Below are 144,179 nucleotides of genomic sequence, written 5' to 3'. Positions count from 1 at the left end.
CCACAGACACCGAATTGGGTAAATGTTTGCTGGCCCTTTCCTATAGGCAATTCTCTGATATGATTAGCCGGCCAACACATGTTGCCAGCCAAAACAACATTTATTTGTGGTTACAACTTTGGGTCAACTTAAACCCACTTCTCGACTTTTGCGTGACAGCTTCCACCCGACTTTGCTCTCTGACATTTTGTGATTTTTTGGCAGCTTTAAGTTGTGTGTTAACTTTAAATTTGCATTTGATATTTTCGCCTTAAATTATGCATCAAAATAGCCAACGTCCTGTTTTTGTTTGTGTGTTTTGGCAGTGAAAATCGAATGGCCACAGCAAAAAAAAAGGGCAGACACTGAATTTATGCATGTATATGTAGAAAGGCGCCTGTGGGCGTGGCCTGCATGTTGGCAAGTCAATTTCAGTGATAAAATTCTTTTTTGCTGCACATAAATTTGGTTTTAATGCGCTTAGTTCGCATTTGGCTTGAGGCAGAAGGGAGCAAAAGACTTTGCCCAATCGGGCGACAATCAACTGAATTTGTGTGTCGCAGAGACAATGATGCTCGGACTGACCGTAACATAAATTAAGCACGAAAATTTTGATAATGATACCGGCAGCTAGCGGCAATTTTTGTTATTGTTTTTCTTTCTGGTTTATTTTTATTTTTTTCCTTTTGTTTCGCTCTTTTTGGTGTTGTTGATGATGCTTTTGTGGCTTGGTCGACGCCTAATTGTTTAATTAATTAGGAGGCAACATTTTAATTAGGCTTAAGTGCTGTGGCAGTCAAATCATTTAATGGCAGCCAGCTTTAAATGCCATGGGCATGCCAATATGAGCGAGGGTCGCCAAATGAGTTTGAGTTTAATATGTGATAAAAATAAATATTAACAAGTAAGAAGACTACAGTTGAGTGTGCTCGACTATAAAAAAAAAAACCGCAGAACAGGCAAATTAATATATCGCAAATATATTAAAAATATATCAAAAGCTATGTATCATTGGTATTCAAAACATACCATAGAGCTAAAAATATACTAGATTGTCAGTAAGTAGTGAGTTTGGCGTTTTTTCCCATACCAAAAAAAATTCTTTTAAAATTTGTATCTGATCGAAATCAAATTTTCAGGATTCATATAGTGTATAGTTATTGTAAATGGCGATTCTAGCACTAAAATTACAATTGTTATTCGATACTTGTCGACTTAGCTAAGAACGAAAGTGGTTCCAAAATTTTGAAACAAACTTTTTATGCGTGCAAACATAATAAGTGCTGGCGAAGAAAATTATTGTTCTATCTTTTATAGTTTCCGAGATCTTTGTGTTCATACGGACGGACGGACAGACAGATGGACAATGCTGGCTTTTCACGTTAATCCGAAATATATTATATAATATATACTTTATAGGACCGACAGCTTTAAATGCCAATATGAATGAGTTTCGCACTAAAAGTTTTAAAGTTTTCAATGTATGTCAGAAATAAGTAAATTCATAATTTAAAAGCGTCAAGAATTTATAAGTAATGCTAATTATTTAATAAAATTAATAAGAAGTTTCTAAACACAATGAAGTTGGTCAAACATTTGAATAAATATTTCAATTGTCGAATTAATTTGCTTAATTGTATAATTTAATTTATGAATTTATGCAATCTCTTCTTATTGTTTATGTCATTTCATAGCAGTCAGCTTTAAATTCCAATATGAGCAATTTGAGCTTAATGTGAGACAAAAATAAATAATTACATAATTTAATAGTGTCAACGATTTATGAGTAATGCTCATTATTTAATAAAATTAATAAGAAGAAGTTTCTCAAACAGGGAATTTGTTTTTTAGAATTATTTAAATTTCAAAATTAATTTTGCCTACATAATTACATAACTAAATTTATGAATTACTGCAGTCTTTTTTATTGTTTGCATAATATCTCTGGCTTAAAACGTGACCCGTAAAGTCATGAAACTACCCCGTTTCGAGCAATCAAACTGACCCACTAACATGCAAACAAAGCCGTGTACAACGAGTCAAGACAATGGCCGCATTTCTCTACGAGTGTGTGTGCGAGTGTAAGTGTGTGTGTGTGAGTGTAAGTGTGTTGGTGTGTGGGTGAATGTGTGCATCTTAGACAAACAAGCCAAACAATGTAGACAATTGCTTTTAGAGCGTTGACTGATGACAATCGCAATCACTTGGCCACCCACTCAACCTAGTTTCACATTTTCGGCTAGCGGCCTCTCTTCTCTCGTCACAAAAGCAAACAAACGGAGAAGAGTTTTGCCAGTTTCATCCTCGCTCTCAGTGTTGTGATTGTGGCGCTGTCGAGCTGTTTTGGTTGTTGATGATGCTTCCACTGCTTTTGCTGTTGCTGTTGCGACTCACGTTCTCAGGTAGCATTTGCGGCGCTCAATTTGTAGTTGGCTTTAGAGCAACACAGAGCAAAAGAGATTGACAGACAGACAGATTACACATACGTTGCGTGGTACGGCAGCCGCTTGTCAGCTTATAATTCAATTCGGCAGCTGCTCCATTGAAATGCCGACGAGAAATTCATCTGTCAGTCGGTGGGTGTGCCTTGCAAATTGCATTAGCTTGGCTCTAAAAGAGCTCGAGCTCGTTCTTCACCCCTCACTCTCTCTGCCACCCACTGAGTGTAATTTATACAGAGATGTAGGCTTGACCCAGTCGCATTTCATTTTTCGTGTGCCTACGTGCTGTTGTTGTTTGTGACTGCTGCTGCTGAAAAACTCATGCATGACAACAATAGGGAGGTTCAAGTTGTTGCTGTCAAGATTTAACGCTTGCCATGTTTATTGAGAAACAGCTGCCATCATAATTCAATATTTTACACTTGAATGTACACGAAACATAACTTGACAGCAACGACAGCGCAAACGACAGCAAATGGCAAATGAAAATGTTTACACGCTGCTGAGCACTTCGTGGCAGCAGCCACTTGAGAGCGATGAGGAGGCAACTTGGATGCCGCAACCCGTCGCAACCCGTCGCAACCCTTCAACTCTTGCCACACAAGTTTGCCACAGAATTGGCGCCAGCACGTCTTCTTCAGGGGCGTCTCGGATGACCAGCAACATCTACCTCTTGGCGTGTCCACTTATTGTACGTACTACATCTGTATATATACATGTTGTTACGACTTCAGCTGTTATTGTTGGTCCATAAAGCAGCAGCTGCGCAACAGGCAATCAGCCAAGCAGCTTGCTTGGCTGGCCAGGCATCCAGTTATTTCAGCAGGTAACATGCCATTGTCTTGAGTATGCTGCTTGGCATAATTAACCGAAATGTGGTGCAGTTAATAAGGCAACCTCTGCCTCGGAACTATGATGATTCATTTGCTCGTTATGCTGTGCGACGCACCAGGCGTATACGTAATATGCACATTCTATGCATACGCTTCGCACTGCAGTCTACAGTCCACAGTCCACACAAAATTCAATCAACTGAAGCAGACCAACGACTGCAGCAAATGGTTGACCGCAAAGCCGAAAACTGAGTCCAGGTGCTGCTCATAGTAGTTGGATTACTCTCGGTCTTTGGCCCCCCAAGCTTAACGTGCTCCCGAAAATCAGAGAAAGATAGAGTTAGACAGAGAGAGAGAGAGAGAGAGAGAGAGAGAGAGAGAGAGAGAGAGAGAGAAATGGAACTGGAGGGCAGCCAAGCCACAGGCCAAACATTACTAAAGCTGCACTGGACACTATGTTGCACAAAACGACAATGTTTGGTAGTGTGTTCAGACAATGTCACAACTAACAGATACCCTGTAAAAAGAGTTCAGCCAATTATTCATTTGTTTGATGCAATCAAATATAAAGCCAGAGGAAATTATTACATGTTAATGTACTAGTCAAAGGTTAAAGCATCTAACGCTGGTAAATTTGAAATCTATGCTTTAATAATAATAGCAATATTAGAATGTACTAATTAAAATTGACGTCAAGCAGTTATTACCTAATAAAACCACAAAAGTGACGTCAATTTTCATTATTACATTTCATTATTCATTAAACATAAATAACCTTTAATTAAAGTCCGCAAATTGATATTAAAATATAAATTAACTGTATTAAATTTAGTAATGAAATTCGATGAAATTTATATATACTTATATATTATAAATATTCTTTTTTTAAAGGCTGCTTTTTGTGAAATTTCGTTCTAAAAAGATGTGGTACAAATTTATTTAAATTATAATAACAAGAAATTAAAAAATGATTAAAATGAATTATGTTAAATATAAATATGAAAATAAATGAATTTTTTAACAATCATTCGTAGGCTTAAAATTTAATGTGTGGGAAGTCTTTTAAGTATGCAAATGCATTTTCGTAAGTGTAGTAAATATTTTAGTCATTAACTGATTAAGTTCTGCCATTGCGAGTCTCTTAAGTATTTAAAAATATTTCAAAATATACATAATTAAAGTAAAAAAATGGATACTGAAAACCATAATTTAATTATATTGAATGTAAAAGGTAGAAAATTATGTAATTTCTGTATATAAACTTGTAATATTATGTAGGTAATTGGGACATCAAAATCAATATATAAAATGTTAGATTTTTATTTTTAAGTCATGAACTTAATTATTGCTTGTATTACAAAAATGTAGTTAAATAAATTAAGTCGAAAACTATAATTTAACGTTCACAACAGAATAAAAATAAAAATTAATTTGTGTAAGTTAGATTCTTAACTCATTTTAGTGTTTATACTCAGAGAGAAAACTCTTTTCGTTGATTAATTCCATTAGTTTCATCTCGCAAAGCTTACTCAAACGGTTTCCAAAAATTAAAATAATTTTGCCAACAAACAAACGTGTTTCCCACATAATATACCCCTCCAGCTAGCAGCGTGCTTTTCGGTGCTATAAAGGGCAGAAAATCATTTGGTAATGTGCTGTTTTCATGTTTGAGCCTGCTTTTGACTCGAAAAGCTTTGAGTTGTTTGCGTTGCAAAGGCACAAATTTGCAGCACTGAGCTGTCTTCTTGCCCTGCGATTGCACTTTAAGGTTTTTAAGACTCGTCGCTCGCTCTCTGGCTTTTATTTTCGATTGTTGCATGCAATATTCAAGGTGTTCGTTCAGCCTCAATCGATGCCTGCAGCCATAAAGTATGCGGAGAAAGTAAAAGAGAAAGAGGTAGAGAGAGAGAGAGAGAAGCTGTGTGGTCTGGCGGAGGCTGAATGAAATTGCTCTTGTCTGGCTTTTTAAAACAGACGCTCAGCGCACATGGCGTATGCGCAATAATTCCCATACAATATCACGCATTCGCCGCGTTTAACCTTTCACGCTGCCGCATATACAAATTGTGCGCGCTTTTAAAGTACGCCAGCGCCAACAAGAAAAACAACAACCACAACAATCATATCGCGCTCTTGACACACTCCAGCGAGAAAAAAAAGCGGCAAAGAAAAGTTTTCACGGCTCGATAAGAGTTTTTTAATTTGTCTAAAAAGGTAAGCGAACGGCAGTAAGGGAAAGTGAAGGCAGGCGAGGGAAGAGAAGGGAGCAACTTTGAGGCGCGTAATTTATGCGCAATGAAAGCGTTGGGATTACTACAAAGCCAAGGGCGTGGCTGCAGTCAAACCAAGCAAAAAAACAACATGCAGAAGTTGCCACCCACCAAAAAAAAAAAAAAATGAGAGGAGTAGAAGCGGATGTGGCTGCTGGAGGCTGCCTGGCAGACAGGTGTACCAGTCAAACCGGAAAATTAGTGGAAAGCGTCAAAAGCGTTCCCCAAACGGCAATATCGCGACAACGCAAGTCTCTCCCCCCTTTCTTCTCTCCCCCCTCTCTTCTTCATACACACAGAGCGAGTTCTCGCTCGTTTACCTGGCTGTCCCTTCAGTTACCGCTGGCTGACTGCGGCTTGACTTTTTGCATAACCACAAAGCAACAACAACAACGAGTACAACAACAACAAGAGCGACAACAACAGCAACAACAACGTGAGCAACGGCAGCAAACTAAACTGGTGAAAATGTGCGCGTAGTTTGAGCCTCTGTGGTTATTTCGTGTTGTCGTTTGTCGCTCTTGTTGTGTTGTTTGTTGCTGTTGCTGTGGCAGTTGTAGTTGCTGTTGCTGTTGTAGTTGTTGTCGTCGTTGCTGTCGCACTTGTAGTTGTTGCTGTTGTCGTTGTGTTGACAAATACGCCGCAGGACAGTTTGAGTTTTGTGCTGTTAGCCAGTTGACTGCCGTCCGAGGCGTAATTACCTGGACTTTTCGACTATAATATGGCCACGTTGTTTGCCACTTTACTGTCTCCATAAAGGCGACAACACAACAATAAACAATGCTCCACGAAAAAGTTGTTTAACTATGTGATGCAGTCTGCGCAACTGTGTTAAAGGGAAAGGGATAGTAAATTAAATTAAAGACTACAGTCAATTATTTGCTGCATAGAATTAAATTACTATTAATTAAATAATTTTTATATACTTGGAATAAATAAAACATAAATTGAAATTAGAAACTACACAAAAATAATTCGTATATTTTTTTTTAAATTTGGTATTTTTGGGGATCATTTATTGATTTTTTCTTTAATCGTTATCATTCAACATTTAATTTCTTAAATCAAAAAATGCTTAACAAGGGTTTATAGTATGTACAGCTGTCTTAAGGCGAAAGTTTACTAGTAATAGAATTAAATAATTTGTATCCAAATAAATGATAAATGCTTAGAATGAATATAAAATAAATTGAAATTAATGACTATTAAAAATAACATTAGTACATATTTTTTTGAATTAGCTATGTATTTTTCTTTAATTCTCATTATTTAATACACACATTATTCCACAAAAAAGTCGCTTAACTTGGTGATGCAGTCTGTGCAAGTGATGTAACTAGTTTTGCTTTTTATTAATTGCTAAGTAGAAACAAATAAATTAAATTAATTGTTATATTGCGTAGAAAAATGTATATTATGATATAATAATAGTTAAAATATATTATTTATAATATTTTAGTATTTTAATATATTTATATATAACAAAGATTGCTTTTTAATATTTATTACTTCTTTTTTAATGATTTGAGTAAACAATGTTTTACAATTAAATTCAATTTAACTGAAGACCAAATCAATAAATGGCTGCATACTAAAAATGCAAATTAGTGACTTTGTCCATAAATTGCTTCATAGAATATTACAAAACATTTTAAAATGCAATATATACAGTATAGGATAGTAGTACTATATATATAGCATTTATTGATTTTCCTTCAATCCTCAGTTAAATTCCTTGAGTGCATCTGCGCTTCGCTCTTGTTGTCGAATAGCTTTACTTTTATTGCTGTTGGTGTTTTTAAACGTTTAATTTTAAGCCATATTTTGGTTACTTTTTGCTTTACGGATTCTCATTCGCATGCTGACAAACATTTTGTGGGCGTTGCCGTCTGCCCCGCCTCCGGGTTTTGTCCTTCTACTTAATTCTTGCTCTTGGCTTGGCTTGGCTTAAGTAGCCATTGTTTTTAGTGTTGTTATTGTGGTTGCTGTTGTTGTTGTTGTTATTGTTGTTTTGGCCTGCGGCTTTCGAGGCGGCTTAAAATTGGATTTGCATTTCTGCTTTGACATTTTTGCTGCTTGTTTGTGTTGCTGTCGTTTCTCTCATGTGCGTACTTATAAACTTGTCACTTTAATAACTTTTTACTGCCAGAGTTTGCATTTGGATTGCTGTCGGTTGTTTTTTTTCTCTCCATTTTCTTTTTTTTTTTTTTGTGTGTGTTTTAGGGCACTTCAAAGGCACGTTTTAATTGCTGTCCTAACAGCTGGCAAAATATTTATACATATACTTTTCTTTTCTCTCATTTTTTTGTGGCCATATTCTTGGCTCGCATTTATTTTTAGACGTGAGCAAAATCTTGAATGAAGAATGCCCGCAGCATTTGCTTTTTATGACTGGCAAAACATGAAAGACAAACCATTTGCACTAACAATGTGTGAAAATTCGCACGTTCGTCATAAATAGCAATAAAATACATACTCCTCCTCCTCTCTCTCTCTCGCACTTCTATCTCTCTTCTTCTCTCTTTATTGTACTCTCACACAATGGCTGGAAAAATGGGAAATGAAAAACAATTTACGAATTTACGAATTTACGCATTTTTGGCAACGTTATTTATAATTTGCCATTTGTTATGCGCAATACAAAACGAAAAAGATCTGCGGGTCCATTGTTTGCCACACGCCAAGTTGCACAGCGTGAGATGCGTGATATCTCTGACACTTCTCTGCCCCTCCTTTCCTCTTCTCCCCCACTCCGTAATCTGCAATTTCCTTAAGCTCTTTGGCAATTGCAACCAAACTTTTGGCACGCGTTAAAAGTTATGCTCAACGCTTGCAACAATCTTTAGTTTCAGTTTCAGTTTCATTTTCTCTCTCTCTCTTCGACGCTTTTTATTTTCTCTGGTTTTTATCAATTTCACGCCAAATATAACAAGCACAACAAACATTTTCGTAATTATTTGCACAAATGCCTAATTGTTTGCATTTTCCAACGAATTTGGCAGGCGACGCACAAATATTGACAAATTGTGGGCGCAGTAAAGTCAGGAAAGAGAAGGGAGGAGTTTGAAGAGGGAGGGAAAAGGGAAGCCGCTTGTGGTGGAAATTATCACGTAAAGCGCATTGTAACGCTGCAGTCGCTGAGTTTGTTTACTGTGTTTTGTTGTGGGGCGTTTCAATTAAATAAATAGACTTATTTTTTTATGGGGCGCCAAGGAAATTTAAATAACGCGCATCAAAAAATCGCACATGAAAATGGGCCACATGTGTGTGTGTGTGTGTGTTTGTGTGTGTGTATGTGTGTGTGGGTGGCTTGGCAAGCTCAGCATTGAACCAGTTTTGAAACAAGTCAGAAGACTCGAGTATGCTCGACTGTGAAATACCCGCAACCCATTTCTAATAAAAGCTGAACAGTATATTAATTTTAAGATATACCTAATTAATGTACTCAAAAAATACATACTGCATTAAAACAAGTAAGAAATCAACAATCGAGTATGCTCGACTGGCAGGTACCCGCTTCCCATTTAAATTAAATGCAAAATATACCATTAAAATATACCAAATCAATATACCGCTAAAATACTAAAGGACTACCATATAATATATTTAGTATATTGATAAAGTGCTATATTAAAAACTAGATATTAGACTGCAAAATATACCGTATTGTCATCCAAAACAACTAAGACGGAGAAAAGTAGACTTTTTTCTCATACAAAAGTATATCTTAAATGATTTTAGCAATTATCTATTTTTCTTTTCTGCAAAGCTATCATACTCTTCTACCCTATGGTTAGCGGGTATAAAAACAGGCAGGATGAAGGGGATGGAGACACACGAGCTGACTGCAGCTTTTAGTCAAGTCTCTGGTTGTACATAAAAAAAGTCAACAGACAAACAAACAACATGTAAATTATGAAAAATGTACTAACAAAGCAACGTAAGCGCACATACATATACCCACATAGCATACGCACACACACATACAATCACACACACACTTTCAGACACTCTCACTTACTCGCAGGACACAGGACTCTACTCCACATGCAGCTGTCGCCTTACAATGCTATACAAATTTGTAGGTAACGAAAAATGTGCAACCAAAAAACCAATTATTTTTGAAAAGTTGTAAAATAAATACCTCAGCTTATTTTTACAGGATAAAGATATTTGTCTTGAATGCAATTAAAGAAAGAGAGCTAAATAACATTGCTTAGATATTTAATATTTATATTTCTACAACAACGCTTAGCAATTTAAGTTGCAAACTAATTTAAAATTAATAGCTGCCAAGTGGAATTCCTTTTTACATTTTTATTAAATTTATGCAGGAAACATATATTTTATATTTCTACATTACATTTATATAAAGTGAACTGAAAAACTGCAGCTTCATTAAATTGAAATGTCAAAGCGATTTTTAGTTATTCATTCTGAGTAGTTAAGAATTTTCATTCTCTTTTATGCAATGCGCTTTAACAATTTATACTAAGCATATGTTCAAATATATGTTCAAGACAATAAATTGAATTGTAAAGTCAAAACTTTCAAAGCATTTAAAAATTAATTTGTTTCGGCAATTTGTTTTTCGATTTATATAAAATAAGTTCAAATGTTTAATATTTTAATTCCGAGAAATTTTAATATGTTATTTAATTCTCCTTTCTGCAATCCATTTCAATATTTCATTCTCTTTTATGCAATTGGATTGCAGATTTTAAATTAATATCCATATATATATATATATATAAATATAGTTCGGAACTTGCAATAGAAATAATTTCTCAGAGAAAAAAAAAATGAAATATTTAAGTGTCATTCGTTTTTTACATTTATATCAAATACATCTTTCGAGCCAAAGCAAATAAAATGTGCAGCTTCATTGGCTTTCCTAAGAATATGTGAAATATTTGAGACTCCTTTTGCAATTCGCTTTTAAATTTGCAATAAATTTATGGTCAATAAAATATATTACTTATTTTAAGGAATGCAAAGCTACTACCAAGAGTTTTAAATATTAAATTCTTCTTTCAATTTACAATTCGATTGCAAATATTAAATAAATTTGCAAAAATATATATTTCCATTCAAAGCAAATGAACTAAAATGCTCCGCTTCATCAAATTATGTGTATGCTTTCAAAGAATTTAAAAATTTGCATATCTGTGAAATTTGAATATTTGATGCTCTTTTACACTTATGTTCATATTTGTATTATATTAATTATCAAAAAGTATACGTTTTTTTATGCCAAGATACATGAAATTTTAGCTACGGCTTTATTAAATTAAAATACCAAAACATGAAACGAATTTAATTGATTCGATTCAAGATATTGAATGTATTCGCCAACAAATATATATTTCAAGTCAAAGCAAATAAACTGGGAAGCTTCAGCTTCGTTAAATTGTGTCAAAACGTGCAATGAATTTATATATTTTATTTCTGCGAAATTTGATAATTTGATTTCCTTTTTTGCAACTCGTTTTGTGCATTTGCAAACTTATTTTTTTCAAGCAAATCAGTAAAAATGCAACAATATCTTTAAATAATATCAAAACTTGCAAAAAAGTTTGAATATAAATATTTTATTCTTGTGAAATTTGAATATTTGATACTTCTTTGTGCAATTCCATTTGATTTGTCCACTAAACATTAAACCAACTTTATGACTTACAATTTCAAAAGCATCGATTCATTGGATGATTGATTGTAAAACAATACTTGACGACAAATCATTTTTATAATAGCCAACCAAACAGTTTTCCTTCTAGTTGGCAAAAAAGAACTTGAAATTGCGAAAACAAAAAATAAATAATTCGCCTTTGTCCGCTGGTCTCGTTCGTTCCATCTCTCTTTTTACTTTTTTTTCTCGTTTCATTTGCATTTGCGTTTTCGTTTCCAATTCTTTTTTTCTTTGTCATTTGTCGTCCGTTCTCTATTCATTTGCATTTTGCTGGACATCTTCTTGCTGGCTGGTAGCGTCTGCTGAGTCGGTCACAAAGCCATTATTGCGTCTGGCGATTTCGCGTTTCTCATCATCGGTCAATGGGCCATTGCCATAAACTGGAATATTGCGATAGAGCTTGGCCAATTGACTCAGGTTGCTCAGTTCGTTTTGCACGAAAGACAAACGCGGACCGAACAATCGATGCTGCTGACTGAAGAGCTCGCTGCTTTGCTCATCGTTGTCATCCACGTCATCGACGTTGTTGGTTAAAGTGCTTGGAGTGGACATCCAGTTGGAGAAGGAATCGGCCATGGCTAAGCAGAAATAAAAATCTTGTGGAAATTCGAAATCTATGAGATTTTATTTTTGCGTATCGAGAAGTGTTGCTTTGAATTTTTGAAGTACTTTTAAATGTTTGAGAGGAACGTTTGTGAGGTTGTTAACAATGGCAAAAAATTGGCAGTTAACTAGATGGGAATTTATTTTAAATGACTCCTAACTTTATGACTTCTACTGGCTGCTTTGCGTTTTTAAAGGATAAAGTAAGAATTTTATTGTGCGCCAACTAAATGAGAGTTTACTTTAAATAGTTATAGATTTGTGACCTGAGCTGGTTCTATATTTTTGACTTGGAATGTCGACTCTTAATTTTTTTCTTAGCGTAGATGATAAATTACGAGTCAACTAGATAAGACTTTATTGTAGATGGCTCTGAGTTTGTGACTTGAATCACCTGACTTGAATTTAATAAGTACAAAGACAAAACAATTGTTTAACGTTTAAATTCATTTTAAATAATTCTAAATTTATGGCTTGGACAGTTTGCTTTGAATTATTAGAGTGCATTTTAAAATTTTGAAATGTTGTTACTGAAGTCATTGAGATAAGTTTTTATTTTAAATGCTTCTAAATTTATAACTCGGACTGTGACTCGTTAGCCAGTTGCTGTTGTCGTTGTTGTTGGCTTTTTCACAGACACTTCAGGCGGCCATGTAGGCCGACAACATCCGCAGTGTGCCAGCTACCAGCCTTGATCCCCAACGTCCCTCTCTCTCCAACTCTTTCTCTCTCTCTTGGGGAAGCTGAATAATGCTCACCTGCTTTGTTTATTTTGACTACGATGCTGCTGCTGCTGCATTTCTGGCTGCCTGTTGTTGTTTTCACAGTAGATGCAACAGCAGCTGCCTCGACGTGCAACGTGCTGTGCATTTAAAGCACAGCCCTAAAAAGTAGGCAACAGTTTTTTGTTGTTGTGATATTGTTGTCGCTGGTTCATTTACTCTCGAACTTAATGGAATTTAAAGTTTCGAATCGAATGAACAGCAAACAACAAAACAAGAAATGAACTCATTACAAAGTGTATCCGCAGGCCATTCGATGATTTTAAAATTCTGCAGACCAAAAGGCAACTTTCGAGCGCTGCAGCAGCAACAGCAGCTTAGCATCGGCAAAACGCTTAATTAAATGGCCAACAAGCAGCAAATTAAATAAATACGCACTGCACACCGCGCAAAAGTTCCGAGTGGAAACCTTTGTTTCTCCCTCTCTTTTCAACTATTGACAATGCAGCGTGCCAGCTAATCAGTTGAGAAAATTCCGAGATGCTGCTGCTGCTGCCGCCGTAACAAAAGGCCAAAAGAGACCCTTTGGGCCATTAATTAGCAGAGCGCGCAGAAAACAAAAGGAAAACTTTGCCAAGCGTTAAACGAAAATGAGACCCAACAATGTGAGGTCAAATATGCCAATACGAAAAGCATCTTCCTCTCTATATATAATATATATTTTGTACTTCCTATAAATATGTGTACACATTTATAAATAAAGACGCCGAAACGGAAAACGCTTAATTAAGCTCAACACTTACTTCCCTTTCCCTTTTCTCTTATTTCCGCTTGCAGGTAGCTGACTTCCCTTTCCCTCATTTCCATCAATCAAGCCAACGCATTTCCCCAATTAATCGCATTCGCATTGAGATTGATCATCATCATCATCGAGAGAGAGACACGCACTGTCCACGTTGCGTCATCTTGCTGTAAATTTTATCATCGCTTTACTCTTATTTGGGGCAGCAATTAAAATGTTCGTCGAAGTACTTAAAATGCGCTGACGATGCGCTAATTGAGTTAACTTCGATGAAGAAATGTTGACTAAAGATATTCAGCGCATCGCATTTAACAATTGATGGCCGCAAATTAAAATGATAAATAAACAGAAATCATTGATGCAAAGCAGTTACTTATCATTTTTATCATAAATCATAACCAGCTACCTTCATCTTCTGCTGATGGCATTGTACGCATCCTTGAAGCCATTCGAGTAAATTCGCAATCTGCAAGTGGATGATAATATTTATAGTCGATTCGTTTTTATATGGCAAGTGTGCAAAACTTTTGTGGCTGCTTTTAAAGTTGATGGCTCATGAAAATAATTGTATTGGGTATGAAACTTAAAGAAAGCCATTTCTTTAAACTTGATTCATATTCTTCATGCTTCGAGTAGAATGCAGATAAAATGCTAATTTTGGTATTATAAACATGGAACACTTTGTCGTTTATTTTAATGCTTAACTAACTTACAAATTTTTCTGTTGACCTCAAAAATAAAAAATTAAAGAAAAAATGTATAATAACATTTGAATTCTTCGTAGTTGATATTTAAGCTAATAGTGAAGTTGTTCGCAGAGGTTAATTATTATATGGACTCTCAAACATAAAGACAGTTTGTGACTGATTCATTTTTAAATATGATTCAAATTGTTTTCATTTCATACTTAAAATTTCTCTTTTCTAAATATGCAGAAGGTTGACGCTAATATTAAAGTTGTATCGACTCTTAAAATTAAAGTCTTTCAATGATATTATTATATATTGATTTATTCTATTGTTTCTTCGAGTCGGCTACTTACAAATAAATTGCAAATATTTCATCTCTACAATTTCATTTGTTGTAATTTGCCATATTCCGTCTGACTGCTTCTTTTGAGCTGCAAATGTTTTGTCAATTTGTCACTGCAACTTAATATAAACGTATTTATTATCAAATTTAATACTTGGCAATAGTATCAAGCAAATCATCGAACTGTTTTAGGCGTGGGCATAAAATGGATTGCACTATTATTTTGAGGGAGGAGGTTTAAGAAATCTGGAACAAATTGGACAAGGTTAAGGTTAAGCCATTCGGCACGATTACGAATGCTTTTAAGGCCCAAAAAAAAAACCAGTTGCCACTTACAGTTTTTGCGAGTTCGTCCGCTCACTCATGTGTGGCAGCAAGTTAGAGTTATTGTAGTGTCGGCAACAGTTGTGGCCTTGCAATTTAACTAAAAGCCTCAATAAAAATTGAAAGGTGTTTGGGCCAAACATTCCGAAAACGAAAACGAATACGAGGAACTCTGCGTTGGGCACAGTAAATACTTATGTACTTGTGGCTCTCAATAAAGTGCTTACATTTAACGGAGGCAGAGCGAAAGAGAGCGTGTAATAATCATGTGATAGCCGTGGCATAAACATTTATGTGCCAGAGTTTGCTGTATGTGAGCAAAGCGCATAAAGCTGCCATGCCACGCAAATCCAATTGAAATCGTTGCATGGTGCGAGGCAAATCCATTTAATAACCAACATAAATACTCTAAAGAAGCTTTACGACTTGAGTGCGCCACCGGAAACTATCATGCAGCCAAGCATTGAGACAGCTCTCTCTGACAGTAGATGGCTATGAAAGCTTCAGAAAGAGTGAGAGATACAATCTTAGAAGAAGCGAGAAAGTGGCAACAAAACTGAAAGTTCAAGCGAGATTGAGTCGTGTATTTCTTTTTTGCTTGACAGTTCTTTCATACACACTCTGCTCTATCTTTGTAGTTGTGTGATTGTGCTTGTGTGTGTGTTTGTTTGTCTGTGACATGCAAATATCTGCGAGGGCGCGATTCCCGCAGCGACACTTTATGGGCCAAGCAACAACTGCAAAGGCAAAAGCGAGTCTTTCAATTCTATCTGTCCCGCTGTTGCTTATTTTTATGCTGATTAACCTAACAACTCGATTTGCCACACACACACACACAGATACTGACAAGGACTCACTCACACACACTGTCACACGTAATTGAATAAGAATATGACTCGTTACAATATTTTATTCGGAACACACAAAATTGCCCACAATCAGAGCCAACACGTCGCCTGTCGACTGTCTCTGACTGTGAGTGTGGCCAACATATAAAAACTAATAAACTTACCATAAATATCGGCCCAGTAAACTGGCGCCATATTATTGTTATACCCTCTGAATAGTGGTGCCACAGCGGATATATACGTTTCCTGCTCTTTCTTTGGCTTAGCAGCAATAAAATCGAAATTGCATTAATCATACGTCATGTTGTCATTGTTATTGCAATTGGCAAACCGAATAGAAGTAGTCAAAGGCATCAGCATGACTATTCATAGGGCATCTACAAGTGTTGCAGCTAAAGTGTGATTTAGGTTTTTATTAGTTTCCGTTTCACAAAGCATTTACATTAATCATATGTCATGTAGTCACGATTTTACTTCCTCAGACTCTTGATCAAGGTGTCGAAAAACAATTCAGCTTCAAAGTTTCTTTATTTCTATAAACTTTATTCACGAAAAGAAAGTTTAAACTTGTGTTCAACAAATGTCATTTTTATGACATAAATACTAAGCAATAAATTTACGGTGTATAATTTAATATAGAAACTTTTCTGTTTTCCCATTTCCTACAGTTTTCTGTAACCTAAAGAATCTCTATATCGAAAACTATTCTATTCACTACCAAACTTGAAGACATATGAAAATCTTTCTAAATTTCCAGGATACCTTCTAGCACAGCATGTTGCTCTGTCACTATTTTTATTGCTGCCATTTCGGTTTTGTGGCACCAGGAGAGAAATATGTCGATTTCGGGCGCTGTTGCGCTCAAGCAGCAGTAGTTTCTTTTCTGTTTTTCGTGTTGCCCGTTGAGGCGTGCTAAAAATTATGTGTAATTGCGTTTTATTGCCATAAATAAAAGTTTACAGATGGGCAGAGCGTTTTGGCAGAGCGTTTAAGTGGCAGAGCGTGCTCTTTTTTGTCTTAATTAGGAAGCCATCGGAAGTGTGGCAGTCTGCTAGTTGCAACTTTGGCACAGTTGCTGTTGCAGTTGCAGCTGCACTTGAAATATTTAAGCAATTCCACAAGATTTCTTAATTAAAAACTTTGCTCTATCGCCAGTTTTCACATCTGCACGTCTTAGCGTGCATCTGAGGTGTCAGCAACAATGAAAATATTTTCTGCTTACTACTAAAGTGTTTCACTTCGGCTTCACTCCTCATACCCTGTATAAATAGGCAATGGGATGATTGATTTGTTTTACTTGTGCAGCTAAATTTGCTAGCATTTAAAGCCAGAGCTAAAAGCAAATTACTTGATGCAAATTTATGGCAGTTAATACTTAAAAATTAAGCAAAAATGTTGCCCATTTTTTCTCAAGGATATTTTTAAGCTTATCATGTCGTCGTCTTCCTTGTTTTCTTTTTCGCTGTTGGCTGCCTGTCGCGCACGCCCTTTTTGGCAATTTGCTTTTGCACATTATTCTTCATTTACTTTGCAGCGAAATCTACGAAATTTCATTTGCAGTTATGTTGCTATTTTGCCCCGGCAACAATTTGAGATGCTGCTGCTGTTGCCGAGGCCTGTGCTGGACTCGACTTGACTTGGAGTGGAAATATTTGCCAAACGCTTCACTTTGGACGCATAGTCAAACAATTTGCTTGGTCAAGAAAACGAAATATGTGCATACTCGTGACGTGTTGCCGCACCACAGTTATTAGTGAACAGAGAGATGAGAAGATGAGGAGAGAAGAGAACGATCCTTGTAAGCAAAGGACTATAGTTCTTGGACTTTTTTTCAATTTGTTTATAAGGCTTTATGTGTATGCGTGTGTGTGAGTGTGTGTGTGTGCCTAATGTTGACGTTAACGTTTGCTGGCGAAAGTCTGTTCAACAATTTTGGCACGCTTCGCTTGTTTTGTAGAAACTTGCTGCTGAAAAAAATTGTATTGCATACATTTAGGCAAATAACTTTTAGCCAGCACCAAGACCAAGTTTTGCCTGCTGCACTTGCTTACGCTTCTCGCACAGTTTTGCCACATCAACACCATGCATCATAAGCAGTCCAAGACTTGTCCAAAACTTTTGCTCTAAGTATGCTGCTTTTCATTTTCTAATAGACAAACAAAAGGCTCTTCAACTTATTTTTAATGCATGTATGTGTGTGTGAAGTATGAGTAAAGAGTATTGCAGCTTCGTTGTGTGGTCAGCCGAGTGTGAAGCACTCTCTTGTTTTTGAAATTGGCGACAGGTCAGCGCGCATACTGGAAAAACTTTATTGCATTACCTATGAAATTGTTTGGCTGGAAATTTACTAGAGATATTCAGAACAGAACTTTGTCGTACGCACACACATTGTAATTGCATTTTGAATGTGCCTCACATAGAGGCAGACAGTTAAGAGAGGGAGAGGGGGAGAGACAGGTGTGTCAATAAAGCAACCGCACACGCAATGCGGCCACAAATTTGTTAAATTAATTCAATATTAAGCAATCAAATATTGTCACCACATCATCAACTGCTGCGGCTGCGAATCAACATTACCCATCACCATCAATAGTCATTCGCATTTCACATTCACAAACAGCTTCACACTCACATTCACGTTCGCATTCGCATTCGCACACACACACTCACATTCAATATCAATAGAAGTCGGTTGGCATTAGGCAACGCTAAATTGCACAGCAAATAGGAGTATGTATTTATAAGATGAGCTGAGGGCTGCTGCTCATTTCTGTGAATACTCATTCTCATTCTCATTCGAAGAAGTAAATTGAATGCAATCGCAGCGTGGGAATCAATGAACTCTAATATGGCTTTCATTTAATGCGATTCATTCTCTCTTTTTTTTTTGTTCATTTATTTTTGGTATATTCTATGCATGGCATAATCCTTTGTCGCCTGCTTCTTCATCTCTCTCTCTCTCTTGTGCTGTCCTGCTGATTGGCATGGCGTTTTTATTAATTTCGTTTCGCAGCTGTGGCGTCGAGTGTTGGATTTTTGCATGTACAAAGGGCACAAAAGCTGCGACAAAAGAATTTAATTAAACTGAACTGCATTGTCTGGCCTGCAAGGCGGCTCCTGCTGCTGCTGATGCTGCTGCTGCTGCTGCTCTTGATGCTCCTCTGTTGAGTTCGTGTCAGCGAAGGGATTAAGACGTTGTCTCCTGCCAGCAGCTCACTTGACTGTCCTGCAAAGTCTTTTATCTGATGCCTACGCTCATTGCCCGGCTGCCACTTTTCTTTCGCTCGTTGCTTTGCACCTTTTGCACCTGGCTGGTAATTGACGCTTCATGTCGACCAGCATTTTTATGTATACATTTCTCTTGGCTCGTTTTGTGCTTGGCATAATTTCAGTTGATTACACGACGCTGTGCAAACATAATTTGGAGTCAGGTTATAATTTTCAACAATTACTCATATGATTTGCATAAGAGCTCAGTTGTATAATAATGTACAATGTATTTCGTTTCGCTTGCATGTCACTGCCTCCTCCGCGACATTATAAAAGTTTTTTAATTACACACACTCTCGCACACACAAACACACAGGCAGGTTTACATTTGTTTTGCTTGGCGCTGAAAAGTAGGCAATGCTTTTTACACAAAGTAAAGTACTTTTACGGCGCGCGAGGGAGTCGAAACATTTGTCAAGTATTGCGCTTGTCACTGCGTTGTGACTGTCAAGTTTGGGGTTTGGCTTGTAGGCAGTAACTGTCATACGCCATGTTGTACACGCATACGCAATCATTTTGACATTTGGCGCCTTTGATGTGCATTTAATTGCAACAAAATACTAAAGCAATTCCTTTCTTTCGCTGTCAAAAATTGAAAAGTGCGTGTTATTCATTTCGCATATATGATGTTTTCACAGTTTGTTCAATTAAAAACTGAACACAATGCCAAGCACATATTTATTTATAGCCAAAAGTCGGCAAGTTACTAAAAGATTTAAGGCAAAAGTTTTTGATTGTCTTTGGCTTTTGGGCCCCGCAAAGTTGATGAACTTTCAAATCCCCCAAAGATATTGTGGTCACCAAATAAAGAGCATTAAATATTTAAATGAAGCAAATGAAACGTCAACTGCAGCACATCCAACTACATATGTATTTGGCCTTTGCCCAGGCTCAATTTGTTAGGTCTTTTGTTTGTTTTCATACTATTGAACAAGCATAAATTGCCGCAAAGGTTTTGCAGTTTTAACTATGCAGAAACCGAAAACATTTGTTCGTGTTATCTCACTTAAGTCCAGCTCAAAAGGCTAAAGTCAATTTAACAGTTTTAATTAAATCACATTCATTGTTATTATTTCTCATGCATGCCACAAATGTTCTGTTCACTGAAATTTCCAAGTAAATAAGTAAAGGGGAAATTGCATAAATAATGCAACAATAAGAAAAGCGGCACAAAGTCAACAAAATGCAAAAAGCGTCGATTTGCCAGCGAGAAGGAAACAAAGTTTTTTGCTTGAGTCCGTTTAGTGAGCTGCCAGTTGAAGTTGTATTCCTTTATTGTTATGCTACTTGTTGTTGTTGTTGTTCAAGCAATGGTCTATTATATGTTGTGTTGTGCTGTGTTGTGTACTCCCCGCCTGCCAGTTAAGCGCACTCTCTGTATTCGCTGTCGGAATCGGAACTCGTGTCATTTCCGCAAAAAGTTTAGCATGCTTTTAGGCTTGCCCATTTAACACAGCATGAAGCAACGACATGGTTTGTGGGCGGAGCAGAGGAGGCGTGGTTCCCTTTACTCAGCTACAGCGCACATTAGAATTATCAATGCAAATGTTCTCGCCTCCCAAATCGCCACAGTGCGAGAATGTTTATCAGTTTTAGTTCATATAAGAGAATGAACTTCATGAATTGTGAGAGAATGTCTGGAATGTCTGACAACATTTAGCATCTGCAATTGCCGTAAGTTGTTTAATAAATTTACTCAATTTTAGTTCATATAGAAAAAACAAACTTTACGCATTGTGAGAGAATTCACGCGCTGGAATGTCCGGCAACATTTCGCTTCTGCAGTTGCCGAAAGTTGTTTAATAAATGTACTCACACATGACCATCGAAAATGGCCATGTTTGGCCTTCATCTTGCTGTTCTGGTTGTAAGCAACCTTGAAACTGTGTGCGTAACTCATATCTTTGCCGAGCCAATATGAAAGTTTTTTAATAACGCTGGACTAAGCAGTGTGTGTGCTTAGGCCTCGAGGCTGTAATTGCGATTAGCGTGCAATTTGTATCTTAGTATCTTCAATGTTTACTCTGAGCTGCTGTCTGATTTATGAGAATTGTCTGCTAATTACGCACATTTTCCCTTTCACTTTCTCTCTCTCAGTCTGCCCTTTAATGAGCAGCAGTTAAATGGCGTAACGTGCTTAATTGTGAGCTCAACTGTGGCTGTGACCGTTCATTAATAATTGTGCCTGTGTGCAAGTTTTAATGAAGTTTGCATTCCCGTTCAAGTTGCCAACACAAAGGCGCAACGCATCAACGCATCAGCGACTCGGCCGATACAGTCAACGTGGCGTATGCGTAACGCCACAAGCAAACTGATTATTTGAATCAATCTTTCTTTTTTTTTACGGCCACATAAAAGCCAGGTCAACAGACAAAAAACAAAAACGAAAGAAGAGAAGTTGTATAACCTAAAGCCCAACGTCAGCGACGCTCGCCATCGTTTTGGCATTAAACTTTAAATGGCAAACGTGGCGCAAAAAAATGTTATGCATGAGTTCAACATTTTTATTTTCCAAAAGTTACATATTGCAATTTCAATTTTTTATGAGCAAATACAGGACGCTTGGGCATTGGTTATGGCGCTACCTTCAAGCTTACGCTTTACTGGGAGCGATCTGAATTTATAGAATTTAATTTTGGGAAAAAATATCAAAAATATATTTACTTTTAGTTTTGATGTTGACCAGTCTGAATTGCTCTTCCCCGAGGCGAAGTCTCGAGTATTTTAATCCTTCCGGTCAGCTGGCCAGAAACCCACACATTGCAAATTGTTGTGTGCAGTTCTTTCTCTTTTATTTATTTTTACTGTTGCGGTTGCTGTTGAGCGAAACAATTTCATTATTGATACACAGATTCTCACATGAAGCTGCGCTATTTTTTCTCTTTTTCATCCACCGAGCTTATCTCTTTAAAGGGTTTTCTTTGGTGTAATAATTATTTAAAATTAAATTAAAGCATAAGCGTTAAGTACTTAATAACAATTGAAGGCATTCAAAACGTTAATTTGCGGACATTAATTGCGCGTCGAGGTTTCCACAACCTACAAAAAAAAAGGGAAAAACTGGCGCAAACTTTGCTGTTCATGCACTAAATATGTGCTCTGCTGTCTAGACTCGATTTAGCTTGAGGGTCGTAGCAAATAAATCTGCGTTTCCAGCGCCCAGCCCCCAACTCCAAAGCAAACCCGAAGCCTGGCTAACCAAATAAATGTTCTTAGGGTCAAACTGAGAGTGTGCAAGAGAGTGAAAGTGTGTGTGTGTGTGTGTTGGAATAGATGGGGTTGGGGTTTTGTTGTTAAGTAAACACGTGTAAACAGCCAAAGCTGAACAGACGAAGAGAGGACAAAAGTTGAACACGTGAAATCAGCTTAGCAGCTGTTTGACTTGTGATGACACTAAGAAATAATGCCTTAAATTTACCGCACACCAAGCAATAAATTTGCACTTTCAGCAGCAGCAATCGATGAGTATTGTGTGAACGAAACATGGGGCAATTTGCATGGGCAACAAGTGACAGAGGTGCCCTAAAGGCAGCTGCAGATGCTACCAAAATTGCATTAAAGGTGTTAATTTCATGCCACGCTATCTCGCTGTGGCAAAAGCTCATTTGCAGTGCAAAGCAGAGAGAGATGGAGAGAGAAAGAGAGGAAGAGAGATAGAGTGAGAAAAATGCAGACAGACTGAGATACAAATGCATGTGTTTTGAGCTGAAAACTTTGTGCTATTTGGCAAAAGTTTTATAGCCATGCTGTTAACACTTTGATTGCTGGCAACTTTTAAAACCTACCCAGCAATCGATAGAATTTTCTTTCACATGCAAATGTTTTAAAGTGCTTGCTCCCAAAAAATAGAACAAGTAAGAAAGGTGCACTCTAGTGTGCTCGACTGTGATTTACCCGTTGCTCATTTTTATAAAGCATGAACAGTGCAGTAATATTTCTGAAATATACCAAATAAATATATTAAAAATATACTGAAGTATGCAGAATGCTATATGTTGAATACTGATGTCGAAGCAAACAATGCAGTTTTATTCTTAAAATATACCTAATTAATATACTGACAAAACACTAAAAACTATATTTGGTATATCATGCGAAAAAATACTGATATACTGAAAGCCATATTTGGTATATCGATATCCAAAGCACAACAGTCAAATTAATTAATGAAAAAGTACTAAAATATACCCAAATGTTTCCAAATATACCACAAAGTACTTAATATACCATATTGTCAACCAAAGTAACTAAAATTATATTCAGAAATCATGAAAACTGCTGTCATAGATGCTTCTTTCTGTCTATTATATATAATTCCTGGGGGCACAACGTTATAATACCCTTCTACGCCATGGGTATGGGGTATACCAAGTGCAATAACGATTTAGTTATGCCCTACAAGCAACAAGGCGTTGCCACAACTTTCAGTTCATTGCGTGCGTTCTACTTGTTTCAAGTCTTTTGTTAGTTGAGAGCGCCACTTGATTGTTGCTGGGTTTAAGATGCTGCGATGTTGCAGCGCATTTAACAGTCGAGTACGTCCAATTACCTACGCTAGAGAGAGACAGAGAGAAGAGGAGATTCTTATTGGTCTGCTTAAAGCTTTAAGTGCGCTGTTATCGATACGAGTGTGCGTTGCATTTCATGCGTAAATAGCACTGGCAATTGTAGAGCGTACTTATGCAGCCAGCAAAAAGAGTGCCACACAAAAGACAGAGCGACAGATAGAGCAACAGACAGAGAGACAGGCAGGTGGGCAGGCAGGTGGGCTGCTCTATAAATAAATAAGATTAAGCGTGCTTGAGTTGGAGTGTCTGTGTAAAATGAGTGCAACATTCTGAGGCAGCAGCAGCAGCGTAACCAGAGCCAGAACCAAAACTAAGAACGAGTCCAACAAGCAGTCGAGCATTCACAAGCAAACGACGTGCCCGGACTTGAAACATGAAATAAACATTTCTGCTTCTTGGTTTATTTTTCTTATTTTTATTCTTTTTAACCACCCGCAATGAGAACTCCAACAACAACAACAAGAACAAGAACAAGAAAAACAACATTTCCGTGTTGCACGAGTAGCGACAGTGACTTCAACTTTTGCAACTGCAACTGCAACTGCAACTGGAATCAGAAACAGCATCAGCTTCAGTTGACTTTGCCAACTACTTTCTCACTCTCTACTCATAATTCAGGAAGTGTGTGCAAGGAGTCTTTGTCAAGCGACTGGCATTTTATAACAAGCTGAACTAGCTTTCCGCCCCAATGCGCTCCTAATTCCACTCTCCAACAGCAGCTGCTGCTGCTGCTGCTTAATAAATGTCAAAAAGAACAAGCGCAGCGAGGGGCAAACGGCAATCAAAGTCAACCTATTTACCAAAAGCATAATTTTAAAATAAACATCATTAAATTAAATATTAAACTGTGTCATACACACACACACACATTTATAAAAAAATGTGTGCAAATAAAAATAGGAGCAAAAGTCCCAAAGTGCTGTCTGACGGCGCTTAATGAGCGTGTAAATACTTCAAACACACAGAAACGCAAAAAATATGAATGCATGCAAACATTTTGATTATTAATATATGAATATACACAAAAATCTGTTGGCAGGCTAGCATTGTTGTCCAATTAATCAGACATGTTAGCTGTGGTCAAATTGACAGGGATTAATTAAAAAATGCGCTCTAGCCCAGCGTGTAGACAGACCACAAAAATGTGTGTGTCAAAAGCAGAAGACAACAAAGCGAAACCGATTGAATGGAGCATTAATTAAAAATCACAAAATAATTATATGGGTCTTAGCAATCAGTTCATTAATTGTTAACATAAAAACCAAAAAAAATGGGGCATTAATTTTTAAAAAGTTTTAGTGCAGCTATAATTGAAATTAATTAATCATTTGTGACTATCTTAGCCATCGCCATCGATAATCGCATAAACTTTCACGAGCTCATTTTCCAATTTAAAAGTTTCCAATAAACCAGAAAAAAAAGTCTGCAATTTGTTTTCATGGTAATGGCAAACAATTGCGTTTAAATAAAGCACCGTATAAAAGTTGATTATTAATTGAATATTATTATTATGAATATTGTTGATTACGTTGTTGAATTGTTGTCCGACTATATGTTTTTCTCACATGCGACACATTAAACAATTAGCAATACATGAAGCCGGACAAACAGTTGCAATTAGCGGACACACAAATTGCACTTAATTATATAATAAATTCAATTGACAGCTGCGCCTTTTTCGTTTCGCATTTTCAACTTTAACAATATCTTTTATTTTATATATTCCTCTACAACGGTGCGTATGTGCAATTTTTGCCTCGCTTTATTTATGCGTTTTACTTTATCTTTATTTATGCACTTCCATTTTTGTGTGTGTGTGTGTGTTTTCATTTTTATGTTTTCCGATATAATTAACGTTTTTGCTTCAACAAGTATGTTTCGGCTAATTGGCTTTTGCGGTTTTATCTGATTGCAAAAGCGACATTAAATTTTATGGCTGCCCAATGTTAATTATAAAGCGCTCGCAAATCCAACGAATCTATCTGCGTGTCCTTGAGCTCAATTCAAATTCGAAATTGAGATTCAAACTTCTGCTTCAATTTTGTTGCTTCAAATCGCACGGCAAATCAAAGAAATCCCCTGTTAACTTAATTTCGCCTTGGGCCAAGGCTTTCACTGGGGAAGCCAAAGAAAAAACAACTGAACAAAACAAAAGAAAAAACAAAACAAAAACAAGTGGAGAAAAGGCAGGCAAAATAGCAAATTTAATCAAAAGTATATACAAAATGTTATGCTGAAGAATTTCATCAAGAATTCCCTTTTTCTGCAAATATTACAAATAGATTTCAATATCTGTACGAGTTTATCAAAAAACGCAAAAAATAAAACGAAAATGAAAAGAGAAACAAGTTTCACTGTCTTGAACAGAGAAATGTATTCATTTTTTGGGCCGTTTGCTAAAAAAGTTAGCCTCCCTGAAAAGTTCATTGTTATGCGCAGATTTTATTTGGATTTGTTAAAATCGAACATATTCGAAGGAGAAGAGGCACAAACATGCCACAATGTAAATACCAAGCTGAGCAACAATGGCAGGTAAAGCCCACGCTCGGACGGCCAACAAACATTTACATTGATGCTGCCATTTCGATTTTTATACCCGTTATCTTTTTGTTAAAAGGGTATTTAGCAGTGGGAATAAAGTTTATGAAAAGAAAGAAAAGATAATTTTAAAAATAGAATCAAACAAACAGATGCTACTGTCATTTTAGTTGCTTTACCTTAAAATTTGTTATTTATTATATTCAATGGTATGATTTGAATATAATGTATATATACCAAATATAGTATTAAGTATTTAAAATTAAATATATTAAGTATGTTTTGGTATTTTTACCGTATATAATATTAATATGCTATGAGCCCTTATTGTTGTTTAGCCTTTATTGAAAATGGGTAGCGGGTATCTCACAATCGAGCACACTCGACTGTAGTTTTCTTACTTACCATATACATATAGTATTTTCTTGTTCTTTCAAACATTCAATATTCGGTATATTTTGTATAATATCAGTATTTCAAATATAGTATATTCAGTATTTCTCGTTTTTTCTTGGTATATTAAATCAGTTTGTTTTGAGAATAATACCCAATGTTTTACTTTTGTTGAAATGGTATCTGACAGTTGAGCACACTCGACTAAAGCTTTCCTTCTTCTTCCACACACATATAGTATTTTCTTTTTCATTCTCTTCATCAACAATGGGCCATTGAAAATTTCGAAATTTGCATGTAAATTTGTTTTTGCTACCCAGGTAGCGCTGATAGCCCATATCAATTCAATCTATTCGTTTTGGTCAGCGTTTGACTGTCAGCAGGCATTAGAGCACATATCACACATACGCCCCGTTGACCAAGCAGTTGGCGCATATTTTGCGCTGTATTTAGCAGCTTACTAAGGCATATTAATTAACTTTTATGAATGCCCAACCCACATTCGCTTCGAAGGCAGCAAAACACACTTTCACACACACACACACACACTATTCGCACACTCGGCGTATGTGTAATATTTCATTTAGGGGGGCCTTGGCAACGACAACGCCAACGTCGACTATGGCTTCGCTTTTATCTGAGCTGCGCTCCTTTGGGTCTAAGAGATTTATTGCCTGCTTCAAAGATAAAGTCATTATTATGGCATTATAAAAGATGGCAGCGCCCTGCGGCGCTTAAGGATATGAATCTTTGATGCATGTAATTGCCGTCGACCCTTATATGGGTCTTATCATTGATTCTTACGGCAGCTCATCTGCCGCTCAGCTGTCGCTGCCGCTCATTCTTGCAATTATGTTAATTTTTTTATATATTTTTTTTTGTTCGGGGTGTAATTTTATCGCTTGTCTCGCACTAATTAAAATTTCATTAGCCACAAACACGAATCGCATTGCGACAGACAACAGACAGCAGACAGCTGAGGCGGATGTGAATATTGTCGCTGTGTGTGTACAACTACAATGTACATTAATTATGCATGCCATGGCAGGTCAACAACAACAACAAGAACAAAAACACGAACAACAAATTGACAGCCAAAAGCCAAGTCGGTCCACTTAAAGTCAAGTCAAGTAGACGACACCCATCAGGCAGCCAGTGAGTAGCCGAAAAAGCAAATGAACCTTAACATAATCAATAACCACGGCGGAAGGAGTTGGCGAAGCACGTGTAAAACGATAGCGAAATTTGATCAGCCGCACAAGCAAATATTCGAATATTTGACCTGAATGCTTTTGCTGCTTACGCCTTTATTCCCCGTCGTCGTCGTCTGCAAATGGACATTTGGCAGCGTTTCAGCGAAACTTACGAAACGAGCGAGCGAACAACCTACAACATTCAGTCAGCCATGGCTGCTGCATTGGCGCCTACACAACGCGACAAGCATGGCGACCAAATGGCCGACAAGATGGCCGCCAAAATGGCGACGCTGACGACAATTGAAGGTGCACTTTAAAAGCAGATCATATCTTCAGCATAAGTGACTGCAAATCGAAGTCATTTCACCAGGCAAGGCAAACGGAAGCGAAGTGAAGTGAAGCGTCTGCGATCTTCGGTGTGTGCCGGAAATTCATTTAGTTCAGTTCGCCTGGCAGTCATGACGACTGCCTTGTGTTGTGCGACTTCTGATTCAATTTCCTGCTGCGCTTGCTGCAATGTTGCATGCAACACATATGTTGCCAGGCATGAGGTTTATATTGAAATCGATCGACTTCCACGTCGTCGTTATTTGCATACAAGTACGAATAAAATTCGCCAACTGAATGCCTGAGATTTATGTTAATTTATTGAATTTCAGCTGATTCGCCTCGCCTTCGATATACATCTGCCTCGACTTCAGTCTCTGGCGGTGCTGTGCTCTGAAATCTTGCGAATGCGCAGCAAATTCAATCAAGTTTATGCATAAATTACACACAGGCAAAAAAGCACAGAGAAAATGGACAGAAAGGTAAAGTTAATGTTAAGGTGAAGTTGGGAGTAGTGAAAAGGTTGCTGCTTCATAATAACAACAAGTTGCCACCGTTTCGTCTTTCACTTTATCTTCTATAATGGCCAAAGTTTCAAGTTTGAGCTCGCGTTCAAACTTGGCCCTTTTTATGCCGATGTTTTCCCCATCTACATATATATATTCGTATTCCGGGAATGGTCGGTCACCGCAGGCCTCAAAGGTCGTTGCGCTTGTTATTCATTAAGTAATTGAGGTGCGGGTCGAGGTTAAAGTCACAGCTTGGCCAGCTTCGTGTGACTGTCATTTAAATTATGTATATGCTAATTTAATTATTCTTCAATTTGCACAGTTTTATTGTGACCTGACTGAATTGTAAATGCGTGTTTACACTCAAGCGAAGTACACCAAGGTGCTGAAGAGCATCACCTGCAGCAGCAGCTTGAAGGCGCTCACAATGCCAACGAGAGGCATCCTTGACAGTGTGGAGGTTAACTTCCAGGACAAAAAGTTCATTGAACTGGGACGAAAGTCTACAATGGATAGTCTGGTGGTGAGCTATAAAAAAGAGAGAGATTTTTCAGATTTTTATGGAGACTCTTAACATCGAATTTTGGCTTACTAGAAAGCTTTGTATGTCCTTTGAAATTAATCCACCTTTGCTTAATCCACTCGCCTCTGCCGCACTTGGAAAGTCCATTTTCCAAATATTTTCCGTCAGCTGCTTTTGCTCGCGTTGCTGCAAAAGAGCAGCACCGAGCAGCAACCACATCAACGCCATTTGCCAGGCCAAGTAAAGCGCATCGACTCGCAGCAATTCATCGCGAGTTGGCGGCATCGACATTTCCGCTGCAGGATTGTCTTCGTCCACCGTGAAACGCTGCTCGTCGTAGCTGAAGATGGCGATGAACATGCCACATCTGAGATACAAAAAGACGAAGAAGCTGAAGAACAAAATACCAAAATAACAGGCAGCAAAATGTTGCATCCGCTTCAGAGTGGGTTGCACGTTCAACACTCGATGCAACAGCTTGAGATTCCGTTGTTGTTGCAGCAGCCGATTCAACGAATGCAGCAATGCAGCGTTCAACAAATGATAAAAGAATTGTAGTGTCAACACACAGACAAACAGCAAACGAACTGCACCCAAGATGTAATCGATAATGTAGAATTCATCGAGACGAGGCCAATCCAACCAAGTGATCTGCAAACACATTAGAACCAACAGAAACAGCTGAGCAATTGCCATCAGCATCATCAACTTGGAACATTTTAGAACGAAGCGTTTTTTGAGTAAACTTGTCAGCTGCTGATAGCACAATTGAGCTTCGTTGATTATTCTCCATAGTTGATTCCTCTTCACCAGGCAGTAGATAAACAGCGCCACAAAGATCACATCCTGGCATAATTGAAACAACAAATACATCATATCAAAGGGAGGCGATAAATCTGGCTCCGTTTCCTTCATTTCAAAGTAAGTGTCCATCATACTGAACAGCATAATTAAATGTGCACCAATGATAAGCAGCACGACAAAGAAAGGAAGGAATTCCTTGCAGCAACTGGGATGCTCTACATCGAAGCGTTGTCTGGCTCTGTCGAAGCGCAGTCTTAAAAATCCAGTGCAACGAAAAACAATTCGCAGCAGCTTTAACACTGCGCAGAACAACCGAATGCTGCACATGTTGAAAGTGAACTAAGGTTGATGGTTGAAAAGGACAAATGAAAAAGGATATGTATAGAATAGGTTGACTAATAAATGCTCTTCAAGTTTTGCATTGTTTATATTTGATTAGTTGTAAGAAGGGATATAGCAAGTCAAGGTTAAAAAAAACGTTATTAAAATTACTTCTCAAATACAAATTGGGAAATAGCACAAACTAAAACCGCCTAAAGTCCAAGTTGCTTTGGGTATATTATTATACATACTCTAGAATGTACAACTATTAATGAAAAAAAAAAAATATATTTTTACTTAAATAATAAAAAGTTAAAAATTCTGCTATGGCTCAAATTATTTCTTAAGTTATATTTTAGTGTTATATCTTAAAACTTATAAATTACATTAAGTAACATATATTTGAAAGAATTAAAATTAAGGTAAAACTTAACTTAACTTAAACTAGAGAATTTAAACGAAAGTTGATGTTAGTAATGTGTATTCAATAATACAGTATTAGAATAAATTATTCTTCTTCCGAGCAGTTTCTTTTTACTTGAAAGTTTTTAAAGTGTTTTATTATTCATTACTTTTAAGTAATAATAAACGAGCTATTCTGTTCCTTTAAGCAGTTGATTTCAATTAAAAAAAAAAAATTTTTAACGACTTCTATTAAAATAAATGAATAAATATAAATATAATATGGTGTTCTCTTCCAAATAAGTTTATTGTTTGAGTTTGAGTCAACATAAAGTTATTTCGCCATCTGTTACACTTTATAGCATATTAAAAGAACCCACAAAAGAAGAGAACCTGATTATTAATAGCCACATTTAGTTTAATTTGCGGGTAAATTGCGTTTAATTCATTCCAATTCATCATAGACGTAAAAGCGAAATACCTGGCTAATTGTACCGGTCACATTAGCATTCGAATAGCCCGAGGTGAGGGGATTGTAGAAGGTCACCCTGAGTTGGGAGTTGAGGAGCTGAACGAAGAGTGGCAGCAACAGTATGAAACCCAATTGTTTGAGCATCGACAGCAACGGGGGCAACGGCAATTGGACTCGATGATGGCCCAGACCAATACTGACCAGAGGCAAAGCACTTTGACGCAACTTGGGGGCGGGCAGTTTGCTGGCAATCTAAACGAAAAGCACAGGAAAAACATTTGATTAGCCAATGGAAACGACACATTGTCGATGGAAAGCACAAACTTGCCAACATGGTGATGATGTCCCTTTTGTGCTGTGGCCTGGCAAAGGAGCGCACCAGAGGCAGGCCGAAGGGCATGGGCAGCGTTTGGTGCTTTAGCAGTCCCCACGACTTTAGCTGAAAGTACTCAATGCGATCCTCGAGGCGCAGATAATTGCAATGGAAATGTCTGCGTTGCTGTTGCAACTCACAAGCTGCAGCCAAAAGTGTGATGAGTAGCGAAAGCAACAGCATTAAGTGCACCAACTGCAATCGATCGATGTGCAGCTGATGGTTGTTAATCCTGCCCAGAAAGAGACGACAACTGTGCGAGACAATTAAGGTGAGGAACGAGAGCAGATGCAGCACAAAGTAGCGAGTGATGCGAAAGTGTAAACGCCAAATTCGAGACTCCTGTCGAAGGATGCCCTTCAAGGTTCCCATGCGGTAGCTGCTCATATGATGCAAGAGAAATTCATTCAACGCTCGATAGATGCTCGCCAGCCAGATGAGATAGTTGCCCAGCCAGACCAACTGCAGCAAATAGATGAAGCTGAGTCCGGCCAGAAAGCAGAACTGATAGCCGTAGTACATGTGATATTGCCACACGAGCAGCAGTAACAATTCCAGCGGCAGCAATAAAGTCAACACAGATCCTTTGCGCAACGAAACGCATAACCAAGATCCGAGTAAAGCTTGAAACCTTTGATGAATCTTCGCACACTCGTTGAGCAGCTGAGCGATGTGTTGTCTCAGCTGAAAGAAGTAGATGTAAAGTGGTCCATACAACAGTAGCAACAACTGATCGTAGATCCAACGCTGTGCGAACCACCAATAACCGAGTATGAGGAAGCCATTGACAATCGCCATCAGTTGTACATAGAGCTGATCGTCGAGCACAAAACTGCAGCGTTGTGGCACATAGCTGGCGTGATAATAACCCAAATAGGTGCAGAGTTTACCCGTCATGCGCCACACGCACAGCAAGTGGCACAAACAGAAGCCCTTTGTGGCACGAAAGTGCGTACGCATCGATGCCATTGTCGCGCAACACTGAACACGCGCCACAAGTATATTAGCTTTACATATCAATAAATGCGTTGTGTATTATTTATACCCGCTACTCATAGAATTCAAGAGTACTATAACTTTGTGCTTTCAATAAATTTATGTAACAGCCAAAATATTTGGAATATTTTCTACTTGGTGGTATATTTTCTATGTATTGCTATAAAAATATACCAGTTATTGCATTTTGTATAAAATTGTAGTATTTTTCCAGTATATTAAGTTGGTATATTTTATATATCTAGTATATTTTGCATTTTGTGTTATATTTGCAATGTAGTTTTTAGTACTTTTGCGGTATATGAATTTGGTATAATTGGCATATTTAGTATATTTTCTACATCCTGGTATATTTCGAATGGAGTACACTATCAATATACCAAATATATAATTTAGTATATTTATGGTATTTTACTTTAGAATATTTTAGTAATAATACCTCATTGTTTTGCTTTCGTTCAGAATAGGTAGCCGGTATCTCACAGTCGAGCTTACTCGACTAAAGCTTTCTTACTCATTTTTTTTGGCTAAGTTCGAAGAGGGTCACTCGAGTACTAACGACAAGCATATTTCATGCTCTGTTTATTTGCGTTGCCTTTTAATAGTTTACAGCCTGATATGGGCGCATCAAATTGAGAGAGCACTTAAAATGGCATAAAGTCATAACGCTGAATGCGTACACAGAATAAGGACTATATGATACCCCGTAATAAAAAACAAAGTGTAGATAGTTTAATAAACTGATGGCGTACATTTTATTAGTAGATTTTCCTGACTACTCGCTTTATGCTTGTCATCAACTCTCTTTTCTTTTGGTGCATTGCTAATGCAAGTGACGAACTGTGCGTGCATAAAAGTTGCAAGTTGCAAGGAGTATTTGCAGTTGAAGTCAGCTTTAATGTCGCTTTGTGCAATTTCATGGCAGACATGGTACACTGAAAAAAATGATGAAAAATCATGCTTTTGGTCTAAGTTCTAAGAATTTTTTTTATAGAACATGAAAAAACATGTTCATTTGAAAAACATTTGATGTAGGACTAAGTTCGAATTAAAAATAGAAATCTGGCATATTTTGTGCTCTATGGTTTATTTTCTAAGTAATAGTAAATCGATTTTTTAAATATAATCTTTGGTATATATTAATATTTTTCAGTATATTTTAATTATAATTCAGTATATTTCCGCATATATCGGTATATATTGGTATGTTTTAATTATAATTCTGTTTATTTTCGTATATATTGGAATATTTTTATTGAAAGCGGGTATCAGGTATTTCACAGTCGAGCACACTCGATTGCAACATACTTTCTAGTTTTTTTTTAATATTTATTGAGCGCATTCTGTTATCTTCTTACGAAATACTTATGGAATCGCGCAATGATTTGAAATCCAGGACCTTTTTTACAGACTCCAATGAGAAATGGTTCGCGACAGCTTGACTAACTGAGGTACGAACGAAAAACTGAACTCTAAATAACACTTTTATAGAAATGGACACAAGAATTTTAAATTAAATATTTATAGAGAATTTTGCAGTTTTCAGATACATGTTCTCGTTTTGGTAATTTAATCTTAAAATACTCTTATTTTAAAAGCGAAATTTTTCAATTGACTCACTGTTGTTTATGCTAGAAACTTGTCATCTTTTCAGTGTAGAGTTTCTGCCTCTTTTTATCTCTTTCTTCTTCTCTCTCTTTCTCTCTCTCTCTCCCTCTTTGCCTCTTCTTTACCACAACTGCATGCCCCACTGAACACATTCAGTTCGCATCTTGAACCTCGCACTCACTGCCTCAGCTATCTCTCCTGGCAAATGCTTTTATACGCACAAATGTGTGTGTGTGTGTGGTATGCGGGGCGCCAACATGCGGCATGGGACATGTGCTCGTATCTCGGTGTGAGTGTGTGTGCGATAAAAGCCGCATATAACAATGACAAAAAAACTGCATGTTTTTATTACAAATTGCAATTGTAAAAAATTTTATACATGGCCGCGGCCACATTGCGGTCGTCCTCATCGTCGTTGTCGTTGTCGTTGTCGTCCTGCACGTCCTGCTCATCGTTGTCGCATCGTGTCACATTCCAGGACCCGCACTACCTGCAAACACACACTCAACTGCAGCATTCTACATATATGTATATGTATTGTAGGCAGGTCCAGTGATAGTGTCGCCACAAATAAACTTCCGCATAAAAATTGGGCTGCATTTCCGTTGGCGGCCGAAAAACTTTACTCTTTTTATTTTTGCTTTCTTCCCTACAACTTTTGCATATTTTTTGTGCGCTGCGCATAAAGCAAATGAATTTATTTTTTGCTCACATTCTCATATATTTTTGTTTTTCAATTTAAATACTCCGCCGGCAGCCTGCAAAAGCTTTTTTTCCAAATACTTTTCTTTCATATTTTTTCGTTTTTTTTTTTTTGTCGATTTTTGATGCTATAAATTTTTGCATGTTTTCATTAGTTGTCAGCGCTGCTTTTGATGATTTATGCATGTTTTTGATGCCTCGCTCTGTTCACACTAACACACACACAGAAACTTTCCTATATATATAAATATATATATATATATAGAGAGAGAGAGAGAGAGTGAGAGAGAGAGAGTGTGGTAGACGAACGGAATTCAGTGGCTAGCAAAAACAACAAACTTATTAAAAATTTAGATGGTAAGGCAAAGTTTTTAAGCTAATGAAACTGGGCTGCAGCTGCCAGAGCTGTGAGTTTGGCCCCAGGTTAAGTACCAAACAAATAAAAAATAACTGAATAAAACAAACAAAAAAGAACATTACAATTATTTTCCATTCAAAAACTGTGAGGCATATTTATGCAGTCAGTTTATGACACAGTTTGATACCTTGACACCCAAAACAAACAAATTGTTAAAAACAATTTTTAAATTTATACGAGTTTTGCAGACATGTTTCAAAACTAGCAGCATTCCAATAAATTAGCCAAAGTAAAGAGTCTACTAAATTTATCATTTTATTTAAATAATAACTAAGCTATCATAATTAGCCTCATATTTGTTTTGTAATCAGGTAATTGTAAATTTAGTGAACATTTTAAAGTTCATGGTATATTTATTTCTACTTTACTTTTATATGTATTAATCACAATGTGTTAATGCTTTTAATAAATACTTTTTCATTGTGAAATCAAAACTTTAAAATAATGAAAAAGAATGTGATATCATTTTTATCAATATTAAGTAATACTTCTTTAAATATTTATTTTATTCTCTTTTCTTATGCATACACTTCTTAGATTGCACTACATTTTTTTTTTCACAAGCTTTTTCTTATATTTCTTAAAGTATCTTCCCATGTGATATACCTAATAATAATAAGAAGAATACCTATTTAGTGTTGAAACATCGTCTTTTGTGATTATATTGATTTTGTTCTATTTATATTAATGTTCATTACTTTTTTTATTTTTATTACTTCAAATAAAAAACTTAACTTTATTGTTAATTATTAATGAATATTTGTATCATCAATGGTTGTGTCTTATGATTTTCCATTTTCTTTAAATTGCATTAAATTTGTTAATGCCTCCTTTTCTCTTTGTTAAAGCATCTTGCCTGGTGATTATGTCGATTAAGGATATTTCAATTAATACGCTGAGCATGACAAAGCTTAAACAGATTTTGTCGTTGTTTCCCGAGCACATTGTCTATTTTCAAATTTCAGTTTATTATTATGATGCCGCTTTATTCTTTTGGCTTCGCTGTTTCGTTGTCTGTGTCTGTCGCTCAGGCGTTGCATGCCACATTCTCGCACGTTGCCACGAAATAAAGCTGTAGTATCTCGAGTTCCAATGGCAGCACCCGCATGCCTCCTCTCTCTCTCTCTTCCCCTCCTCCTCACGCGACTGTTTAGTGCTTACGTTTCAAGGGTTCCGACAGCTTGCCGAGCTGCTAACGATGTGGCTGATGGTAATGGTGATATGTACTGCCGTTTGAGAACGTTGTTGCTCCTTCTTGCTGCTTCTGTTAACGCTGATGGCTCTAATGATTGTTTGTCAAACATGCAGAGGGTAAGCTCCATATAGCTGCCTCCTGCCACACTGTCCCTTGGCTACTCTCTGTGGCACTTCTCCACTGTCCAATGTGTCCCGGGGCTGCTTATTGAATTCCAGCGGCGACACGGGGTCTTGTCCTTTTCCTTTTTACGTTTCTACGTTTTTATACCCGCTACCCATAGGGTAGAAGTGTATAATAACTTTGTGCCGGCAGGAAACGTATGTAACAGGCATACGTAGGTATCTTCAACCGAATGTAGAGCATATATATTCCTGATTAGCGCCAACAGCCGACACGATATAGGTATGTCCGTCTATCTGTCTGTTCGTCCATATGAACATCTAGAAATGATCTAGATCTATTTATGATAAATGTAGATGTTTTTTAAGAAATACTTTTGTGGTAGTCACACACGCTTAATAAAACAATACGAATTGCAGCGTCCGCTTTATTCTGCTTCTCGATCAAGACTGACTACGTTGCTAAATTATATAACATATAACAAGGAATGTGGCATAGAATGAGAGAATTTATAAAGAGAGCCAATATCGAGAGAGTTCGGATAGCCGAGAGCGTCAAATTAATGTGTGTATGTGTGTGTGTAGGCATTCGTCCTACTACACTTTTGTATATGATTATTTAATTTTGCTAACAATCTAATATAGTTTGAATAAGGTACTACATATATCAATATTCAAAATCAATATATTCAAAATATCATTCGATATATTTTTGGTGATAGTCTAGTATATTTTGCACTCAATAGTACATTTTGAATGAAGTACTATATCAATAGACCAAATATATCCTTTTAAATAATTTTAGTGTTTTTTGCAGTATATGAATTTGGTGTATTTTAACTGTTTTGCCTTTATTTACAATTTATAGCAGATATTTCACAGTCAAGCACACTCGACTGTAACTTTCTTACTTGGCTTTTTTGTGCCGCACATGCACAGGATTTTAAAACGCCACATGAAAGTGGCACAAAGTGCTGCGACATGAATGCAAAGTTCCTGGTGAAATGACAAAGCAAAGGGCAAGAAAGCAGAGAGCACACAGAGCGAAAGAAGTGAGATGCTTAAGCTTGACATTTTTGGGTTATGCTGCGTTGAACTCAATGAACCAATGACCAAAAACATTCACGTGCCACAGCCCAGCATGCAAATCCGACGTCCAAAGACGATTGAGACCTGAGAAACGAATTAATCGTCAATCGGCGAAACGAAGCTGACCTGGAAATTCCCAGTTTGAAAATAAATTAGTTTGCCACGTGGTCTCCTCTCACTCTCCCTCGATGCGGCGACGCAAATCTGAAGTGGGTCTGACAGCGGTTCTCCCACAGCGCGTTCGCGAGAGAAGCATTCAACAAAAAATTTTTTTGTTTTTAAATATTTAAGCAACTTATCGATTCGGTGTGGTCTGTGGTGTTGTCTGTGAGAATGGTGCTAATTGAAGTGGTTGCCGCCTGCTCCAATGTGTGCTGCCATCAATTACCCGCACTTCAGCCAATGCTTTTTCACGCTTTTCCTCTACACTAAAAGCATTTACACAGTCGCAGCCACACATCACATTAGCGCGCAGAAAGTGTTATTGTTTTTTGTTTCGGGCAAAAGGTATTTGAAATCCATCAAAGTGTTCGGACAGTATCGAGTAACATTGAGTTTGCAGCTACCTCTAACCGTCTAATACTACAGTTGCTGCTGTGTAAATATAATTAGTTTTCAAGCATGCGACGTTGTTGGATAATCGAGAGATAAGGGAGAGCGAGCTCAAATAGGTCTGTGGATGCAGTTGATTGGATTGGGGGATTGATGACAAATGTGTTGCATTAATTACATTGCCATTGAGGCAAAGTGGAGCAGCAACACAACTTTATGATTATCCAGTTGTATCAGATTTATCGGACACTTGATGTGGCATGTTCTTATCAGCAGCTGCTATTGCTGCTGTTGCAAGTCAGTTGGCCATAAATCACACGTTGCACCCTCGTTGCTCGCTTTCTCGTTGCAAGCAAAGAAGTGCTTACGATGACACATGACGCATTTATCTGCTGCTATTTCAAACTTTTCACTCTTTTCACTCTTTTTGGTCTTTTCAGTCGCTTTTTGCTGATGTTGCAGCAACTAGATTTCCAGCTGATGCCGCACAAGTCGCTTAATCCTGATCAGCACTTTTCTATCGCTGCTGCCAATTGATTCAGCAGATCCTCCTCTTGAAAGCACTCAGCGTGGGCATTAGACAAATGTCTCGATTGAATGGACTTTAATGCGCATAAGTTGGGGGCAGTAAAAGGTATGTGATGTATGCGTGGCTGTGTGTGTAAAGTAAATAAATAACTGCTCAAATTTCCCTATGCAAAGCACGTTTCGTTATCCACACAGCAAAAAAAAAGGACTGCAGCTCCCCAATAAATCAAAAGAGAGTGGCACTAAACTAACCTGAACTCGAACTTAAATTCAAATTCCAATTCAAATTCAAACTCGGAGTCAGCGTCACAATGGCGTGAGAAATGTCAAGCTAGAAAATCTATTTAAATCACTTGAGCCGTGTGTGTGTTTGTGTGTGTGTGTGAGAGTGTCGAGCTACCTAATTAGCCTTCAGCTGCCTGCCATGGCAGTTCCATTCGTTGTCCCATTGCCTATAGCCGTGCAACGTGGCGTATGATTAACACGACTAATGAACGACCTCATCGCTGAGCTGTAAATGATTGAATTAAAACTCATGCTCGCATTTGGCGAGTTTTGGCCCCGGCCTAGGCATAATCAACTCAATTATTAGTCTGCCACTCCCCCTCATCCTCCCCTCCCCATCAAAACTCCCACAATTCATTGCGCATGCAAAACTATTTCACGCCCATTCTCAGCGATTTTCCACTTTTCATTTTTGTGCATTGAAAACCATTTCTTCACATCGAGCGCAGTTCAGTGGAAACTATTTTCAATTAACTGCATTAAAGGATGCTTAATTGACACGCCCACTTGATGGAAGAGCGAGCATCACGCCCAGCTATCATCATCGTATCACAACTAAGCTGAATTGATGCCTGAATGTTTGCTTTTTTTATGTGAGTTGTTTTTGCAACTGTGTAATGAGCTCGAAATATTATTTTCATTTTGCAGGGCGAGCCAAATATACGCCCCAAAAAAACAACACTATAAAAACTAAATATATATTATTGAATTGTTAAAGCGACCATTTAGTACGCTTACTTACTCTAGTTTAACTCAAACTTTTAAAATTGCTTGAAATATTAAAGAATCTTGTAGTTTATTTTATTATACATTTTTAGTTGTAGTATAATATAGAAGTAAACATTTTATATATTTATCAATTAAACAAAATATTCATTTAATATGAAAGAAGTATTGCATATGAAAGGAAAAATAAAAAGAATAAGTTAATTAAATAAATAATTATTTTAAATTGTTTTCTTCAATGAAAATGTTCAAGCTACAATTTCTAGTAAGGTTTCCCACTGAAAAAACATCCAATATAATAATAAATAAATGATTTATAATAGTAAATTTCAAGTTAAGCTTAATCAGTTGTGCAATATAAATACTGATCAATAATGCCATCGATGAATGAATCTGGCCATGTGTCAAGCACTTAGCTACAATTAAAGTGCAAAACATTCCACTCCCTTCTCCCCTTCTTCCTCCATGCGTTGCACACTCGGTGACAAAAGGTTAACACCCACAGCAAAGGATATAAAGTGCGATAGCATTTAGCATGCAGCTCAATAAATTGTGCAGTTTTCATTGCTCATCAGAGAAGGGCAGAGCGAAACATTGGAGAGAGGGGGAATGGGGCCTGAGGCTATAACCAGACTTATAAACGGACAGCGAATCGACCAAAGAGGGGGAGGAAGGGAAAGGAGTGTGAAGTGTGCAGAGGAGAGTTTACGTATTGCAATTTGTGCAAAATGCAAATTTCCTCACTGATGACAGCCGCAATTTTGTGTGCCATTGTTGTTAGTCATGTTGTTGTTATTGTTGCTACTGTTGTTGTCTCTTGTTGTTGTTTGTATACAACCATTGTTTGGGCTTAGCATGTGTGCATACACGGAGCAGAGGACACAGTGCGGTTCATTTGGCTAGAAACGAAACGTTTGATTAACTCGGCAAGTCGAAAGTGCTGGTCGAAGCATGGACAGTGCTGTATTTTGTGGCTTTGGCAAAGAGCGTCAAGCACGTAACAATAAACATGGCAGAGAAAAACCAACGGAGAGACGAAGCAGAGTGAAGCAGCAAAAGCAGAAGCCGAGCCAACACAAAATTTCCTTCCTCAGTGGCAAATGTCTGGCACAACAATGGTTGACCAAGGTTAGCCCTAGTGCCTGCCCTCCTTCCTTCCTTTCCCCTTTGCATTCCGTCTCTTTCGCTTTGATTAACAATGATGTGCATTATTTTTGCAAATAAACTTGAACAGAGCACATGAGCCAAGCACGAACCGAAGAAGCGGGACATATGTTGAGCAGGGGGCAGCACGTTCATTGGTAGCGCGAAGAGGAGAAGGGGTGAGAGACGTAGAGACGCAGAGATAAATTTTTGTGTTTGTGCACAACGTTGACATTTTCCATTTTCCATGCCGGGCAATTTGGCTCAAGTTGCATTTATTGATTTATGACAATGACAGCATTCAGTTCCTATCACGAGCTTCAATTCGCCGAAACACAAACACAAACCCACACACACATGAGCAGCTCAGCGAGGGCGGTTTGCAAAGTGACAGTCAATAATCAGTAAATAATTAAGAAGACAGCGCACACTTTGCATGGAAGTGTTGCTTATGAAAAATAAGGTTATTTTATATTGAGTTAATTTAAAGAGTGCATGACAAATTTAGAAGTAAACAATATGAAGATAAAGTTAATTTAAATTTACTTTTCTGACAGACACAACATCTTGCTGAGAGAGTATATATAATATTTAGAAGTATTTTTCATGCAGTTATATTTCATTTAAATGTAATTTGCTGAATATTATAATTATTTGTCGAAAGTGGCAAAAACCATGTGCAGCAAATTTACCTTGAAATTCTAAAAATGAATGTGCTAATAAAGAAGTTGTGAAATATTTTCAATGCAACTAATTTAATTAAATTGAAATTGTGCACAACAAATGACATTCTTATATAATATTTTGTAGAAAAGTGACAGAAATAATGAACACATGCGTTAATGCTCAACTAATTTAATGAAAAGCATGTGCTAATAAATGTGCTGAGTTAATTAAGATAGATAGATTATATTCCATGTATTGTATCATAAAATACTTAATGTTTATGTTTAATAGTTTGGAAATAAAATAGATTAATTTAAATAATATTTTGAAATATAAACTACGAGATGTAAATATAAAGTTGCTTTCATTTATCTATTTTACAAAACCAAACATTCCATAATATATTGTAAATAAGATCATACACAATATGTGAAATAATGACATATGCTTTACAGTAAAATATAATTTGAATAATGTGTAAATCGTAAGTTGTGAAATAGTTTTAGAAGTAGCTAAAATATGAGTAATTAACTTTATTTAAAAATAAATTCCTTTATATTTTTTTTGACAATTTTAGAAATAATAAGGAAGAGTAAATATAAATAAAAATTGCACTTAAATAAGATGAGCACATAAAATGAAAAGAAAAATAATCATAAATTGAAAAGTCTTTGTAGTGTAAAAAAAGTTGTTAATATAGTTTTCTAAATTGTAAAACACTTTTTACTAATATTAAATAATTAACTAATATAATTTATTTCAAAATTAGAATCTTGAATTACAATTATGCATGTTAAATATATAATATCACAAATAAGATCTCACACAAAAAAAGGCTGAAATAATAATGATGATTTATTCCTAATTAAATTTATTGCTTAACAAACCACTTTTAAAAGGCATTTATTTAAATGATAATATTATTATTGTTAAACATCAAAGTTAATTTTTACTGCATTCTCTTACGCTTAATATGGTACAACTCAAGCGTCTATCTTAGTTTCTGAAACCCGATAAATAATGAAAGAATTCGAGCACCTTCCTCGTCAAATCAGTTGATTCCTTGGATGCCCTCGTAAGTATGCAACATGCTTGTCATAATTGCGCATTTGGGTGCAAGACCTTGACTATGAGTAGTCGAACACTCACACACTCACACACTAGCGCACAAAAACCCTGTTCTACACAAACACACACACACGCACACATAGAGACAGAGCGACGTCTACGTAAATGGCGAACGGAAGCTTTTAAACAAACAGGATATGCTGTGAGCAGCTTTTGGGCCACACAGGATCCAGTGAGGCAGCACTAGAACAATACTTACAAGTCCGGCCAGGAGGAGGCCAGAGCTAGAGCCAGAGCCAGAGAACCAGAGACCTAGAGAGCTTCTGGCAGTTGCCAGTCGTAGTCGAGCAAGCAGGCAGTCGAAGACGAAGTGAAAACAAAACATTTGTTATGCAAAGCCTTTGATGTTGTCCTTGGGGGCCGCACTGAGTGCAGGATGCAGGCCAAACGGCTTGTCAATGACAGCATCATTTTCTGCTAAACAGGCTAAGGAAAGTGTTTTCCTTTATTTCTGTGTTGCTAAAGCTGACGACGCTTTGAGCTCTTGCCAAATGGGTCAGCATTCTGCCCACACGGAAACTTTTGCTTAGCAAAAGCCGTAGAAAAGAACATACACAAAATAATTAAGGTCCTTGAAACTTATTGACTTTTCGCCTCCCCAACCTCCCATCCTCCCAACAACAGAGAGAAAAAGTTTGTTTTTCAAAATTCTGCGCGCAGAGATAATAATTAGGCTGAGGGAGAACGGGAAAATAAAAATACAACAAAAAAAAAGGACAAAGCTCAGGAAGTGGCGAGCTGCACACAAAAAAAAAGGCAAGAATAGGAGAGTGGCAAAAAAAGGGACGCTCGATAAATAAATAAAGTATGCTGCAAGGATAACAGGCGGTCCTTTAATGCCAACAACATTGCGTTGGCTGTTTAAACGAATGCAGGCGCACTTAGCAGGCAATTGCGGGATAATTTAATTACGTGGCGATGGCAGCTGGAAACAGAAGCAGCAACAGCAGCAGCAGAAGCAGTGGCTTTGGGTACAAGGATAACAGGATAATGATAACGAAATAAGCTAGCCAAAAGGCTTACCCCAGCCCGGGCAATAAAAGGTGCCACACACACATACCTACATAATGTGCGGTGAAATTAAATGAAAAATGGCTTCGTCCTCGGGCGCCATTATAAAGCGTGTAACTGGCCGATAACAACAATATCGGGCGAGGCTTATATAAATTGCAGGGCAACTTAATTGAGTTGCCACCGCCAACAGCCAACAGCCAACAACAAACAGCAAAACCCATTCAAGTTTGTCTCTCTTTTGTCTGTGTCTTTGTCGCGATGTCGATGTCGATGAACGCTGAACACTGTCTGTGAGTGTTGGTGTGTAAAATGGCCAACGGAAGTGGAAAACTTGTCGCCGGATGTGGACAGCAGAGGTAACAGCAGCAAACAGAAAACAGCAAACAGGTAACAGCTGGCTCCAGGCTGGCTCAGATAACTGGACAAACTGGCAAAAAGCAACTCGAATTGAACATAATTAGCACGCAAATTATTCAAGCAGCAATTAAATCGTGCCAAACAGCATAATGGATAATTCAAGTCTCACCTGCTAATTAATTGCAACTGTTTTGGCTACGTTTTAAAATGAATTTACAATGGCAATACAACTTGCTGTTGCCCGGGGAGATACAAAGTAAGTTTGTAAATTATTGGCAAAATATTGAATATTAAATTGACTATGAAACGATACTTGGCTGTAAAGAAATTTATTTTCAATTTTTATTTAATTTTTTGAACGTATAAAGAATATTAAATTTTCTTACTTAAAATAATGAGATCTACAAATCTAACCGTGTTAAAGCATAGAATTCTAATTTAAATTCTAAGAAAACAAAAACAATTTGATTTAACATATTTTATTTGGTGTTAATATATAAACTTGGATTTGTTCAAGAAATTGTATAATGACAAAATCATGTATCGTGTTCGGTCTTGAACGGGTTGAATAAATATGAAAATTGTCATAAAGGCTTTAGCAAACTTTTATAGATTTATTCAAATAATTCTGCAAATTAAATTGTTACAAGTAAAGTTTTTTATTAGTCCACTTAAAAATATAACCTAATACTTTCGCTAATAATTATTTAAGCCATTTCTATATTTATTCTGAATAAACTTCACCCTTTCTATTAGATGTTTTCTTCACCTATATTTATTAGGAATATAAATACTAAACATCTACAATGTGAACTAAAAACTAAATGAAGCACACAACTTCACTTCACTCAGTTTCGATTAAGTAGCTTTTCAGCAGACTGCTGCTGCTGCTGGTGCTGCTGCAGACACAGAAACCGTCGCTTCAATTAAGTTTATGGGGCATGCATAACTTGTGGCAACTGCAGTTAAAGACCTTCTGGCGCTTCGAGCAATCGACAGCAGGCAGCAGTCAATGGGGAGGGCAACTTGGCTGCAACACTGAACGTAAGCATGCATGTCAAGCACACGAGTTGGCTGCACTGCAAAGTTTGTTGCCCCAGCTGGCAACTGCAAGTTGCAGTTGCAGTTGCATTCGCTTGTTGTCAGTAGAGGGCGGGTGAGTATGTGTAGGTGTGTGTGTGTGTGTGGGTGGGTGGGTTTGCCCCCAAGCAGCGCCTTGGTGGCCTCGTTTCAGTTTCTTATGTAATAATTAAGTGAGTGCCAAGTAGAGTGAAGCGTGAAGCGCAACGCGGCGACGTTCTCATTTTACAATTTTCCTCATTTGCCGTCGTCGTCGCGTCGTTCTCGTTGTCCCTGGCAAATTCATGCGTGAGACTGTGTGTGTTATTTTGGCAACGCTGGCAAAGGAAGAGAAGAGGAGTGGCAAAGGGAACGAGCATGGGAATGGGAACCAAGACGGCTGTGTAAACGTCGCACGCATGAGAAATCAAAAGCTGCTGCTCGAGTGCCACAAGTGGCCACGAAAAGAATGGAATGGAAGAAGAGAATTTTCAAAATTACAATAATAGTTAAGCATGCAACAAGGCAACGCAACGTTAGTTAATCGCAACTGAGACAGCGCTCAAAAGTATGCTACGATAATTTGGCCAAGTAAATGAACGACCGTATGTGTGTGTGTGCCAATCGATATGCAAGCAATTTGCAGTCTGTATTCAAATGGAGTTGCGAGAGCACAACAAATGACTAAATCAAGCATGCACAACATTTCAACTTGAATAACTTTAACGCGCGCGTCAGAGTTTTTGCATTTCTAGCTAGCTCAAAGTTTTCCCAAGTGGCACACGTAAACTGCCACAACACGCATTCACTTATATTGCCATCAAAATGCGAGCACTTCAAATCAAATTTAAACATCTATGCGAAGGAGAAGACTTCTTCCTCTACTTCTATCTACTATCTGCTATCAGAGTGTTTTTTATACCCGCCACCCAGAGGGTAAAAGGGTATTCTAGCTTTGTGCCTGCAGAAAAGGTATGTAACGGAAGTAGCAGAAGAAGGCATCTACAACCTCATAAAATCTTTACACTCTTTGGTATATTTTGAATGTAATAATAATAATAATAACGTATTTGGTATAACAGTATTTTTCGGTATATAAATTTGGAATGCTTTTATTTGTATGGCAAAAACGCCTACTAAAATTTGGTATACAGTATTTGGTACTCTATGATATTTTTTTTGGTTATATCACAAAAATGATATACCAAATAGTGCCTTTTATATATATTTTAGTCTATTTGTTAGAATGTGTCTTTATTGAAAATGGGTAGCGGTATTTCTGTAATACAAAAAACGTCTACTACAATAGGGTCTCAAAATTTGGTATATTTTGTACACTATAGTAGTTAATGAGTGTTGTGCAATATCGATATACAAAGTAACGCCTTCGTTATATTGTAGTACTTTTTCGATGGTGTATTTTGAATGTAGTATAATATCAATAAATAAAAAAACACCTTAGGTATATTTAAATATTTTTGACAGGTATATTTTATACTCTACGGTACGGTAGAATGTTGTAAAAGATTGAAGTACATGATTACGCCTTCGGTATATTTTAGTATAATATTATATATTTTTCAATGTATTTTTATTGGAAAATGAGTAGCAAGTATCTCACAGTCGAGCAGACTTGACTGTACCTTTCTTACATTTTCCTTTGCACTGACATGGCAAGTGTCTGTCGCTCTATCATCCCGCTGACTGTGTGTAGTTGATTGTTGTTCGGGGGCAAGCGACACGTACTTCCGCTCATAAGCCAGCCAACGGGCAACCTCGGCAAGGGCGCACAAATATTTTTAACATTGTAACGAGATAATATTTTTGCAACATACTCGTCCTCGTCGTCGTTGTGCTATACTTACGTACATATATTTTTTTTGCGCCTTTGCTAAATGATATTACCTGTAGCAACATCAACTTGACAGGCAGCAGTGAGCAGCGAGCTGCGAAAGGAACTTGGAACGACGTGCACAACTAACAGGAAACAGGATGTGCTGGCTTGGCAGTTTGTGAAGTGATGTTTAGGCCAGGCCAAACTACGACTAGAACGACAACGACTGGCGACTGGCGACTGGCGACTGACTTCAACTGCTTCTCGTAGTCAATGTGCGAAACTTGCCCATAGGCATCATCGAGTGCCATGTTTTATGTCTTGCCAATGGCAGGCATTGCTTCAGCTCCAGCACTGGCTCAGACTCTCACTCTTACTCTGCCTCTGTTTGTGGTTGTGGCTTCTACAAGTCACTCTGTATGTGCGTATGTGTGTGTGTAGTTGTTATGGGCCCAGGGGCGCCACTCAGTTGCACGTAACCACGCATTCTCAATCTACCCTCACTTAACGCTCACTCGTCGAAGCCCTTGGGCAGTCGCATGAGCGCTCCTCCAACTTGTGACAGCATAAATCGCTGCGTTTTGCTGCTCACGAGTGTGCTATGTATAGTAAATTTCTAGTGTGTGTGTTCAGTGTGTAGGTGAAACAATAGAGCCATCCATATTGGCAATTTAATGTGCTGCAAAACAACATTTGAGCGGCTTTTAAACGACAGCACGCATACGACACGTAGTCCAGTGCATTGCATTCTAAGCAGCTTTATTCTTACCATCTGCAGCTGAGCTATAATTTTCGAATCGAATGCCCGATAAGCACGTAAACAGCCCGAGCACCAGCATCCACACTCACACACATACACAACGTGCCACTCAGTCTCATTCCCTTACGTTTCTCTTCATCTCTTTTTCTTCATCTATTTTCTCTTGCAGTCTTTAAACTCCTTCTCGTTTGCTACTGTTGCTGGCAAATGCAGCTGAAGGCAGCTTAGTTTGCTGCTTACTATCTTTGCCGATATGCCCAACACGTTTGTACACTTATTTATACACACACACACCACCTGACACCCACCCTCATACATATGTTTCCCACTCTCCCTATCTCACTCTTGCTCTCTTTCTTATACATTCACAACAGCATATTGAGTCATAACATTTTCATTTCAGCTGCATTTGCAGTTTACCAAATGAAAGCCAGGCTCTGGTACAGCTGAAGCCAAAATTTACACATTCTTTTCTTGCTATACCCTGTAAAACAAATCAATGATGTGTGCTTGGTTGGTGTACTCAACATAAATTCAGAACGACCTCTCGAAATCTTATTTAAGAAGTGCTTTAAGCATGTTTTAAAACTTAATTAGAACGGATGGATGTTTAATGATTTATATATATTAATTTAATTAAGAATAAAGTATAGAATATAACAATGCGACAACATTTCATATCTATAAAAATATTTATACGATATTATTGCAAGGATATTAAATAAGAAGCTTATCGCACTTCACACGTTTTCTATGTTATTTTGTACTATGAATTCTTTCTCCTACTTTTATTTGAAGGAATATTCTGAATTCAGTTGTTGTGCCAACTATTTGTAATAGTAGTCAATAAAAAGTTTGCAAAGTTTGTAGTGTGATTGAAAAGATTGAGACAAGATATTTTGTTATTCAGAATTACTAAATAAAGCAGATTATTTTTATTATACAATTTTAAATATTGTAAATGAAATTATGTTTTCTCAAAAATTAATATTTGTAACAGTCTGACAGGATTGGATACATAAATAAATAGTATAGGAAGGTTATCGATATTGTAACATTTAATAAACTATAGCATAAGTAGAATGAAGAACCCATAAGATATATGTTATACAATTCTAAATGAAGCATCAATCTATGTTCACGAGTTAAATGAAGAGGACAAGCGTTAACACATTTGAATTTACTAAGTACTATTTAATGAGAGTTTTGCATTAAGGCAAACTACAAAATCAACACAATTTTGATACATTTTGTATGTAAGTACAATTTTTTATATTCATTCTGTTATACAATAAATTCAATTATAAATATAAGTAATTAATAATAGATGCAATAAAAGCATATTTGAAGCTCAATGTCCTCAAGTATCTCTTTCTCTATCTCTAACAATCTATCAAGCTTTAACTATCTCTATTTTCCTCTCTTATATAATATCTATTTAAACTATTTAACAAATGCAGCCACAAGTCACACAAATGTGTTTAGCTTGAGCAAAGCTAAAACAGTTTAAGACTTGAAATAGTTTTCCAGTTGACCACAGGATATATTCAAGTCTGCAACTTCGCATTCAGCTCTCACCCCTTCTCTCTCTCTGCCGCTCACTCTCTATCTCTATAGATTTCTATCTGCTCTGCAGTTGTTTAAGTTCATTTTTTTGCTTTCTTTTTTTGAAACGAGGGTCGCTTTCTGGCTTCACCTGATGTTGGCTTGCAACACGATGAAGCTGTTTCAGGCAGTTGAGGCAGCTCGACAGTTGCACATTTGCATATTTGCGATGCAATTTTTGCGTTTCAGCTTGTAAATTTGGCTTTATATGCAAGGTGCAAATCTGTTTAGCGTCCCCAGCGAAAAATGCTCGCCATTAAAATGCATTTATGCAAAGGCCAATGAAAAACTTGCACAGAATTAAGTCAACGGCGCGTGAAGTAGCTACAAGTTGACATTTAACAGATAGTTAAGCAAAAGAAAAAAAAACGAACAAGTCTCTCTAAAAATGGCTTAATTTATATTTTAATGTCGCTCAACTACATTATGTGATAGCCATAAAGTGAAGTGAAAAAGAAAAGCTGTCGGGATTTGCATAAAGCATTATCCTTACGGTTAGTTGCCACTTTATGGATTACTGTTGCTTCAAATCTATCAACGGTTATGGGCTGTCAGAAATCTGCTCGTAAATGTCGAGCAACTTCATAATGTGACCTAATCACTCAAACCCCGAAAAGCAAAACAAAGACAAGACTCGAAATCAAAGTGTGTGTATGAGTGTGGGGGTGTGAAAAATGCAAATGGCTTTTTGGCCACAGCTTTTACGGCCAACATTATAAAATGAGTTTGAAACGAAGATAAGACCGCAAAAATGCCCAATAAAATCGACATCAACAGAGACAGCTTCTAATCCTGCTTTTCCAGTTCGAGTCCCATTCATGGGTTGTAAAACTTGTGCGAAATCAAAAATACAGAAATTTCGAGTTGATTATGCGAACACAATTCGTTGTTAGTTGGCAAACAGTAAGGCAGTAAAATTACTGACGAAATGAATTAATTTATGAGTGACAACACGTCGTATGCGCAATGACAAACTGTGTAACTAATAAATAATGTTGCCATTTGTAAAAGACGTGTTAATATCTATGGAAAGAGACAGAGAGAGCGACACTGACGGTGTTGCTAATGCTGTTGACACGCCTCAATGATAGTACGTATACGCCACGTGAAGCGCATTTTGGTAAAATGCCAATTGACTTTAATTGCTCTGGCTCCGCAAAGTCATAGCGAACATGAGTACACGGAATTGCTGTTTCTGTATGTCAAAGGGAGAAGCGAGAAGCCGGGAAGCTGTTTCATTAGTTTTTGGTTTTGGCAGCCACAAAAAGTCTTTCACATTGCATTGAAGTGCTCAGCTTCCAGCCGCTGTGTTGCTCTGTCAGTCTCTCTCTCACTCATTCCTCGTCAGCGCGGCGTATGAAAACAGTTTGTGAAATTTAATTTTCAGCACCCTTGAATCTTAAATGGCCCAGGAAGCGGGGGGGGGGAAATGTCCTGTTAATTTGTACAGAAATGTCTCTATTAAATTGTGAAATGCATTTCTGGGCAGGACGAGTGCACTTGAATGTTTATGAATTGCAACGTGAAATGCGTGTGTAAAAATGCTTGTAACGAACGTTGTCGATGTTGTGGCGCATTCAAAGGAAAGGATAAGCCTGAATGGACACTGTATACAATATCATAGCACAGCAGCTGCAACACACTCGACAGCAGGACATTCGCGCTGAATGCGTGTGCAATCTGGCAATAAATATTTTATATTTTTATTTTTTTACAATATGCCCTCGTGACCATGCAGCAATATCGAATCGACCCGACTCGACTCGAGCGAAGCAGATTACGTATACGCAGCAGTTGCCACTCTTTTCTTTTTTTTAGTTGATTGTGGCAAACTTCCTTAAGAGCATTACGTATTCGATGCGATTGCGATTGCTGAATACTTTATTTTCTTAAATGTTTACTCAAGACCCACAGATGTTTACATAATTCGACCAATACGTGTCTCTCTCTCGCTCTCTCTGTCTTTTTGGGTGTCTTTTTGGCTTTATGGCCGCTGCATTTTGTAATTAATGGGCGTGGTCCGTTGACTGCTGCCTGCTACGGCAATTATGCATACAACTCGCTTCGGTTTTTCTTTTTTTGGGAGGGGCGCTATTCGGGGACCGTGTTGCGCCAAGCCCAAGACCAAGACCAGGGCTATAAATGGCCTGTAGATGGCTTTTTATTATTATAAGGCATCCGTTAATCTCCACTGACCCAGCGACTCGTTGGGGTCCTTATTTCTGCGCAATAAACATGAAATGAATTTAACCTTTTATGTGTGCTCTTTTTTCCTCGGCCAATTACAAGTTGCTGCTTCCTTCCCGCCATCTACCATCTGCGATACATCAAGTGCTCGCTGGGTTGAGGCAGATCTATTCCGGCTTCATTTAGTTGTTTTATCTCTGGTATTTATGCTGCTAAGTAACTCTTTTGTACTGTAATTTATACTGGCGTAAGCTTAGCTCGGCTTTATGCGAAAATTTACGCAAAAAGTTCGTTTTTATTTAATAAATGGGTTTTCATTATCCAAATGAAACTTTTGTCGTTTAAATTTAATTACTTTCCGCATAATATAAATATTCAATTTTCAAATGTAACATTTTAAAAATTGATTGGCAATCAGCATGTCATAAAAGAGTTTTTCACATTGTATCTAAATTTAAATAAATTTATGCACAAATTTTGCGCAATTCGTTTGGAGACGTGGGGCTCTGCTTTTACTTACGAGTTGATAATTGAATTTGTTCATCAGAGACGCAAAACCAAAAGAAAGGACAACACGTAATGTTGGTTTTTCCTCCTTGGAGAATTCCATTTTCTTCCTATTATCGTTTATTATTTTGGCAACTAATTAAGCAAACTTTTTGCTTTTCTCGTATCTTTGTTTGGTTTGCGCTTTCGCTGTCGTTGTTGTCTTTGGCTTTGGTTTGAGGTTTGCGGACTTCTATCACGTTTGACGAGCCGTGTCAAGGAGACAGCACGGATAAGGAAGTGCTGCCTCAATTTTCTACGTGCACACCATAAACTTTATATGTAATTTTATGTGTGTGTGTGTGTTTTTATAAGCAATGCTCCACAACTTGCCCGAATGCCATTACAAGTTTACAATTGTGTTAGGCCGACTTTTTTGGCCAGAGTTCTGGAACACATTAATAAACCATAACTAATGGCCATACGACTTTGCGACACACAGACACAGACTTAATACAGATAATAAAAACACGCACAAGTATGTGAAACAAATCTGCTTTAAGCATGGAATTCTATGGAAATTTGTTTTGGCTTTAAATGTCTGTGTGTGTCGAAGGCCAAGCTAAGCTAAGCTGACAGCCTCAATTTCACACAATAAACTGGCAACAAAACAAGAGAAATCGAATGAAGCGCATAAAAAGCAAACAAGTAAATGAAATTTCCGCTCGTGTGCCAGCCAGGGCAGAGTCGAGCTAACCAGGGCCAGGTCAGACTAGTCCAGGATATGCCAGGACTTGGCCAATGAGCCAGGTCGCACATCGTTTAAGACACTAACAAAAACTATGGCTAAATGTGAATGCGAATTATATATTTATGAAAATATTCGTATTCCAAAGTGCAAGTTCTAATTAAATATTTTAATATTTAATTAACTTGTGCTATTTTTAATACTCACTAAGTTTCACGAAATATAATACACAAACACACTTAAATATTTAATTAACTTGTGTCTAACAAAATATAGTATACGAGATAGTTAAATATTTAATTAACTTGTGTTCTTTTTCTGCTCACTACGTTAAACAAAATGTAGTTTCAAAGCCTATGTGAATTGCTGATTGTTCTTGATTAGTACAAATGAAATTATTATAGCAATCAAAACGCAAAACTAATTTGGTATTCTAAGGACTTTCTTTATGCGGAGTTTAAAAGCTCTACTCTTTAGTATTTTTAATGAATTAAAACAGACATTTTAATCATAAACGGATAAGGAGTATCAATTGAAATGTTCATTTGACTATGATTTTAAGAACAGATTATTTCAACATTTTTAAATAGTTTAATAGTTTTTTTACGTATGTGAATTTCAGTCTATTCTTGATTTGTATTAATAAATTATTGAAATCAATTTTATCACAAGCGGAAAACTATTTGAATACTCTAGTATATGGACTTACTTTCAAGGAAATGTAGCCTAAAAGTGTAAAGGAATTTCTGATTAGAATTACGTAGTGAACAGTTCGTAATAATATCTTTACAATTCCAAACGGTCTTTATTTTAAAGCCTATGGTAGATGTCATAGATATCAAAAACCACAAACCATATCTTCTCTGTCATTAACTTTAAATCATTACTAATAAACAGATTTAAGTACATGTTAAATACAATTTAACGCCGCAAAGGATTGTTTTAAAAATTTGATACGGTTTTATAACACAGTGGCGCCATCTAGCGTTTTGTAGTGGCCACTTTGTTTATATTTCATATAAAAATTCCAAATAAATGTATTGATATTTTGATTGACCAATTGAAATAAAATATGAAATCAATATGCTGCAAATACTTTAAGTAAACACCGCTTGTTTTGTTCAGTGTAGAGAAAGCAACGCAAAAACACGTTGGCCAACTGACAGTCCACAGTATCAATAGCTGAATGATGCCGCCTTGTGTATTGTTTGTGTACAATTTAAAAGTGCCGGAAATATGTTTAGCTTTATGAGCTCGTTCTCAAATTGAATTCTGCTGCTGGCCACGCCCCTCCATCCCCCATCCTCTGGAGACAGCTAGACTAGTGGTAACTCTAGAAGCTTAGTTTAAATTACAGTTTTGTAACGAGAAATGGTGAGAGAGGGAGAGGGGACTACAAAGTTATTTGCCAAGCAAAGTAACTGTGTACAACACATATAACATTTTAGATAATATCTTTTGATTAGTGGCAACCGCAAAAACTTTAATTAAATTCGCACACAATTCTCTGTGGAAACTTTATGCAGCATTTGCCCTGTCACCAGATAAGTTCAACGACGCGTAACAGTAGTTTCTCTCACCATCTCCCTCTAACTATATCTACATCTCTTTCTCACTTTGGTCGATCTGGGTCTGGTGCTTGTCCTGGACACGCATGTGTTGGCCAAACTGGTAGCTGCCATTGTTTGGCTGCCGACTTTAAGTTTTAGAATAGAAAAACTTAATAGAAAACTTTTGCAACGTGCAAAGTTATGTTAACTTGCAACTCCAACGTCTCCTCCCAGCTCTCGGGGACTCTCGAAGCTCCAGCTTCTATTTTTGTCTCCGAGACTAATGAATTAATTAGTTGATTTTTCGTAGTCAGTTGGGTAAAAAGTTTGTGTGCCGCAACGAGTTGAAACCACTTTAATATATTCGTTAAAAATTCATTTAAATTTGTTTTTTATTATAATTGTTTTTCTTTATTTGGTTTTGTTTTACATAGTTATGTAACCCTCTGTTTCTCTGGGCATCAATTCAGCGCACTGCGAACACACGGCAAAGGCAACAGCATCCAGCAGTGCGACAATTGAACAGCGACAGCAGAGAACAGACAATCAAATGGACAACACACAAATATAGCACAAACATACTCGTAACTCATATCGAATTGCACCATTTGTTGTTTGTCTCCCTAGAGGATATTGAGTCCGCTCTGTTGTGTTATTGTTGTTGCCCCTCGGATTGTTATTGTTGTTACGAATTGCTATTGCTGCTGTTGTGGTCCACTGGCTGCCGTTGCCCGATGCTCGTTGAGTCGTGGCGCTGAATTCATGGCTTTTCATATCGTTTGACGCTTTCGAATTTGATAAATTTATCACAGCTTACAAAAATAAAGTGAAGAAAATCATAAGAATTTATGCAAATCATAACGAATCAAAAATTACTACAGAGATTATGTAATGGGCGACACAACACACAGCCACGTCCACGCCTCCCCCGCCAAATACATTAAGTATTTTCTTCGCTCGCACTCTTTGTCTCTGGAGGGGGAGAATGTCGTGGACATCGCTGTACTAAGCTGGACGCAATTCCAATCACTACATTATCTTTACAAGCTCTGTGCGTTTTCTTTCTCAAAGTACAAAAAAAGCTACAAAAGAAATAATGAATTAAATACAAAAATTGAAATAGTAGTAGAGTATGCTTAAGCCTAATCCTAAGTTTCATTTCGTTTATGTCATGTCTGGTACTTGCTATCGCTAAGTTGATTAGTTCGTAGTTGTATCATTTACATACTACTTGGAGTCCTTCTTCTTCTTCTGGGGTATTTGTGCCCACAGACGGAAGAAGTACTCATCGCGTTGAAGCAGTCTGCCGCGCGCATACGAATGAATGTCTGCATCCATGTTGTGGTCTCGCAACCACGACGATGTGTTGCATGTGCTCATCTCAGTACGCGGCTCATCTGGCAGACTTTCGTGACCTACAAAATATGCGAAAGATATTATCAATAGCAATCGATGTTATTGTGCTTTCAGATACTTACCCGCTGTCATCACCTTGTATGGCTCTTCGGATTCCAAAGGTTCACTTAGACCAATTTCGTTCTTGGCGAATATGCGAATCATGTATTCGTGATTCTCTTGCAGATCGCGAATCTGGAACTTTTGCACACCGGCTGGCACGCGACCAACCTCAATCCACATGGACTTCTTCATGTCACGTATGGCAATGTGATAGCCGAGCAGTGGCGCACCTCCATCTGACTCGGGAATACCCCATTCGAATATGTGTGCATTGGCAGCGAGAACTCGCGCCTCCAGTGGAGCAGTTGGTGGCGATGGTACAGCTACAAAAATACATGGCAAACACTTATCCAATGTGCACTCGTTTAAATATCAAACAATACTCACTGGCATGTGTCTTTAGCGAGACGCTCTCGGTGACGGCTGGTGCACCTAAACCAGCCTCATTCTCCGCCGAGACACGGAACCAGTACTCGCACTTCTCCTTCAGATTGTCAATGGTGTAGTGCAGCTGATGTGCATCCAGTGTAATGACCTTGGTCCAGCTGGTCGATGTGGAAGACTTCTTTTCCACACAGTAGCCTGAAAAGAAGTAGAAATGTTTTAAGTATCGTAATTAATAAATATATATGTATATAAGAGCTATAATACGGAGGAATCTTCAAGTATTCTCCAATTTACCTGTAATTTCGGAACCTCCATTGCGGGCTGGCACCTCCCAGTCGAGGGTGACGCTGCGACTTGTCACATCCGGCGCCCTCAGATTCTGGGGTGGCGATGGCGGGGCTGCAAGAGGATTGCATAATATGAATACAAGTGATTTTGGGGGAAACTTTTTGCGGACTTTGGAACATACCCATGTCTTCAATTGCTGGTGCAGGGCGTAAAATTAAAGCAAAGCAAATGTTAATGGCGTTAAGAGAAAGCATTTTGGCAATAAGCAAATAAGCAATTATCATTACGGGAAACTGGGACTTTTACTCACTTATCTTGCGACCCACAACAATCTTCTCCGTGGTCTCGAACGCCTCGCTGGTGCCGACCTCGTTACGAGCGTAGATCCTGAACAGATAGCCCTTGTTTCTTACAACCTTCTCCACGTGAATGTTTGTCACAGTGCCCGTCGTGATGCCCACCGAACGATAGACTGTCTCAGTCTCTTCCCTGATTTCCACAATGTACTCGATTATCTTCGAGCCTCCGTCGCTCTCCGACGGTTCCCAGGACAGTGTGAACGATGTGTCGTTCATACCCGAGACGGCGGTGGGGCCGCGTGGTGGGGATGGTTTCTCTGCAATTCATATTATTATTAATAAATTTGAATTAAAACACGACCGTTGAGAAGCGTAAAAAGAAAAACAAAAGTGTGTACACATTGTTTAAAAATACTAATATGTAATATCAGTTCAGTAGTTAGGATAAGGTTGCCACATCAATCGATAAAGCTGGTAGACATTTTGCGTAAATATATTTTCTACGACAATAGGTAGAAGAAAATCATAGGTTTTCTGTGATATTAATAATTGTAATTAATTGTCCAAATATCTGCGTAATGCATACTTAACAATCTAACGTAATATTGAGACTTTGCTAATAGTCAGTTAGTAACTCTGTTGCAAATGGAACAAAAATATCGAGCTGGCAACATTCGCATTGGTAACAATTGCGCGCTTTCTTGTTCTGTCAATCTGGTAGCTCTATTCGTATTGGCTACAATTTTGCGCCAATTTCGTCAATTGTCAGCTTAGTTTTTAAGCGGAGCCTTAATTCGTGCGGACTAATACAAATCGAATTAGTAGGTGCATGTCGTGAAATCGTTCGTATAATTGAGTGTTAATTGTAATTATTGTTTAGCAAAATTGTGCATCAATCTGCCTATTTCAAAGTTACGTGTAGTCGTGAATTAACATTTGTTTGTAATGGTAAAACTTAATCATTGTGCACTTACCAAACTTCTTGGTGATTGTGACTGTTTGACTCTCCGTTGGCTCGGACTCGCCAATAGGATTGATAGCCACAACACGGAACATGTATTGGGCATTCATGGAAAGCTTTTGAATGGCATACGAGTTGATATCCTTGTCGAAATCGGAGACCTTCATCCACACGTTGTTTTGCACATCGCATTTCTCCAACGTGTACTTGCTAATGTCCATGCCACCATCGTCAATTGGCGGCGTCCATTCCAAGGTAATTGAATCCTTTTTAATGTCTTTAACCTCCAACGATTGCGGCCTGCTTGGCTTATCAATTACTTGTACCGTGCACTCCATATGAGTGGAGCCCCACTCATTGGTGGCCGTCACCTTGTAGCGACCAGAGTGCTCGCGAGTTACCTTCTTAATCGTATAGGTAGAGCTTGTTTCGGTGGTTTCAATGGTAATCTCCTTGGTCGACTTCTGCTCGATAGTCTCCTTGTGCCAGGTGACTGTGGGCTTGGGATAGCCACGAACCGTTGCTGGAATGCTGAGAGTAGCGCCAGTGCGCAGTTTCTGTGCCACATACTTGTCCTCAATCTCCACGATTGGCTTCTGCTGCAGCTTCAGCCTGCACGATGTCTCCACTGTGCCCTTCTCATTGGTTGCCACGCATGTGTAGGTGGCTTCAGTCTCAATGGTTGTCTTTTCAATGATGTACTTGGCCACCCGATTTTCGTAGCGCACATTGGTCGTAGACTCGATGATCTTGCCGTTCTTCTTCCAGGTAACGCTTGGCTCAGGAATGCCGCCAAACACACAGGATAGTGTCACTTCCTTGTCCAGTTCACTGACAATATCCTGCAATGGCTCGCGTACGCTGGGTGCCTCGGTCTGAACCTTGGGCACCAGACGAATAGGTGGCGAGGCAGGTGATGGCGGTGAGGGGCCAACTTCGTTGACCGCAATCGAACGGAACACATATTCGGTGTCGATCTTTAGTTTGCTTATCGTATACGTTGTGTCCTTAATCTTGCGAATCTCAGTCCATCTGAGAAGTAAAAGGAATTAATTAATGTTTTATTAGTTGGATATGAGCAGTACTTACTTTTCTTCCTTAACATCATGGTACTCCAGAATGTATTCAATGATTTCGGACTTGCCATCGTCTTCGGGCGCCTTCCAATAAAGTGTTATCGAGTCGTGCATTACCTCCAGTGGCTGAGGGGTTCCAGGTGCCGTGGGTTTGCCTAAATGTAAGAGTTTGACAAAGGTCAGAGCTGCTCGCATTTCCGCCTCGTTAACTGCATTGTCAATTAATTATACTTACGCATAATGACCAAGTGTAGGCTGGCCTCGGCCTCACCCACAGGATTGACCAGTTTGACCGTGTACTCGCCCTCATCATCGTCAACGACCTTTTTAATGGTTAGAGTTGCGGATTGTTCATCGATGGTTGGGATTGTACGCTTTGTCTTAGGAATGACAACCTTGCGCGATGTCCATTCGGCCTCTGGAGTCGGAGCGCCAGTGTACTTGACAGTGAAGGTAGCATCCTCGTTCTCCTTTACTTTGATGGTTTGATCCTTGTCAGAGGTAATCACGGGTGGCAGTTTAAGCTCTTCAACGCACAGTTTAGTGCTGCTGGTGACATTTTCAGCAATACAGCTGATCTCACCCGCATCATCATCGCTGGCATCATGGATAACCAGGCGACGCACTGTGCCCTCAACGAATACCTCATGCTTCTTATTTGGCTTAATGGGCTTGCCCTTCTTACACCACGTAACTTCAACGTCCGGCTGAGACAGTTCAACGGTAAATTCAGCATCTGTTGTCTTTGTGGCGAGTGTAACATCGGGCAATCGCACTATGAAGTCAACCAATGGCTCTTCGACAGTCAGTTTCGCCTTGGAAGTTTGTTCTCCAACCTGTATGGAATACTCGCCCACATCTTCGGGCTTGGCCTTGACAATGCGAAGGGATTGTTTCTTGCCATCAATTGCGAGTTGAATGCGTTCGTCGAACTTGATTTCTTTGCCGTTCTTGAACCATTTTACCAGAGCATCGCCCTTGCTTAGTTCAATGTGGAATACAGCATTTTCGCCCTTAGTAACAGACACATCCTTCAATGGAGTTACAATCTCTGGTGGTAGTTCAATGACAGTCAGTTCTGCACTGCACTCTTGACCCTCGATCTTGCACGTGTATTCGCCCTCATCATGTATGGTTGTATCGTGTATCACCAAACGTCTCGATTTGCCATCCTTGATGAATTCACAGTTCTTGCTTTCAATTGTAATCTTTTCGCCGTCCTTGTACCAGGTGACCTCAGTCGATTCAGTTGTCAGCTCCACGTCCAGAATGGCGGTATCCTTCTCAGTTACCTCGTAATCTTCCAGAACCTTGATAAAGTCTGGTTTACGCTTTAGAACCTCCACAGTTGATTCGGTTTCTTGTTTCTTGACCTTGCACACATATTTGCCGGAATCACGAAGATTTGTGTTCCTTATGACCAGCTTGTGTGTCTTGCCATCCTCAACAACAACGCGATGGTCCATGCCGCTCAACTCCTTGCCATTGAAGAACCACTTAGTTGTTACCACATGAGAAGTCTCGCACTCCAACGTTAACGATTGCACCTCTTCAATGGTAATTGTCTTCTTTAACTTTTTGGTAAAGGTTACCTCATCGACTTCAACAATGACGCGGGCACCGTGCGATGTCTTGCCAACAGGATTGCTGGCAATGCACTTGTAGTCACCCGAATCTGTTTCAGGATTGGCATTCTGAATGACGAGCTCAATATTTTCACCATCGTACACTTGCTGGATACGTTCGTTGGGGAACAACGGACTGTTGTTAAATAGCCATTGAACCTCTGGTACAGGGTTGCCGGACACCTTTGCTGGTAGTCGAATAACACCCTTTTGTGGTACAGATTGCTCTTCGAAACGTTCCACAAACAGTGGAGGCTCAGCATTACCAGTTGTCGGTTCTAAATAAGAAACATTTAATGATTCATTGCCGAAAAATTTTGAAAATATTTACTTAGCTGAAAAATAACATTAAACATTGAACATACCTTCAATCGTCAGATTAGCAGTAGTTTCCACACTGCCCAAAGGATTGACAGCCTTGACAGTATATTCTCCCTTCTCCGACTTCTTTGGCGTGATGAGGGTAAGAGTATGAATATCCTTATCTGTCTTGCCATTCTTAATAGGCTTGCCATCCTTGTACCACGTTACCTTGGGTGGTGGATTGCCAACAATCTGGGTAGAAAGCATGACGCTCTCTCCTTCACGAACTACCATGTTACGCAGCGGTTCTAGAATTTGTGGGGCTTCTTTGTCGGAAGTTCGCACCTTAAGTGTGATGGGCAGACGCGACTCGCCCTCACGGTTTGTGGCGATAACTTCATAGGTCCCCTCCTGAGATTTCTTCACTTTAGTAATATGAACAACGCTGCAATACATGTGCATATCAGATTCAGTTACGATACGAATGTTTTTAATTTCCTCCTCATCGATATCTTCGCCATTAAAGGTCCACACAATATCGGGCTCGGGAACCGCAACAAGGCGGCATTCCAGTATAACGTTGCTGCCCTCGTCGACATATTGTGCCTTGGGCTTGCGTGAGAATGTTGGTGGAATGCCCTCAAGGATATCAGCCAATGAGGATTCACGCGACATACTCCTGCGTGACAATGCAGTGGCATCTGAGCCATGATCGGATAAAGGACTTTCCACAATCAATTCTGTTGTGGTTGATGTGAAGCCAGCGGCATTCTTGGCCACGCAAGTAAATTTGCCAGCGTCTTCTGGGAAAACTTCGCGAATAATTAAAGTGGCTACATTATCATCATCATAGAACATTTGGAAGTCTTGCGAAGGCTTAATGATAGCAGTTTCGCGGAACCACGCAATCTGAGGTCTTGGACTTCCCTCAACCTTACATTCGAACTGAACAGTGTAACCATCAAGTGAATGAATAGGCTGCAGTTTTTCAATGAAACGTGGGGCAATCGGCTTGTCTTCAGGTCCAGGTCCTTCATTTGCACAATCACAAAACATTAATTGAAATGTGTTAATAACGTAGACGAGACAGTTCAGCAGAGTGTTAGACAACAACAAGGCTTAGTTAAATGTAAACTTACTTTCAAAGACGGGTAACTTATCGATCTTCTCATGCAGTTTGTTTTGAACATATTGGTCATATTCCTCGGGTCCCATAAGGTATTGGGCGGGTACCCAACCTTCTTCCTCTGTGATGCTCTTCTTGACGTACCACCATTCAGAGCTATGGCGACCAATAACCAGGACCTTTTCACCCTCAACTAAGTTAATAGCCTCGTCGTTGTCCGCAATATAATTGCAAATAGAATACATAATGTTCTCGGTATTGGATTCTAAAAATAATTTGATAATATTAGCATTATACTATACACCGTTGTTCGATTTTATCATTTACTTACCTTCCACATCCATTTCTCTGGTAATGTTAAGTGAAGCGCCATCTGTTACAAAGTGAAAGGTAAATACGTTATTTATGCACAATATTCTTTAATATGCGAATTGGTATTAGAAAAACAAAAGGTTGCGTAAACAATGGATCGTTATGCGTTAGCTACTAACATTTGTGTTTTTTTTTCAAGGGAGTTTTACCTCATTTTGTAAGCTATTGCCATATAAGCAGATGTTTAAATTAAACCAAGTTGATAATTATATTTAAATATTTGACAAATTGATTTCATATCTAGAGAACCTACGTACCTTCATTAAAGAGTTGTTGAATGACTTTACGCTTCTTTTTGAATGTAAGAGAATCTTCGTCATACGTTACAGAATCGCGTTTCGGCTGTCGAATACCAATAAGGAATTGTTCTTCCTCTTCGTCTTGAACCGAGTAAGTTGGCTTAGGTTGCTTCTTTGGTTTAAGCTTGAAGTCTACCTCATCTGGAGGTAATTCTTCTACCATGTACTCCTCTGGCTCTTCAACTTCATCTATGGTATCCTCGTCGTCGCGTATTTCTTCAATGATTGGACCTTCCCCGTCATCATAGTCCTGTATGATTTTGATCTTTGCCTCGTCTGTTGCTTCAGAGTACGTCTTTTTAATAGGTTTCTTAATTTTCACCTTTCCAGACATTGATACCTCTTCTTCAGCATAGGAATCAAGAGCAATATTGAATTCTTGGTCAACGTCTTCTTTGGTTTTTGTGCTCTTAGCGCGGAAAGTAACGTTTTCAACATCTGTGAATTCTGGAATGTCAACCTTCTTGCGACGTTTAAGCTTCTTGACTGTGTACTCTTGGTCTGCTTCATCTGTAATTTGCAACTCCTTAGGCTTTCTACGCTGGCTAACAACAAATTCTTCAATATCATCGCCTTCTTCGTATTCTTCCTCTAGACGTTTTATTGACAATTCTGCTGCAGCTTCGTCGTGGGTGGTAGGTTTAACTGGACGTTTCTTCAGAACTGTTGCTGCCTCTTCCACACCTTCAGTAATGGTATGTGGTTTTTTGAATGAAAGGCTAAATTCAGTTTCTTCAAGGTCTTCAATAGTTGGTTCAATAGGTTTTTTAGGCTTTCTACGTATAATAACGGCTTCCTCAACAATTTCCTCTTCTTCAATCTCAACTGGTCTTTCTTCAATAACAGTTTGTTGGAGTTGGAGTTCATCAGCAGCCTCTTCTACAGGTTTCTGTGGCTTCTTCTTTTTCTTAAGTTGCACTGTTTCGTTAGATGTTTCCTCAGAAACCTTCTTTTCCTTTGGTAGCTTGACGTCCACCGAGAACTCTTCTTCCTGAACTTCCTTGGGAACCTTTGGCTTCAGAGTAACCTCTGCTACCACTTCGTCTTCTTCAGGTGATTCAGGCTTCTTTAATTTAAAAACGGCAGCATCAATTTCTTCTTCAGGGGATGGTTTTTCTGATTTCTTAACTTGAACCTCTTCAATTACTTCTTCCTCTACAACTATTGGCTCTGGAGTGATTTCTTCTTCGACCTTGACAGTCACTTCTTCAGCAGCTTCTTCCACAACTGGCTTCTTAGGTTTCTTTTTGATTATTTTTGCTTCTTCTTTTACTTCTTCAACCTTTGGTTTAGGTTTTAGAGTAACTTCAGCTTCAGGCTCTTCAGTCACTTGAACGGGCTTTGGTATTTTCTTCGGCAGCGATACTTGCTGCTCTTCAGGTACTTCTGGAGCTTCTGGTTGGCTTTCAGAAACCTTGAATTTGTACTCAGCTGGTTTCTCTTCTGGCTGTTCGACAATTTTTTCTTCTGGAGTTTCCTCAACTTCTTCCACAATCTCAATAACATCTGGGCCTGGTGCTACCTCCTCGACGACTGTTACTTTAAGTTCTGCGGCAGCTTCTTCTTCTTTAACTGGCTTTTTGGACTTTTTCTTGATCTTGGCTTCTTCAGTAACCTCCTCGACTTGTGGCTTGGGCTTAATTTCGAATACAGCTTCAGGTTCTTCGACAATAAGTTGCTCAGGCACCTTTTTCTTCTTCTTAATGGTAAATTGTTCTTCTGGTAACTCCTCGACCGTTTCCTTTGGTGCCTCAGTCTCTTTAAGACTAAACTTAAAGTCTGCGGGTATATCTTCCGGAATAGGTTGAATCTTTTCTTCTTCAATAATGTCGATTTCTTCTATTTCTTGAATTAGTTCCTGGGGCTCAGAAATTTCATCAATAACGGTTATCTTGAGCTCAGCAGCCTCCTCATCAGTTGGAACTTCAGGTACGATGGTGACGCTTTGTACTGCTTCAACCTCATCTACCGGCTTTGGACCTGTAAAGCTCACTTGAGTCTCCGGCTCTTCTGAAACTTGTGGCTTGGGTTTCTTCTTACGAATAACTTTAACGTCCTCCTCCACAACTTCTTCTATAATTTCACGTGGAGTTTCTTCAATTACTTTCACCTTTAGTTCTTCAGGTGCAGGTTGAGGCTCTTCAACGACTGGTTCAACAACCAATTCTTCTTCCACAGGTGCCACTGGCTTTTCTGGAACTGTTTCCTTCACTCCAATTTCATACGATTTATATTCCACAGGAGCTTCCTCTTTTTCTTTGATTGCAACTTCTTCGATTTCTTCGATTACTGGAACTTCTTGTGGGACTTCTTCCGAAATCTGTATCTTTAATTCCTCTGCCTCAACATCCTTAACCTTCTTTTTGGGCTTCTTCGTCTTTATTTGGGCGTCTTCGGTAACCGTTTCAATTGGCTTGCTTTCTTTAAGAACAAACTCAGCTTCCGGCTCCTCAGTAGCTTCTGGAGTAGGCTTTGCCTTCTTTACAGTAAATTGTGCAAGTGTAGGCTCATCTGGTTGTGCTTCTTGTGTTTCAGATACACGAATTGTATATTCATCCGGCTTTTCTTCAGCAATCACTGTTTCTTTCTCAACAATTTCAATTTGTGGAGCTTCATCTACTACTTCCTCCGGTGCAGATACTTCGACAACCTTAATATCGTGACTAACGGCCTCCTCAGTTTTCTTTGGTTTCTTAGTCTTCTTCGGTTTGATTTCGGCTTCAACTTCGGTAATCTCTTCACGTTTTGGTTCCGTTATGACAAACTCTGCCTCAAATGTTTTATCTTCTTTTGGCCTTGGGGCAAAAACTACCTCTTCAGGAACTTCCTCTTCTGGCTGCTTTGTCGTTTCGAGAACATTTTCAACTTGAGATTCTTTAATGCTGATCTGGTAAGAGCCTGGCTTTTCAATCGGTTTGGGTGCCTTTTCTTTCACCTTTTCAACCGGCTTTTCTTCGATAACTTCTTCAGGTTTCTTTTGAGGAGCTTGCGTTTCAGTAATTTGGAACTCGAAAGATTTCGGAGTATCAGTTTGACTAATTTGCTCATCTTGAACAATAACCTCTTCTTCTTCGGCCGGTTGGACTTCCACTTCTTTCACCACGTGTTGTTCCACTTCTCTTACCTCCTCCACAGGCTTCTTCTTAGGTTTCTTCTTAACTGTTATTTCCTGTTCTTGTGGTTGTGGTTCGGTTAACTTCAATTCCACTTCGTACTGCTCAGGTTCCTGTTCAGGTTGTTTTATTGGTATCACAACCTCAGCAGTGATTTCTTCTGGTTCTGGTTGTGTTTCCTCTGGCTCCTTTAGAGTGACTTCAAATTCTTCTGGTTGTTGAGGCTTTGGCTTCTTCTTTCTTGTTACAACCTTTTCTTCAACAACTTCCTCAGTAGTGACTTGCCTTTCATCAAAGTCCAAAACCCTGACTTGATGTTCCTTTGGAGCTTCCTCGGGTTCCAAAACAGTTGTAGTAATTTTGTACTCAACGGGTATGTCTTCAGGTACATCGACAGTCTGTGTTTCCTCGACGATTTCAACTTCTGCAGCAGGAGCCTCCTTTGGTTTCTTTTGTTTTACCTTTACTTCCTTAGGCTTTTCTTCTTCAACTGGCTTTTCTTTAATTATTTCCTCGTCCTTAACTGAAATCTCAAATTCTGTTGGTTGTTCCACTGTAGTTTCTTCTTCTTTTTGTGCAACTGGTTTAGATTTCGTTTTCTTAGGCTTTTTCACTTCCTCAACGGGCTTAGACTCTTCAACTGTAGGCTGAGGTTCCTCGTCCTTGGACTTAACAACGACATCTTCAACTACTGTGTCCTCAACAGGTTTTTGAACAGGCTTTAATTTAATTTGAGTGTCAGTCTCTTCAGGAGCTTTACTCTCAGGTTTACGGAACTTAACTTGTTGTTCAGGTACCTCTTCTTCTTCCTTAGGCTTACCAGGAACAATTTCTGTTATGATAGTGTCCTGTTCCGGTTTGGATTTCTCCTTTGGCTTGTATTTGGTCTTACTGGGTTTCTTCGTCTTTTCGGGCTTTTCGGGTTGCTCGATTTGTTCAAGCTCCTCTGGTACATATTCAGGATGCTCAAAATCAATTGGCTCAAACGGTTCGACTTGAATGTCCTGTTCCTTGGGCTGCTTTGGAAGTTCTTCAATAACTACTACATCCTTTTCCTTAGGTTTCTTTTCAACCACTTCTTCACTTTCTACAGGTTTCTGTGGTATCTTTTTGAGAGTAACATTTTCTTGAGACTCTTCCTCCTTAGGCTTCTTCTTGCCCTTGCCAATCTTAAGTTTGACATCTTCAGGACTTTCTTCTGTCTTTTGAGCCTTTTCTGGTTTCTGGTATGGCTTCTGTTCTTCGGGTTCTTCTTCGCTACTAACGTATTTCTCATACTTTTCGAGCTCCACCTTCTCTAAGTCATCCTTTATTTTCTTGATTTTCTTTGTCTTGTGGGGCTTAAACTTCAATACCTCCTCGGCTTCTTCAATATTGCGAGAGAGCTCACCATTGTCTTTTACTGCACCTATGTCAGTCAGTTTTGGTATTTGAGGTACTGGCGGATATTCGACCATTGTCATGCGCGTCTTTAGCCTGAATTTGGGAAGTTGTACTGCCTGTTCTTCAGAAGGCTTTTCCTTCCGTTTGCCAGGCTTCAACTTAACAGTCTTTGGAACCTCTGCAGCTTCAACAATTGTCACCTTTGTTGGCTTGTGTTCGGTTCGCTCAATTTTCATTGGTTCAAGGTTTGCAAACTCTGGTTTTAGTTTCTTAGGAAGATCAAACTCCATTTTCTCGTATTTTTCCAATTCGGTTTTTTCAATCTCTTGCTCAAGCAGCTTTTGAATAATATCATCGTGTTCATTGGTCTTCTTTTTGACAATCTTCTTCTTCTTTGTTTTTGGCTTCGTAACATCTTCAACAGTACCATCTGTTGGTTGTTCATCCTCTTCTTCGACTTCTTCAACGATGGGCTGTGATTCTTCGATTTCGGCAACTTCATCAATGACTCTCACTTCCAAAATCCTGTCGGGCTGTTCTTCTTTTTCAACTGGTTCTTCTACGATTACGCTTATGTGATAATCCTTATGAACCTCGGGTGCTTCACCTAATATAAAAATTTATTTATAGTTAGTAATTTAATTCTTAGGCCCCTAGATGAATCCGTGCATTGCTTTCGCAGAAGAAGGCAAGCATATCGTAGAGCTTGATAAATATTTAACACTATATACAGCGTTTGTTTCGATTAACTTGAGCACTTGCCCAAAATAAAAAAAAATCCTATATATTAAAAAAAATGTTACATATAAGTACAAAGAAACTGTTAGTCATATTACAGAATATGTTGATTAATTGAAATATGGAATATAATTTAAAAATAAGTGGATAGATTATTGAAGTACATAAACATGCATTGGGTTAGGTTTGGGTGGTTATTGTGTTTATAAAGGTATAGAGTATAACCGGCTGAAATATAATAATAGAATTTATTCTCAAATTAGGGAGCACAAATTCAGTGTAAAAGAAGAGAGAGAAAGAGTGTAAGAAATAATAAGGGAAAGTGAAACAGACAAAACGAGGAAGGTATAGGCGCAAAAAATTGGAGTTCAACGTAGATTTAAAAGGACGTTAACAAAGGCAAAAGACACAGACAAAGGAGCAAATGCTGCATGTGCGGTGGGAATTTTAAGGCTCCAAAACTCTCATCTAATAACTTACTTGTTTCAACGCTTTGAACTGTGTCTGGCTTAGCTTTCTTATGCTTAATTGTTTTCTGAATTGTATCTTTAGTGTCTTCTTGAGTAGATTTCTCATCTTGTGCGCTTGGTGTAATTTGTGCTGTGGCTGTGTCCTCGGGGTGTGCAATATGTTTTGGTGTGTCTTCCGTAACGTCTTCAGTTCCTACAATAGTCTCTGTCGGTTCGTCTGGTTTTTTGTTCTATCTTCTCAACTGACTGTGGCTTAATTGTTTTGGTCTTTTTAGGTTTGATTGATTCAAGATCTGCTAATGGTTGTTCTGGCTTAGTAGGTGTAACCTCTTCTGGAATACTTTCGCTTGGGATTTCTTTTGGTTGCTTTGGTTTTTCTGGCATTTCCACCTTTTCGTACTTTTCCATTGAGATCTTTGGTATTTCTTCCTCAATTAATTTCTTGACATAATCGTCCAAATCATCCTTTTTAATTTTCTTGACCGTTTTCTTTGGCTTTGCTTTTGGTGCTTTAACGTCCTCATTCTCTGGTTGACTTTCAGTTATATCTACTGGAGCAACTTCTGGTTCCTCATCAACAATAACCGTAACAGATTCCTTATCTTCACTTTCAATTGTGGTGATTTTGTAAGTTGTGTCTTCTTGTGGTCCCTTCTTTTTCAAGACACGCTTAGTGGTTTTCTCTTGAACGGGAATACCCTCTTCAGTAATTACTTCCTTGATTTCCACTTCTTTTGGTTTTATTTCTACCACTTCCACAGGAACCACAGGTTTTTCAGGAGCTTCTTCCTCTATGACCTTAATATCAGCATATGGCTGTGGCAGCGATTCTTCTGTTTTAGTTAATTCCTTTGGTTTCGATTTTTTGTCTTTCTTTGGTTTTTCAGTTTGAGAAGTATCTGTTACACTAACTTCCAAAGGTTCTGTGGGCTTTTCCTTAGGTAACGGCTCAAAATCAATTTTCTCATATTTCTCAAGTTCAGTTTTTGGAGTTTCCATGTCTATTAGTTTTTGAATATAATCGTGAATGTCATCTTTCTTGATTTTCTTTGTTTTCTTTTTCGGCTCTTTTGGCTTTTCATCATTTTGTGGTTGCTCGGGCTGGTATTCTACAATTGTAATCACTGCATCAGGTTGGTCATCAGTTACTACTTCAATAATTTCAATAACTTCGTCCGTTTCACCCTTTGGACGTTTTATCTTTCGTTTAGTTGTAACCACTTTATGAATATCACCAGCATCATCTGTAGTTTCTTCTGATTTTGTTTCACTTTCGATAACTTCAACGTTTAATGGATATTGGTTTTCGGGTTCAGCGATACTTTCCTTGACATATATTTCGTATTTTGATTGTTCTGGTTGATCTTCAATTTGCTTTACCTTGCTTGGAGTCTTTTCTGTTTTCTTCTCATGTTTTGGTTGTTCTTCAGTGAAAGTCACGCTGTATTCGGTATTGTCGGGCTTTTCAATATCAGTGTCTTGTTCGACAACATCCAACGACTGCTCAGGAGCATTTTTCTCAGGTTGCTCTTCAATAACCTTTACTTTTTCTTTAACTGGTTTCTTTTTCTTTTGAGAAATTTTGACGTCTTCGGGGGCAACAACTTCTTCAGGCTTTTCAGGAGATGGAATTGTCTCTTCTACTTGAACCTCTTCTTCCCTTATGGGTTCTTTCTCAGCTTCTTGTTCGACAAGTTGAACATTGTCAACAATCGGACTCGATTCCTCAGTTGTTGGTTCAATTTCCTTCCTCTTTACTTTTTTCGGCTTGGTAGTAGTTTGCTTAGGAGATGCTTCTTCGATAATATCGACAATATCCTCAGTCTCTTTTGGCAAATCTTCTTCAATAACTGCTTGAATGAAATTGTCAACATCGTCCTTTTTAATCTTTTTAATTCGTTTTTCCTTCTTTACTGGTTTTTCTTGTTCTTGATCTTCGACTTGGCTTGGACTGGAAGTCACTATTGTAATTTCAGATTCGTCTGTATCCTTGTCCCGAATAACTGTTATGTCATGAATTATTTCTTCTGGACCCTTCCTCTGCTTAATTTTTTTAGTTTTCACTTCCTTAATTTTCACTTCGCCCTGTTCGTCTGGAATTGGCTTGTTTTCCACAAATTCTTCAAGAACAGTTACCTCGAAAGAAGACTCTTCAGGCATTGGTGCTTCAAATTCTTTGACGGTTATCATAAGTTGAGGCTCGTCCACAGAACTTTGTGATGACATTGATTTTTCTGCGGGTGTCTCAGCAACTGATATTTCTGAAGTGTCTTGGGGTTGATCTTCTGTGACCTTAACTTTCTTGACAGGCTTCTTTTTCATTTTAACAGGTTCATCAAAATCGATTTTTTCATATTTCTCAAGTTCGGATTTTGGAATATCCTGTTCAATTAGTTTTTGTATATAATCATTTAAATCATCCTTTTGAACCTTTTTAGTTTTCTTTACTTTCTTTGGCTTTTCTTCTTGAGGAATTTCAACATCTTCATTTTTGGACTCTTCAGTAATTACTGTAACTTCAAATTCTGGCAAGCCATCCTTTATAGTTTCGACGATTTCGATAATTTCTTCTTTGGGACCAATTTGCTTTTTGATCTTTCGCTTTGTTACAACTTTTTGAGGAGTCTCGACCTTGTCATCCTGTTCTTCACTCAAATCTGCAACAGTTTCAATTTCTTCAATATGGAAAATTGGTTGCTCATCTGGTTGAATTTCTTCCGGCTGCGATACAATGGACTCTAGCTCTGGTGACTCAGCTCTCTTCAATTCCTCTGTAGATGATACTTTAATTAAGAAGTTTTCCTGCTCAGGCTGTTTAGATTCATCGACAGTCACCGCCTTTGGCTGTTTCTTTGATTTTTTTGGTTTCTTTTCATCGATAGGAATATCTTCTTTAATATCAATCGTAAAATCGGGGTATTGATCTGGGCTTTCAACAATTTCTTGTTCCAATTGATCTTTAACTTCTTCTTTTATATCTGGACTAACTTGCTCCAATTCCTCATGCTCACTGATTTTGTATTTTTTCGATGATTTTTTCGGTTTCTTGGGAACATCTTCCTCAATTTCCTTGACTTCATCTTCCGGAACATTATCTTGAGAAACTTGGACAAACTCGTCAATAACATTAACAATATATTGCTCGATGTCATCCATTTTCAATTTTTTCGGTTTCTTAACTGTTTTGTGGGCTATAACTGGTTGTTGTTCTTCACTTTGAGGTATATTTTCTGTTACCTCGATAACTGTAACTTCTGCCAAAGGTTGATCTTCTCTAGTAGTTTCAGTTATCTCAAAAACGAATTGCTGCGAACCCTGCCTATGCTTTACTTTACGTTTTTTCACAGTAACGTCCTTCAATGTACCGTCTTCAGTTGGCTGTTTTATAATTTCTGTTACTGCATCTACCTCGTCTAAAATTATGGGAGCTTTCTCCACCTTTTTCTTTTTAAGCGACTTTTCTTTTTTAGTCGGTTCTATGAGTGTGTCGGTAATGTCTTCAGTGTATTTTGTAGGTTCTACGATTTCGTCAAACACGTTCACTAAATATTTACTGGACTCATCTGGAAGTAAGGGCAAAGTCTCAGTTTCATCTAATTGTTGCTCTGATTCTGACTCCAGAAGTTCCGATTCTTCTTCGGAAACATCAAATTCATGTATGGTTACAGGAAGTCCATCAATTATTTCCTCTCTCTTCTTGACATGATGTTTGACCTTTTTCTTGGGTTGTTTGGGCTTAGTTTCCATTTCAGTTGGTTCATATTGTTCAAGATCAGTTTTGGTGATTTCACGTTCAATAAGCTCTTGAATGTATTTATCTAAATCGTCTTTCACTGCCTTCTTCTTCTTAATTTTTTGTACCACCTTAATTGGTTGTGGCTCTTCCTCCGTAGAGACGTCCTCCTTAGGTATTTCGATAGTGGTGAATTCGATATCTGCTTCTGGCTTATTTTCTTGATAAGTTTCGGTTATCTCGATTAAATACTCTTTTGGACCATCCTTTTTCTTGAGCTTTTTGGTTGTTTTTACTTGCTTAACTTGTTCGCCTTCTTCGTTGACTACGTCTTCAATTATAGTTTCTGGAGCTAGTTCCTCAATTCGAATAATATGATCCGTCGCTTTTTTACTAGATTTCTTGTGCTTAACTGGCTTAGCTTCAGGAGTTTCAGGAGTATCTTCCACTATATCAATAAGTTTATCTTCATCCAAAGGCCTTGCAAACTCTTCCACAATATTTATAACATAGTCTTCTACTTCTTCTGGCTTGAGCTTCTTTGGTTTTTTGATCGAAGTTTTCACCTTCTGGGGTTTCTCTACTATTTGGTCGGAGGCTTCCTCTTTTTCTGCAACCTCAATAACAGTAACTTCAGTGAGTGGCTCATCACTCTTTGTGGTCTCCGTTATTTCGAAAATATGCTCTGTTGGGCCCTGTTTTCGGATAATCTTACGCTTTTTCACTTGAACTTCTTTTATTTTGCCGTCTTCTGCAACATCTTGTGTTACTTTTACAGTCTCTGCAATATCTTCAATTTTAACTGGTTCTTGCTCGACGACATCAATCTTCGATTTCTTGTCTTTCTTTGGCTTAGTTTTAGGTTTTTGTTGTTCTTGCACCTCGACTTCAAAATCTTTTATCGTTTCTGCGGTATCCGTATCTTCAATTTCTGTTGTGAACTCCGGAATTGGTTTTTCTTCTTCAGGCTCAAACTCTTGTATTGTGAATTCATGTACTGTATGTGGAATACCATCAACGATTTCCATAGTTTTCTTGTGATGTTTCTTTGTTATCTTTGGTTTCTTTACATCTGGTACAGAATCTGTTATGGTGGTCTCAAAGTTCTCAAGTTCTACTTTAGGTAATTCTTCCTCTATTAACTTTTGAATATAACTATCTACACTTTCTGTTTTGGGTTTTTCCTTTTTCACAATTTTTATTTTGTGATCCTTAGGTGTCTCGGACTCTGGCACGGGAGTTACTTCTGTAGTCTGTATAACTAATTCCTCTTCAGGCTGATTGTCTACGTAAGTTTCTATAACTTCAATTAGATATTCTTGAGGACCAGTTTTCTTCTTTATTTTTCGCTTTGATGTTATTTTTTCGACTTCCTTTCCTTCTTCATTGATAATTTGTTCAGTTATTACCTCAGGTTCGAGCTCTTCAATACGAATTACATGTTCGGAAATAGGAGCTGGATTTAGTTCTTTAGTCTGTTTCTTTACGGGTTTCTTCTTTGTCTTAGGTATACTTTCGGTGATTTCGACCAAATAATCCTTACTTGGTAGTTCAGAGGGTGATTGAACTTCATCACTATTATAGTCCACTTGCTGGTCCTCCTGATCAACATCAAGTGACTGATCTTCCGATATTTTTACTTTTTTTTGGCTTAAGTATTTTCTTCTTCTTTTCTTTTGGCAATCTTGTTGAGATGCCAGCTTCTTCTTCAACTTGCTGCACATCGGTATCAGTAACGTCATCAATTACTGTAGTAGTGAAGCTTGTAAAATCGTCATCGGCTAAACTCTTTTCTTTAATAACTACAGAAACATCTTCAGAAAGTTTAGCAATAAGTTCTGTAGGAGCCTCTTCAACTACGCTAACGATGTATTCCTTAAGTTTATCTTTTTTTCACTTTTCTAACCGTTTTCTGTGGAGCATGAGGTTCTTTATTATTACCATCTGGACTGTCCTTCACAATTTCGGTTGTAATAATTAAGATCTTTGCATCGTCAAGCTCATCTTCTGGCCTTTCTGTTTCGACAATTTCAATTTCATACTGCTTTGATCCCTTTCTTGTTTTGACCTTACGCTTTTTGGTTATTTTCCTTTCAGTTTGATCAAGCTCTTCTACAATTTGCGGAACATCTTCAGCATATTCTTCTAAAATAACGATAGGAAGTGTTTCATGAATTTCCATTATAATGTCATCAACATTAAGAGGTTCTTCATGAACTTCCTCTTCCACGAATTCCTTTGAAACAGGCTGAGAGTCGATAGTGTTAATTGTGAATTCATCGTACGAAGGAACATCATCTTGTTCAATTATGACCTCTTGTTCTTCCTTAGTTAATGGCTTTGGTTTCTTAGACTTGGATTTTTTAATCGGTTCTTGCTGGCTAATACCAATTTCAAAAGCTTCACCTTCATCAAGTGTGTCCTGAAGCGGCTTAGTCTTAATCTTCTTGGGCTTCTTTGGCTTAGCGTCAATTTCGGTTTTTTCATATTTTTCTAGTTCTGTTACTGGAATTTCAGCATTTATCAGTTGTTGTATATAGGCATCTAGGTCGTTCTTCTTCATCTTTTTAGTTTTAATTTTTGGCTTATCGGTTGTGTCTTGACTATCAATTTTATTTTCAGATTCAGACGATCTTATTGTCACTTCATATAGTGGCTCCTCTCCGGGCATTGAAACAGTTTCAACAATCTCAACAATTTCTTCATCTTCTCCTCGTTTATGCAGAATTTTACGTTTTTTAGTTTTTTCTGCTGGTTTATCAGTAGAAATGTCTTCTGGTTGCAACTCAGTTAACTTAACCTCATAGAAATCGTGCATAGTATTTTCGTAGAAATTTTGGTCAGGTTGTTCTTTCAGTTCTACTATAAATTCATCCAATTCGAGTTTATTCATGCGCTTCACTTTCTTTTTAAGAATTTTCTTTTCCTTTGAATCAGTTTCATCAATTTCTGAAGAAGTTACAGTTATTTCATATATTTTTTCATCGGTATCATTTGGAGAAACGTCAACAATTTCTACTATGTTCTCTTCACGTTCTGTCTTAAGCTTTAATTTACGTTTCTTCTTGGGTTCTGTTATTGGATTTTCTTCAGTTTGATTGTCTTGCTCTTCCGATTTTTCTTCAGGCTCTAATTCTACCAACTCATATTTGAACGATGGTTTCAAATCTCCAATTTCCTCGTCATCCCTATCCACAAACGGTATCGAATCAAGTGTTTCGTCGGTCTCCTTAGGTTTTCTCGCCTTCTTTTTCGGTTGTTTTTCTTCGATTGGCTTCTCTGGCTTCTCTGTTATATCCTCGATTTCTTTATCCAACTTAACTGGTTTCAATTCAACAGTTTCAATGTCCTCAATATTTTGTGGAATTTTTCCTTTACCAATCTTTAGTTTGTTGGGTTCGTTAACTTCTTCGTCTTTGTTTTTCTTTGAACGTTTGTACTTTGATTTCACTTGCTCTTCGCCTATCGGTTTATCCTCGTTGTCGATGCTTTCTATGTCAAATGTTTCCAAATCAGCTTTTTCGGGCTTGGTGTGCTTGAATTTCTGAGGTCTTAGCTTTAATATTTCCTCAGCCTCTTCTAAATTTCGAGAGAGCTGCCCATTTTCTCGATTGATATCCAGCTCAATAACCGTATACGGGAAACAATATGGTGAGAATGGTATAAACCTTATCAAACTCTTAAGTTTCTTATTTTTAAACGAGGCTTCGCTAGATCGCCGTTTCTTCTCTTCCTGTGGTCGTTGCTTGGGTGTCTTCAATTTCAACATTTGCGGGAATTCCGCCACTGAACTTATTTGAATCATTTTCGGTTGTCTAACCTCAACCTTTTCAATCTTCATTGCAGTAAGCTTTATTGGTTTAATAGAAGAATCACGACGAGCCCTTTGAGGAAGTTCCATTTCTGTGCGAAGATACGGTTGTAAAACCGTTTTAGGAATCTCCTGATGGATAAGGAATTGAATATAATCATCCATTTCATCCTTCTTTGACTTAATGATTTTCTTCTTTTTAGGTTTGTCTTTTTTCGAAAGTGGCCCTGGCTGGCTTTCATCAACAGGACTTTGCTCAACCACATCTTCACCTAATTTATCTTGATCAACCTTAACCTTACGCTTCTTTTTAACTTTGTCTTTTGGCTCACTAGATCCCCCTTCGATTTCCCCAGTCTCGTCAATCTGTTCGAAATGAATTGGTTGTGTCTTTTTCTGTTTTGGTTTTTTATCTGTAGTCTGTGTAGGTATGGTGTCTTCACTTACATCATCAGGTTCAGTGATAGTGTACTCTTTGTTGTATTGGTCTGTTTGAGAGAAAATTATGTGTTTGTGTGTTAGCACTAAACTATTTTGTTAAAATTATATTTGCATTTTTTATAATGCTTTACAACACATAAACTTTGGATTTTGTATAAAGTTTAGTGTTTATATACTTGCATTTTCTGTTAATCTATATTTATATCTATATTTGTAATGTACGTATTAGGCTCATTTTTTTACAAATACATCCTGAGTACATATAACGTACACGTACTTAGGTAGAGTTTCAGAAATATTTGTTAGTACTAGTTATAGTGCCAAAATATTTAAACAGAGTGTCTTGTATTTAAGTATTTATGTTTTTGTTTTGTTTGAATTTGTTTTGTGTTAATGAATTTGAAGCTATTCGTGTATCACTTTTATTCAAAACATATAAGTCGCAATCTCAAACCAAGTACATATTTATGTAGTTGAGTTAATTTAGAAACCTATCTCGCAAATACATATTTTTTAAAGGACTTGATGTAATCCATCTCTAATATGTGTAATTAAACCACAGTATGCATGTATTTATATTTCAATGTGCAAAAAAAAAGTATTTTAAGAAATTCACCTGTAGGCTCGCTGACTTCAGTAATTTCAACGTTTGATTGTGTAATGTCATCCACATTGGGTTCTGTGTCACTGAGTACTTCCTCAACAACGATGCCTTCCTCGTGAGAAACTCTTTTATTTTCTGTTTGAATTGTTGTTTCGCCATCTTCATTTTGTACAGATTTAAATGTTGTAATGTAAACTGGATGTTCCGTTTCAGTGTGTTCTGGTTTCTCCGCTGTGTTCATGTTTGTTGTGTAATTTTCATTGTTGTAAAATGATTGGAAAAATTTGTTAATAACATTACAAAAAAAAATAATTGTTATTAAGCTCTTTTTTTAAGCTCTATAAAAAATAGATGTAAAAACTAAAAACAATATAGAGCGTCAAAAATACAAATTATAATGAAATAACCCTATTAAGAGTACAATATAATATTAAATGGGTATAGCGTATACTTCATTTTTTTTAGTTTTCGTGTAAGATGTGGTGTATGCATGGTGTAGTGAATTGTGTTCTTACCCCTCTGTTTGTGTGGCTTTTGTTTTTTGTGTTTGGGAAGTTGTTCATCATCAAGCTTGCTAATGTCTATAATGTCAGCAATGTTCTCATCACTTACAACCCGTACCAACGAATATGGCTCTTTGCCTTCTTCCTCGATAGTTTGAATTTGATAATATTCTTCTTCTTCAGGACCCTGTTTTTTGAATGTTCGCGTTTTGGTAGTCTTCTTTTTCGGCTTTTTGTTTTCAGAAACTTCTTCAATTACAGTTTCTTCCGGTAACTCTTCAATTGGAATTGGCAATACTGAAGATTCCTCGACGGGAAGAATTTCAACTTGCACAGTAGTTATTGGTTCCATATTTTCTTCTTCAATTATGTTAACTGTAGTGACCTCATCAAGATTGTCATCAATATTCTTTTTGAAGGATCGTGTTTTAACCGTCTTTTTCTTCTTCGTTCCATCAGGATTAACCAACTCTATTTCAGAAACTTGTTCCGGTAACTCAAATGACTTATTATCAGTTTGAGAAGGTTCAGTAATGGGGAGTTCCTTGATAGTTATGCTGTAAATTGGCTCTCCTGATTCTTGTTCAGTAATGCCAATTTCAGTCACTTCTTCATTAAACTCATCTTTCGGTTTCTTTATGATCCGTTTTTTGGTTTTTATTATTTTTTCTTGGCCGTCTTCATCTATAGTTTGCGACTCAATAATTTCATCTGGAAGGACAACAATCTCTGTGATCTTTTCTTCGGGAAGATCAGGGAACGGGGCTTCGAAGTTCTCAACTGTCACTGTTGTCAATGGTGGTTTTTCGTATTCTTCAACAGTCTGAACTTTGGTGACTTCCATATTGGGACCTTGAACTTTTTTAATGATTTTTGTCTTAATAACTGTTTTGGTAGGAGTGCCATCTGGCTTTTCAGAAATAATTATAGATTTTCTTTCAGGTAGCTCCACCACGGAAATATCATCTTCAGGTTTATGAACAACAACTCGCTTTTTAAGTTTCAGCTTTTCACCAAATGGACTCTTTACATCTGATTCCTCCACAGTTATAGTGGTCTTCGGATTTTTATCGTCCTCTTCAATGGTTTCGATTTTTGTTACTTCCTCGGTATCACCCTTAACCTTCTTAATCACACGTGTACGGATCTTCTTTTTCTTTGGAGTGCCATCCTCACTGATTGTTTCCACCACACGAATCTCTTCTGGAAGCTCCTTGATTTCTTCAGGTTGTTCTTCCTCCACGGGAAGCTCTTCAACCGTGACAGTGGTTTCGGGTTGTTTGTCATCCTCTTCAACGGTTTCAATCTTGGTGACTTCTTGTTTGTCACCCTTAACCTTCTTGATAACACGTGTGCGGATTTTCTTCTTCTTTGGAGTGCCGTCTTCAGAAATAGTTTCAATCACGTGAACTTCTTCTGGAAGCTCCTTGATTTCTTCAGGTTGTTCTTCCTCCACTGGAATCTCTTCAACTGTGACTGTGGTTTCGGGTTGTTTGTCATCCTCTTCGACGGTTTCGATCTTGGTGACTTCTTGTTTGTCACCCTTAACCTTCTTGATAACACGTGTACGGATCTTCTTCTTCTTTGGAGTGCCGTCTTCAGAAATAGTTTCCACCACGTGAACTTCTTCTGGAAGCTCCTTGATTTCTTCAGGTTGTTCTTCCTCCACTGGAATCTCTTCAACTGTGACAGTGGTTTCGGGTTGTTTGTCATCCTCTTCGACGGTTTCGATCTTGGTGACTTCTTGTTTGTCACCCTTAACCTTCTTGATAACACGTGTACGGATCTTCTTCTTCTTTGGAGTGCCGTCTTCAGAAATAGTTTCCACCACGTGAACTTCTTCTGGAAGCTCCTTGATTTCTTCAGGTTGTTCTTCCTCCACTGGAATCTCTTCAACTGTGACAGTGGTTTCGGGTTGTTTGTCATCCTCTTCGACGGTTTCGATCTTGGTGACTTCTTGTTTGTCACCCTTAACCTTCTTGATTACACGTGTGCGGATTTTCTTCTTCTTTGGAGTGCCATCCTCACTGAGTGTTTCCACCACACGAACCTCTTCTGGAAGCTCCTTGATTTCTTCAGGTTGTTCTTCCTCCACTGGAATCTCTTCAACTGTGACTGTGGTTTCGGGTTGTTTGTCATCCTCTTCGACGGTTTCGATCTTGGTGACTTCTTGTTTGTCACCCTTAACCTTCTTGATAACACGTGTACGGATCTTCTTCTTCTTTGGAGTGCCGTCTTCAGAAATAGTTTCCACCACGTGAACTTCTTCTGGAAGCTCCTTGATTTCTTCAGGTTGCTCTTCCTCCACTGGAATCTCTTCAACTGTGACAGTGGTTTCGGGTTGTTTGTCATCCTCTTCGACGGTTTCGATCTTGGTGACTTCTTGTTTGTCACCCTTAACCTTCTTGATAACACGTGTACGGATCTTCTTCTTCTTTGGAGTGCCGTCTTCAGAAATAGTTTCCACAACGTGTACTTCTTCGGGAAGCTCCTTGATTTCTTCTGGTTGTTCCTCCTCTACAGGAATCTCTTCAACTGTGACAGTGGTTTCGGGTTGTTTGTCATCCTCTTCGACGGTTTCGATCTTGGTGACTTCTTGTTTGTCACCCTTAACCTTCTTGATTACACGTGTGCGGATTTTCTTCTTCTTTGGAGTGCCATCCTCACTGAGTGTTTCCACCACACGAACCTCTTCTGGAAGCTCCTTGATTTCTTCAGGTTGTTCTTCCTCCACTGGAATCTCCTCAACTGTGACTGTGGTTTCGGGTTGTTTGTCATCCTCTTCGACGGTTTCGATCTTGGTGACTTCTTGTTTGTCACCCTTAACCTTCTTGATAACACGTGTACGGATCTTCTTCTTCTTTGGAGTGCCGTCTTCAGAAATAGTTTCCACAACGTGTACTTCTTCTGGAAGCTCCTTGATTTCTTCAGGTTGTTCTTCGTCCACTGGAATCTCTTCAACTGTGACAGTGGTTTCGGGTTGTTTCTCATCCTCTTCGACGGTTTCGATTTTGGTGACTTCTTGTTTGTCACCCTTAACCTTCTTGATAACACGTGTGCGGATCTTCTTCTTCGTAGGCTTACCATCCTCAGTGATTGTTTCCACTACACGAACCTCTTCTGGAAGCTCCTTGATTTCTTCAGGTTGTTCTTCCTCCACAGGAAACTCTTCAACTGTGACTGTGGTTTCGGGTTGTTTGTCATCCTCTTCGACGGTTTCGATCTTGGTGACTTCTTGCTTGTCACCCTTTACCTTCTTGATAACACGTGTGCGGATCTTCTTCTTCTTCGGTTTGCCGTCCTCAGTGATTATTTCCACAACACGAACCTCTTCTGGAAGCTCCTTGATTTCTTCAGGTTGTTCTTCCTCCACTGGAATCTCTTCAACTGTGACAGTGGTTTCGGGTTGCTTGTCATCCTCTTCGACGGTTTCGATCTTGGTGACTTCTTGTTTGTCACCCTTAACCTTCTTAATTACCCGTGTGCGGATCTTCTTCTTCTTTGGAGTGCCATCTTCAGTGATTGTTTCCACAACACGAACCTCTTCTGGAAGCTCCTTGATTTCTTCAGGTTGTTCTTCCTCCACAGGAACTTCTTCCACTGTGACGGTGGTTTCAGGTTGCTTGTCATCCTCTTCGACGGTTTCGATCTTGGTGACTTCTTGTTTGTCACCCTTAACCTTCTTGATTACACGTGTGCGGATCTTCTTCTTCTTTGGAGTGCCATCTTCAGTGATTGTTTCCACAACACGAACCTCTTCTGGAAGCTCCTTGATTTCTTCAGGCTGTTCTTCCTCCACAGGAACTTCTTCCACCGTGACGGTGGTTTCGGGCTGTTTGTCATCCTCTTCGACGGTTTCGATCTTGGTGACTTCTTGTTTGTCACCCTTAACTTTCTTGATAACACGTGTACGGATCTTCTTCTTCTTTGGAGTGCCATCTTCAGTGATTGTTTCCACAACACGAACCTCTTCTGGAAGCTCCTTGATTTCTTCAGGTTGTTCTTCCTCCACAGGAACTTCTTCCACTGTGACGGTGGTTTCAGGTTGCTTGTCATCCTCTTCAACGGTCTCGATCTTGGTGATTTCTTGTTTGTCACCCTTAACCTTCTTGATAACACGCGTGCGTATCTTCTTCTTCTTCGGTTTGCCGTCCTCAGTGATGGTTTCCACAACGCGAACCTCTTCTGGAAGCTCCTTGATTTCTTCAGGTTGTTCTTCCTCCACAGGAACTTCTTCCACTGTGACGGTGGTTTCAGGTTGCTTGTCATCCTCTTCAACGGTCTCGATTTTGGTGACTTCTTGCTTGTCACCCTTTACCTTCTTGATTACACGTGTGCGGATCTTCTTCTTCTTCGGTTTGCCGTCCTCAGTGATTATTTCCACAACACGAACCTCTTCTGGAAGCTCCTTGATTTCTTCAGGTTGTTCTTCCTCCACTGGAATCTCTTCAACTGTGACAGTGGTTTCGGGTTGTTTCTCATCCTCTTCGACGGTTTCGATTTTGGTGACTTCTTGTTTGTCACCCTTAACCTTCTTGATAACACGTGTGCGGATCTTCTTCTTCGTAGGCTTACCATCCTCAGTGATTGTTTCCACTACACGAACCTCTTCTGGAAGCTCCTTGATTTCTTCAGGTTGTTCTTCCTCCACAGGAAACTCTTCAACTGTGACTGTGGTTTCGGGTTGTTTGTCATCCTCTTCGACGGTTTCGATCTTGGTGACTTCTTGCTTGTCACCCTTTACCTTCTTGATAACACGTGTGCGGATCTTCTTCTTTTTCGGTTTGCCGTCCTCAGTGATTATTTCCACAACACGAACCTCTTCTGGAAGCTCCTTGATTTCTTCAGGTTGTTCTTCCTCCACTGGAATCTCTTCAACTGTGACAGTGGTTTCGGGTTGCTTGTCATCCTCTTCGACGGTTTCGATCTTGGTGACTTCTTGTTTGTCACCCTTAACCTTCTTAATTACCCGTGTGCGGATCTTCTTCTTCTTTGGAGTGCCATCTTCAGTGATTGTTTCCACAACACGAACCTCTTCTGGAAGCTCCTTGATTTCTTCAGGTTGTTCTTCCTCCACAGGAATTTCTTCCACTGTGACGGTGGTTTCAGGTTGCTTGTCATCCTCTTCGACGGTTTCGATCTTGGTGACTTCTTGTTTGTCACCCTTAACCTTCTTGATTACACGTGTGCGGATCTTCTTCTTCTTTGGAGTGCCATCTTCAGTGATTGTTTCCACAACACGAACCTCTTCTGGAAGCTCCTTGATTTCTTCAGGCTGTTCTTCCTCCACAGGAACTTCTTCCACCGTGACGGTGGTTTCGGGCTGTTTGTCATCCTCTTCGACGGTTTCGATCTTGGTGACTTCTTGTTTGTCACCCTTAACTTTCTTGATAACACGTGTACGGATCTTCTTCTTCTTTGGAGTGCCATCTTCAGTGATTGTCTCCACAACACGAACCTCTTCTGGAAGCTCCTTGATTTCTTCAGGTTGTTCTTCCTCCACAGGAACTTCTTCCACTGTGACGGTGGTTTCAGGTTGCTTGTCATCCTCTTCAACGGTCTCGATCTTGGTGATTTCTTGTTTGTCACCCTTAACCTTCTTGATTACACGTGTGCGGATCTTCTTCTTCTTCGGTTTGCCGTCCTCAGTGATTATTTCCACAACACGAACCTCTTCTGGAAGCTCCTTGATTTCTTCAGGTTGTTCTTCCTCCACTGGAATCTCTTCAACTGTGACAGTGGTTTCGGGTTGTTTCTCATCCTCTTCGACGGTTTCGATTTTGGTGACTTCTTGTTTGTCACCCTTAACCTTCTTGATAACACGTGTGCGGATCTTCTTCTTCGTAGGCTTACCATCCTCAGTGATTGTTTCCACTACACGAACCTCTTCTGGAAGCTCCTTGATTTCTTCAGGTTGTTCTTCCTCCACAGGAAACTCTTCAACTGTGACTGTGGTTTCGGGTTGTTTGTCATCCTCTTCGACGGTTTCGATCTTGGTGACTTCTTGCTTGTCACCCTTTACCTTCTTGATAACACGTGTGCGGATCTTCTTCTTCTTCGGTTTGCCGTCCTCAGTGATTATTTCCACAACACGAACCTCTTCTGGAAGCTCCTTGATTTCTTCAGGTTGTTCTTCCTCCACTGGAATCTCTTCCACTGTGACGGTGGTTTCAGGTTGCTTGTCATCCTCTTCGACGGTCTCGATTTTGGTGACTTCTTGTTTGTCACCCTTAACCTTCTTGATAACACGTGTTCGGATCTTCTTCTTCTTTGGAGTGCCGTCTTCAGAAATAGTTTCCACAACGTGTACTTCTTCTGGAAGCTCCTTGATTTCTTCTGGTTGTTCTTCCTCCACAGGAACTTCTTCCACTGTGACGGTGGTTTCGGGCTGTTTGTCATCCTCTTCGACGGTTTCGATCTTGGTGACTTCTTGTTTGTCACCCTTCACCTTTTTGATAACACGTGTGCGGATCTTCTTCTTCTTAGGAATGCCATCCACAGTGATTGTTTCCACAACACGAACCTCTTCTGGAAGCTCCTTGATTTCTTCAGATTGTTCTTCCTCCACAGGAACTTCTTCCACTGTGACGGTGGTTTCAGGTTGCTTGTCATCCTCTTCGACTGTCTCGATTTTGGTGACTTCTTTTTTGTCACCCTTAACCTTCTTGATTACACGTGTGCGGATCTTCTTCTTCTTCGGTTTGCCATCCTCAGTGATGGTTTCCACAACACGAACCTCTTCTGGAAGCTCCTTGATTTCTTCAGATTGTTCTTCCTCCACTGGAATCTCTTCAACTGTGACAGTGGTTTCGGGTTGTTTGTCATCCTCTTCGACGGTTTCGATCTTGGTGACTTCTTGTTTGTCACCCTTAACCTTCTTGATTACACGTGTGCGGATCTTCTTCTTCTTTGGAGTGCCATCTTCAGTGATTGTTTCCACAACACGAACCTCTTCTGGAAGCTCCTTGATTTCTTCAGGTTGTTCTTCCTCCACAGGAACTTCTTCCACTGTGACGGTGGATTCAGGTTGCTTGTCATCCTCTTCAACGGTCTCGATTTTGGTGACTTCTTGCTTGTCACCCTTTACCTTCTTGATTACACGTGTGCGGATCTTCTTCTTCTTCGGTTTGCCGTCCTCAGTGATTATTTCCACAACACGAACCTCTTCTGGAAGCTCCTTGATTTCTTCAGGTTGTTCTTCCTCCACTGGAATCTCTTCAACTGTGACAGTGGTTTCGGGTTGCTTGTCATCCTCTTCGACGGTTTCGATCTTGGTGACTTCTTGTTTGTCACCCTTAACCTTCTTGATTACACGTGTGCGGATCTTCTTCTTCTTTGGAGTGCCATCTTCAGTGATTGTTTCCACAACACGAACCTCTTCTGGAAGCTCCTTGATTTCTTCAGGTTGTTCTTCCTCCACAGGAACTTCTTCCACTGTGACGGTGGTTTCGGGCTGTTTGTCATCCTCTTCGACGGTTTCGATCTTGGTGACTTCTTGTTTGTCACCCTTAACCTTCTTGATTACACGTGTGCGGATCTTCTTCTTCTTTGGAGTGCCATCTTCAGTAATTGTTTCCACAACACGAACCTCTTCTGGAAGCTCCTTAATTTCTTCAGGTTGTTCTTCCTCCACGGAAATTTCTTCAACTGTGACAGTGGTTTCGGGTTGCTTGTCATCCTCTTCGACGGTTTCGATCTTGGTGACTTCTTGTTTGTCACCCTTAACCTTCTTGATAACACGTGTGCGTATCTTCTTCTTTTTCGGTTTGCCATCCTCAGTGATGGTTTCCACAACACGAACCTCTTCTGGAAGCTCCTTGATTTCTTCAGATTGTTCTTCCTCCACTGGAATCTCTTCAACTGTGACAGTGGTTTCGGGTTGTTTGTCATCCTCTTCGACGGTTTCGATCTTGGTGACTTCTTGTTTGTCACCCTTAACCTTCTTGATTACACGTGTGCGGATCTTCTTCTTCTTTGGAGTGCCATCTTCAGTGATTGTTTCCACAACTCGAACTTCTTCTGGAAGCTCCTTGATTTCTTCAGGTTGTTCTTCCTCCACGGAAATTTCTTCAACTGTGACAGTGGTTTCGGGTTGCTTGTCATCCTCTTCGACGGTTTCGATCTTGGTGACTTCTTGTTTGTCACCCTTAACCTTCTTGATAACACGTGTGCGGATCTTCTTCTTCTTCGGTTTGCCATCTTCAGTGATGGTTTCAACAACACGAATCTCTTCTGGAAGCTCCTTGATTTCTTCAGGTTGTTCTTCCTCCACTGGAATCTCTTCAACTGTGACAGTGGTTTCGGGCTGTTTGTCATCCTCTTCAACGGTTTCGATCTTGGTGACTTCTTGTTTGTCACCCTTAACCTTCTTGATTACACGTGTGCGTATCTTCTTCTTTTTCGGTTTGCCATCCTCAGTGATGGTTTCCACAACACGAACCTCTTCTGGAAGCTCCTTGATTTCTTCAGGTTGTTCTTCCTCCACTGGAATCTCTTCAACTGTGACAGTGGTTTCAGGCTGTTTGTCATCCTCTTCAACGGTTTCGATCTTGGTGACTTCTTGTTTATCACCCTTAACCTTTTTGATAACACGTGTTCGGATCTTCTTCTTCTTTGGAGTGCCGTCTTCAGAAATAGTTTCCACAACGTGTACTTCTTCTGGAAGCTCCTTGATTTCTTCTGGTTGTTCTTCCTCCACAGGAACTTCTTCCACTGTGACGGTGGTTTCGGGCTGTTTGTCATCCTCTTCGACGGTTTCGATCTTAGTGACTTCTTGTTTGTCACCCTTAACCTTTTTGATAACACGTGTTCGGATCTTCTTCTTCTTTGGAGTGCCGTCATCAGAAATAGTTTCCACAACGTGTACTTCTTCTGGAAGCTCCTTGATTTCTTCTGGTTGTTCTTCCTCCACAGGAATTTCTTCAACTGTGACAGTGGTTTCGGGTTGCTTGTCATCCTCTTCGACGGTTTCGATCTTGGTGACTTCTTGTTTGTCACCCTTAACCTTCTTGATTACACGTGTGCGGATCTTCTTCTTCTTTGGAGTGCCATCTTCAGTGATTGTTTCCACAACACGAACCTCTTCTGGAAGCTCCTTGATTTCTTCAGGTTGTTCTTCCTCCACTGGAATCTCTTCAACTGTGACAGTGGTTTCGGGCTGTTTGTCATCCTCTTCAACGGTTTCGATCTTGGTGACTTCTTGTTTGTCACCCTTAACCTTCTTGATTACACGTGTGCGTATCTTCTTCTTCTTCGGTTTGCCGTCCTCAGTGATTGTTTCCACAACACGAACCTCTTCTGGAAGCTCCTTGATTTCTTCAGGTTGTTCTTCCTCCACAGGAACTTCTTCCACTGTGACGGTGGTTTCAGGTTGCTTGTCATCCTCTTCGACTGTCTCGATTTTGGTGACTTCTTGTTTGTCACCCTTAACCTTCTTGATTACACGTGTGCGTATCTTCTTCTTTTTCGGTTTGCCATCCTCAGTGATGGTTTCCACAACACGAACCTCTTCTGGAAGCTCCTTGATTTCTTCAGGTTGTTCTTCCTCCACTGGAATCTCTTCAACTGTGACAGTGGTTTCAGGCTGTTTGTCATCCTCTTCAACGGTTTCGATCTTGGTGACTTCTTGTTTATCACCCTTAACCTTTTTGATAACACGTGTTCGGATCTTCTTCTTCTTTGGAGTGCCGTCTTCAGAAATAGTTTCCACAACGTGTACTTCTTCTGGAAGCTCCTTGATTTCTTCTGGTTGTTCTTCCTCCACAGGAACTTCTTCCACTGTGACGGTGGTTTCGGGCTGTTTGTCATCCTCTTCGACGGTTTCGATCTTAGTGACTTCTTGTTTGTCACCCTTAACCTTTTTGATAACACGTGTTCGGATCTTCTTCTTCTTTGGAGTGCCGTCATCAGAAATAGTTTCCACAACGTGTACTTCTTCTGGAAGCTCCTTGATTTCTTCTGGTTGTTCTTCCTCCACAGGAATTTCTTCAACTGTGACAGTGGTTTCGGGTTGCTTGTCATCCTCTTCGACGGTTTCGATCTTGGTGACTTCTTGTTTGTCACCCTTAACCTTCTTGATAACACGTGTGCGGATCTTCTTCTTCTTCGGTTTGCCATCTTCAGTGATGGTTTCAACAACACGAATCTCTTCTGGAAGCTCCTTGATTTCTTCAGGTTGTTCTTCCTCCACTGGAATCTCTTCAACTGTGACAGTGGTTTCGGGCTGTTTGTCATCCTCTTCAACGGTTTCGATCTTGGTGACTTCTTGTTTGTCATCCTTAACCTTCTTGATTACACGTGTGCGTATCTTCTTCTTCTTTGGAGTGCCGTCCTCAGTGATGGTTTCCACAACACGAACCTCTTCTGGAAGCTCCTTGATTTCTTCAGGTTGTTCTTCCTCCACTGGAATCTCTTCAACTGTGACAGTGGTTTCAGGCTGTTTGTCATCCTCTTCAACGGTTTCGATCTTGGTGACTTCTTGTTTATCACCCTTAACCTTTTTGATAACACGTGTTCGGATCTTCTTCTTCTTTGGAGTGCCGTCTTCAGAAATAGTTTCCACAACGTGTACTTCTTCTGGAAGCTCCTTAATTTCTTCTGGTTGTTCTTCCTCCACTGGAATCTCTTCAACTGTGACAGTGATTTCAGGCTGTTTGTCATCCTCTTCAACAGTTTCGATCTTGGTGACTTCTTGTTTGTCACCCTTAACCTTCTTGATTACACGTGTGCGTATCTTCTTCTTTTTCGGTTTGCCGTCTTCATTGATTGTTTCAACAACACGAATCTCTTCTGGAAGCTCCTTGATTTCTTCAGGTTGTTCTGCCTCCACAGAAATTTCCTCAACTGTGACAGTGGTTTCGGGTTGTTTGTCATCCGTCTCGACGGTTTCGATCTTGGTGACTTCTTGTTTGTCACCCTTAACCTTCTTGATAACACGTGTGCGTATCTTCTTTTTCGTAGGCTTACCATCCTCAGTGATTGTTTCCACTACACGAACTTCTTCTGGAAGCTCCTTGATTTTTTCAGGTTGTTCTTCCTCCACAGGAACTTCTTCCACCGTGACAGTGGTTTCGGGTTGTTGACTATCCACTTCGACGGTTTCAATCTTGGTGACTTCTTGTTTGTCACCCTTAACCTTCTTGATTACACGTGTGCGGATCTTCTTCTTCTTTGGAGTGCCATCTTCAGTAATTGTTTCCTCTACACGAACCTCTTCTGGAAGCTCCTTGATTTCTTCAGGTTGTTCTCCCTCCACAGGAACTTCTTCAACTGTGACAGTGGTTTCGGGTTGCTTGTCATCCTCTTCGACGGTTTCAATCTTGGTGACTTCTTGTTTGTCACCCTTAACCTTCTTGATTACACGTGTGCGGATCTTCTTCTTCTTCGGTTTGCCGTCCTCAGTGATTGTTTCCACAACACGAACCTCTTCTGGAAGCTCCTTGATTTCTTCAGGTTGTTCTTCCTCCACTGGAATCTCTTCAACTGTGACAGTGGTTTCGGGCTGTTTGTCATCCTCTTCGACGGTCTCGATTTTGGTGACTTGTTGTTTGTCACCCTTAACCTTCTTGATTACACGTGTGCGTATCTTCTTCTTTTTCGGTTTGCCGTCCTCAGTGATGGTTTCCACAACACGAACCTCTTCTGGAAGCTCCTTGATTTCTTCAGGTTGTTCTTCCTCCACTGGAATCTCTTCAACTGTGACAGTGGTTTCAGGCTGTTTGTCATCCTCTTCAACGGTTTCGATCTTGGTGACTTCTTGTTTATCACCCTTAACCTTTTTGATAACACGTGTTCGGATCTTCTTCTTCTTTGGAGTGCCGTCTCCAGAAATAGTTTCCACAACGTGTACTTCTTCTGGAAGCTCCTTGATTTCTTCAGGTTGTTCTTCCTCCACTGGAATCTCTTCAACTGTGACAGTGATTTCAGGCTGTTTGTCATCCTCTTCAACAGTTTCGATCTTGGTGACTTCTTGTTTGTCACCCTTAACCTTCTTGATAACACGTGTGCGGATCTTCTTTTTCTTCGGTTTGCCATCTTCAGTGATGGTTTCAACAACACGAACCTCTTCTGGAAGCTCCTTGATTTCTTCAGGTTGTTCTCCCTCCACAGGAACTTCTTCAACTGTGACAGTGGTTTCGGGTTGCTTGTCATCCTCTTCGACTGTCTCGATTTTGGTGACTTCTTGTTTGTCACCCTTAACCTTCTTGATTACACGTGTGCGTATCTTCTTCTTTTTCGGTTTGCCATCCTCTGTGATGGTTTCCACTACACGAACCTCTTCTGGAAGCTCCTTGATTTCTTCAGGTTGTTCTTCCTCCACTGGAATCTCTTCAACTGTGACAGTGGTTTCGGGCTGTTTGTCATCCTCTTCAACGGTTTCGATCTTGGTGACTTCTTGTTTGTCACCCTTAACCTTCTTGATTACACGTGTGCGTATCTTCTTCTTCTTCGGTTTGCCGTCCTCAGTGATTGTTTCCACAACACGAACCTCTTCTGGAAGCTCCTTGATTTCTTCAGGTTGTTCTTCCTCCACAGGAACTTCTTCCACTGTGACGGTGGTTTCAGGTTGCTTGTCATCCTCTTCGACGGTCTCGATTTTGGTGACTTCTTGTTTGTCGCCCTTAACCTTCTTGATTACACGTGTGCGTATCTTCTTCTTCTTCGGTTTGCCATCCTCAGTGATGGTTTCCACAACACGAACCTCTTCTGGAAGCTCCTTGATTTCTTCAGGTTGTTCTTCCTCCACTGGAATCTCTTCAACTGTGACAGTGGTTTCGGGCTGTTTGTCATCCTCTTCGACGGTCTCGATTTTGGTGACTTGTTGTTTGTCACCCTTAACCTTCTTGATTACACGTGTGCGTATCTTCTTCTTTTTCGGTTTGCCGTCCTCAGTGATGGTTTCCACAACACGAACCTCTTCTGGAAGCTCCTTGATTTCTTCAGGTTGTTCTTTCTCCACTGGAATATCTTCAACTGTGACAGTGGTTTCGGGTTGCTTGTCATCCTCTTCGACGGTCTCGATTTTGGTGACTTGTTGTTTGTCACCCTTAACCTTCTTGATTACACGTGTGCGTATCTTCTTCTTTTTCGGTTTGCCGTCCTCAGTGATGGTTTCCACAACACGAACCTCTTCTGGAAGCTCCTTGATTTCTTCAGGTTGTTCTTCCTCCACAGGAACTTCTTCCACTGTGACGGTGGTGTCAGGTTGCTTTTCATCCTCTTCGACGGTCTCGATTTTGGTGACTTCTTGTTTGTCGCCCTTAACCTTCTTGATTACACGTGTGCGTATCTTCTTCTTCTTCGGTTTGCCATCCTCAGTGATGGTTTCCACAACACGAACCTCTTCTGGAAGCTCCTTGATTTCTTCAGGTTGTTCTTCCTCCACTGGAATCTCTTCAACTGTGACAGTGGTTTCGGGCTGTTTGTCATCCTCTTCGACGGTCTCGATTTTGGTGACTTGTTGTTTGTCACCCTTAACCTTCTTGATTACACGTGTGCGTATCTTCTTCTTTTTCGGTTTGCCGTCCTCAGTGATGGTTTCCACAACACGAACCTCTTCTGGAAGCTCCTTGATTTCTTCAGGTTGTTCTTTCTCCACTGGAATCTCTTCAACTGTGACAGTGGTTTCGGGTTGCTTGTCATCCTCTTCGACGGTCTCGATTTTGGTGACTTGTTGTTTGTCACCCTTAACCTTCTTGATTACACGTGTGAGTATCTTCTTCTTTTTCGGTTTGCCGTCCTCAGTGATGGTTTCCACAACACGAACCTCTTCTGGAAGCTCCTTGATTTCTTCAGGTTGTTCTTCCTCCACTGGAATCTCTTCAACTGTGACAGTGGTTTCGGGTTGCTTGTCATCCTCTTCGACGGTCTCGATTTTGGTGACTTGTTGTTTGTCACCCTTAACCTTCTTGATTACACGTGTGCGTATCTTCTTCTTTTTCGGTTTGCCGTCCTCAGTGATGGTTTCCACAACACGAACCTCTTCTGGAAGCTCCTTGATTTCTTCAGGTTGTTCTTCCTCCACTGGAATCTTTTCAACTGTGACAGTGGTTTCGGGTTGCTTGTCATCCTCTTCGACGGTCTCGATTTTGGTGACTTGTTGTTTGTCACCCTTAACCTTCTTGATTACACGTGTGCGTATCTTCTTCTTTTTCGGTTTGCCGTCCTCAGTGATGGTTTCCACAACACGAACCTCTTCTGGAAGCTCCTTGATTTCTTCAGGTTGTTCTTCCTCCACTGGAATCTCTTCAACTGTGACAGTGGTTTCGGGTTGCTTGTCATCCTCTTCGACGGTCTCGATTTTGGTGACTTGTTGTTTGTCACCCTTAACCTTCTTGATTACACGTGTGCGTATCTTCTTCTTTTTCGGTTTGCCATCCTCAGAGATTGTTTCCACAACACGAACCTCTTCTGGAAGCTCCTTGATTTCTTCAGGTTGTTCTTCCTCCACTGGAATCTCTTCAACTGTGACAGTGGTTTCGGGCTGTTTGTCATCCTCTTCAACGGTTTCGATCTTGGTGACTTCTTGTTTGTCACCCTTAACCTTCTTGATTACACGTGTGCGTATCTTCTTCTTTTTCGGTTTGCCGTCCTCAGTGATGGTTTCCACAACACGAACCTCTTCTGGAAGCTCCTTGATTTCTTCAGGTTGTTCTTCCTCCACGGGAATCTCTTCAATTGTGACAGTGGTTTCGGGTTGTTTGTCATCCTCTTCGACGGTCTCGATTTTGGTGACTTCTTGTTTGTCACCCTTCACCTTCTTGATAACACGTGTGCGGATCTTCTTTTTCTTAGGAATGCCATCCAAAGTGATTGTTTCCACAACACGAACCTCTTCTGGAAGCTCCTTGATTTCTTCGGGTTGTTCTTCCTCCACAGGAACTTCTTCTACTGTGACGGTGGTTTCAGGTTGCTTGTCATCCTCTTCGACGGTCTCGATTTTGGTGACTTCTTGTTTGTCACCCTTAACCTTCTTGATTACACGTGTGCGTATCTTCTTCTTTTTCGGTTTGCCATCCTCTGTGATGGTTTCCACAACACGAACCTCTTCTGGAAGCTCCTTGATTTCTTCAGGTTGTTTTTCCTCCACTGGAATCTCTTCAACTGTGACAGTGGTTTCGGGCTGTTTGTCATCCTCTTCAACGGTTTCGATCTTGGTGACTTCTTGTTTGTCACCCTTAACCTTCTTGATTACACGTGTGCGTATCTTCTTCTTCTTCGGTTTGCCGTCCTCAGTGATGGTTTCCACAACACGAACCTCTTCTGGAAGCTCCTTGATTTCTTCAGGTTGTTCTTCCTCCACAGGAACTTCTTCCACTGTGACAGTGGTTTCAGGTTGTTTGTCATCCTCTTCGACGGTTTCGATCTTGGTGACTTCTTGTTTGTCACCCTTAACTCTCTTGATGACACGTGTGCGTATCTTCTTCTTCTTCGGTTTGCCGTCCTCAGTAATGGTTTCCACAATACGAACCTCTTCCGGAAGTTCCTTGATTTCTTCAGGTTTTTCTTCCTCCACAGGAGTCTCTACAACTGTGACGGTGGTTTCAGGCTGTTTGTCATCTTCTTCGACGGTTTCGATCTTGGTGACTTCTTGTTTGTCACCCTTAAGCTTCTTGATAACACGTGTGCGTATTTTCTTCTTCTTCGGCTTGCCGTCCTCAGTGATGGTTTCAACGACACGAATTTCTTCTGGAAGCTCCTTGATTTCTTCAGGTTGTTCTTCCTCCACAGGAAGTTCTTCGACAGTGACAGTTGTTTGGGGTTGTTTGTCATCCTCTTCGACGGTTTCGATCTTGGTGACTTCTTGTTTGTCACCCTTAACCTTCTTGATAACACGTGTGCGGATCTTTTTCTTCTTCGGCTTGCCGTCCTCAGAGACAGTTTCCACAACATGAACCTCTTCTGGGAGTTCCTTGATTTCTTCAGGTAGTTCTTCGTCCACTGGAACTTCTTCTACGGTTACTGTGGTTTCGGGTTGTTTGTCATCCTCTTCGACGGTTTCGATCTTGGTGACTTCTTGTTTGTCACCCTTAACCTTCTTGATGACACGTGTGCGTATCTTCTTCTTCTTCGGCTTTCCGTCCTCAGCAATGGTTTCAACGACACGAATTTCTTCTGGAAGCTCTTTGATTTCTTCAGGTTGTTCTTCCTCCACAGGAACTTCTTCCACTGTGACAGTGGTTTCAGGTTGTTTGTCATCCTCTTCGACGGTTTCGATCTTGGTGACTTCTTGTTTGTCACCCTTAACTCTCTTGATGACACGTGTGCGTATCTTCTTCTTCTTCGGTTTGCCGTCCTCAGTAATGGTTTCCACAATACGAACCTCTTCCGGAAGTTCCTTGATTTCTTCAGGTTTTTCTTCCTCCACAGGAGTCTCTACAACTGTGACGGTGGTTTCAGGCTGTTTGTCATCTTCTTCGACGGTTTCGATCTTGGTGACTTCTTGTTTGTCACCCTTAAGCTTCTTGATAACACGTGTGCGTATTTTCTTCTTCTTCGGCTTGCCGTCCTCAGTGATGGTTTCAACGACACGAATTTCTTCTGGAAGCTCCTTGATTTCTTCAGGTTGTTCTTCCTCCACAGGTAGTTCTTCGACAGTGACAGTAGTTTCCGGTTGTTTGTCATCCTCTTCGACGGTCTCGATTTTGGTGACTTCTTGTTTGTCACCCTTAACCTTCTTGATGACACGTGTGCGTATCTTCTTCTTCTTCGGCTTGCCGTCCTCAGAAACACTTTCCACAACACGAACCTCCTCTGGAAGTTCCTTGATTTCTTCAGGTCTTTCTTCCTCCACAGGAATCTCTTCAACTGTGACTGTGGTTTGTGGTTGTTTGTCATCCTCTTCGACAGTTTCGATCTTGGTGACTTCTTGTTTGTCACCCTTAACCTTTTTGATGACACGTGTGCGGATCTTTTTCTTCTTCGGCTTGCCGTCCTCAGAAACAGTTTCAACAAGACGAACCTCTTCTGGAAGTTCCTTGATGTTTTCAGGCTGCTCTTCCTCCACAGGAAGTTCTTCGAAAGTGACAGTAGTTTTAGGTTGTTTGTCGTCTTCTTCGACGGTTTCGATCTTGGTGACCTCTTGTTTATCGCCCTTAACTTTTTTAATTATTCGAGTACGTATTTTCTTTTTCTTAAGCTTTCCATCTTTTGAGATTTCCTCTACAACTTGAATTGTTTCAGGAATTTCCAATATTTCAACTTCTTTTGTTTCTTTTATTTGTGTTGGTGTCTTTTGTTTTGTGTGTTGTGTGTCTGTGGCTTGTATTGTATCTGTGTAAAAAATATGATTTTAGTACTTAATTCTGTATGTAATTTGGTTTTTGTTTTGTGTAATATGTGTTTTGTAGTTTGAGGGTCAAGTGGTAATGAAAGTAATACGCCTTTTTTTGTTGATCTTCTTATTTCCAACCTTACAGAGTACTTACCCAGCGATGCTTTTACCGTTTCAAATAAGCTTAAACTTTCATACTCAGTTTTTGATGAAGTTTGTGATTGAGACTCAGAAAGTATATCCAAGTCTGCAGGACTGGCATCTTTAGTATGCTTAATTTTAATTGGTTTTTGTGTTTTCGTACATTGTGCGTTTTCAAGAAGTATATTATCAAGAGGCAAATTGACGTGTTTATTTTCAATTTTTACATCATCCATTTCAATTGGTGCATCACCTGTCGTTAAGCTGAGCACTTTAATTTGATTTGAGGTGTTTTGTTCAAAGCTAACATTTGCATTTATGAGCTGCGTATCTTCTGGTTTATGTAGTATTGTGACTCGTTCTTCTGTAATAGTTTCTCCATGAAGACAAGAACTAAATGGCATTATTGTTGGATTTGCATATTCTACGTCTAGTGTAGGACTAGTTGTTTCAAGAAGGTTCCCTTTCTCATGAAATTCACTAGAAAGTGGTGCGAATTTTTCATCAATAGGCGCAAAAGACGCACTATCTGTTCCTGGAGGGATATCTGATAAATTTGTCACATTTTCATATATTAGTTGATCCATTACAAGTAAATTTCTATGCGTAATATTTTCGACCTTTGCTATAGCTTCTTTAGGCCCTGTTCCTGATATATTCTCCACAGTTGGTAAAACAGAAACCTCTTCCACAACCGAAACCTTCATGTTTGCAAATATGTCAGAGGTGGTCATTGCAGTTTGAGGTTTAAAGTCACCATGTCCTTCAACGTTTTCGTATACGTTTACAGTTGATCCTTCAACCGTTTTAGTAGAGCTCTCAACGAAGTTAATATTTGTTTTGGCATAATTGTTCTTTGCTTGCTTTATTGTAGGAGATTCTTCATAAGCCAACTGATGAGTAATTGTAACAGCCTCATTTGGAGACTCGCGAATTATATTTGCATTTGCTTCGTTTGGTCGTTGTAAGTCGTAGGTTTCGTGAACGGAACTCATGCCAATAATTTCCTCGGTCACCAATGGTTCCATTTGTGTTTTGGAAATTTGAGCTCTTGTTTCAATAATTGAAAGGGGAGCAAAATCATCTTCTTTAATGAACGGCGTTTGAGTTGTTGTCACTCTTGCGCATTTCGTTTGAGAGTCACTTTTTATTTTTGCGTAGTGTTCTTCATCTTGATATTTGGGTTTTAGATCATCTGTTTTTTCAAATGCATCAACCTTCAATATAGTTGTATGTGACTGTAATGGTGTCGAAACTTGTGCTTCAACTGTTATCGCTTCGTTGCCTCTATCTACGTTGCCAACATTTTCCATGGGCAAAATCTCAGAGATTACAGTTTCTCGTTGCGTTCCTTCAATAAAAAGTTTGCCGTGGCCAATTAACCGAGAATCCTCGAATGTGTCTTCCTTTTGAAGAACTACATCATCCACTTTCACGTTTAATTTGTTTGCATCTGAAGTTAGTAATGAATGTATTTGAGCTTCCTGAGTTACTATTTTGGGATGTTCTAACTGCTCCGACACTTCAAAAGGCAATACATCCGAAGTTGTGGTGTATTGAAGAATGTCACTTAATACTGACTTAACAACACCCTCTTCACATTCTGCCGGCTTTATATCAGTCTCTTTTTGATAAGTGACCAGTTCCAATGATTCTGGCGTAGTTTGAAACATTTCATTTAATGATTCCGTGGCACTGGCTAATGTTTTCTGGGGGGATACAATAAGTTCAGCACCCTCGGCACATTGACTCTCGGTGACTGTCACTTCATAATGTTTTTCTGCCAAGCTCGGTTGGGCAACTGCCGTATTTAATGTAGGAACAGTAAAATCTTTAGCGTCCTCTACGAGTCGGATTGATGTATTCACAGGTAACTTCAGTTGTGATGCGTTTTCGTTAGGAGTTACTGACGATGAGCTTAAGGCTTGTGTAATAAAGGTATCTGTCGTTTCTACTGTTTGCTGTAGATCTGTCACATGTGCAAATGTTTTTACATGCGAAATGTCCGCATGTATACCGCTAACATTATCACTAGCCTTTGTTTCATCCGTCGATTCATACACTTCAACCTCATTCACATTTTTACTTATTAATGTTGGAATAACTTCATTAATCTTAGCACTAAACTCTTGTGAACGTGCTATATCGAAGGTCATCTCAGCATGCAAAATATTTTGATGTTCTGAAATAGCTAACTGGCTAAAGCTATCTTGAACAGGATGAGCATTTCTTTGCTTCTCAGGCGTTTCACTAAATCCTTCCACGTCGACTATAGGCATACATTCTGAGATTACCGTATGTTCATGTGGAATTATTGTCTGTGACCCTATACACTCAGTTTCCTCGCCGCTTTTATCAGCTTTTATGTAGTCATAAACTAAAATTTCCGTTGTACTAGTTTCGTTTAATGTATCAATGCTTGACTTGGCGAGTTTACTAGATACGTTAAAATCATCAAGATTCGCGGTCGCCTGATTTTCGTGCACTTTTTCCGTCAATGGAGTCCTTAGTAAGTCCGAAGCAACGGGCCTTGCATGCTCCAAAGGAACTTTGGGAATTTGGAAATCTTGTTCTGATTCAAAAGTATATTCTTTTTGACTAATAACCACTCCCGTAGAAGAATCCAAAGTAACTTTAGTTGCTTGTGCAATGGGTTGCCTGATTTGTTCAAATTGATCCTCTTTCTCACATGTTTTGGTCTCTTGAACATTTATCTCCTCTAATTTGGTTATTATTAGTTGGCTATTTTGTGGTGTAGGTATAATGGATGTAAGCTCTTCAGCAGAATCCAAAACTGTTGGCTCCTCTGACAGTGGAGATCTTTTGGTAAAATCACTGAAATGTGGTGCGATCGCTGTTGGTTGAATTGTAGTTGACTCTTTGATTTCATCTGCTTGTTCACTAATCATTGCTGTTGATGTGCTTATTGCAGAGGTATTTTGTATAATTGCCACATTACCAATGTTAGATTTATTTATATCAAGGACTTCGTAATTTTTAACAGTATCCAAAGACGTTACTTCCTCACATTCGGCTGCGGTAATCTCATCAATATCAACATGAGCATGTTGTTGAGGTTGGGTCCTTTCATCAAGCTCTTGAAGCGATTCCATATGCTGATTGCCCACCTTACTTGCTACCCTCAAAGCTCCAGATGTAGAAATAGCTGCGTTGTGTAGGGTGCCAACATCTTTTGATGGCATTGTCGTCTCCTGTTCTATAGTTATCAAGGAACTGGTTTCTAGTGGTTGTAGTAAACTAAATGTGGGTCCTGTGAATTGCTCCTGAGGTTGTGCTTTCTCCTCATGAGACTGTAGGGTTTCAAGTAAAGCTTGTTCAGTTACATCAGTACCGTATAGTGGAGGTATTGTTATATCAGCCACTACTGAAGATGGCTTGCTTTCACTCTCATGCTTTAAAGCGGACTCCAATAAAATTACTTCCGTGTGCTCTGTATGCGCAAGTGTATCCGTGGTTTCATGTGCTGATGACTTTGTGTGCTTTGGCAATGTATCGATAAGCTCGGGGCTTGTTTCAGTAATCTGAACATCAGTTATCTCCAAGGGTTGTTGATTTTCAAACATAACTAACGTTCCAGATTTCTGATCGGGTTGTTGAAGCTCTTCCAGATACTCTGTACCCTCCAGCAAGTCCTGTTGACTTTTAACGCCAATTGGCTTGGTTTCGAACGCTGGAATAGCAGATACTGGTTTGATATCTTCACTTTCAATATTAACGGATGTTTGTTGAGGCTGCACTTCCCATGTACTGGTAACCTTTAACTCGCCGGGAATTATTCCTTGTTGTGCAGCTTGTCCAACTGCATCTTTTGGTATAGACAAAAGAGTCTCTTTCTCAATAGCTGTTTCCTCTTCAATTTGTATTGCCTTTTGCTCAATAATATCTAGTTTTGCCTGTACGCTGTCGGGAATTTTTGGAAGTAACTGCTGCTCTGAATCTATAATTGTTTGTGCATGCACTTCAGCAACCTGTTCGCCCTCCGTTATACTTATTTTTCCTTGATTGAGATCTGTTTTCGCATAATCGATTACATCAACGGTGTCATAAACGACTTCTTCGTTTTCTAATGCAGTGCCAAGTGAACTGGTAATTGTTTCTTTTACAGGCTTCACAGGTTCAACCAAAGGCTTCAAAAGATGTTCTGCCATTTCAACCGAATGAGTTTCAGTGATTTCGCCAACTGGATGGGAAATTGTTTGACTGACTGTGGCATCGATGTATTTGGGAATATTTAATAAAATTAAGTCGCTTGGACTTTCTTCACTAGATATAGTCTCCTGCGTAATTATGTGTGATTGAGTTTCTAAACTGAAATGAGCTTCTTGCGAGTCGGCTTTGAATGTTGGTAAGCTATCTTCAGTTGGACTTCGCGAATCTGCCATTGTGTTTATTAAGCCCTCAGTTAAGACCAATTCTTGGACTGCCTTAAATTCAGCTGGTCGTTTCTTTACGGGCTCTTCTCCACCGAGCGTTTCCATTTTTTCAACTTCCTGTACCAATAGTGGAGCCTCTTCAGGCTTAATGGAAAATTCAGCTAGTGATTTGACGGGAAGCGACTCTTGACTCAATTCGTCAACACTTTCTAATACTTTTGATTCACTGGTGCTAAATGCCTTAAATTCTTGTATGGTTGTGGACATGGTCTCAGTTCTAGCTTCCGAATGAGGTTTAAGCTCAGTTACAGAATCTTCGGGTTGACATTCGCTAATGCCAACACTTAAGTTTGAAGTAAACTGCGGAGATATTTGCTCACTGACAGGTTTAAGTTGTAACACCTCCTTTTCAATAGTTTCGCCTCTGAAATTTTCTGAGACTAAAAGTCCTTCCATGGGCAGAAACTGTGATTGAACGTTTTCTGTGGCTACTGATGGAGTCTTCAAAGCGTCCAAACTATCCAATGTTGTATTTTGTTCTGATGTAAGTTCATGTGACAGTAAAATCTCGCTATGAGCTTGCTGCGCCGGAGTTTTTAGAGATTCTAGATCTCCAACTGAATTCGCGATGCTTGGCGATTCGATTAGCAATGGACGCGATTCCCTCACCTTTCGCTCAGCTTTTAAAAGTTTTGGAATTTTCGAAGATTTTAATTCTTTGGGAGTTTCCTTTGTTTGCGTCTCACTAACGGAAACCGCATGCCTCTCATGTACCTCAACCTGCTCACTAAGCCTGCTAACTTGTGGTTTGGACTGATCCAAACCAGAACTAACCTCATCAAATGCCATGCATTCCTCTTTAAGTGCTAGAGTCTTTTGTGGTAAAATATCATTTTGGATTTGAGCTTCGACTGGTTTCGGTGTGGAAAGTTCTGTGGTATTTACACCTGAAACTATTTCGTGTATAGTTTTTGGTAGATTTTGCGTGGATAGTGTTGTGACATGTGGTGAAAGGTCTTCAATTTGCTCAAGTGTTTCAAGTTTCGGTGATTCAGTGTTAAATTCTTTGGCAAAGGTTTCTTCCTGCACGTATTCGGAATCGTCAATTGCCTCAAGACTTTCTTTCTCATCTTCATGATGTTGGTGTACTTCTTGTTCTTGATGTATTATATCTGTATGTTTTTTATGCTTCTTGGTTTTCGTTTTTCTATGCACAGTTTGTTCAGCCTGTATTTGTAGGTGCTGTTGTTCTTGTACTTGTTTTTGTTGTTGCTGTATGAATTGTTTTTCCACTTTTGTGGTTGTGGTTTCTGCGAATGTAATGCAATTAAACAATGACAATGTCGACTTTTCTTTCAGATGCTATTAAAAACAATACATTAACAATTTCTTGAACGCGCTTAAAGCCAGGCAAATGCAAGTGCATGTCAATTGAGTTAATTTTCAGAAAGCTCTTCGATAAAGCTAATGAAGAACAAATGTAATGTATTTTGTTTATATTTACAGATTGTGGTTTTGTTGGTGACATAAAACAAAAGCCAACAGACAAACAAAATATACATATTACGTCTTTGTAAGGATAACTTACCTCAAGGTGCGTCATTCACTTTGATATTGAGTGCAAAAAGAAAGAAATAAATATAAAGCACTTCTACTCTGGTCCCATTCAGGTAAGTAAAAGCATTTAGTTTTGCAAATAAAAAAAAATTTTATAAAAAGCTTATATGACAACAGACTGCAAAGTCAATTCTACGTAGTAGTAGGTAGTTATTAAGGATTAATAGGAGTTCAATTTGAGTTCTCTGGAGGCGTCTTTTTTAGAATATACACATGATTTGGTTTTTGGTTTAACATAATTTAATTGTTGTATTTTGAAAGTCAATATTGATTATTGTTATTTGTAATTGTTGTTGTTGTAATTATTATTATATTATGCAATTGTTGTTGAGTAGTTCATTGGGGTACAGTTTTACAGTTCATCAGTGTTTATGTTCAAACCTTCATCGACAACTATCGTGCGTTCCTCGACAAATGTTTCCTCTACGTTTGTGTTAGATTAAGTTTTTTGTTGGGATTGGCACGTTAAGCGCAGGCATTTTTACAAAGCAGTTTTATATTTTGAAAATAAAAAGAAATAAATACAATTTTTCAGTACTGTGCGCATAAGAAGCGTGTTCAACTACATTCTCTTAGATGAGAGAAGTTTTGATCTATCGACGAATTACTCACCGATTTTCACATGCGTTATGGCTTCGTGACTTTCAATAATCTGGGATGTCTCTACTATTCTCTAGATTTCAGCGAATCGTGTAGATAAAAGTTTATAAAAATAGAATGTCAATACGGTAATTGAAAATATTGCTTCTCACGAGAAGAAAAAAACATTCATAGGTTACGGAAGTTGAAATGCCTTTTATTCAATTAGATTCCAATCAAATTATGAAATGATTTTTGATTATGGCATTTCAACTATCTACTCAACCTCAAAAACAAAACACAAACAAAAAAACAGAATTGCAAACCTCCTTTCCACATATCTTCCAATCGTGCGAGATGAAATCCTCCCTATGAAACTTTCTTATAACCGTCTCTATGGTAATTTCATAAGTCTGAATCATGCGAATGAATGCCTTGAAACCAACAGTTGCTGCCAATGTAGTCTCATCTTCATTAGACGATTCACTCAAAATATGCGTTATTAGCTCCTCGTGGCCCTCACGTTCCACGAGCTGAACTAAAGCCGATTGCGACTCTGGCTTTTGCAGAGATATGAAGATATTTTGTTCGTACATATATGTGATCTCATAATGAGTACAACCATAGCGCAGTAGAACTCCAATCGTGGCCAAATCCCTGAGAGCTGCCTCGCCGATTTTGCCAAAGGATTCGGCCTCGACGGACTCAAGCAACCACTGCACCTCTTCATGATGACTTATCTCGTAGATATCTTCTATTTTTATGGTTTTCTGCGTAATTTTTGTGCGTATTAACTGCACAGATTCGGTAAGTAATATGGATTTGCTTGATGTATATTCTTTCTTCTCTACTACTACTTCTTCTTCAACCTGCTCTTCGTCGTCTTCTTCTATTTCTTCAATGATTCTGCTACTGCGCTGTTCGGCATCCGCAATCTTGCGATCTTTAACCTGCATAACTTCAGAAACTCCACTCTGTTCGATGATAATAGGCACAGCCTGTTTGATTTTGACAATATTCACTGTAGTCTCTAGACTACTTGCTGGCACTACTCGGATCTCAGTCTTATGTAACGTCTGGGATTCAGACGCGCTAGATCTTTTCGCCATCGTGGATGTCTTTTTGCCCGCCTTCTTTTTCACAGTTGTCTTCGTCTTGACCTCCTCTACAACTGAAGATGTCGATGATATGTCGAACTTGGCGCGTGTCATCGTCATGCCGATCTCATTGATAAGTTTGCAATTGTAGTAGCCGCAGTCTTCATTTGTAATCTTTAGAATTTCTAAAGATGCTTCAGATTCCTCAACTACCATGCGATACTTTTCAGACGACCTAAGTTGCACATTGTTGAAATACCACTGAATATCTACAAAACCAGTAAAACCAATCTCCATCAATAATTCCCTGCATCCTGCTTGATGTCTACAGATTATACAGTACCTGGTTTAGGATTGCCTGCAAATTGTATTGTGAATTTTGCTGTTTCGCCTAAGGCAGCACGGCAGTCACGCATTTCATTTAGTAGCGATGGCGAGCATTTAGCAGCTATAAGCATATAAATTTAACAATAGATCTATTTATTAGAATCTACCAACTATCCATTATTTAGATACATACAACATGCAACAGAAATTCTAAATTGAGATTGTTATGTTGTGGTGTTGTACTTACAATAAGTTTTTCTTTGGCATAGTTTACTTGAGTAATTTGTATTTGTAACTGTAAATTGTTTGTCTGTTTTGTGATGAGGTAGTAATGCGCAAATCAAACAAATAATAGATTAATTTACATGGAAATACATAATGAACATAACATAAATGTATTGTATTTACATAGTTATGTAGGTGATATATAGAATATTGGGCAAGCAGCATTTTATTTTGTGTAGGGGGAATGTCATAAAATTTCTTTTGAACAATTTAATTTCAATAAACGTTAGTATAAATTTGGAAAAAACCAAAAAAAAAATTATAGTATTCAAATTATTAAACACAACCAATTACTTGCAGATGAGATACTGATACTGTAAGAAAATATATATACGATAAAAGTTTATACTAATAATTCTATTGGCGTATACTTTTAGAATAATGTCAGATATTATGTTTTAAGTTTGGATTGTTGGTGGGGGGGTTGTCTAAGCGTTGGGGGGAGGGGAGGACATAAGCCTTATAGCTGTGAGGACTGAGACAATAACGAAATACACATTTGTTTGGACGATTTCGAGACATGTTCACATAGTAGTTTTATTGTTGTTGTTTGTTTGTTTATTTTTGTTGTACGAAACATTGTATAATACAAGGACGAGTACAATAGAGACAGACAGAAGAGAGAGTGACAGACGTTTGTGAAATGTTGTTTGTGATTTAGGACAAGAGTACGGAATACATTTGTGTGTTGAAAACACGAAAATTAAAACACATATACACATAACAGTGGTAAAGTTCGGTTATTTTGTCAGATTTTCAATACATACCTTTGAGAGCGACTTGCATCTCCTCCATGTGAGACACCCACTCAGGCTTGCGGTAGTCCTTGGATCCAACGATGCCTATTTGGTGTGCAATGCAATTATAGTAGAAATGGATAGGATTTGTATATTATTATTATATCTTCAACATTATCTGTGTGAAATCCCTAGAATAATTTCTTATGTTTCCTTAAGTGTATCAAAGTGTGTCACTAAATTCTAAATTCTGAGTGTGTGGAATTCGAGTTGGAATGTTATCAGGGAGTTACAAGTATAGGGATAGGGATATAAAAGGAAATTCGGTATTGCTGCTGCAGATCTGAAAGAGAATTTTACTAACAATTCCAAGACTTTTTCCATCAGATTATTAAGCGTTTTTAATATAATATATACAAAGTATATCACATAAACCAAAACAGTACCTTCGACTGCAAATAGTGCTGTGGTTACCGCCACTCCCAAAGGATTGTAAGCTTCAAAGCTAATTGTGCCCAAATCATCGGGATATACATGATTGATGACCAATACTGAGGTCCCATCGTCGAAATTTTCGATTTGATATTCCTCGGAAGCGAATATCTGTTCGTCGTCACGTAGCCATTTGACTTTTGGTTTTGGCTTACCAATAACCTTAACTTCCAATTTGGCTTGCTCACCCTCTTTGGGTTCGATTTTTTCAGGTAGCCTTTTAATAATTTTCGGTGCTTGTTCGTCGATTGAGATAGTCTAAAACGGTGTCATTATATGGGGAATACGAAATGTTAGCTTCAAAACCTATGCAAACGTCATTTACTACAATCACTCTTACTCTATCAAGTAGATCCTCCTCAGATCCTGTGAGTCCAGTGATTTCAGAATCGGGGATATATTCAAATGCTAAAAGAATATTTGGAAAGTTGATCAATATAAGCGACAGCTTACCACATGCGAATATGAACTGAATTTGAAACAAACGCAAAAACGTGAAGAATTATTTACAAAAGGAATTCAGCAAACTGATTTCGATTTGGGACTTGATTCATATACAGAATAACATGCAACTTGTCCGAGAGTTGAGTTAGTAAAAAGGATTCAACAGAACATAGTATTTTTCACAGCGATTAAAACAGAAGGATAGAGAGAGGCGGGAGAGTGTAGTTATTGGAAATCCTAATATGTAGTGTGAATTGTAAAGCATATGGTTCGACTACGAGTATATGCTACATTTCCTATTTGTATGTATTTCTATTGTTAACAATCAATAAACTGGATCAATGGATACCATCAAAGTACCTTGAATATTAACTGTCGTTGCTGTAACGCTCTTGCCAATCTTATTGGTGGCAACGCATTTATATTCACCCTGGTTTTCAGGGAATACTTCCGTTATTTGCAGCTGGCAAATTCCTTGCAAATCCTGGGAAATAGTCGTTTCTTTCGTTTCGGATATTTTCTCCTCATTGTGATACCACTCAACTTTAGGCGTGGGCTTGCCTGTCACTTGACAAGTCAACTGCAGCGCCTCACCATCCATTACCTCAACGGTCTGAATCAATTCCTCAATGAAGCGTGGCGATTCAAATTCAACTGCCTCTTCCTGTGGCAATGCTTCCAGCATATTTACTGTTGCTGTCGAGGTAACAGAGCCACCAACATTCTCAGCCCGACAAGTGAAAGGCCCAGTGAACTTCTTTTGGAAGTCCTCAATCAAAAGCGTCGACTTGTTGGCCTGACTAACAATGCGGCATTCATTGGAGCTCTTAATGGGCTCATTATGCACAAACCATTGGAACGATGAAAGTGGCTCTGAATCAACAACCGCCTCAAGTATTGCAACCTCATGTTCTCCAAAATATTTGGGCTCCAATGGTTGAATGAAGCGAGGTGCCTTGATTTGCTTATCTGGCTTTTGATCCGAAACGACCACCGAACCCGAAGACTTGGCTTCGCCCACCTTGTTCTTAGCGCAAACCTCATATTTGCCGGTGCGCTTTCTCGTCATATTGATAACTCTTATGGTGGTTGTCGTCTCAGTTGTTTCTATTGTAGTCTCTTCATTTTCGATGATCTCACGACCATTGCGCAGCCATTTAATCTCAGGCTTTGGAGTTCCATCGTATTTGGCCTCAAAGAGCAAGGTGCCACCATTTGGAATAACCATGGCACTCAGTGGCGTGATTGTGGGTGCTTTGAGTATCTCCCTGGGTACTTCATCGACACGACTCATAATATTGGCATTGCCAATGGCGCGTCCAAATTGATTCTGCGCCTGTATCGAATAGGTAATAGCCTCATTGGGCGTTGGATTCATCACCTCCAAGACGACATCACCCGTCTGTTCGTCATAGAACATCTGCAAGGCTTCATTGGGTATGACCTCCTCGATGCCACGATACCATTTAACTTGAGGTTTCGGTTTGCCTGCGACCTGACATGTAACAGTAACCTTGAGCCGCTCAGGCTCTTTCTCTTCTGTAAAGACTATCTTAAGCGGCTTCGTAAACTGCGGCGCGACTCCTTGTTCTTTTTCTGTATTCGTTGTGAATAAGAAGTATATTAAAGTGTTGTTTGTGTTTTTTTGTGGGTATAAGGTATAAATTCAAGGAAGTTATGATAAGATGGGTTCGTTCAAGAAGTTAAATAGTTATTACACGAAAAATTCTCTTGGAATCTTATATGTGACTTACGATGGAGCAAAACTAAATGCATTTATTATATAGTGGGAACTTACCTAATATTATGTTGGTACGACTTGTAGCCACTCCAGCCTCGTTCTTTGCCTCACAGGTATAGACACCTACGTCGCTTGGTGTGACCTTCGCAATCTTCAGTTGTGCCACCTGCTCCACGACGGTGATTTCATACTTCTCCGATGCGAATAGCAGCATATCGTTAAAGTACCAATTAATCTCTGGGAAAGGTACACCTTCCACCTTGCACTCGAGGACTGTGGGCTCCTCAGGAACACATTGCCGGGGACGTAGCTTCTCGGTGATGCGAGGGGGCTTAATCTCCTTCTTCTTCTTCCTAACCAGCTTACGCTCTTGACCGATAACCTCCGAGGTTGTAGTTTCCTCGACGTTTTGGGTCAACTGTTGATCCTCGATGAGTTCTTCATCAGCCACTTTGTCAATACCCTCTTGAATGCGTTTCTGTGTGATAAGCTCCAATTCGGGCAATGGCTGGCTGTCATCAAGCACAACACGACGTTTCTCCTTCTTGATAATGTTGGAAGTGAGTTTCATTTCGAGATCACGTCTCACGTCTTCAACGTCAAGCTCGATTAGCTGTTCGGTTGTAATGAATTGAGGTCTTGTGTCTTCAGTCTTCTTCAATAAAGTTATAGTCTTTTGTGAGATCTCTTGGGAAATTTCATCAGCCTTTTCGATTTCCGCAACGGCAGATTCTAGGAGCTGCGGTTGCCCCTCTACTGAAGCTTGTTTCAGGGGCTTTGTACGTTTCTTGTGCGCCTTTTGTTTCGTTTCGGGTGCACTGTCAGTGATTACAACTTCTTCCTCTGGCTGCACATCCTCGGATACCGCAACTACCTTCACATCATCAACTGGCAGTTCTTCGACTTGATCCTCTTCTGCAATAGGTTCAGCAAATGGCTCGGCCACTTCTGCCGATACTTCATCCACCGATGGCGTAGCCTTCTTCAACTTGGGTTTCTTCTTCTTTTCTTTCTTAACCTTTTCTTTAGGTTGTTTATCGTCAGGAATCTTAAGAGGTTCGAGGTCAGAAATCTCATCCTCGCTTTCGACCTTTTCTTCCGGCACAAGCTCTGGTCCAGGAATAGCCTTCTCTGGCTTGGCTGGCACTTCCTCCGGCTTGGATGGTATAGGTTTCAAATGTACCTCTTCTGGCTGCTCCTCGGGGAGCGGTCGACGCTTGCCAGTTGGCCACTTCTTTTCCTCTAGAGGTTCAGCAACAGGCTTCTTCTTCTCACCACGTTTCCATGGAACCTGTGGTTGTTCCTCCTGTGGCTTGGGCTCCTTCTCAATGTCAATGTGTTCGGCTTCTTCCAGGACAGTGGGTTCTGTATCAGGGATTTCAGGCAATTCTTCAGCCTTTGGCTTCTTAACCTTCTTGACTTTACGTTTCTCTTCCTGTACGACTTCCTGTTCCAGCTTTTCAACATGTTGCAGGTCAACTTCTTCAAGCTTAACCTCTTCTGGCTTCGCAGTTGTACGTTTTGTTGGCTTAAGATGCACTTCTTCAATCGTAGCTTCTTGAGGCAATTGTTTCTTCGGTCTAATGACAGGCTTTAAAGATACTTCCTCAACCACTTCGACAACTTGTTCCTTCTTTGGTCTCAATTTGGTAACAGTCTCCTTAGGAGTATCTGCCTCGAGAACCTGCTCTTCGACAATGTTTTCGACAAGTTCAGTCTCTTCAGGTTGAGTTTCTTCTTCAGGTTCTTCAATATCTTCAGTTGGTTCTTCAACAGGTTCCTGTCCTTCGGGTTGCGCCTTTGGCTTCTTCTTCTTTACGCGTTTCTTCGTAACATCGACCACTTGATCTTCGAATGTAACCACTTTCTCTCTTTCAACAAACTCAGTCTCTGTGGTTTCAGGCTGTTGCGTTTCTGTAACAATACTGGTTTTTGGACGTGGCTTCAGTGTTACCTCTTCGACTTGTTCCTTTTCGGGAAGTTGATGAGGCTTCCTTGGAACTGGCTTCAGCGTAACCTTCTCGACTTGCTCAACTTCCGGTTTCTGGACCACTGGCTTCTTTTTCTTTGGTTCTTCAACTGGAGCGGTCTCTATTTCTTCAACTTCTTCGGGTTGTTCTTCAGGTTGCTCTTCGGGCTGCTCTTCATCCTGTGTGGTTTCCTTAACCTTGGGTTTCCTTGTCTTTTTGACCTTGCGTTTTTCTTCAACAATCTCCTCCTGTTCTTCAATGAGCTCTTCCTCTTGGGGAATGTCTTCCACAATAGGTTCCACTTCTTCAGAAATTTCAACAGACTTTTTAGGTTTCTTTGTTTTCTTCACCTTGCGCTTTTCTTCAACAACCTCAGTCTGTTCTTCAATCGCCTCTTCCTCTTCTTCTACGACTTCCTCTTGAGGAATTTCCTCAACAGGTTGCTCTGTTTCCTCAGTCACCTCAACAGATTTCTTTGGTTTCTTAGCTTTCTTTACCTTTCGCTTTTCTTCGACAATCTCTTCTTGCTCCTCAATAATCTCTTCTTCTACCTCAGGGACCTCTTCCTCAACTTGTTCTGGAGCTTCGACTGCTGGCTTTGGTTTCTTTACCTTCTTAACCTTTCGCTTTTCCTCAACAATCTCTTCTTCCACTTCAACAACGTCTTGAACTGTTGCATCAACTTCATCAGGATGCTGTTCTTCAGATGGTTTAGGCTGTGGTACCTTCTTCTTGCCACGTTGCCATAAAACAGGTTCTAGTTTTTCTTCTACCTTAACTTCCTCGGGCAATACGTCGACTGCTTCTTCGTAAGTCTTAGTTGGAACTTCTTCGATTTTCTCTTCAACAACTTGCTGGGGCTGTGGTTTCTTCTTCTTACCACGCTCCCACATCACAGGCTGAGGTTCAGGCTGAACAATTGGTATAGTTTCTTCATCAATTGTATCGACAGCGACTTCAAGTGATTTGGGAATCTCTTGAGGCTGCACCTGCTTAGGCTTCTTCTTGCCACGCTCCCACATCACTGGCTGCGGTTGAGGTTCTTCAGGCTTAACGGTCTCTTCTTCCAAAGTATCGACAGCCACTTCAAGAGTTTTTGGAATATCCTGCACTTGCTCCACAGATTGTTGAGGCTTAGTCTTCTTTCCACGTTCCCACATTACGGGTTGTGGTTGCTCTTCTACCTGCTGCACAACATTCTCAACCAATTCGTCAGTAGCTTCTTCGTAAGCCTTTAGAGCTGTCTCCTGGACGACCTGTTGAACAGTCTTTGTGGTCTTAAGCGGCTTCAATTGGAATTCCTCGGCCTTTTGAGCTTCCTTGGGACGCAGTCGTGGCGTTGGCTTCAACGTAACCTGCTCAACCTTCTGCTCAGGCTCACGTGGCGGTATTACACGACGCACTGCAGTCTTCTTAGTCTCCTCGACAATTTGTTGTTCAACCACTTGAGATGTCTGCACGGTTTCTTGTGAAATTGTGGCAGTCTCTTGCGTAAGAAGTTTTTTCTTTCCTCGTTCCCACATAACAGGAACTTGATCCACTTGCTGAGGAGCAACAGGTTCATCCAACACGTCGTGGAGCTCTTCATAAGTTTTCGGTTGCGGTTGAGGCTGTTTCTTTTTGCCTCGCTCCCACATAACTGGAACTGGTTCGGGTTGTTGAACTGGAACTGGTTCGATCAGCTCATCGTGCATTTCCTCATATGTCTTTGGTTTCTCCTCGAACTGTTGTTGAATTGGACCTGCTGGTACTTGAGTTTGTTCTTGTTGAGGTTTCTTCTTGCCACGCTCCCACATAACAGGCTGTTGCTGCACTAGTTGTTGCTCCTGTGTATCCTGGCGCTCTTGAAGGTGCAACAGAGATGAATCTTCGACCTGAACGAACTTCTGGGGATGTTGTGGCTGACGCCAGTTGTAAGCTTCTTGCTGTGTGAGCTGATTGATCATCTTCTGATGCTCATATTGCTCAAGAGTCATCATTTGAGAGTCCTCGATTTGTGTGTACTGCTGACGCTGTGCCTCCTCGAGAAGGCTCTGCTGCTGTACAAGACGCTGACGCTCGCTAGTCTGCGAAATTGTATCTTCGACTGAAGTGAGAGGCTGCAGTTGCGGACGTTGCTGTTGTTGTCTCCAATTCACAGCTTGCTGTTCGCTGATCAATCTCTGAGCTTCAAGTTTTTCACGCTCGGAAATATGCATAATATTCGACTCTTCAGTGCTGATAAACTGTTGCTTGTAAAGATTTGATTGATCTTCATAGTGCTGAATCTGATCGCGTTGCAAAACCTTGGTAATTGAACCCTTAGAGCTTTCATCGATTGTCATTACAACAGTATCTTCGGCTGTCGATTGGAACTCTTCGCTGATTGCCTGCTGAGCCTGAAGATGGCGTAACTCGACTTCCTCGATCTTAAATTTATCCATTTGCTTGGTTACACGCTGCACACTCTTTAGTTGCTGGCGCATTTCCTTCCATGGAATCAGATCCTTATTGTTTTGCTGTTGGGTAATAAGCTTGTCGATCTGATCAGTCATTTCCATAATTTCCACGCTCTCCATACTCTTAAGACGTTGAATTTCCTTGCTACGCTGCACTTGCTCCACTTGAGCTTGCTGTGGCAGCTGCTGGTCTGTCTCAATTTGTCCCTCGAGTGGTCGCAGGTACACCTCATCAATATCAAACTTGTTAAGCTGCTCCTGGACACTCTCGACCTGCTTGAGCTTATCACGCATGGTTATCCATGGCACCGCTTCCTTTTCTGTTTTGCCGGCAATAATTTGCTCTAATGTGGCACCCAGACTCATGATGCCTTGATCGCGTTCGGTCTTAATCGACTTGAGAACAACAGTGGCTGCCTCCAATTTGGGAGTCGGCTTCTTTTTTTCAATAGGTGTTGCCTTCAAACTGATTGTTTCTTCAGTCCAGGACTTGACTGGTTCTGGCTTGAAGCCTGGCAAGAACGGTTGCTTGTCTAGGGAGCGTCCACGATGCGGACGCGACGACTTGCGCCATGGCACAACATTTGTGGGTGGCTGCAGAGATTTGCTGCGCACCTTCGGCTTTTTGGTACGCGAACGTCCCTGGTGCTGAGCTTGGCCATTGACGGCCAGGAACTGACCATATTCGCCAGTCTGTGGCTGCTGTGGGAATTGATGGGGCGAATCAGGGCCATCTTCCCTTCCTGAGGATGAAGACTCATCTTCGACAGAATCAATCGTACGTAATTGATAAGCCGAGATACGTCGCTCTAAAAGTTGAAACGGAAGTTTCTCTGTTAATACAGCAATTGAGGGAGGAGGGAGACACAATCCAGAGTTCACAACAACAGAGTTCGGCGGCGGGGAATCCTAGCGATATACTCGGTGGCTTACCTTTGCTATGATGAACATTTTGGCCTTGGCAACTTGATACATACCTCATAAAACTAAATTGTTGTTGCTATTTGGCGCCTCTTGACATGGAGCTTTGCATATTAAAAATAAATAAAAATTCTTTTGCATATATACACACACTCGGCACAAACAATGAACTTGAAAATATAAATTTAGTGCAGAAAATTTTCAAATAGCATGGCGGAACGTAAGAAAGAAATAAATAATTCTGCTTGGGCTTGTATGAGTATGCATTCGTGGCCCGGAGGAGCGCGACCCCCACAAATCATTCTGGTCTACAAACTCTTGAAATGACAGCTCATCTGTGTTTTGACCGTGAATCAATAATTGGCCAAGTCCCCTCTGCCAAATCTAACTTAAGCGTATGACATTGATAAAAAGAATATACGAGCATTATTCATGAATCATTAATGGGGTGTGACGAATCGGTTGAGACTCTGGCATTAACCTGCTGGTACATTTTATTTTTATTTTTTTTCTTATTTTGCTGGCACATAATCAATGCGACAGTCATTGCTCATCATTGGCTAAGTACAGCAGCAGCTTAATCATCTTAAGCATTAACATCATTTGCATAATTATCATTGTGATTGAGGTACATTTATTAAAATCGAGTGCCAAGTTGAGTACAATTGAGAGAAAGCACACAATTCAAATGCTTGTTTACAATACGCCCAAAAATAGATTAATGATTAGTGGCGGCTACGTCACCAGGTGGGGTAAACAGCTCGTTGAGTAGTATGCTGTTGGGCGGGGTGTGTCTGTGTTTATATTGGGTACGTGTATTTGGCATATGTATGTATTTTTGGGTAAGCATCGCACCGCACCGCATCGCATCGGAGCGCAGCGCATTCGACCGACATCTCATTCTCATGTAGACAACAATCGAGCACAGAAGGTAGACAGTTGCCTAACGGGGCCGTATTGAATAGTGTGTTGTTCGTTTCGTAAAGTGCAATCCTCTCAAGTGTGTTTTTTCAATTCAATAAAACAATAAACATAATAATATACATATACATTTACCTGTACCTGTGATTGATGCGCGCTTGCAATTGAAAAGCAGCAACAGCAGCGGCAGCAAACAGCAAAAAAAGGATGCGCAAAGCATGGAGCCAAACACGAATGTCAAATATGATGCATTTTGCTTTGATTTATTTGATAAAGACGCGATATTGGTTTTAAGTATTAAATACATGAGAAATCGAATTATAGAAATACAATTAAACAACAAAGAAGTGACGTGATATTAATGATCAATCGGGAAGGATCGAACACTTAAAGAGATACACGGAAAAGTAAACATAAACATAAACATTAATTAACTGGCAGATTACAATTATATCTCCATGTATTCGTATATTGAACTTAAAACGAAAGTCGCATGAGTTTTTATGATTAATTTTTTAGTAAAGCGTTTTTACCACAAGATACAAAATATATAATGGATGTAATAGCATCGGCAGCAAAAGCGGCAAATACTTTAGATCGGATAGGATCGAATGATAGATTAAGATAATTCGTCTTATTCGTTTTGTTTTTACAAAATGTGTTTTTTGTTTTGTTCTTGGAAATGCAACGTTTTGATAAAGAATGATAACAGAAAGTGGAAACGAAACGAATTAGTAGTAAAAAGCGGCAATAAAAAATGAATAATAAAATCTCATGCAACATCACTACAAAATAAATAAATGTATGTAAATTAAATAAACAATACAAATTATAATATGTTTCGAGGATTGTCAGATTCATCATCTATCATTGTTTGCTGACAACTTTAACTGGACGTCAACGTCTGTCTGGATCTTAAGTAGAAGTACGAGTTCATGTTCAAGTCAAAGCTGGAGTTTGAGTTGTTGGTAAAAGTTTGATTCGTTCCAATTTGGGAAGCCTAAAGAATCTATTCTAACTTGCATTTTCTTTTGCACAGGGGGACTGCAACATGTTTTCGGTTGGATACAAAATTCGAGAATTGGTCAACGTCTAAAAATAAGAAATCAAATCAAATAAATGATTCAGAGAGTGAGGCATAAGCCCAAGATGACGATGAGTGAACTGCCGTAACTGATTGAATTAATTAAAATCATTTATGCACCATAAACAGAGTCATTTATTCATGTTCTCATGTCTAATGGCTGCTGTAGAACTACAGGTATATTCATGTTATGGGTGCTGTATCTACAATTTAGATTCTACATTGATGTTGTGCCTTTGGCCGATGGGGTCTGCATTGAAACAAACAACTTGTAGGTAATTAATTATTTTATTTTTGCCTGATCTAAATGTCAGTTTATTTTGAAAAGCGCTTGTACATTGAAAGCCAATATATGCTTCGAAAGCGAAAGAAAAATGAAATAAATTTCACGATTTACTTGAAAAATACATAAAATGTTGCCTTTCATTGTAGCCACAAAGTGAATAATATCCAGACAGTTCTCTGGTCTAAAAATATAAACGTTTTTTAGCTAATCTATTGGAAATTAGTTTTCAAAGCAACATTTTCCAAAAACAATTTGAAAATAGAATGGGTCATATACATATATAGTGTGGAGGTATATATCTATACTGTATGCTATGCATATAGATAATCTGGTCTCTGCTGGCAACTGAAATTCAATGTTTGCAATGGCTTTCGATATTTTCGCTCTTCACCGTTGCTGATGCTGCCTGCTGTTTCTATTGCTTTCCTCATTAGTGTGCAGCTTGTACCCCCCTTTTGGTTGTGCTACTTTTGCGCACGTTCATGATCTGGGTGCTCGGATATATCTGGTATCTATGGGGGATATCTTTTGGGAGCAGCACCGAAAGCTACAAAGAACAGTCTGCGCTAGATGTGTCATCCACAATATTTTATGCTAATATTCAAATTCAAATTCAAATGAAAAAATAAAACGTTCATGCTTGAGCGGAGGCGGGACAAATGTGCGTTTTGCACACGGCCCCAAAACTATTCCGACAAATGTTTCTAATTCCCAGGGAGGTGGAGGTGGGGCTACAGATTATACAGAACATACTGAATCTTAACATTATGTATATTGTATGTATTTTTAAAGTGCCTATGTCTGTGCCGTCTTCTATATATTCTCAACTATGAAAGTACATAGTGGTCTTATTTATATTTATAATTCCACTCAACTCATCTCGAAGGGGCAAGCTATTTTCTATTTGCTGAGCGCTTTTCTTTCGTTCACATTTTTATTTTTGAGTTTCACTCAAATTTCAAATTTAAAATATTTCGAATTTCGTTTTCAACCGACAAGCAATTCCCTGTTGATTGGCACTGCCACAAAAGAAAATGATCTATAAATATTTATATTGCAAAATACTTGTAATTATTTTTATTATGTTTTGTGTATTCCTTTAATTAAACTTGCTTTTAGTTTGTTTATTTTTTTTTTGTTTCTTTTCTTTAGTTAGAATTTATCGTGTTAAACATCTTCCATTTAGAATTGTTGCTTGGGTTCACATATTGAAATTGTTAGTAATAAAAACTCGTTCGTTGCTTTTTCAATAAAAAAATAAATAAAAATAAAAATCATAGTTGAAGTAGAAATCGAAACTATAAAATTCTTTCGAATCGAATAATTCGTTTTAAAATATTCTTCACTCTCAAACTTTTACGACTAGTTATTGACAATAGTTGGACTTGTTGTTGTAATACGTCAGAGTATGGTAAGGATCCGTTACGTAAAAAAAATGTATAAATATTTTTATAGATTTTTTAAAATCGTTTTTTGGTCGTTGTTCTGTGTTTTGAGCATTCTTTGGAGTTTTCGAACACTGTTCGCTTACGGTTTCTTGTTTTCTTGTTGTCGCTGTTGTTGTTGTCGAACTCTGGTTTTTGGTTTACTTAGTTTTTAGTTTAATCCTTACTTTTAACAGTCAGTTTGGCTGATGATTCGACTTGTCCCGTAGACGAAGTCACACGCACTGTAAAGATGCCCGAATCCTCTTCATAGGTGGTACCAATCAACAGGACGGCACTGTTGCCATCAAAGATCATCTGAAAAGAGCCACATAAATTGTTATTGAAATTCAAACTAAAAGACTTTTCTAAATTGGGGGAAATTATCGGATTTGGTTTTGTGTTTAACCTACCTGGAAATCGGGTGTTTCCGGAATCAATTGGCCCTCACGGAACCATTGGACGCTGGTGGCCTTCACCTTGCCTGTGACCGTGGTCTTGAACTGTGCAGGCATGCCCTCGCTGACGGAGACATCCTTTAGAGCCGTAATGGTTGGAGGAGCATCCAGATTCTCGATGGGACGCACCTTCAACTGAGCACTGGTCTGAATGCTGCCCAATTTGTTCTCGGCGACGCACTTGTAGGTGCCCTCATCCTCAGGGAATGCCTCCGAGATGATGAGCTGATAGTATTCACCTTGACGCGTCATCTGGAAGTAGCGCGATGGCTTCACGAAGTTCTCGCCACGCATCCAACGAGCTGTGGGCGTTGGCTTACCATCCACGCGACAGCGGAAGATCACCTTGCTGCCCTCCTCAACAGATTGGCTCTTCAGTTGCTCAATGATGTGGGGAGCCTTCTCGCTACCTGGTGTGGTTGGCTTGTCGGGCTTGCTGGGAGATTGAACAACGCAATCGCCATCGCAGCGTGCCTCACCAGCGGCATTTACAGCCACACACTCATAACGACCAGAATCCTCGGCGAAGGGCTCGATAATGAGCAAAGTGTGCACGCTGTCCTCCTCGAGCATCTTGAATTTAATACTTGGCTGAATCTTCATGCCATTTTTCAGCCAGTACACATCCATGGGGCGAGTGCCAGTTACCTTAGCATCGAAACGAGCCAATTGGCCGGTGGCGACAGTGGTGCTCTGAATGGTGGTCACAAAGCTTGGGGGCTGAATGCCGCCCTTGCCGGCGCGTCTACGCTCCTCCACAACCAAATTAGCACTGCACTTAGCAGTTCCGCCGCGGTTCTCGGCCACACACGAGAATACAGCCGAATCCTCAATGAAGACTTGGCGTATAATCAGAATCGACTTGCCGCTGAACGTGTGAATCTGCAGATCGGGCGAGTTTTGAATGGGGAAGCTCTCGCGGTACCACTTCACAGTGGGCATTGGTTCGCCCTCGAACTCCACCTCGAACTTGGCCTGCTCGTTCTCAAAGACACGGCATGGTTGAATCTTCTTGGTGAAGACAGGTGCCTTGGCGGGCTTAACTGGACCCTTCACAACGCGCTCCTGAATGGTACCCTTGTGCTCCACTTCGGTGGTCTCGGTGGCAGTGATCTTGCGTGTAATCTCCAAGTCACCCTGGATTTCCTTCTGCACCTGTTGCTGCTTGTTCATGTGCACTTCACGTCCATGCACAGAGGACTCTGAAGGCTCGGCTGTGCCCTTTTGTGGTGCAGCCTTAACCTGAGTGGTGTGGGTTTGCTCTTGACTGTTAAGAAAAGTGAATTATATTAGACTTTTGGTTGATATTAGACTAAATGTTAAAAGTACTTACAGATTTTCTTCATAGGATTGGGCCATGCCCTTGGCAGCCGAGCTGCTCACAACCTTTTCGCCAGGAATGGCGTATTGATGGTTATCCTTGCGCAAATTGGTCTCCTTGAGAAGCTGCTCGGTTTCGAGTTCCTGCAACTTATTGTAGTACTCCTCGCTCTTCTTGGCCTTGACATTTTGCTGCCAGTCGGGAGTCTGGGGCTTGTATTGCTTGGGCTTCAGGTGCTCAACTCCCTTCAGGGTATGGGCGCTCTGTTCGGACAAATATTGCTTACGCTCATCGAAAACCTTTACCAATTCGTTGTCCTGACGCTCCTTCTGATAGGCGGCCAATTCATAATCGTACCAGGCTAAATTCCAAAGCAAATTCACAAGTTAATCACACATTAAGGGCTACGAGTAACGGCAAAAACTATTACAATGAAAATACAACTATTGACATGCATATTTGAGTTACAAAAATCAACAGCATTCCTAAAAAGCTTTAGTATTAGTACATGAATTTAATTAAGTAGAAAATATGGTACAGATGACAGTCAATGATCGTTAAGATTAGATTATTATGAGATGATTATTTCTAACAGAGGTTTGATAACTCCTTTGCGGTTTTATTCAATTTCATATGACGACAGACAGAAGTTGAATGCTCAGCCAGAGTTTAGAATATAGACAGATAGATAGAGAGAGATTGATATTTTTAAAACACACACTAACAACTTGCACAACCATACTACCCATGGTCCACGATTATACTTATTTTGTTGGAATCCTTAGTTCTTCACGTTCAGAATCGCTGAATCGCTCCTTGGTGGCTCGTTGAAGAGACAATAACAGGCTCTTTGGAGGGAATTATTTTGGGATCATAGGGTATATTGTATGAGGGCAGTTTGTGATTCATTTTGTTTGATCTATTCTGTATCTATATTATATCTGGATATTGTGGTTTGTGATTGAAAAGCAATAAACTTGGGTTCTAGTTCTACTTGAACTGTATAAATACTATATACTAAGTATAGAAATCAATGTTTGTATGTAAATATTTACAATGCGTATTTATTGTGAATTTTGTGTGAGTCTTTTGCTAACTAAAAGCTGCGAGGGATGCACCAAAAGTATTGAAATTTATTACCGAATTAAATTCTAAATCATTTGTAATTATTTTTAATTTTGGGTCAACCTTCGCACTGTATTAATTTCTATTAGCTGTTAATATAGTTCATAAACAGATATATTGAAATATATCTGCATGAATTGCCTTGTATTTGTGTGTGTAAAATAAGTGTATATTGAACTTACGACGTGGTGAATTCTTAAGCACATTGCGATAGTCATCGGAACGAGCCACAACATTCAATTCGGTGGAAGCAATCGATTCGCCCACAGAGTTACGGGCAATAACCTCAACCTTGCCAGTATCGTATTGACGGGTCTTCGGGATATCCAGATGGAACATACCATCGTTAGTCAGCTTGTAACGCGAGCCCTGTTGCGTAACACGGAAATAGCTTTAATCTTGGCACTTCTAAAAACTCTTACAGCAATAACTTACGTGAACAACAGTGTGTCCATTAATCAGCCACATGACACGAGGACGTGGATGTCCAGTGACACGCACACAGAATCTGGCAGGATCGCCTTCCTCAACAGTCTGTGGCTCCAGCTTGCTGACAAATACGGGCTTAGTTCTGGGCTTCGCATCAGGATCAGCAGCCTCAGGCACACTAAAAATGCATCAAAATAACCACATCAAAAGGGTTTCAAACAATAATGCGAACTCTTTGATACTTACACTTGCCAGGAGGCTTCCATTTCACGAATGCGATCAATGCTCTGCATGTGAGCGGGCAGTTGAGAATCGTAGACAATGCCAGGCTTGCCAGATACCTTGATGATGGCGCGAGTCTCGTCCATGCCGTACAAGTTGGTGGCACGGCAAACGTATTCGCCACTGTCCTCGGGATAAACCCAGCCAAAGTTCATGGCAACATAACCGAAATCGTAGATGGGCTGGAAGCGATTCTCTGCATAGACAAAGACAAATTAAAAATCGTGCAATTTATAAATATAGATAGGAATACTTACTGTATAGCAAAGGTTTGCCGTTGAAGAACCATTCGACCTTCATGTTTGGATCACCAACTGGTGCCAATTGGCACTCGAATTTGGTCTTGGCCATTTCAGTGAGCGAAGTCTGCTCCTTGATCTGGGTAACAAAGCGAGGTGGCTGCTTGCGATCAGGATCGAACAGATCATCCTCGGTCAAATGCACCTCCGAAGTATACTTCTTGATGGTAGCCTCCATCTGAGTGAGAGTTTCTGAGCGCTTCATGCCGCGAGGCACCTGGTTCTGCAGCAGAATTGTTGGCAATTCTAAGGAAGAAATAAAGATAAAAATTAGTCTTAATTCATTCAATTGGTATTGTGAGAACACATACTCTTGCAAGAAACAGTTGCCTTAGTGCGATCCTCGCCGTGGTTATTGACGGCACGGCAGACATATTCGCCAGAGTCCTCGCTGTACACATACAAAATGTCCAGAGAGACAAAGCCCATGTCGAAAACGTTTCTATAACGATGACCAAGAGGCAGAGGTTTGCCATTGCGATACCATTCCACGCGCAGACTAGGATCAGTCTTGGGCTCCACTTGGCACTCGAATCTCACGGCCTCAGCCTCTTCGGCAGTCACCGAGGCGATCTGGGTGGTGAACTTCGGTGGTCCAAACTGCTCTTCCACAACCTTGGGAGCATCTGGGATGCGTCCACGCTCCAGTTCCTTCAGCTTCTCGGCAGTCATGCCCTCGGGCAGTTGCGAGTCATAAACAATGCTGTGCTTGCCCTTGCAGGTAACCTTTGCGGTGGTAGTAGCAGTGCCCCACTTGTTAGTGGCGCGGCAAGTGTATTCACCAGAGTCGCGAGCATAGATGTAATCGATGTCCAGAGCAATAAAGCCGAAATCATTGAGTTGATGCACGCGAGAACCAGTGGCCATGACGCGTCCATTGTAGAACCATTCGATGCGCATTGTTGGATCGCCGACAGGCTCGACGCGGCAGTCGAAGTGAATCGGGCCACCCTCGGGGACGTCCAAGTTATCCTTGATGTCCTCAATGAACTTGGGTGGATTGGGTTGCTCCTCATCGATGACAATCTCCTCGCGCTTGTGCATGCTCTCCTCCAACTTTTGCAAGCTCTCCGTGCCAGTGCGGAAGTTCGAGGGCAATTGTGGTTCCATGACAATGCCTTGACGTCCCTTGACCTGCAACTTGCATGACACAGTGGCCTCGCCGTGCTTGTTGGTTGCCTTGCAGGTATACAGACCCGTATCGCGTTGGTAGCAGCCGGCAATCTCGAGGATGACAAAACCAAAGTCGTTGATAGTCTTGATGCGGGAGCCGGCCCACAAGGCCTTGCCATTGTGGAACCAATCCACACGCATTGACGGATCGTTGATGGGCTGCAGGCGGCACTCGAAGTGCGCCAGCGAATTCTCGGAGATGACCATGTCGAATGGCGTCGTGATGAACTCTGGTGGCTTACCAGAATCGTCCTCTGGCACAAACTCGGTGTTGCGAGAGCCAAGACCCTCGAGCTCAGCAATGCGATCAATAGTGCCCTCCATACCCTTAGGCAGTTGGGATTCCATGATGATGCTGCGCTTGCCCTGGATCTTCATTGTAGCTGTGGTCACAGCCTCACCATACTCGTTAATAGCACGGCACGAATACTCGCCAGAATCCTCGGGATAAACGGGAGAAATCTCCAAGATGACAAAGCCAAAGTCGCAGAAAGTGCGGAAACGAGATCCCGCCTTCAATGGACGTCCATTCCAGTACCATTCGACCTTCAGCTTAGGGTCGTCAGCAGGCGTAATGCGTGCCTCGAAGTGAGCATTTTCACCCTCGCGCAGATTCTCAATGTTCTCCAACGGCACAGTGAAGACAGGGGCCTTGCCCTTAGTCTCCTCGGTGGTTTCTTCGCGAGTGCGCACCATGCTGTACTCCAGATTGGCAATCTTCTCCAGACCGCCTTCCATGCCGCGTGGCAACTGCGAGTCCAGAATGAGGCTGGCCTTGGAGGCGCACTTCAGAGTAGCACGTGTCACATCTTCGCCGTACTTGTTATAGGCACGACACTCGTAGACACCAGAGTTCTCCTCGTAGCAGTAGAGAATGTCGAGGATGACAATGCCAAAGTCGTGGAAGGTACGGAAACGATGACCATGTGGCAGTTTCTTGCCATTGAAGTACCATTCCACCACCAAGTCGGGATCCGTGATGGGAGTCAGACGCGCTTCGAAGTGAGCGCTCTGTCCCTCAACCAGCTTGGTAACATCGCTGATCTGGGTGATGAACTTGGGTGGCTCGGCAACCACAGGAGCAGCGCCAGCTGTTTGTTGACCCTGAGGACACTCCAGCTCGCGGATGCGTTGCAGCGAGTCGGGCTGCAAGCTGTCATAGAAGACACCGCCGCGTCCACCGCAGTTGAGGGTGGTGCGAGTAAAGTCTTCGCCATACTTGTTCCAGGCGCGGCACACATACTCGCCACTGTCGTGATCCTGCAGGTAGGCAATATCCAGGACGACGTAGCCAAAGTCCGAGACGGTCTTGATGCGGTTCGAGTGACGCATGAGCTTGCCATTGTGATACCACTCGACCTTGAGCTCCGGATCGTTGACTGGAATCAAGGTGCATTCGAAGTGAGCCGATTGGCCATCCTTCAGGCCCTCCAACGGCTGGATGTGCGACGTAAACTTGGGCTTCTGGCCACGTGGCTTGTCCACACACTCCAGAGTGCAGCTGATCTCGGCTGAACCGTACTTGTTGGTAGCACGGCAGGTGTAAGTGCCGGTATCTTCGATCTTAGTGCCGAGCACTTCGAGGGCAACGGTGCCGAAGGCGTAGATGGTGCGCACGCGATGGCTGGCTTCGAGTACCTTGCCATTGAAGAACCATTCGATGACCATGCTTTGGTCGCCGACTGGAATGAGGTTGGCCTCATAATGGGCCAGCTCACCCTCGCCAATGTCCACAATGTTGACGAATTCGGTGGTAAAGCGAGGAGCAATGCCTTGCTCTGGTTGCTCTGGCTTGGTGCCATCCTTGCGCAGGGAATCCTCCAGATCTTGAATCTGTCCCAGACCCTCGGCGCCCTTAGGATGCTGTGTCGAATCAATGATGTTATCCTTGCTCGAACAGAAGATGGTGGTCGAAGTAAAGGCCTCGCCAGCCTTGTTGTAGGCCTTGCAGGTGTAGATACCTTGATCTCTAGAGTACACCTCAATCATGTCCATGGTCACAAAACCAAATTCGCTAGTCATCTTGAAGCGAGAACCATGGTTCAATTGCTTGCCATTGAAGTACCATTCGATGAACAAGTTGGGATCCTCCTTGGGCTCTACATTAGCCTCCAAATGGATGGGCTGGGCCTCGGAGAGATGGAACTCCTGCTGCAATGGCTTGGTCCACACTGGTGGTGGATACTGAGTCTCCGGCTTGGTCGTCTTCTGAGCATAGCGATTAGCCAGCTCAGCTTCGGTCTCTTGGACAGCTTCCAAGCCGCTCTCGCCCTGTGGATGTTGAGTATCCAAGAACATAGTCTTGCCACCGGTGCACTTCAATGTGCCCGACGTGGTGGCTGATCCCTTGCTGTTGGTAGCCTTGCAAGTGTAGATGCCACTGTTCTCAGCATAGCTGTTGCTTAGATCCAGAGCGCAATAGCCAAAGTCATAGATGGACTTGAATTTAGCAGCTGCCTGCAATGGTTTTCCATTGTAGAACCACTCGATGCCCATGGTTGGGTCACGAGCTGGCTCCACGTTGCATTCGAAGCGCACGCTGTCGTTCTCCTTGCACTCAATGTTGTTCAAATGAGTGATGAACACTGGAGTCTCATATGTAGGCTCAGGAGCCTCGGGACGTCCCTCCTTGGGTGCCTCCAACTGGCCAATGCGAGGCAGCGAATCTGGATGTAGAGATTCTGCCTGCAACCAGTGACGATCTTCGATCTTGAGCGAGGATGTGGATACAGCTTCGCCCACCTGGTTGGTCGCCTTGCATGTGTAGATGGCGGAGTCATCCTCACGCAATCCGTTGATCGACAGAGTAACCAAACCGAAATCGAAGGTGCTGCGAATTCGAGAACCGGTGGTCAGAGAGATGCCATTCTTGAACCACTCGATGCGCAGATTAGGATCAGCGCGTGGCTCAACCTGAGCCTCGAGCAGCACATGCTGGCCCTCGTGCAACTTGTCGTAGCTCTGCAAGTGCGTGGTGAACACTGGTGCCTGCTGTGGTGTCGAGTCCACAAACATCTCAGGCACACGATTCATGGCAGCTTCCTTCAGACGAATAGCCTCCCAGGATTCGGGAATCAAGGGCTGGCCATCGATGTTGGCCTTGGTCTTGACCTTCATGGCCGTCGAAGAGACAGCCTCACCAGCTTCGTTGTAGGCGCGGCACATGTAAACGCCGGCATCCTCGGGCACTACAGCAGTGATGTCCAGAGTAACGAAGCCGAAGTCGTGAGTAGTGCGCAGACGTGAGCCCATTTGCAGCTCCACGCCGTTGATGAACCACTCGAACTTGAGCGAAGGATCGCCCACGGGCACCACACGTGCCTCGAAGTGGGCATGAGCGCCCTCCCACAACTCGGAGGGACCGGTCAGCAGCTGGGTGAAGATGGGCTTCTCGAAGAGACGCTCTGGTTCCACTGGACGAGGAGCCTGAGGTTTCTCCAGCTGGTGGATGCGACCAATGCTGTCGGGATGTTGGGTGTCCATGAGGATGCTGGCCTCGCTGACCACACGCATCGAAGCGGTGGTAACAGCCTCGCCCAGTGGATTGACAGCACGGCACATGTAGACACCCTCGTCCTCCTTGCGGATGTGTGAGATGTCCAACGAAACATAGCCAAAGTCGTGTTGCTTGGTAATCCTAGAGCTGTCCTCAATTAGTTTTTCATTGCGGTACCACTCAACCTTCAAGTTGGGATCACCGACGGGAATCAGACGAGCCTCGAAGTGAGCCGTTTGATGTTCGTTGATGCGATCGATGTTCTGCAGCGGTTGAGTGAACACTGGACGCTGGCGTGTGCCAGGTGTTTCAATCTCCTGGCGCTGATGAGGCGCCGTCGACTCTAGCTTGCGAATCTTCTCAAGACCCTCGGGATGTTGGGTGTCAGAGATGATGGTACCACGGGCAATAACACGCAGATTGGTAGAGGAGACAGCCTGTCCCAAAGCGTTGACAGCACGCACCGAGTATTCGCCAGCATCTTCAGCCACGGCATGGGTAATATCCAGTGACACATAGCCAAAGTCGAAGGTGATGTGGAAGCGAGCTGCCGAAGGCAGAGGCTTGCCATTGTGGTAGAACTCGATGCGCAAGTTAGGATCATGCACAGGTGCCACTTGGGCCTCAAAGTGAGCAGTTTGACCCTCGTAGATCTCCGTGGATCCGCGCAGTTCGGCGGTAAAGTGAGGTGGACCAATGGGATGATCGCCGACCTCAGTGCGAGTGGTGACTACCTTCGATTCGAGTTTCTGGATCTTCTCCAAAGCATCGGGATGCTGAGTATCCAGAATCATGCTACGACGGTTCAACACACGCACATTGCAAGTGTTGACGGCCTCGCCCAGCAAATTGGTAGCCTTGCACATGTAGGTACCGGTATCCTCGCCATAAACGTAAAGGATATCCAGGGCAACGTAGCCAAAGTCGTGGGTGGTGCGATAACGATGGCCAGTGGGCAATTGCTTGCCATTGCAGAACCATTCCACCTTCAGGTTGGGATCGTTGATGGGCTCAACGCGGCATTCCAAGTGAGCGTGTTCGCCCTCCTTCAGATGCTCCAAATTGCTGAGCGGAGTGAGGAAGATGGGCTTCTGGCCCTTCTCCTCCACCTCAACCTTGGTGGGTGGAGCATAGCTCTCCAGCTGGCGAATCTTCTCCAGGCGATCAGCATCAAGTGTATCCAGATCCAGTGTCTTATTTGCTGTAAGAAACAAGAGACCACAACGATTAAAATATATTTAATGATTTAATCAAGAATTCAGCTCTCGCTTAGGAAGGAAATCTTTGCTTACCTGTGACGTTTACAGCACAAGTCGTGACAGCTTCTCCTACAGCGTTCTTGGCCTTGCACATGTAGGTGCCGGTGTCCTCGGCGTGGGCATACAGAATGTCCAGAGCAACAAAACCGAAATCATAGGTGGTCTTGAAGCGATGACCTGTCTGGATGGGTCTGCCATTGCAGTACCATTCCACCTTCATAGTTGGATCGTTCACTGGAACCAAAGTGGCTTCCAAATGCACTGGATTGCCCTCGTTGACCTTGGCATTACGCAATGGGCGTCCGAATTGCGGGCGCTCGGCATGGAACTGATCCTCATCAGTCTTGCGCTGGAAGCGTGAAGTATCTTCCAGATGCTGGATCTTGGTCAGCGCCTCCTCATGCTGAGTCTCATGGATGATCGATGAACGCGAAGTGACGTTGAGGACAATAGAGTTAACAGCCTCGCCGAGATTGTTGGTCACACGGCAAGTGTACTCGCCGCTGTCCTCCGCATAGACGGTAAGGATATCTAAAGCGGCAAAGCCAAAGTCATAGGTGGTGCGGAAACGATGGCCGGTGCTCAATGGCTTGCCATTGTGGAACCACTCAACCTTGAGGTTGGGATCTGGATAGGGCTCAATGCGGCACTCGTAATGGGCGCTCTGGCCTTCATGCAGATTGCTGGGTCCAATCAACTTGGTAACAAACACCGGAGCACTGGTTACAGTGTATTCCTCCTCCTCACGGCGCTGATACTTGCTGTGATCCTCTAGTTGATGGATCTTATGCATGGCAGCCTCGTGCTGGGTCTCCAGCTGAATGGCAGTCTTGGACTGCACAATCAAAGAGGCCGAGGTCACAGCCTGACCCAGTTCATTGACGGCACGGCAGGTGTAGGTGCCTGAATCCTCGGGATTCACGTACTTCATGTTGAGGGCAACATAGCCAAAGTCATGCATGGTTGTGGTGCGATTAGAGGCTTCAATGGGCTGGCCATTGCGCAACCATTCCACCTTAAGGTTAGGATCGCCGACAGGAATCAGACGAGCCTCGAAGTGTACGGCTTGATTCTCGGCAACGCGGACATCGCGCACCGGCATCGTGAAGACAGGAGCCTGCGAGACGAATTCGTCCTGGACGCTGATGCGTTGACGCTTCGATCCATCTTCCAGATGCTGCAAACGTGGCAGCGCAGTTTCGTGTTGCGACTCCAAGTAGATGGACTTCTTGGTGTGCACCACAGCGACAGCTGAGGTGATGGCCTCACCCACGGCATTGTAGGCACGGCAGGTGTAGGTGCCGGCATCCTCGGGCAGTGTGGCCATGATGTCCAGAGCCACGAAACCAAAGTTGTTGGTCTCGGTGAAGCGAGAGCCTGACTTGAGTGGCAGATTGTTGTGGTACCACTCAACACGCATTGAAGGATCGGAAACAGGAATCAAGCGGCACTCAAAGTGAGCACGTTGGTTCTCCTTGATCTCTACGTTCTTCAGCGAAGTGGTGAAGACTGGCGCTTGCTTGGTGCTTTCGTCAATCTCCTCGCGGCGACTGTAACGCGAACGATCCTCCAAATAATGAATCTGCTCGAGACCCGCCTCATTCTGGGTAACAGTCACGATTTGCTCGCTGCTGCGGCATTGCAACTCCACTTGAGTCTCATCGGAGCCAATCAAGTTGACGGCACGGCAGGTATAGATACCTGAATCCTCAGCAATCAGACCCACAATGTCTAGGGCAACATAGCCAAAGTCATGAATGGGACGGAAGCGATGACCAACAGTGATGGGACGTCCGTTCTTGAACCATTCCACCTTCAGATTAGGATCGGTGATGGGCTCAATCTTGCACTCAAAGTGGGCATGGGCGCCCTCGCGAGTGTTGGGCAAACTCTTGGGGTGCGTGAGGAAACGTGGACGAATGTTGACCACTTCATCGACAAACTCGCTGCGACGATAACGCGACGAATCCTCCAGATACTGAATCTTCTGCAGACCCGACTTGTTCTGGGTTTGCGAATCAATGAAATCGTTCTTGGCAATGATACGCACGGAACAGGAGGTGACAGCTTCTCCCAGTTGGTTGCGGGCTTGGCAGGTGTAGACACCCGAGTCGATGGCATAGCAGCCAAGTAGATCCAAGGCGACGTAGTCGAACTCGTAGGCGGGACGGAAACGATGACCAGTCTTCACAGGGGTGCCATTCACGAGCCACTCGATGCGCATGCTGGGATCACCTACGGGCTGCAGACGGCACTCCAGATGTACATTGGTGCCTTCCATAGTTTCAATGTTGTGCAGCGCACGTGTAAACTGAGGTGCCTGCATGATGGTGATATCCTCTTCCTGGTGGTGGCGACGACGCGAGTCCTCCAGCAATTGAATTTGCTCTAAGGACTGCTCGTTCTGAGTCTCAGTCACCACATCGGTGTGATCAATGACACGCACACATGCCGAAGTGTGGGCAGAGCCCAGATGATTTGTGGCACGGCAAGTGTATTCGCCAGAGTCGGCAGCGGTGGCCTTAATGATGTCTAGGGCGACGAAACCGAAGTCGTAGTAGGTGCGGAACCGGGAACCGACGGTGACGGGACGTCCATTATGGAACCACTCGACGCGCATGGTGGGATCACCCATGGGTTCCAGACGGCACTCCAGATGGATGTTCTTGCCGTCGTGGATGGGCTTGGGATCGGTGAGAGGCTGTACGAAGACGGGCTTGGACTTGGAGATCTCCTCGATGTCGTATTGAGGCTCCACGAACTGCTTGTTCTCCAAGTTCTGCGTCTTCTCGTAGAGGCCGCGATGCATGCTAGATGTGTCGATGCTGGAACGAGCTGCAAAGCGAAAGAGTTGTGTTAATACAGCTTTTCATAGCAGTTGCTAATAAGAATACTTACTTTCCACTACCATCGTTGCTTGCAACTGAGCTTCACCTAGCTTGTTTCTGGCCACCACAGTGTAGACACCGGCATCCTCCGCACGCACCTGGGAAATATCCAGGGCGACGTAGCCAAAGTCGTAGTAGGTTTGGATGCGATTAGCGGCAGTGATGGCGCGACCATTGTGATACCACTCGATCTTCATGCCCAGATCGCTTTGTGGCTCGACGCGGGCCTCAAAGTGGGCGCGTTGACCCTCCAGGATCTTGGTGGTGCCCTTAAGTGGGCCAAGGAAACGTGGAGCTTGCGTAACATACGTTTCCTCCTCCTCACGGCGACCATAACGCGAAGAGTCCTCCAGATGTTGGATCTTCTGAAGACCACCCGGATGCTGAGAGTCAGAGACAATCTCGTTCTTCGAAATAACCGTCAACTGGGCCACGGTTGTATCCTGTCCCATGGCATTGTAGGCACGGCAGGTATAGGTGCCGGCATCGTAAACAGTCAATTGCTTAATGGTCAAAGCGACGTAGCCAAAGTTGTGATAGGTTGTGATGCGCGAGCTGGCCTCCAAGGGCTGACCGTCCTTCAGCCACTCGACACGCATGGTGGAATCACCCACAGGTTCGAGGCGTGCCTCAAAGTGCGCATGCGCGTGCTCGCGAAGATCAAATTGGTTTTGAATTGGTGTCTTGAATTGAGGTGGCGCAATTGCCTCTGGCGCTTCATGGACTTGACGCCGTTGCTGCGACTTGCGATAGTCCTCCAATTGCTCGACACCCTCAATGTAACGCTGCTGCTCGGGAATTCCGAGGTCAGCAGTGACCTGGGAGCGCGTAATGACGCGGATGTTGGACTGGCTAATGGCCTCGCCGATGCGGTTTACGGCGCGCACGGTATAGTTGCCAGCATCTTCGGCACGTAGGTGCAAAATGTTTAGGGAGACATAGCCAAAGTTGAAGATGGCCGTGATGCGGGAACTAGCCGTGATGGGGAGACCATCCTTGTACCATTCCACTCGCATGCTGGGATCATTGACGGGGGTAACTTGTGCCTCGAAGTGCACATTCTTGCCCTCCTCGAATTCACCCAGATCGCGCAATGGACGTATGAATTGTGGAGCTTGATTCAACAACTCCTCTGAGCTCTCCTGGCGCTGATAGCGGGAATAATCCTCCAGCTGATTGATGTACTGCAAGCTGTTGGGATTCTGCGACGATTGTTCGATCGATGGACGCTGCACCACCGACAAAATGGCGCGGGATTCAGCCACGCCGCTGGCGTTGCTTACGCGACACATGTATTCTCCCGAATCGTGGCTCATGATGCTCAACAGATCCAGAGCAATGAAGCCAAACTTGAAGACAGATGTGGCGCGGGCACCTGGTAGCAAATAAACGCATGATTAATTGAAAAACAAGAGAGAGTATGTAGGTAAACTTACTGGCTGCCAGCGGACGTCCGTTAAGGAACCATTCGACGACCATGGTGGGATCGCCAACAGGTTCGATGCGCGCCTCCATGTGCACTCGACCACCTTCGGTTTGCTGCACATTCTGCAGTGGGATGATGAACTGCGGTGGTGGATAAACGCGATCCTCCTCGCCAGGTCGCAGATGGGGCTTGGCGCGTTCAACATGACGCAGATAGATGATTTCAGGGCCAAGGATTGGCCTGTAAAACAAAGCAAAAGTTGGAATAAGTTTTTTTATTGCCTTTTTACAAGTATTTCAAACTCACTCAGGCTCGATAACTTTCGTTGGTCTTGGGAGATTAAGACGCCTTTGTTCTTGACTTGGTTGCTCTCTGGGAACTTCGACATAGAGTCTTGCCCGGTTCGCCGTTGAACCGGCAATATTTTGTGCTGTACACTGATACCAGCCAGCATCGGTAGCGCGAACGTTGGGTATTTCGAGGCAGGTGGCGCCGCCATCGATGCCCACAAAGCGTTCAGCAGTTGATGAGATTTGGACGCCATCCTTTTGCCAGGTGACGCGGGGCACGGGCGTGCCGATGGCATTAGCACTCATGCTGATGGGTTCGCCCTCGCGGACAGTCATCGTGCTGAAGCGTTGCACAAATTGTGGTGCGACAACTTGTTCCTTCTCCAGCACATTCAACTGCGCCTCGATGGCAACCTCACCGGCCTTATTACGTGCCAAACACTGCACAGCGCCGGCATCCAAACGGGTCACGTTGGTGATCATCAGCGAGTGGCTGCCGGATTCGTTGACCAGAATCTTGTGCGAAGCATCGTCCCGCACTTGGCGGCCATTGATGAACCAAAAGACCTCCGGATAGGGATTGCCAGTGACACGGCAATCGAAGCGCGAAATGCGACCCTCGGTCACTTCGCGATCACCGAACGCCTTGACAAAGGTGGGTGGCAATGCCTTGCCAGCCTCCAGCTGCTCAGCCATCGTATCGATAGGCTTGGGCTCGTAGGCGGTCTCAGTGGCGGGCTCCACAGCCAACACGGCCGAGGAGACAACGCAGCCCTGAAGATTCTCGGCAAGCAGAGTGTAATGGCCGCCATCCTTGATGTTAGCGTTCTTCACACGCAAAGTGGCAACGCCACTCGAATAGGAGATCTCATACTTTTGGGAGGCCACCAGACGTTGTCCGTTGTGGAACCAGGTGAGGCGTGGCTTTGGATTGGAGCCAACGCGTGCTGTGAACACAGCATCGGAGCCCTCGATGAGCTTGGAGCTTCTCGGTTTCTGCGATATTTGTGGTGCATGCGCAGGACCCAGAGAGCGATCCAGCTCATGGGAGAGCTGAGTGTCTTGCTCGTAGCCAGAGCGACGCGTAATTGCCTCACGGAAGGAGACCTCACGCAACAGTCTATACTCAAAGGTATCCACACGGAACTCCTCCTCAATGGACGTATACGAGTATCCATTGGAGTAGATGTTCTTCTCCAGATTCTGGATGGGCTGCAGCGTGGGCATTGGTGCGCCCTCCGGTTGGATGTAGACGCTGCAGATCGCCTCGCCGTATTGATTGCGAGCGGTGCACGTGTATTCGCCTTCGTCGCCGGGGCCAATCTGATTGATCAGCAGTGATACATCACCGGTGGCCTCGTTATAGCTCATTCGGAACTTTTGCGACTCGAGAAGTGGTGCGCCTTTTCGGGTCCATGTCACGAATGGCTTTGGGTTGCCACGCAGGCGACCCTCGAACAGAGCGTTGCCGCCCTGCGCGAAACGTGCGTTCTTAAAGATTTGCTCGAACACTGGCGGTGAGATATCGCCCTGGGCGTAGACGTGTGTCAACGACGGCGGTACATAGGTGCCTCCAATACCGCCTTGATGTTGCACTGTAAAGGTGAATTAAAATAGAACTCAATAAGTATATCCTGGAGGATTCAGCTTCAGCCAGCAATGATGCAATTATTTCGATTTACGAACTTTGTTAAAATTAATGACCTTTTATGCTATTAATATGTGTTGCCAATTGTCAAAACTAAGTTTCGATTAGTGGGTAAAATGATTTAGTTTTTTATTATATCAAACAAAATATTTCAATCAACATTGAACTCTAAAAAAAAGTATCCTCTTCTTCCATAAAAATAGCATTGTAAACAAGAACTTGAGCACTGTCAGTTTGAATTACTTATATTTAGAAGTTGGCACACGCACCTTGCATCTAAAATTAATTATATTCGTGTATATATATTTTATATATTTAGTTATAATTGCACATATATGCACTATATATAGAGAGATTACAAAGTGTGTTTTTATTTTCGAATTTGTTTTGATTATTCCAAACTCGAACAGGTGAATGTAAACAAACAACAAAATCAGCTGTTTGCAATCAATGCTCTCTTTCGAAATAAATTTCTCTCTGCTCTCTTTTTGTGTCGTGCGCAGAATCGAAGACTTCGGCAAATGATCTTCGGGTATTTGTATAAGAGTGATGATCGTATTTGCTCATTCTCTCACATCCTCAGAATGTAAACAAAGTGTGTGCAGTATAAGAGCTCTTATACACACACTCACAAGTATTTATGGCTTTCTATGTCAGTGCAGTGTACGCCATGAAATTTTGGCAGTTGAATGGATGGTTTTATAAATAGATCGACAATTCTTGGCTGTGATTATCAATTAAGATTTAAGTGGTGAAACATAAGATGAGATATGGAAAATAAGCAATGTGTATGTACATATACACGTACTTATTTGATGAATCAGACGGTTTTGCTTGTTTGAAATCATTTCTGAACATATTATGGGATTACATTCTTAAGTAATTTGTTGGTCGATTTTTTAGCTAATTTATATAATTTGAAAGATCAGCAGTTGCCAAAATTTATATATATTTATGACTCATAAAAATGTACCATTTAAATATATTTATGTTTTATTAAATATATGCATTTTTATGAATCACGCAGAATTTCATAACATATTTGTATTTTTTATTTATTTTTCAGAGTATAGATATTTTCAAGGAGGCATTTTCTGCATGGAAGGACTACTTATGACATAGTATGTCAATTTTTCTTGTACAAACTTTTGTTAACATGTTTGCAAACTAAATTTTATTATACAAAATCGAAGACCAATGGAAAGTGAAATATGAGAACTTATCTACTGGGATAAATTCTACACATTTATCTGAGCAAAATAAAAGTAAGCGATCCCAGACAAGGTTGCTTAAATTGTTTATTTTAATGTGCTCTACACGAAAGATAAATAAACAATTGCAGGGGAATGTCACTAACGAGAACTGTTTACACTTCAATAAGCAAATAAACCTAAGCAGCTTAAGATTATAGTTGTGCTAGACGATAAGTTTAATTTCGATGTAGACTTTATATGAAGTGATATTGTATTCTTTTTGAACGTTTAACTTTTAGGTATTATAAGATCTTTTGGGATAGTTAATAGGGTTTAGTTTTAACGCACATTTTAAGCGTTTTAATTAGATTTAATTAGATAATATTCGATCTTTTAAGCTGACATGAAATGCCTTTTTTTTATCATTAAATTTGTAGCGAATATTCGATCTTCTAAAAAAATATAAATATTTTAATTTTCAATGTACAATTATCTGATTAGAACCCTTTGAGAACTCGGAGTAATATTTCTTAGCTCTTCTGTATTTGTTTATTATGCAATTTATGATTCGACATGCAAGGATTTAAAATAAGAATGAATTTCGTATAAAAAGAAAATCATGAGAAAGCGTTGGCTTAAACTAGCGCATTGACATGCAAAATTGGAAATTCATTGGCAAGTGCTTTGAAACAGTGGAGATTCTAAATCCACGGTGTGAATTCCACTGTCCATCGCAACCCGCTGAATTCCAAGGCCACAGGACTGGAGGACTGACCTCGTTGTTGAGTGGTGATTTGACTCCGTTGAACATGTTGTTCAGTGCGGCTAATCCTTTGCTGCTGATGCTGCTCTTGGCTAGAATGCGAATACTCCTGGGTGGAGTATTGCTGCATCTGCTGATGCTGCTGCTCCTGCTGCTGGTACGGGTTCGGATTTTGTCGTTGCATTTTAAAATTCGTTATATATCACTATATATCATTGGAAAATGACAACCAAATCGAATGCAGTTGGGAAACTGCACTTAAATGAAAAAACACCTCTCGATCACTTTTTCTCTTTGATTTGCTTCTTCACTTTTTCTACTTTATTTAAATATATTTCGCTTCTTTATTTGCTGAAATTGAATACAAGATAAGAAAATAGCCCATTAAATTTAATGCATTTTCACATTAACATTGTATCACTCGCAAACTAGCCAATTGGCAAACGTTGAGGTTTTTCCTCTTTTCTCTTTTTATTTTTATTGGTTTTTGCGTATCTTTCGTGTTTCTTTTTTTGTATTTCTAGCACACACTTGAACTATCCGATTTGCTTGTTTCTTTATTTTCATCTCAATACATATATCAGCGAAAAAAACGAAGAAAGATCTCTTCATCTACACTATCACCGTCGATCCATCCTTCTTCTTCATATTCATATTCTTCGCCTGTGAGGCATTTCCGAGCTATTTTTTAGCCGAATTCGAATACTCGAAATTTCACTATACGACACACAAACACACATGCAGCGATTACGGACACGGAGGCGAAGAAAACGTCGACGACGAAGGCGAAGACGCAACACAAACGCGAAACGAAACGGAGAGATGGATAGCTGGGTGGTATCTTCTTATTTTTCACGGGGCTATTTATAAAATTTATTTTATCTGGTATTTCCAATGGGAAAAATAATCGACTGCAATTTATATGCAGTTTATATTTTTCACAGTTCTGTACATTATCGCAGCTACTCCTGCCTGTAATCCTTGGTGGAATTAGCCAGGATAATGCACAGAATACACATCTGCCAGCGGAATAGAGATATATATATTTAGATGTATCTATAAGATATACGTGGACGTATATGATACATCTTTTTCTTGTCGTTTTTTTTTCTTTTGCTGTTGAACAGATCGCATATTCATATCTATCTATATGCACATCTCACACGAATTCACAGTCCATTCGTTGAATTGGGTGCGGACCCCACGATCTGCCCTGCGTCTTCCACCCCCTCATCGATGAGGCGAGGGCGAGGGGGCATATGCCGAACCACCCGTCGATTCACGACACGAAGCGACGGCGAACGGCAGCGGTCGTGTATCGTTATTTTTAGATATTTAGCGCACTGAAAAATTCTTTCGGAATTTTCAAAGTGGTTACGAAACCAAAACCGAAAAATTTTCATCAACTATTTTTCAAGATTTTCACTGGGTTTTTTTTTTGATCATACACACTTAAATAACTGGGAGTAAACGCGTTGATCCTTACTTTATTGCGTTATCCTTGCGACGTTCTATATGTATGCTGCGACGTTATTCGTAAAAAAACTCTATGCGAACTATATGGCGATATATATATATAGACGATCGAATATATATATGTACCGAGATTCTATATGTACTTCTTTTAAAATAGATCTATTTTCAAACTGTTTCAAGTCATAATCCCCGAGACTGAAACCAAGACGTCGATCGTTTGTGAGGTGCGAGCGAAGAATGACAAAATATTTTTGAGAATGCGATCAAATAGCTGCTGCTACAGCCGCAAGGCACACGAAGGCGACGACGATGATGCCGAGAGATGTTGCTTCGGGTGCTTCGCTCGCTCCACATGAGATATTTTTGCACTTTCCACACGCAGTTTGTTGTTGGTCGGAAAACTCTTGAGAGAGCATCGCTGCCGATGCGCTACACTCGCCATGGGGGGCATATCCGTCGATCTTAGTTGTTTTAATCTCTGAAACTGGCTCCACTGGTTGTAAGTTTTTAATAGCTCTATGCGAGTTTTAAGCAGCTTAAGAATTAATATTGAGCATGTATGGAGATAGATTGTCGGTTTTATCTTCAAACAACCAATAACTGCTTTTCACTCGTCAGTTTAGTTCTTGCAGTTTTGCTGCTTTTGCTGTAGCTGCCAATGAATGCGACTTCAACTCAATTCTCAATTCATTTCGCCTGCTTGCTCATTGCCCAGTTTGTAAAAGCCAAATTGCTGTGCCTCTTCACTGATGTTATATCTTATCTTATGCTCTATAATTATGTAGTTTGCCCAGCAATTTGACTTAGGGGAAAAGTTTCTCTCTCTCACAGTTTGTGTGTTCGGCAAGTGTTCGGGTTTTGAGTAAGTTGGCTAAAAATATATTACGATTTATTTTTGACACGTATTTTTCAACATTTTTTCAATGCAGAAGAAAATGAAAAATAAAAACGTCTATCGGAAATTCTAGATACTGTCGAAAGTGGGCAGTGAAAAGTGCAGTCTCGATAGATAATCGACGCCCACTGGAGTACTAACCGAATAACTGAAGCATAACTTAGTTACTGCATATATGTGAAATCCATTTTGTACTAAATAGTGCGCGTAATGAAACAATTTTGCACAGTTTTCAGAGTGTTTTTCTTTTGCACATCTTTTCAAATTTTCCACACAATTTATTTGATTTGTCTAAAATTAAAACCACATACATGAAATGTTGGCTCGTTGACCAATTTCAAATAGATATAAACTGATTATTCATTTCGTGTCTTAATCATCCACCCCACATAAGAGGCAAACAACAACATCAAGATGTCGCCAGCGGGTGACGCCTTTGGCAATAAACTTTCTATTTCTTTTGACGCTCAAACGTTCAGTTTTGCAGTCTGTTGCAAAGTGCAATTGACTTGAGTTGCGTTTTGGTTTTTTTGCCTTAAATGGCAGCTCAGTGACTACGACTGCGTCTGAGACTGGCCTTTAGGTGGCTCTATATGGCCTTAACCAAACTGACCCGGTTAGCAATGGATGTTATTTTTTGTTTTATTGTAATTGCAGGCAGCTTGATTTATACTGCACAAATTAATTGTTCACATTTCGCGATACAGTTATGAAATCACCAAATTACACCACTATAATTCCGCGCACAAAAGAACAGTTTTGCTGCTGTCAGTTTCACGACTGTCGCTAACACTCTGCAGATACAAATGTCATAAAGAAAAAGCAAAAAAAAAAGCTAGCTAACGGCTGGAGATAAGCTGAGCACGCAGCATAGCCAATCTTCTAAGCAGGCTAAAACAAGTAAGAAAGCTACAGTCGAGTGTACTCGACTGTGAGATACCCGCTATCCATTTTGAATAAAAGAAATGTATTTTTCGGTATTATTCTCAAAATATGCCAAATATACTGCAACCAAATGGTATATGTGGTATATCGATATAGATGCGCATTTAAAATATACCATAGACAGCTCAATATACCAGATTGTCAGCAAAAGCAACTAAGACCCATAGTAAGTAGGCGTTTTGCCCATATAAAAGTATTTCTTTAATAACTTCGACAATTTTTATCTGATCGCAACCAAATTTTCAGGAATCATAACTACTATAGTAATTATTGTATTTACTAAAATTCGCAACTCTAGCTTTAAAATTACGCTTGTTATTCAATTTTTTTGATTTTCGGGGGCGGAGGTGGGCGTTGCAAAAATTTGAAACAAACTTGATCTGCGTGCAAACATAACAAATGCTGTCGAAAAAAAATTATAGCTCTATGTCTTATAGTCTCTGAGATCTAGGTGTTCATACGGACAGACGGACGGACACACAGACGGACAGACACACAGACACACAGACGGACAGACGGACATGGCTAGATCGTCTCGGCTGTTGACGCTGATCAAGAATATATATACTTTATAGGGTCGGAGATGCCTCCTTCTACCTGTTACATACATTTCCTCTCGGCACAAAGTTATAATACCCTTCTACCCTATGGGTAGCGGGTATAAACAGTTAGCCGGTTCTGCAAGACAGCAGCAGGCAAGATTGCAGCGATGCGCTACAAAATGTATCTTATAGTTTGCCGCCGTTGCTGCTGTCAGCTGTATGGTGTGTGTGTGTGTGAGATTAGGCACGTATCTTATCTTTACTTGAGTGTCGCTTAGATTGAGATTTGCAAAAAATGTTCGCCCAATTATGTCATAGATTTGGCATGCTGCTGCCCAAACAGAGCGGCAGAATTTGCAGATTAAACAGATAATTGTTGTACTTTTAATTAGTATTATTAATTCGTTTCATTTTTCCATCTTTAAGTGCATTAATTGGTAATAAGTAATATGTAATTATAGCAAGAAAAGTATCTTAGATATAGTTGTAATTATTGTGTTTTTCTTGTTTTTAGTTGCTCGTTAGTTTAATTGCATATTTGTGGGCTCGCCCAGCTCATTTGGAGGTGGAGGCAACTCTTTATTTGGAGTGGGTGGGGGCACACTTGGCATTCAATTTACTGCAATCAAGAAGAAGAATAGTTGTTGCATATCAATTAAAGGAACATCATGAGTTTCACACACTGTCGAGTCTCGCGAGTACACACACATGTTGAATGATGAGGATGCAGTCGAAAAAAGAGTCGTACGAGTATGAGAATGAGAATGCCTCTTGAGCGACCCCAAGCAAAGTCCCCCAGAGCCTCAGATACATTTATATCTTTTTTTTCTTCATATTATTGCCACACACACACACAGAGAGATGTGTGTGAGATTGTGGCACAGAGAGTTGTGTGTTTTAATTCGGTTGATGCCGCTTGGCATCAAATTTCGCGACCGCTGCAACTGCAACCATTCAGCAAACCCAGAAAACCGAAACGAAACGCAGCGAATTGTTGATGTTGCTTGCTTCAAGCTGAGCTGCGCCTCAAGCTGCATGCCAAGCGGCAATTTAAGTATAAAATGTCCAAATGTGGTCGTTTTTCATATCAATTGTTTATGCGAGTACAAAAAAAAAGCGCAACCAACTGACAGCTGTCGAAGTTTTAAATGCCCTTTAATTAAGAGCAGCATTTAGATAAGTTGTGGAAGTGATTACGAAGAAGTCAGATTGCTAGATAAAGCTGTATCTTAATGTGTGGCAAATAGTTTTTAATTGATTAGAGTTAATTGAGTTGTCGTTTTAAAATAAAATTACTTTTCTGGTAGAAATTTTTAAATAATATTTACAGACGGACACTTGGCTCCTCTTTGTACTCTAATATTTTTGGGGCTTCCCTTAATAAGTAACAAATTTTGTTACGAATTCATAAAGCCTTTTTCTAGGGTATAACAATTAGACACAAGTCTTGCCGGAGCTGGCAATAGATGGGAGTATTTTGCTGTGCTTCCCTCACTCTATCTCTCTGTCTCTTTCACTATCGTTCACTGTCTCCCTCTAAGGCTATTGTCGCTCTCCCTCTTCTTCTCTTTGGCTGTAAATGAAAGTTGCAGTGTGCTGCGATGCGGTGCGTGTGGTTGTAATCTATATTTAGTGATTTTACATGCGGTGCCTCAAAAGATATTCGAAATATGCTCGACACACTCACACATACACATTCACAGTTTATTGGCGTATGTGTGGTATGTGTGCGGCTGGGCGCAGCCCATTTTTGTAGCCAGCAATTTTCCAGATCGCTGATGGAAATTGTTTAAATGAAAATGTTTTAGATGCATTAGTTTATGAATTACGACTTAAACATGTTTAGTAGTAGTACGTGCTCCGCCTTTGTTTAGTAAACAAAAAGACTACAAAACAAAATAACAACAACAAAACGCACAAAAGCCAAAACAAGAAGCAACTAATCAAACAACCAAAAGCCATTAAAACTAGTACAGAGATTTACATTTTCGTTTACCTGCTTGTGGCGTCTGCTGTTGACCATTCTGCAGCTGTGGCTCCTTGCCAAAATCCGAAATGGAAACGGTCTTGGTGCTGACATAGCTAATGGACTCGACTGTTGTCTCCCACTTCTGGAATGTGTTAATCGTATCGCTGCGCAACGCTCGACCAGCTGGTGAAGTTATGTTGCTTTTTTGGGGCGTCGTCGAGCGCAATGACATCGTCGATGTGGCCGATCCCAAAGAAGAACTTCCCGGTGATTGGGAGGCTGTTGTAGAAGAACTAAAGGATGCCGATTTGCGTAGCGGCGTCTTGTTGTTGTCCTCTTCTGCTGCCTGTGACTGTTGCTTGCCGTCATTCTCCTCTGTGATGAGCAGACTCTCTGTTTGAGTGCCTTGATCTGTAATGAGGAAGTAATGCACATAATAATAAATGTGGGAAGGCAATTTTAATTGAGTATCATTAGCTCTGATCTCTTCAGAACTTTTTTAAAGATCTAACACTTTTTAACAATATACATGTAAAGTTCTTCACCAATTGCATCATTTAGAAATATCAAAAACAAGAAAACAAATTGATTTTAACTAATAACGAGTATGAAAGCAACAGTCGAGTGTGCGCGACTGTGAGATACTCGTTACCCATTTTCAATAAAAGCAACACAGTGCGGTTTTATTCAAAACATATCCCGAATTAAAATACCGCTAAATACTAAAATACAGCGAAGCGTATATTCGATTGATTTAACAAAATAGTGAGTTTTATCATTTAAGCATATCAAAATAATATACCGAAAAATACTAGATTATACCGAGGACTATATTTGGTATATCGGTAGTATCCCGTAATAGTAATTACGTTCAAAATATACAAACCTAAGCAACCTATGACCCGATATTCCTTTAAATTAAATTTTTCCAAAAAATAATGTTCGACACATAATTAAATCTAGTTAGAAATACGAATCTTAAAGAGCCTGAATATGATCCCTATTGTGTAACGTAGGTTTGCCAGAAAAAACACACAGCGGGATCTCAGTTCAATATCCCAATATAAACTCTTTGTGCAAATGGTGTTATTGTTGCTATTCTTAATGTTATTGTCAATCTTGTTGTTATTGTTGCTGAGGCTGCCTGCTGCTGTTGATGATGTTGTTTCAAGTGTGTAGCTGCGATTCGAATTCGAATTTTGGCAATTAGTTGCTTATTTACGAGCGCAGCGCACTGTTCGCACTTGAATGTTTGAAATGCGTGCGCGAATTTCGTTAATTTTCGTAGATGCTTTTTTGTTGCTGAAAACTTGGCCCAATTTTTAGTTGAAATTGAAATAAAATGCTCAACTGCTGTGGCCGTTGGCCATTGGCCGCTTTAGCATTTTCTCAATTTCGCATTTTCACAGGCTGTCATTCTGACAGTTTTTATTTTTCGCAGTTTTCCCTTGTGTCAGTCAGTGCATTTTCAGCATTGCTCGTTGCGATGTTTTTGCTAATTTACAGCGTGCGTATAAATAAATGTGTTGCCAAGATTTTGGCACTCGCTTTTTTCTGTTTTTTTCTCTATTTTATTTGCTAAGCTCTGGCAGGGTCAACGCGTGCCAGCTATACGAGAGTTTAGCATCGAGTATATAGTTTATATAGTTCTATATGTTAGTTGTTGTGTGTGTTCACATATCTATCTATCTATTTGTATAAAAGACAAGTCTGTCATCGAGGATTATGTAATTGAAATTTTGTGGTGCGCCTGGGATTTAATTTTGACTTTGATTTAATTTGATATCTTGTGCGTTATTGTGGCGTCTCTGTTTCTCGTTTCGGCTAATTAAAATATATACGAAGACATTAAAATTTTCGGTGTGCTGCTTTAGTGAAATTGAAGTGCTAAAAGTTTTCTCTCACATTCCGATGCGATTTGCGTAGTTTTTCGCGATTAACTCGTCGATTTTCCGGCCGTTTTGTTGGCTTCTGTTTTATTACAATAAACGTGGGTGGGAAATGTGAGGAAAAACAATTTAACGATGCGCCCAACTGCTTTCGGGGCGTATACTTAATATCAAATATGCTTTACTATATATTCAAGTATATAAATATATGTGCAGTATGTATATATTGGGGCTTAAGGCTAATATTCATTAACCCAAAATATATACTCGTAATTATTTATGTATTTTTTTGCTGGCAACGTTGACACACACTCTTGCGGAAATATCGTATTATTTATATGGGACAAGTGCCATTCGCTGCTGCCTCTTTGTGGTCAGTCTGTTGGCCAAATATTCTAATAATTCACATTAAAGTACCCCACTAGCCAGACTACAAATGTCTTTCGCTTCCTTTCCCCATCAATGTCGCAGTTGTTGGATTGATCTACAACTCAGGAAACGCCATTGAGAGAGACAAAGTCGCAAAATCTTGCAGAATTATATTTGTTTTTCGTTCATAAAATATTTAATTGTTGTTGTAGAAAGCAGAATATAAACTTGTGTTTATTTTGATTTACAATATTATTACTTTGCTTCGAAAATACGAAAAGTTTCATACAAAAGATTTTGCCTTTAAGATAAGTTTACGAGCAATATTATTCGTTTATCTGAAATATCTTTAATAGTTTTTTTTAAGATTACAAGTTCTGGGGTATTGATGAAAATGGGTCAAAAAATGTTAAGTAGTCAAAGAACATTTGAGTGACTCGCGTTGAGTTCATTGGCGTATTTATAGAAATTGCCTAATTAATTTAGGAAAAACACAGAGAGAGCGAGATACAGAAGGAGAAAAACATCATCAAACGAATGTTTGTATAACTGTGGCGCATATTCATCACACAAAAATTCTATTCGTTTTTTCTTCAAATGCTCTCCTAAGAGCTCAGAGAGATTGTCAGATTGTCCGACAAGAATCTTTAGTGGACATTTTCTTCACAAAAAAAGCGTGGCAATAAAATTGTGAGGCAACATTTTCAATTTTGCAGAGCGTAAATCATTTTCCATTTCGTTCGTGTGCGCAAATTCATGTTGGTCAAAACTGTTTAAAATGTTTGGGGCTTAGAAAGAGTTTGGATAGCAAAAACATTTGCCACATTTCGCCTGGGCAAAACAACATTATTGAAACAGTGTGTGATGTTTATACAAATTTGGCGAATGTGCCAAAAAAATGTTGCACAAGGCCAAAGTAACAACAAAAATAAAGAAAAGTTAAAACAAAGTTGTGAGATTCTTTCTGCCTTTTTTTTATAAAGTTGATAATTTATGCAATCATTATATGTATCGAATATGTTGTCAGCTCGTTGTGCAGGAAATGGGCGTTTTAATGAATCATTTAAGAAGAAAATCTTGCCATCTGTTTGCAGCAGGCCAAAACGGAATCGAAAGACGATTTATTTCGCGTGTATTCACATGAAATTATCGCGCAATTATAAGCACTTACGACTTACGACTAAGTAATAGACAATTTTCTAGCACAAATGATTCAGAGTTTTTCTTGACTCGCATCCAAATTTCAAATTGTCTCAGTTGTTGCTACTCAGGTGGCCTAATGACTCGAACAATTTTGCGCCAAGAGCGAGTACAAGATTGTCATTTAGATTGGCAGGCACTTTGGGCCCACGCCTTGTCTACAATAACAACAGCAAATAAGAAAAATGTTTATTCAAATCAGCAGACTATAAATAAGCCCCTTGGCAAATCAGGTATGCTCTTCGGTTTTTTTTTCTGGTCAGTGTCAAGGACATGGGCTAACATTTTGGACTAGTTTCGCTCTCTGCTCTGGTGAATGTGGCACCTAGCCGAAAAATCAATTCGAAACGATTCACAACCGTGTCCGAAGTGTTGTGTTTATGTCTGGCCCGGTCCGGCCCCGTCTTGATTGCTACGAATTGTTCGCATATTGCGCGTTTTGTTTCTTCTCATCATTTGGTATCTTATTCTTGGCAAGCGTTCACATTGCACGCCCGACAGCCAAAACTTTGAAAATTTGAAGAAAAATAGATAAATAAACATTGCTGAAATTCAAATAAATCATTTATGACTAGCACACCACCAACAACAACACTTATACTAAGATCTCCTCCTCAACGCACACACCTTCTGTTGTGTCCACGGCCCAAGAGTCGGTCAGTCAAACAACACCCACACACATGGCCCCATCCTCAAACATTTGTTTTAGATTTTGAATTAAATGTTTTTTTTTTTCTTTTTTTCTGCATGAATATTTTCGCTGCTTTATTTCATAACAAGATGTTGTTTTAAAAAACACTTGAATGTTCTCAAGCAACCATCTGGTCTCTGCTAATTGGCTGACCCAATTTGAAGGTTTACTCATTGCTAGTTGACCTCAAAAAAACAGGATATACTGTTTATCTATCAGTACCCGACAATTTATCATAAGTACCGCAAGACATACTTTGCAAATCTTTGCTAAGAGAACCTTGAAGTCTATTGCGATTATAAACAAAATCATGAAAAATGATTTTCCATTTCCTCAATTGTTTGCATTATATACACATGAATGCAATTAATCTTGTGAACTAGTTGCCTCTAGTATCTTGAGTATTATGATTTATCTGATTCCTGAAGAACAGCCATTAATAATCATCGATCAGTTAGCGCTATCTTTCCTAATATTTATTAATAATGATCCCATACCGATCAAGTAAATTTTTTTTTGCATTATAAATTTTAATTCCTAAAATGATGTCGTTTTTATATTTGAATTCCAAAAAAAATTGTTTTTAACTCAAATAATTCTGCACGATCAACGATCGTCTGGCGCCATCTAACGCCAATAGCAAGTTAGAAAGCTTTCGAACAGGAATGAGAAAGCTTTTTCGAACTCGCTGCGTACATTTTCCCATAGAGAGCGCCAGAAAATTGACCGAGAAAAGCTTTCAACAAATGATAATGGTGAAAATATAAACAATTTTAATGAAAATTAGAAACATTCTAGATCACATTTCCACTTAAAATTTTGGATATGGTTGCAATGAAACAACTTTGCATTCGTTTTCAAATTGATTTATTATGATTTTTCGACAAAAACAAAAGTAATACTATAATCTCTCGGTATGAACGTGACCGTAGGTTGCGGCTAGTTAAATGATCCTTTGCGATCGGAGGATCAGAGGATGCGCAACACGTTGAGAGA

General features: G+C 40.3%; 5 protein-coding genes and 1 long non-coding RNA gene across 10 annotated transcripts in view; 1 reads left to right on the top strand and 5 right to left on the bottom strand.

The window, feature by feature from the left end:
• Window positions 1–28,707: 28,707 nt before the first annotated feature.
• On the bottom strand, window positions 28,708–29,800 carry LOC133840106 (uncharacterized). Its single transcript, XM_062271767.1, has 2 exons — window positions 28,937–29,800; window positions 28,708–28,872 (listed from the first exon to the last, which is right to left on the bottom strand). Exons 1-2 carry the CDS (start codon window positions 29,798–29,800, stop codon window positions 28,708–28,710), a joined length of 1,029 nt encoding a protein of 342 aa, XP_062127751.1.
• A 1,039-nt stretch (window positions 29,801–30,839) lies between these two features.
• LOC133840105 (uncharacterized) lies at window positions 30,840–32,208 on the bottom strand. The gene is made up of 2 exons (XM_062271766.1): window positions 31,199–32,208; window positions 30,840–31,110 (listed from the first exon to the last, which is right to left on the bottom strand). The coding sequence occupies exons 1-2, from the start codon at window positions 32,206–32,208 to the stop codon at window positions 30,840–30,842; spliced, it is 1,281 nt and encodes a 426-aa protein (XP_062127750.1).
• A 22,163-nt stretch (window positions 32,209–54,371) lies between these two features.
• On the bottom strand, window positions 54,372–134,925 carry LOC133840247 (titin). 2 transcript variants are annotated; one of them, XM_062271963.1, is made up of 39 exons: window positions 134,694–134,925; window positions 133,220–133,558; window positions 129,620–131,198; window positions 129,324–129,553; window positions 127,898–129,262; window positions 125,033–127,834; window positions 119,383–124,941; window positions 119,030–119,317; window positions 118,737–118,968; window positions 118,497–118,668; window positions 118,244–118,430; window positions 116,949–117,297; window positions 115,571–116,882; window positions 115,346–115,475; window positions 106,171–111,330; window positions 104,733–105,968; window positions 104,269–104,336; window positions 103,883–104,186; window positions 103,467–103,541; window positions 102,431–102,535; window positions 101,317–102,356; window positions 101,024–101,084; window positions 100,793–100,834; window positions 94,414–100,104; window positions 89,100–94,258; window positions 77,000–82,709; window positions 76,497–76,715; window positions 62,150–67,294; window positions 61,852–61,893; window positions 61,534–61,785; window positions 60,457–61,425; window positions 58,702–60,369; window positions 58,480–58,621; window positions 57,404–58,422; window positions 56,441–56,746; window positions 56,137–56,241; window positions 55,843–56,037; window positions 55,476–55,778; window positions 54,372–55,412 (listed from the first exon to the last, which is right to left on the bottom strand). In XM_062271963.1, exons 2-39 carry the CDS (start codon window positions 133,389–133,391, stop codon window positions 55,225–55,227), a joined length of 49,581 nt encoding a protein of 16,526 aa, XP_062127947.1. In that variant the 5' UTR covers window positions 133,392–133,558; window positions 134,694–134,925; the 3' UTR covers window positions 54,372–55,224. The 2 variants fall into 2 exon arrangements, with proteins under 2 accessions (XP_062127947.1, XP_062127949.1); XM_062271965.1 differs by lacking the exons at window positions 76,497–76,715; window positions 77,000–82,709; window positions 89,100–94,258; ... (3 more) ...; window positions 101,317–102,356; window positions 102,431–102,535 and having other exon boundaries at window positions 134,694–134,921.
• Window positions 73,688–77,003, top strand: LOC133840249 (uncharacterized). The gene is made up of 3 exons (XR_009894173.1): window positions 73,688–75,279; window positions 75,343–76,599; window positions 76,659–77,003. It is a non-coding gene; the product is annotated as an uncharacterized LOC133840249 (long non-coding RNA).
• On the bottom strand, window positions 88,504–89,248 carry LOC133840246 (uncharacterized). The gene is made up of 2 exons (XM_062271962.1): window positions 89,187–89,248; window positions 88,504–88,973 (listed from the first exon to the last, which is right to left on the bottom strand). The coding sequence occupies exon 2, from the start codon at window positions 88,922–88,924 to the stop codon at window positions 88,556–88,558; it is 369 nt and encodes a 122-aa protein (XP_062127946.1). The 5' UTR covers window positions 88,925–88,973; window positions 89,187–89,248; the 3' UTR covers window positions 88,504–88,555.
• Window positions 134,926–144,033: 9,108 nt separating the features above from the next.
• The window catches only part of LOC133840248 (titin), a 34,347-nt gene continuing 34,201 nt past the window's right edge, over window positions 144,034–144,179 (bottom strand). For all 4 annotated transcript variants that reach the window (XM_062271966.1, XM_062271968.1, XM_062271969.1 and 1 more), the window contains one exon: window positions 144,034–144,179. This exon is cut by the window's right edge and continues 288 nt beyond it. The gene's annotated coding sequence lies outside the window, so the exon portion shown is untranslated.

This window comes from Drosophila sulfurigaster, chromosome 3, assembly GCF_023558435.1.
Source record: "Drosophila sulfurigaster albostrigata strain 15112-1811.04 chromosome 3, ASM2355843v2, whole genome shotgun sequence".
NCBI classification, from domain to species: Eukaryota; Metazoa; Arthropoda; class Insecta; order Diptera; family Drosophilidae; genus Drosophila; species Drosophila sulfurigaster.
The sequence above is the reverse complement of the archived record's forward strand: the minus strand, read 5'-3'. Positions and strand labels throughout refer to the sequence as shown.

Coding starts and splice junctions, on each gene's coding strand:
- LOC133840246 (XM_062271962.1), bottom strand. CDS start 88,924: ATGACAAACAGCCTGAAATCACTGTCACAGTTGAAGAGATTCCAGTGG.
- LOC133840247 (XM_062271963.1), bottom strand. CDS start 133,391: ATGCAACGACAAAATCCGAACCCGTACCAGCAGCAGGAGCAGCAGCAT. Junction 118,969..119,029: donor CGGCAAACCTTTGCTATACA/GTAAGTATTCCT, acceptor TTGTCTATGCAG/AGAATCGCTTCCAGCCCATC. Junction 67,295..76,496: donor TGAAGTCAGCGAGCCTACAG/GTGAATTTCTTA, acceptor TTTTTATATTAG/GTGAAGCACCCGAGGTTCAT.
- LOC133840106 (XM_062271767.1), bottom strand. CDS start 29,800: ATGGACACTTACTTTGAAATGAAGGAAACGGAGCCAGATTTATCGCCT. Junction 28,873..28,936: donor AGGACATACAAAGCTTTCTA/GTAAGCCAAAAT, acceptor TCTTTTTTATAG/CTCACCACCAGACTATCCAT.
- LOC133840105 (XM_062271766.1), bottom strand. CDS start 32,208: ATGGCATCGATGCGTACGCACTTTCGTGCCACAAAGGGCTTCTGTTTG. Junction 31,111..31,198: donor AAAAGGGACATCATCACCAT/GTTGGCAAGTTT, acceptor TTAGATTGCCAG/CAAACTGCCCGCCCCCAAGT.